The sequence below is a fragment of the Schistocerca serialis genome, chromosome 1 (assembly GCF_023864345.2).
Source record: "Schistocerca serialis cubense isolate TAMUIC-IGC-003099 chromosome 1, iqSchSeri2.2, whole genome shotgun sequence".
Lineage (NCBI taxonomy): Eukaryota > Metazoa > Arthropoda > Insecta > Orthoptera > Acrididae > Schistocerca > Schistocerca serialis.
In genome coordinates this window covers 1143148259-1143292437 of record NC_064638.1, presented here as the reverse complement: position 1 = coordinate 1143292437, position 144179 = coordinate 1143148259, and the positions used below count along the sequence as shown (strand labels likewise).

General features: G+C 42.9%; 1 protein-coding gene and 1 non-coding gene across 2 annotated transcripts; both read left to right on the top strand.

Annotated features, from left to right (window-relative positions):
* The first annotated feature begins 48330 nt into the window (after positions 1 to 48330).
* Positions 48331 to 119650, top strand: LOC126455999 (caspase-1-like). Its single transcript, XM_050091758.1, has 4 exons — positions 48331 to 48541; positions 71755 to 71933; positions 98000 to 98117; positions 119421 to 119650. The coding sequence occupies exons 1-4, from the start codon at positions 48331 to 48333 to the stop codon at positions 119648 to 119650; spliced, it is 738 nt and encodes a 245-aa protein (XP_049947715.1).
* A 7045-nt stretch (positions 119651 to 126695) lies between these two features.
* On the top strand, positions 126696 to 126769 carry Trnat-ugu (transfer RNA threonine (anticodon UGU)). Its single transcript has one exon. It is a non-coding gene; the product is annotated as a tRNA-Thr (tRNA).
* Positions 126770 to 144179: the final 17410 nt, after the last annotated feature.

Genomic DNA, 144179 nt, shown 5'->3' with positions numbered 1-144179 from the left:
GTGGAAGATTACTTAAAATCATTTATTTGTTTGTTATGCCAGTCAAGAGTCAGACTCCAAGCGGTGAGAAAGCAGTCACAGGCGTCGTAGGGTAGTTTTTGTTTTGAATTATTTCCTACTTCATTAAAGGAATAGTTATTACGTTTTGCGTTCCATGCCTTAATAAGTTACCAAGAGACATGAATTATCGTGAAATACATTTAAAAACTACCAAATCACACTGAATCTACCTTATAAGCTACGGCTCATTCATGAACAAATACATTCGAATATGTCTATTTTTGCAGCTTATTGCGCTGAAAGCAAGGTACTATAATCACATTTCATTTATGAGAAGCATATATGTCTGTTGTTACTATCATAGGTAGTTTCCTTGAAACGCAAAAATTCTTAATAGTCAAATGATTCTCTCTTTCTTACACTTCACCCGACGAATATTTTTGTAAACGTAATTACTTTTGATTCAGAAGTGAATGTGTTGAAGATTCTTGCTGTTAGTGGCTCAAACATAGAAATTTATTTGTGGAATTGGTTTCTTCTGTGTTGGGGAACAGTTTTATTGCTTTTGAGAATTTATTTCACGTCTGTGTGGTTTTCCCTTTACTTACAGTCGTGGTGGCTTATACGATACGTTAAATACTGTAAGTATTATATTGCATATAGGTTTCCTACATTCCAGACTCAATGGTTTGGCTGAAAGCGTAACGAACGAAACTCTGCTTTGTTCGATGGATTTACAACGTGTTTCTGCAAGAGGTCAAGGCCTTTGATGTTAATTCGCAGCTTTTTGTTATTAAAGGAAAACGACATTATTCACTAAATGTCAGTACGTTATAAGAGACTCGTAAATAAACAGTCGTGTAACACACCGTTTCGTAACTCCCGCGGTCCTTAAGAAACTAAAGAATGACATGTGGTGACATTTTTAGTTATTGTCGATTTTTATGTCGGTACGTACGCTCCACATGTGGTGAAATTTTTTAGTTACTGTCGATTTTTATGTCGGTATGTACGCTCCATTTTGTAAAAACTGTGTTACTGACCATTATAAACAGTATTCGCACTCAACCGATATCGTATCCAGAAGTGTCGCTTACTGGCCGCTTGGGGCGCTGCTATTGCTGTGCGTAACAAAAGCGAGATGGAGAGTCGCGACAGTTGTGTGAGACTGTGATAACAGTGGCGACAAACCACATCGTTTTCGTTTATCACTGCGACGGCAGCGCGCCAAGCGGCCAGCAACTGACACTTCTGAATACGATATCGAATCAGTGTCAATACTATCGTTTATATTGATTTGTAACATAATTTTTACAATATGGAGCGTAGTAGAGCAATAAAAATTGACAATAACTAAAAAATGACACCACCTTTTTCATTCTTTAGTTTCCTAAGGACTCTGGGATGGAGAAAACGGAAGATAGCAGGACAGTTTGTAACGTACAGATACTTACTGTAGATTACTTTTAAGAACAGAAAATGGCTAGCAAACTGCAGAAGACCTGTCCATTTACAGCACGAAGTTGTATATACACCGAGCTACGCTAAGTTTTATTCGCTTCACTCCCAGTTAAATCGAATACGTAGCAAATAATCCACTACACCTGTAGCTGCAGCAAAAGCGCACACGTCATAATAAAACGTCAACACGCAATAAAACTGTTTCCCAACAGAGAAAAACCAATTCGACAATTGTTGCTACACCAGAATCACAGACAGCAAGGTCCTCCAACATATTCGCTTTTGAAGGAAAAATAATTTCATTTACAAGAATTCTCGTCTATTAGAAAGGCGAGAGAATTGTAAGGATGGACGAATCATTAGCCTCCATATTTAAAAAAAATATGCGTCAAGAAAAGTCGCTAAAGACAGAAATAACTAATATGCGTTTATACTCTGTTGCTGTCATCAGAGTAAACTGCAGTCGTACATATATTACAACTTATTTCTTCATGAACATGTTGTAGCTTAAGTCACTGAATCTGTGAAATTCGGCTGTTTTTACATTTATTTTACGATAATTCATGTTCCTTAGTAACTTATTGACGCACGGTACACAAAAATATAACAATTACGAGGGCTATCCACAAAGTACATTACGTTCTGAATTAAAAATAAATAAAGTATTGGAAAAAATTTTTTATTATACACAGATGAAAGCCACACTTACATGCTACTTTTCTACATAGTTGCCATTCAAATTAAGGCACTTATCGTAGCGATGGACGAGCTTGGAATTTCCTTCGTCGTAAAATTAGGCCGCCTGCGCCTTCAACCACGTGGTTACCTCTTCTCGAAGCTGTGCGTCGTCATCAAAACGCTGCATAGCCAACCACTTCTTCATTGCTGGGAATAAGTGGAAGTCGCTCGGTGCCAGGTCGGGACTGTACGGCGGATGAGGAAACAACTCCCCCTTAAAAGATTCGAGAACTTCACGAGTGGCATTTGCCGTGTGGGCCCGGGCGTTGTCGTGAATCAGCAAGATCTTTGAGCCCAACTTTCCCCTGCGCTTGTTTTGTATTGCTCTTCTGAGGTTGTGCAGAGTTTGGCAATACCTTTGAGAGTTTATTGTAGTGCCTCTTTCGAGGAAATCCACAAAAATCACACCTTTTCTGTCCCAAAAGACAGTCGCCATCACCTTCCTTGCCGACATTGTCTGCATGCATTTCTTGGGTTTTTGGGGGAATTTGTGTGCCCCCACCGCATTGACTGCAATTTTGTCTCGCAGTTCACATGCTTAACCCATGTTTCGTCACCAGTAACGATGCGATCGAGTAATGAGTCGCACAGCTTCAAGAGGAGGTAACCACGTGGTTGAAGGCGCAGGCGGCCGAATTTTACGACGAAGGAATTTCCAAGCTCGTCCATCGCTACGATAAGTGCCTTAATTTAAATGGCAACTATGTAGAAAAGTAGTATATAAGTGTGGCTTTCATCTATATATAATAAAAAAATTTCCAATACTTTATTTATTTTTGATCCCAAAACGTAATGTACTTTGTGGATAGCTCTCGTATATCGTTAATTAAGACGAAAAACAAATGAAACATATCTTTACGACACATTGTCTACTTTCTCACTACTTGAAGCTCTAGTGGTTCAAAATGGTTCAAATGGCTCTGAGCTCTATGCGACTTAACTTCTGAGGTCATCAGTCGCCTAGAACTTACAAGGGAACCTCCCCATCGCACCCCTCTCAGATTTAGTTATAAGTTGGCACAGTGGATAGGCCTTGAAAAACTGAACACAGATCAATTGAGAAAACAGGAAGAAGTTGTGTGGAACTGTGAAAAACCAGCTGTCAAACGGCAACAGCTTTCACACCAGTGACTGTCGTGACTGAAAATACAGCCCCATGTGAAGCAAGGGAGATGATAAAATCAGTATTGAGTGTCGCCATCATTGCTGGCTATAACCGCTGCTACACGCGTCGGCATTGAATCAAAGAGGCTGTGGATGTGTTGTTGAGGGACATGCGTCTATGCTACTTCCCCATATTGCCAAAGATAATCTGGTGTAGCAGCAGCTTGTGTATCCCAGGCCAGTCGTCTTTCGTTCATCGATCAGACGTTTTCGATAGGCAAGAGATCGGGAGACAGGCAGCAATGTATCCGATGGGTGATGAAGAAGTCTGGAACATTGCGTGCCACATGTCGTCGCGCATTACCCTGTAGCAACGTGCCCGTGGGCAAGCTCTGAATGTGTGAGAGAACAACTTTACAAATGTAATGCCGGAATGCGGACTTCAGGGGTACGGGAATGCAATCCAATACAACCTCAAGCCGTAGTACCGGCTGCAGGACCAGTATGGCGATGCATGAGGCAACAGTTCAACAGTTTCTCACCAGGTGTCTCCAGACATGCGACCATCGTGGCAAGCAGAATCGAGAATAAGAGCAAAGTCGTTCCATTCGGTTGTCCATGTCCGTCGTCCATGGTACCATTGTCGGCTCAAACGGCTGTGGCGTTGACTCAATGATAAACGCAGCAATGGACGCATTTCGGACAGTCTACTCTGCTGCAAACTACGTAGAATGATACGCGCGGACACTATTGCGCAACAGACAGAATCTGTTGTCATATGGTTCGTGATGTGAGAGAGCGATTCATCACTGCCATTTGCATCGGTGCAACGAGGTGGGTGCAATCGGCACCGTCGGTCCGTCGTTCTCTTCTGTATCCAGAGATTACAGATCTGCGTCGCAGTTGCTAGTTTCCTTCGACACGGTCACCGACTCATCTTAAGGATATTCCGCAGTCCCTATAGGCAACTATTCTTCCCAGGTGGAACCCCGAAACGTTCTCAAAATACGCTCGCTGTCTTCTACGAGGCATACCGAAGCTGCTTACGCAAAACAACAGCAGGAAAGAACAATTCCAGTACGTCAATACAGCTGTCTGTCTCCCTTTATATAGCACACTGGCTACTGGCGCCTTTGATGTGCGCCTGCATTGAAATGCTAATCATATGCATCTGCAAACGCATGCTGCAATTTTCACTGATTTGGGTGCTTTCTTCAGGGTGTTGCAGTTTGGATGGCCAGCGGAGTAGCAATAAAATAACAGTAATATAATTAAAATAATTGGAACACATGTAGAAACACTGTGAATAAATACACACATCAAAAAAAGTTTGGCATCACCCCGGGTCCCAGAACTTCTGAAGATAGACGTTGAATGTGGATATTGTATCACAGACACAGTACCTTTGGCTGCTCACAGATATCACTAAACCCGCCCAGAGATGTAAACAACCATGCATGAGCAGCGCCTATTACACGCGGGGTCCGACAGCCGATCGGTCCCAGTTATTCCACCAGGAAGGAGGTACACGGGTCGTGTTGTCTGTAGTTCAAGCATGCCTAGACGGTCAATATCGCGGTTCGACAGCGTCCGCAATGTTACTTTGTGCCAGGAAGGGCTCTCAACAAGGGAAGTGTCCAGGCATCTCGGAGTGAACGAAACATGTTCGGACAAGGAGGAGATACAGAGAGACAGAAACTGTCGATGACATGCCTCGTTCAGGCCGCCAAATAGCTACTACTGCAATGGATGACTGCTACCTACGGACGAATCGGAGGAATCCTGACAGCAACGCCCCCATGTTGAATAATGCTTTCGTGCGGCCACAGAACGTCGTGTTACGACTCAAAGTATGTGCAATAGGCTGCATGATGCGCAACTTCACTCCAGACGTCCATGGCGAGGTCCATCTTTACAACCACGACACCATGCAGCGCGGCACAGATGGGCCCAACAACATGCCGAATGGACCGCTCAGGATTGGCATCACGTTACCTTCACCGATGAGTGTCGCATATTCCTTCAACCAGACAATTGTTGGAGACGTGTTTCGAGGCAACCCGGTCAGGCTGAACGCCTTAGATACACTGTCCAGCGAGTGCAGCAACGTGGAGGTTCGCTGCAGTTTTGGGGTGGCATTTGTGGGGCCCGACGTACGGCGCTGATGGTCATGGAAGGCGCCGAACGGCTGCACGATATGTGAATGCCATCCTCCGACCGACAGTGCAACCATATCGACAACATATTGGGCAGGCATTCGTCTTCATGGACGACAATTCGCGCCCACATCGTGCACGTCTTGTGAATGATTTCGTTCAGGATAACGACATCGCTCGATTGGAGTGGCCAGCATGTTCTCCAGACATAAACCCTACAGATCATGCCTGGGAGAGATTGAAATGTGTGCTTTTGATAAGCAATAAAAATGGCGTACATGATGTTTATTTTGATCTCTGTTCCTATTTTCTGCAGAGGTTCCGGAACTCTCGGAACCGAGGTGATGCAAAACTTTTTTGGTGTGTGTAGTATTGACTAAGAACTAATAACGGAAATGCTAAAAGTACTACTGTCACTGCTGCTGCTGGCGCTTGTAACAATAATAATGATAATAGTGACAGTGAGCGATTCAAAAGTGACAATTTCTTATGGAGCGAGTTCTGAACGAGAGAAAAGTGTAGGTAGACTGAGTCAGCTAAGACGATTGGGAAGTGAGGAAGTACTGGTTGGAAAGAAGAATATGATGGGGTAACGAGTGCCTAAAGAGACAAATGAAGACACTATTGTTGCTTCAGTAGATGCATAATTAACTGTCTTTTGAAGCTGGAGATTTTATTCAGTTCTCTAATATAATGAATAAGATCATTCTAGAATCGGGTTCCTGTTACTGAAAAGTGCATGTAAACAGCTGAGTGAGTGGGACACAAACGGTTTTGCTTTGATGGGACCGGTGTTCTCCTGTGTTGCTCAGACAAGAGATAAAGTCCGAGTCGAGATAAGAGGGACTGATCAGCACCTAGATAGGACTGCTGTGCGTAACATGGTGAGATACCATCAATCGTCACAGATGTATAGAACGCAGGAGTTTGTAATCAGTTGCAGGCGTCGTAAGCTTTTCTGATAAAGACCTTGCAGGATAACATCGCTGTGATAGACAATGGGAAGTATAAGCATATGTGAAAGTTCCTTTGCAGATCTAAACGGAAGAGCTTTTTATATTTTTGTAGGGTATGGAGGGATGGTGATGACTCCTTGCACATTGTAGCTATGTGGTTAGCGCACTTTAGCTTTTTATCCGGTATTATTCATAGACTTTTTACTGAGGGCGAGAAGTTGATTATGTGTGTAAATGACTATGTGTGCTGTAATTAGTCTAGTCTCGTTTAAACGTTCTTTATGGGAGAGACAGCTGATGCTCTCCCATGGGTGAAACACATCAGTGGTCATTTGTCCTGCCTGCCCTTCTATGTATATGTCCAGTATGAACTTTTAGTCCAATCTGGTATGGGTCCCACACTCTTGAATAGTATGCTAGTATGAGACGTACGTGTGATATGTAAGCAGTCAGCTTTGTAGACTGGCTGCATTTCCCAAGTATACTGCGAATGAATCGAAGTCCGTCTCCTGCCGTACCTACGGTTGTGCCTATGCCATCATTCCATTCTCTAACGCTGTAACAACCCAATGTTTGTACGAGTCGACTGATTCGAGTAATGACTCAATGATGCTGTAGTCAAGAGATATTACTTTTTGAGCTTTGTAAAGTGCACAGTTTTACATTTACGAACATTCGAAAAGTGATAACAATTTTCGTGCCGCTTTAGAAAGTTATCAAGATTCGAATGAACAGGTGTGCAGCTTTTTCAGAATGTACTTCATTGTAGATGACTGCATCACCCGTGAAACGTGACAGGTTACTATTATGGTCTGCAAAGTCATTAATATACAACATGGGCAACAAGGATACCAACACACATCCCTGGGACACGCATGAAATTACTGCTATAGGTGCCCCTGACTTTCCATCCAAGATGACACGTTGTTTGCACATTGCCAATAAATGCTCAATCCCAAACAAATTTCGCTTGATGGTCCTTATAATTGTATTTTTGTTCATAATCGTTTGGGTGGAACTAGTCAAATGCTTTTCGGAAGTTCAGAAATAACGCATCCACCTAGTTTCTTTGATCCATGGCTTTCTGAACATAATGTGTGAAAGTTGGGTTTCACTTGATCAACGGTTACGGGAAGCACGCTAGCTGTGATGGCGGACGTCATTCTCTTCGAGATACCTCATTATGCTTCAGCTCGTAGAGTGTCCTAGGATTATGCACAGATGGATGTCAGCGACATTGAACGGTAGTTTCGTGGATCACCGTTCTTGTAGAAGCATGTGATTCGAGCTTTCTTCTAAGCACTGGGCACAGATTTTTATTCAAGAGATCTTAGATGTGTTATTATTAAAATGGGATCTAAATCAGTTACATATCCAGAATAGTTTCTGACAGTAATTCCACTGGGCCCTGGAGACTTGTTTACTTTCGGCGATTTCAGCTGTTTTCCATCGGCACCGACGCTAATATTTATATCACTCATCTTTGCAGTGAAAGAGAATTAAACTGTAGAAATACTCCTGAGTTTTCCTTAGAAAAAGCACATTTGAAAATGAAATTCCACGTTTGTGCATTTGCTTCGCTAACCTCGACTATTTCCCGTATTTTCTGCCATGAATATCTAGACAGCATATGTATGGCGTCTATAGAAAAAAGTCTGAACCTCCATTCAACATAGCATGCCACAAATCCAGCTTGTGAATTTCATTAATGTTATGTGATGTATTTGATAGCTGCTAGCTTGTCCCGAAGTTCACTTGTGCTGTCAGGTTGCGTAGCTTTGTGAAATACTATTATTGCAAAGTAAACACATCTTCAAAGTCCATCACTCATTTTTAAACAACTCACACAATTCGCCAATAACTGATATTGGACATCTTAATACAATGTTGCCAACAGGCTTTTGGCTGGTATTCACATAAAGTAACAAGCTTACAGTTCCATGTGGCCTGCCACATTTGGTGGATACACAGCATGTGTCAATTGACATCTCTCTACCCACCATTTCAGAGACAGCATGTCACAAAAGGAAGTATAAAAACGTATATAGTAACAGAGTTGAACTGCTTGAATGCTAGCTCCATTTCTGTTTCTATTAGTACTAATTTTAAAGAGTTTGTCGGTTGCGTATTACATTTGTTTGACTGAATGCTAATGTAGTAGACAACGTACTTAAATCCATTATTACTTCCACACATCTATCTGCCGTTCAAACAAAACAAAATAAGTGAAATATTTATGAAACTTTAAATGACAGAAACATTATGCATATAATGTTTTAAAAGAAAATTGTGCTGATTCCAACACTGCTCTTTTGCGAGTCTCTGATGTTAAAGATTTAATATTCTGATTTATATTTTTATATTATTAATTCATCTAATGTGTTTGGACTGTAGTTGTATCTACAAAACACGATCTTTTTTTCCTCCAGCATTCGCTCAATAAATGTTACTTTTCAAAACAGTCTTTTAGCTGAATTTGAATGCTACGCAGCAGCTTCTTTTGATTATATGTGATACAGTTTTAGAGTTGGGAAAATGAGTAGGTCCTTCAAGAAACATATTATTCTATTACAGCCTTTAACCTCTATGGTGCGTTAGTTCATCCCCACATATTTTGCAATCATGAACTAGGATGGTTTTTAACATTCAAAATACGGATATCTTACATTAATCCTAAAATGGAATTTCAGGAGTGCATGGCATTGACCAAACCAGAAAGTATTTAAATATATTGTTCTGTTGTCATAACTATGTCTTACGTATAAAAAAATGGCATCGACTTTGTTTCGATATTGGTAATTAAATTATATCATAGCTGACAGCTTTTGCATATGATCGGAAACCTGCTGTCAATTTCGGGTTGCAGTTTTCTGTCCTAGTACTATACGATCTCAACTTCTTCTTAGGACTGCTACCAAAACTATGGTATTTTTTTGCGAAATGCTTCGTCAGTTAATCACTAGGATTTCAATCTTTTTATATGAGGGTACCATTTCTTTGTGTATCATCCTAGCACAACGTCCGTAGTAGCCTCTAAGGTTGTGTGTCTCAAAGATATCAATAATTTTGGATAAATGTCATCTAGTCGAGGTGCATTTCCTTCAGTGACCTGTCAGATTCATCTCACAGTATTCTATCTGTGTATTCACTGCACCCCGTAGTGCAGAATGTGTCTCGTAAATCCACTGAATATTGCCTGGTCGCATGTCATCATCATCGATCGATGCCAGAAACTGAAGAACAAATTCAGAACGTTGCTGCGCTCACGTGGTTTCAGTTGCTGCACCATCTGGAACTTGTACGAGTACCAATATAATATCGACCACAAAACTTCCCGGTGTAGATTATTCTCGTGGCACTGCATGAGCTCTAGCACTTCACCAGGCCACGAGTGCACGTTCAGCTACAGCAATCTAGTCAATTGCTTCGAACGAGATAGGACGCCTTCCTTTCCCAGGTGCCACACCAAGCTCACGCGTGTTTACGAATTCATGTCATTATCTTCATACCACGACATCGGGCGTATCCTCAGACATTTCAGTCGGCCATACTCTCTCAGTGCAGCACTATAATTGCTGTCGTTCACATAAAACAGTTTCACTAACAGCACACGGTCTCTCTTCTCGATAGCCGTACTTACACTTTCTGAACAAAAGTATCCGGACACCTGGCTGAAAATGACTTACACGTTCGTGGCGCCCTCCATCAGTAGTGCTGGAATTCAGCACGGTGTCGGCCCATCCTCTTAGCCTTTATGACAGATTCCACTCTCGCAGGCATACGTTCATCAGGTGTTGGAAGCTTTCTTCGGGAATGGCAGCCCATTCTTCACAGAGTGCTGCACGTAGGAGAGGTATCGATGTTGGTCGGTGAGGCCTGGTACGAATACTGCATTCCAAAACATCCCAAAGGTGTTGTACAGGATGCAGATCAGGCCTCTGTGCAGGCCAGTCCATTACAGGGATGTTATTGTCGTGTAGCCACTTCGCCACAAGCCGTACATTATGAACACATGCTGGATCGTGTTGAAAGACGCGATCACCAACCCCGAATTGCTCTTCAACAGTGGGAAGCAAAAAGGTACTTAAAACATCAAAGTAGGCCTGTGCTATGATAGTGTCACGCAAAACAACAAGGCGTGCAAGCCCCTCCACGATACACACGACCACACCATAACACCACCGCCTCCGAATTTTACTGTTGGCACTACACATGCTGGCAGATGACGTTCGCCGGGCATTCACCATACCCACAACCTGCCATCGGATCGCCACATTGTGTACCGTGATTCGTCACTCCACACAACATTTTTCCACTGTTCAATCGTCCAATGTTTACGCTCCTTACCCTAAGCAAGACGTCGTTTGGTATTTACCGACGTGATGTGTGGCTTATGAGCAGCCGCTCGACCATGAAATCCAAGTTTTCTCACCTCCCGCCTAACTGTCATAGCACTTGCAGTGGGTCCTGATGCAGTTTGGAATTCCTGTGTGATGGTCTTGGTAGATGTCTGCCTATTACATATTACGACCCTCTTCAACTGTCGGGGGTCTCTGTCAGTGAACAGTAGTCGGCCTATAGTCTATTGTGCTGTATGTGTCCCTTCACGTTTCCACTTCACTGTCACATGGGAAACAGTGGACCTAGGGATGTTTAGAAGTGTGGAACTCTTGCGTACAGATGTATGACACAAGTGACACCCAATCACCTGACCACGTTCGAAACCGAGCGAGGTGGCGCAGTGGTTAGACACTGGACTCGCATTCAGGAGGACGACGGTTCAATCCCGCGTCCGGCCATCCTGATTTAGGTTTTCCGTGATTTCCCTAAGTCATTCCAGGCAAATGCCGGGATGGTTCCTCTAAAAGGGCACGGCCGACTTCCTTCCCCAAACAACCAAACCAAACCAACCACGTTCGAAGTCCCTGAGTTCTGCTGGGCGCCCCATTCTGCTCTCTCAAGATGTATAATGACTAATGAGGTCGCTGATATGGAGTACCTGGCAGTAGGTGACAGCAAAATGCACCTAATATGAAAAACTTATGTTTTTGAGGGTGTCCGGATACTTCTGATCACATAGTGTATCACTCAAATATTCAAATGTGTGTGAAATCCTATGGGACTCAACTGATAAGGTCATCAGTCCCTACGCTTACACACTATTTAACCTAAATTATCCTAAGGACAAACACACACACCTGAGGGAGCACTCGAAACTCCGCTGGGACCAGCCTCACAGTCCATGACTGCAGCGCCCTGAGACCGCTCGGCTAATCCCGCGCGGCAGTGTATCACTCATTTCATGGCTTGCCAAATGACAGCCGTGGATGTTATCCCGTCATTCAAACGGTGTACTGCGCCAGATTTGCACCTGGTGACCAAAACTGGAACTAATTTTTTTCTAGCGTAAATCGGCTTCGCGTTACCGCATTAGCGTATCCACCAAGTTTCGCTGCCGTACGATAGTTACAGCCCACACTGGACCTCCGTGAGTTGCTGCACTTTAATTATAACCACCCGGTGTATCTCACGTCACATCAATCACTGCGCAAGCAGTGTCTCCTGTTCTACATCTACATCTACATCTACATGATTACTCTGCAATTCACATTTAACTGCTTGGCAGAGGGTTCATCGAACCACAATCATACTATCTCCCTACCATTCCACTCCCGAACAGCGCGCGGGAAAAACGAACACCTAAACCTTTCTGTTCGAGCTCTGATTTCTCTAATTTTATTTTGATAATCATTCCTACCTATGTAGGTTGGGCTCAACAAAATATTTTCGCATTCGGCAGAGAAAGTTGGTGACTGAAATTTCGTAAATAGATCTCGCCGCGACGAAAAACGTCTTTGCTTTAATGGCTTCCATTCCAACTCGCGTATCATATCTGCTACACTCTCTCCCCTATTACGTGATAATACAAAACGAGCTGCCCTTTTTTTGCACCCTTTCGATGTCCTCCGTCAATCCCACCTGGTAAGGATCCCACACCGCGGAGCAATATTCTAACAGAGGACGAACGAGTGTAGTGTAAGCTGTCTCTTTAGTGGACTTGTTGCATCTTCTAAGTGTCCTGCCAATGAAACGCAACCTTTGGCTCACCTTCCCCACAATATTATCTATCTGGTCTTTCCAACTGAAGTTGTTCGTAATTTTAACATCCAGGTACTTAGTTGAATTGACAGACTTGAGAATTTTACTATTTATCGAGTAACCGAATTCCAACGGATTTCTTTTGGAACTCATGTGGATCACCTCACACTTTTCGTTATTTAGCGTCAACTGCCACCTGCCACACCATACAGCAATCTTTTCTAAATCGCTTTGCAACTAACAATGGTCTTCGGATGACCTTACTAGACGGTGAATTACAGCATCATCTGCGAACAACCTAAGAGAACTGCTCAGATTGTCACCCAGGTCATTTATATAGATCAGGAACAGCAGAGGTCCCAGGACGCTTCCCTGGGGAACACCTGATATCACTTCAGTTTTACTCGATGATTTGCCGTCTATTACTACGAACTGCGACCTTCGTGACAGGAAATCACGAATCCAGTCGCACAACTCAGACGATACCCCATAGGCCCGCAGCTTGATTAGAAGTCGCTTGTGAGGAACGGTGTCAAAAGCCTTCCGGAAATCCAGAAACACGGAATCAACCTGAGATCCCCTGTCGATAGCGGCCATTACTTCGTGCGAATAAAGAGCTAGCTGCGTTGCACAAGAACGATGTTTTCTGAAACCATGCTGATTACGTATCAACAGATCCTTCCCTTCGAGGTGATTCATAATGTTTAAATACAGTATATGCTCCAAAACCCTACTGCAAACCGACATCAATGATATAAGTCTGTAGTTCGATGGATTACTCCTACTACCCTTCTTAAACACTGGTGCGACCTGCGCAATTTTCCAATCTGTAGGTACAGATCTATCGGTGAGCGAGCGGTTCTATATGATTGCTAAGTAGAGAGCTATTGTATCAGCATAACCTGAAAGGAATCTAATCGGTATACAATCCTGAAGACTTGCCCGTATCAAACGATTTGAGTTGCTTCGCAACCCCTAAGATTTCTACTTCTAAGACTCTCATGCTAGCTGCTGTTGGTGTTTCAAATTCTGGAATATTCCATTCGTCTTCCCTGGTGAAGGAATTTCGAAAACCTGTGTTCAATAACTCCGCTTTAGCGGCACAGTCGTCGGTAACAGTACCATCGGCACTGCGCAGCGAAGGTATTGACTGCGTCTTGCCGCTTGTGTACTTTACATACGACCAGAATTTCTTCGGATTTTCTACCAAATTTCGAGACAATGTTTCGTTGTGGAACCTATTAAAGGCATCTCGCATTGAAGTCCGTGCCAAATTTCGCGCGCCTGTAAATTTCAGCCAATCCTCGGGATTTCGCGTTCTTCTGAACTTCGCATGCTTTTTCCGTTGCCTGTGCAACAACGTTCGGACCTGTTTTGTGTACCATGGGGGATCAGTTCTATCTCTTACCAATTTATGAGGTATGAATCTCTCAATTGCTGTTCTGTTGTCGAGCTGAGGAATTCCTTCCGGTAGTTTCTCATTCAGGTCTTCATAACTGACAAGTAGAACTCCTGGAAGTTGAATCCCGTCTAGCAGCGAAGTCAGAGCCTAGACCGCTAGTCAGTCTCGACTCATGAGCTCTTCGTCATTTCCTTGCGGAGTCCTTCGTGGATCTGGACCACGTACTTCTACAATCTCAGCACTCTCTCGTCTCTGGTCATCTTGTCCTCCGTAATTTCGTCTCTCAGCTTCCCAGCACGGCGCCACCCATGAAACCACAAAGATTGTTCCAATGCCAGTTGTTCCCATTTCGTCTGGATATATGCCACGCTCGCCAGTTCGCGATAGGTGGTCTATGATCTGCCCCCGGTAGCTGAGTGGTCAGCGCGACAGACTGTCGATCCTAAGGGCCCGGGTTCGATTCCCGGCTGGGTCGGAGGTTTTCTCCGCTCAGGGACTGGGTGTTGTGTTGTCCTAATCATCATCATTTCATCCCCATCGACACGCAAGTCGCCGAAGTGGCGTCAAACCGAAAAACTTGCACCAGGCGAGCGGTCTACCCGACGGGAGGCCCTCGTCACACGCCATTATTATTATTATCTGCCAGCCCCTTATGAGTTTGCACAAAGTTCACTGGTTCTCTAACGTGAGTTTCACGATGATTTCCAAGCTCGTGAAATAACTGTCAAAATGCGCCTACATCATTCACATCATGACCGCCCAATGTAATACGTTTCTGAATCCTGTTAGGTGACTATGTATGGCTGATCTGTATTAGGTCTTTCTGCTGGATCGGTGCATTAAAGAACTAGTTCCTTTGAAATACTAAGATGGATTACGAAATTTCAGTTCTGCACAAGGCTCCATTATGAATATTCTTAGTTTCCCGTGTAAATTCCCTCTAAGTTCTGAACTCAGTCACTCGCATCATTGCGACTGCCTCTTCCTGAAGACGTGCGCGAACGAAATTGGTTTTGTAAACGGCGGACAACGACATCAGAAGTTCGCCCTGGAACTTTTGGATGCCAATTTTTCGATACAATACGTTCGATATGTTTCTGAAAAGCACATATTTCAGTATTGAAACAAAATATTTTCTAACAAAATGTTTCTTAATTTCGCCCTCTTCGACCTCCTGATAATCTATCCCTAACAGTGTGCCCGATATTGCATTCACAGATGGCGGTACAGGATTGCCGAGTACACAGCAGAGTCTGGCTGTTAAACGACATAATTCCTCCTCTTCCTTCCGTCCCTCTTCTTCACTCATCAAGGTTCCTTATTATCCGCGTACTGTTCCCTGAACAACCATGACGTTGTCTCTTCTTAAACAATTCTACCAGCACTTCACGATTGAGAAGATTTATGTCTGCTTGTATTTCCTTAAATTCGAACAACACTTTTATATCTTTCTCATCTTTCACGTTTACAGAGAACGGTCCTACCCGAATACGTAACGACGTCTACTTTGCTTGTTTCCTAATTTGTGTTTTGTCGTCCATCAATTTATCTTTCCACTCCTTGATGACATCAATGTCCTCGTGTAATACACGGGCCCTTCCTTGACTTCCTTAGCTAACGTGCCTAATTTATTATCGCAGGTACTGATTTGTTTGTCTGTGATCTGTTACACCTTGTCTTCGGATTTCTTAATTTCTTTCCCCCATCTTTTTGCCTTCCTCAACTTTTCTTTCGCCACACACTTTCACATGGCCCATTAACTGCTGCTCTAATTTCTTGAAATGCTCACTATGTTCCCTAAAGCGCTCATCTATCTTGCTGAAACTCACATCATTCTTTTCACGTTGATGTTTACTGATTAAGCAAATGCCACAAAATTTTCTTCTGTCTTCTGCTCTTTTCTGGTGCACTGTGGATTGTTTACAACACTATTCCGGAATTCTGCGGAACTCCTCTATCTTCTTGTAACTTTCGTCGTTTTTCTCACATTGACGCCTTTTTTTCATGACATTTCAATTAAGAAGCACTGGAGATTAAAAGGTGTCGATGTCCGAGGAGTAGGAGCACCATTAGCAACACAGTCAGTCACGTTTTCACGTCCAGCGGCCGCAGAGTCCACCGTTGCCCGTGCTTTTGTCAGATTCTCTTCACATAACTGTTCACCTTCGAATTTTTCTCTATTAATCTGTACGTTATTATCAAAGTCGGAAACGTAATGGTACGCATTTCTCCTCCTTACACGAGGCATCACAACGTTTCACCAGGCAACGCCGGTCAACTGCTGTTTGTGTATGAGAAATCCGTTGGAAACTTTCCTCATGTCAGCACGTTGTAGGTGTCTCCACCGGCGCCAACCTTGTGTGAATGCTCTGAAAAGCTAATCATTTGCATATCACAGCATGTTCTTCCTGTTGGGTAAATTTCGCGTCTGTATCACGTCATCATCGTGGCGTAGCAATTTTAATGGCCAGTAGTGTAATAACTAAATTCATCGCCTAGACACGCCACGAAACACAACGCAATCCTACCGAAGACAGAAACACAGTTACATATACCCTCAAAAGTGCAACTCAGAAACTCAGGACAACAGATTCTACTCACCGGCCTTTGCTGTAATAGACGCACAAATTAGCACAACTTATAATCACTTTAAATTCTTGAAGTTCTTTTATTATTGTGATGTTCGTCTATGTTTTTGTGGTTAAAATGCCATCAATAAGCAAATATTTCAAATAGTAAGATTTATTTGTCTGAAAATTTTGACTACGTAAATCAGGTGGTTCCAGGTTGGTTAAGGGCCGACAAATCCTCCTTTGTCAATTGTCGGTTGAGCTGTATACCGCACCACTAAGCTGCATTAAATTCGATCTCTGGTGACTTTACTGAGACCGGGAGTTCCCCATAAAATCACGCAAATTTAAGAAAAACAATGTCGCGCGACAGGTAACATCTTACTGAATGAAAACTACGAGTACTAGGGGCGGCCTAATTAAGAATAAAAGTATGGGTGCCACACCTCACAGCACTAAAGCAAACTAACGGTCTCTATAACAATTTGGTTTAATCTCATAAGACATCAAATAAAATGACTTACTCTCTGAATCAAGAATGCAAATATTTAATAAATGTACAAGAGGTTGTAATCATGAACCATAACCTTGGTAGAAGTTGGTTGATATTTGAAACAAAATGTGAAACTGTATCATGGATAGCCGGCCAGAGTGGCCGAGCGGTCGCTTCGGTCGCAGGTTCGAATCCTGCCTCGGGCATGGATGTGTGTGATGTCCTTAGGTTGGTTAGGTTTAAGTAGTTCTAAGTTCTAGGGGACTGATGACCTCAGAAGTTAAGTCCCATAATGCTCAGAGCCATTTGAATTTTGTGTCTTGGATACGCAAACGACTGCAAAAATGGTTCGTGATTTGAAGAAAGAGCTCCGAAAACGAAATATGAACACCAGTAGATTCACAAAAGTGCATGATGGTTGCAATTATCTGGCTGCAAATCTCGAAACTACGCCTTTAACCCATGATTTTAGTTAAATAGCTTCGTGTCTCCCTCAGGTCAGTAATTGCTTTGCCAACTCATACTTACCACTCTTAGATGGAAGGAGGGTTCAGGATGGCTGCAGTGGCGGCTGGCAGTTCTGAGTTCAACTTGTAATATTTTTGGCTTTGCAGCCATCACGTTCAGGTACAAGAAGCTCTTTTTATAGCAGTTAAGAAGGCTGCAGTGGCAAGATGACGTAATGTGGTGTGAGGCACCGATGACAGATGGTATGTTCGGTACGGATATCGTGAGAAAGACCGCCTAAATTGAGGTTCTTCTCCGCTATTGGCTGCACGTTCGGAAGTTGCAGACCAAATCATCTCTTATTAATATTAATAAATTAAACAGCCTATTCATTTGGATTTCATACTAAAGCACATCTATCATTCCATCATTAATAACCAGCATAATACTAAAAAACTGCTAAACGAAAAGACAGACGAAGCACTTCAGTGATATTTGGATCGCGCCTAGCTTGGATGTCGGGTGAAGTGGTTCGGCTGTGTGATCAGACCTGGGTCGGCAGTGTTGGAGGCGAGACATGTTACCTGCCATGGTAGGCATCAGCTAAGACTCTATTAGCGATGCAAGGGTTGTAAATGTGTTACCCGGTTCGGCAGTCTAAGAGGACACACATGTTGTCTGCCACGGTCGGCTTCAGGTTAAGACTTGATTAGCAATGTTTGGTTATATGGGCATGCAGTTGAGAACAGTGTGATAGCAATTACGGAAATACGCAGTTCATTATTTTATTGAAGAATCGAAATTATTTGCGACTCTAAACTGAACTGTAGTTGTGCAGTTTCTTGTGTTCTGCTAATAAAAAGCGAATGGGATCCCATATAAACAAACCAATAAGAAATTTAATTATTCACATAATATCAATTCCTCGTTTCTTACAGCCTCAAGACAACGGATCACGACCTACAAGCTGTTTTCCGAGCAGGGGACAACAACTACAGAAGACTGCAGGTTGGTGAACATTAATTATAACTCACGCTTTCCACTAAGGGTGGTGGAAGTAAATAGGCACCTCGCATGTACTGCAGTTTTAGTAAAAGTGAGATCAGTGAAACGTTATCTGTGGTAACACAGAGGAGGTATGAAGGAGAGAAATTTTCAAGGGAAGGGTTTTACCACACGCACCTAAGTACAGAGGTAGGGGTGTGAATGTGGAAACCCAGTTTGTTTTTGCTGTATAAAAGAAATGTTTACTTCTCTTTCAGCTTCAAAAATTAGCCACAGCTAATTCATAACGTTTTAGCAATGAATGTAATATTATAAAACACAAAAACTAAATATGTTAAAAATAAAAAAAATAAAAAATTTTCTGCTTGCACAACAACTCTTTAACTTTTCAAGAAGTGCGGGTAATGTGGAAACGCCTTAAAATAGTGTGGAAACTGACTACTTCAAACGAAAACTATTAAAAATGTTAGAAATATTTTATTTTATACTAAATTTGAATTACACAAAAATATTTTAAACGCAACTGTAACAGAAAAATGTTTCATAAGCAAGTTCACTTTCAAAAATCACATATGTAACTATCTCCTTCATTTCCGGCACACAGAGTGACTCCACTCCTCACACACTGCACACTTAATCCACAATTCTCCCCGGACGTCTTTGGAAAATGCGCCTCCACAAAAATACAAATGGCATCTTCAGTAGTTTTTTCTTCCCCAACAGGGAGATCCAAATATGACTCGCTGAAGAGACAGTTGGTGCATTGGGGTCTTCATCTGAACCCTCAGATAACTTAAGCCGTTTTTTGCATGGTTTTCTAGGAGTAGCTTCACGTTTTTTCTTGCTTTTGCCAGGTGCCTTAGGAAGTTTCTGTTTACCCTTCAGTAAGGAGTCTTCAAGGCGTGTTTTATAAGGTGAAGAGATCAAAACAGCTGATGAACCTGGCTTACGACCTCTGTTGGAAGCCGTCCTCTTTAGAGGAGGGACTGGCATGATATCTTGTGGAAACACACACGTGTTTGATGAGGCATTTGACAACGATGTTGACCTTCTGCTTTCTCTTTGGCCATCTTCACTTGGGCTGTCAGTTGTCACAGGTCTGAATGCATTCTGAGTGTCTTCTTGTCTAAGGTCATTACTTCCACCTGGAGATGCTGGATTCCCATAAGTTCCTCTCAGACTTCTGGCCTGATCTAAGGCCGACGTGGCAGCTATAAAGTCGGTTTCTGCAAAAACAGTCCTGTCACATCGGAAAATTACAGTCTCCAAAAATCCTTTTGCAGCAATAGAGCCAGTCTGGCATCTAGGCAGGCTTTCCCAAGCAACTCAGTTATGTCATATGGTCCTAAGGGCGGCTGCTGTGCCGCAACCATTGGCGAACATACTCAGCGTAATAGGTTTTTAGAGTGCCCATAAAGGTCTTATCAAGTAGCTGAGTTTTATGAGAGGAGTGAGGCGGGATGCTCACGATTGTAACGTGGTTCTCCCATGCACGCTCTATAGCTTGAAGGCTTCTGGCATGACTTATGCCCATCAAGAATTAACAACACAGGAGATTCTTTTGAGGGATGTGCCTTAGAAATGAAGTGGTCAAATCACTCGGAGAAGAGCTCAGTTTGAATCCAGCTTGAAGTATGGCATTTACCAGTTGTTCCAGGTGGTGCTCCTTTCAGTAGAGTATCAGTCCAGTTCTTCCCGCGGAAGATCATCATTGGTGGTATGAAAGTATCGCCAACACTCATACAGCATATGAGAGTCACCAGGGATCCTCGCTCTACTAATGTGAGGGCACCTACTTGACGTTTACCTTTCAGTCCAATTCCATGTGGTATTCTGCTCTGGACGACAGAGAGCACAGTCTCGTCCACATTGTACACACGATCAGCACTATAGGAATGTTTACTGTACTCAGCTTCCACAATGTCAAAAACTTGTCTATAGCTTCTTTGTTGAACCCATTTGCTCTCGAGAATGAGGTCTCCATGGGTTTGTGGATTGTGAGTTTATTTCTATGTCGTCTAAGAAAAAGGTCAAACCAAGCTCTACCTGCAGCATTTGGAGTAAAAGGATGATTAATATTTCTTTCCACTAGCTGATATGCCATTCTCTTGACATCTAATCTGGTAAGGCAATAGAAGCGATTATCCATTTCAATGAGATACTGTACCAACTGTTTCTCAATAGCATGAGGTAGAACAGGCTTACGTCCAAGTCTCAAAGAAACACATTCTTCAGGTGACATATCACTATGTACAAACTTTTGAAATGTCGTCTGAGGTACACTGAAAGCTTTTACTGCTCTTCTTAACCCTATCTGCTTTTCCCTTAAGGCTAGTATAGCCTTAATCATGTTTTCAGCATCCCACTTCTTCACAATAGCTCTTGGTTTCCGATCATTTAACTTTCGTGGGATCTAGAAACAGACGCAAAACGTATTAAAAGTAATGTATTTGATATTGGTATTGTGGAAACGTTTCCACTACGCCATGTATGCTTCCACATAACCCACACAGCGGTCATTTTAAATTTCGGTAGATTACATTAAGCAACTATCCACTTAAGGTTGACAAAGTACTGCTAAGACCTTCTATGCACCTCCCTTTATAAGCTATCAGACGTAAAGGAAGACAACTACAAAGTATGTAGATAAATATAATACCACAACTTACCTCGAAAAAGGTTTAGAAAATGCTCGGACGCAAATTGCATCACTTTCAAGGTGTCTGTTGCTTAGCTGACGGCTAACCCTCTACCATGACAAATAGAAACTATTGCAACAATTTCTGGCTGCCCAGCCAGAGTGCAGCACTCTACAGGCCAGATACTAGACGTTTCCACATTACCCACACGCTTCCACATTTACACCCCTACCTCCACTATGTGATCAAAAGTATCCGGACACCCTGCTGAAAATGACTTACAAGTTCGTGGTGCCCTCTATCGGTATTCAATATGGAATTCAATATGGTGTTGGCTCACCCGTAGCCTTGATAACAGCTCTCAAAAAATGGTTCAAATGACTCTGAGCACTATGGGACTTAACATCTATGGTCATCAGTCCCCTAGAACTTAGAACTACTTACACCTAACTAACCTAAGGACATCACACAACACCGAGTCATCACGAGGCAGAGAAAATCCCTGACCCCGCCGGCAATCGAACCCGGGAACCCGGGCGTGGGAAGCGAGAACGCTACCGCACGACCACGATCTGCGGACAACAGCTCTCACTCTCGCAGGCTTACATTCTGTCAGGTGCTGGAAGGGTTCTTAGGGAATGGCAGCCTATTCTTCACGGAGGACAGGTATCGATGTCGGTGGTGAGGCCTGGTATGAAGTCGACGTTCCAAAACATCCCAGAGGCGTTCTACAGGATTCAGGTCTCAGGACTCTGTGCAGGCCAGTCGATTACAGGGATGTTATTGTCGTATAACCACTCCGTCACAGGCCGTACATTATGAACACATGCTCAATTGTGTTGAAAGACGCAATCACCATCCCCGAATTGCTCTTCAACAATGGGAGGCAAGAAGGTGCTTAGTACATCAATGTAGGCCTATGCTGTGATAGTGCCACGCAAACCAAAAAGGGGTGCAAGCCCCCTCCATGAAACACAAGACCACACCATAACACCACCGCCTCCGAATTTTGCTGTTGACGCTACACACGCTGGCAGATGACGTTCATCGGGCATTCGCCATCCCCACACCCTGCCACCGGATCGCCACATTGTGTACCGTGATTCATCACTCCACACAATGTTTTTCCACTGTTCAATCGTCCAATATTTACGCCCCTTACATCAAGCGAGGCGTCGTTTGGCATTTACCGGCGTGATGTGTGGCTTATGAGCAGCCGCTCGACCATGAAATCCAAGTTTTCTCACCTCCTGCTTAACTGTCACAGTACTTGCAGTGGATCCTCATGCAGTTTGGAATTCCTGTGTGATGGTCTGCATAAATGTCTGCCTATTACACATTACGATCCTCTTCAACTGTCGGCAGTCTCTGTCAGTCAACAGACGAGGTCAGCCTGTAAGCTTTTGTGCTGTACGTGTGTCCCTTCTCGTTTACACTTCACTATCACATCGGAAACAGTAGACCAAGGGATGTTTAGGAGTGCGGAAATCTCTCGTACAGACACATGACAGAAGTGACACCCAATCATCCGATCATTTTCGAAGTCCGTGAGTTCTGCGACTCACCCCATTCTATTCTCTCTCACGATGTCTAATGACTGCTGAGGTCACTGATATGGAGTACCTGGCAAGAGGTGGCAGCACAATGCACCTAATATGAAAACCGTGTGTTTCTGGGGGGTGTCCGTATATTTTTGATCACTTAGTCTATCATTCTCTCTCTCCTCCTGCCTCTCTTTTTCAACTTGCCGTAAACTCGACATCTGCACTCTGCTCTAAGTCGTAGACATCTGTCTTTGCAGGCTCCCTAAAGTGAAGTGCATTCTGGATGGCGATCATGAAGCAAGTGTACTCCTTGATCTCTCAGCAGAAAGTGTTTACAGACATCACTCCCCAGCGCATAGCTGGTTCTGCCAGAATACCGTTTTCGCCGACCAATTGCAGCAGACGTTGCGATTTCAGACCAGTAATAATTTTATAAACAAGTTTAAAACATTCCTACTCTCACAGATTCTATCACTGTTAACCAGTACTGGTGTGACACGGAAAGGAAGGCACGAAATTTCTGCCTTTGCAGAACAGGTTTCCAACCCTTACCAAGTGAAAGCCTTGCACGTTGACACAGATGGGAAAATGAATCTACTACTGAAATACACTACTGGCCATTAAAATTGCTACACCAAGAAGAAATGAAGATGATAAACGGGTATTCATTGGACAAACATATTATACTTGAACTGACATGTGATTACATTTTCATGCAATTTGGGTGCATAGATCCTGAGAAATCACTAGTCAGAACAACCAACTCTCGCTGTAATAATGGCCTTGATACGCCTGGGTATTGAGTCAAACGGAGCTTAGATGGCGTGTACAGGTACAGCTGCCCATGCAGCTTCAACACGATACCACAGTTCATCAAGAGTAGTGACTGGCGTATAGTGACGAGCCAGTTGCTCGGCCACCATTGACCAGACGTATTCAATTGGTGAGAGATCTGGAGAATGTGCTGGCCAGGGCAGCAGTCGAACATTTTCTGTATCCAGAAAGGCCCGGAAAGGACCTGCAACATGCGGTTGTGCATTATCCTGCTGAAATGTAGGGTTTCGCAGGGATCGAATGAAGGGTAGAGCCACGGGTAGTAACACATCTGAGATGTAACGTCCACTGTTCAAAGTGCCGTCAATGCGAACAAGAGGTGACCGAGAGTGTAACCAATGGCACCCCATACCATCACGCCGGGTGATACACCAGTACGGCGATAACGAATACACGCTTCCAATGTGCGTTCACCGCGATGTCACCAAACACGGATGCGACCATAATGATGCTGTAAACAGAACATGGATTCATCCGAAAAAATGACGTTTTGCCGCAATCGCGATAGGCTACAATCCGACCTTTATCAATGTCGGAAACGTGATGGTACGCATTTCTCCTCCTTACACGAGGCATCACAACAACGTTTCACCAGGCAACGCCGGTGAACTGCTGTTCGTGTATGAGAAATCGGTTGGAAAATTTCGTCATGTCAGCACGTTGTAGGTGTCGCCACCGGCGCCAACCTTGTGTGAATGTTCTGAAAAGCTAATCATTTGCATATCACAGCATCTTCTTCCTGTCGGTTAAATTTCGCGTCTGTAGCACGTCATCTTTGTGGTGTAGCAATTTTAATGGCCAGTAGTGTAATTATTGTCAGTCAATCACAGTCTCTTTTACTCAGGTTTAAAACAATATTCCTGTATAACGCAGCTGCCGACTATGGCTTGTCCCCCGGTCTGAAAGTATGAGTACTTCAGCTGGCGGTCTCTTTATCTCGGAAAAAAAGGATTCCGTCTAGTATCTGGCAGAAGAATGTTCTAAGGAATGTAGGCAGTCCTCGTACGCCTGATGTGTAGAGATGTAACATTGTGACTTACCTGTTCAGATGCTGTTTTCTGCAATGAACAAGTTTATGATACTCTGGTTTTTCTAATTTATCTTTCCTCTCGCAAGCCAGCTAAAGAAAGCTCCCAATGCTGTAGATAAAAACAGTTGGGGGAACTGTTATTTTTTCATGTAGTATTAAAGAATCGACTAAACTGAGTACTGGGATGTGCACAATAGACTATAAAATAGCTTGAGTGACAGTTTGGGCATAAACTGCCACGTAACACTGACTGCTGCATTAACTACCTCAAACCATATGATGACGGTTCAAGGTAAGGCCAGATTTCAGTTCACTGGGAGGATACTGGGAAAACGCAATCTTTCTACAAAGGAACCTCTTTACAAATCGCTTCTGTCTACAACCTTAGTATTTTGTTTGAATATGAGGCCCACACAGAATAGGGCTTATGGAAGATATTGAAATTAACCAAAGATGAGAGGGATGAGTGGCTACAGATTTATTTGATTCATGAGAGAGAGTCACGAAAATACTGAAGAACCTAAATTGGCAGATGCATAAATAGTCACCAACTAGGGCAGTGGAGTACGTGTGGCGTGCACATAGGGCTTTTTTAGGGTAGAAGATCCCTCCCTTAGGAGTAAACACGATTTGCCTTGTAAATCAGCGACAGGAGCCTGAGAGAATCTTGGTCCTCGCAGATCAGAGATTAGTATGATTTTAGTAAATTGCAGGAGCATCCAAGGAATTAGTATCGCTTATTGAAGGTTATAATGCACAGATAGTATTGGGAACAGAAAGCAGGTTGAAGCCAGACGTCAATGATAACGAAATCCTAAGTTCAGACTGGAATGTTTACCGTAAGGATAGGTTAGTTGCCAATGGTGGCGGCGTGTTTATTGCGAGGTTGTCACGTATTCTGAATGTGAATTCTCCTGGGTGAATCTGAGTATCACAGAACGGTCAAAAATAGTGATTAGATGCTTTTATAGACCACCTGGTTCAGGATCTGTAGTTGTAGAGTGCTTCAGACAGAGCCTGCAGAATATCATTAGTTATTTTCCTGATCATGCCGTTGTAATAGGGGGTGACTTCAACTTGCCAGGTATAGATTGGGAGTGTTATGCCATCAAAACTGGTGCAAGAGACAAGGAATCGTGTGGCACTGTTGTGGATGTCTTTTCCGAAAATTACCTTGAGCAGATAGAGAACCAACTCGTGAAGGTAACGTCTTAGACCTCCTGGTAACAAACAGAGCTGAACTTATCGAATCAGTCAACGCAGTGGAAGGTATCAGTGATCACAAAGCTGTAACAGCATCTATGACGACGAGTTCTAGAGGGAATGTTAAGAAATGTAAAAAGATATATCTGCTCAGCAAGGATGACATGATACAATTTCCAGAACATCTCAACAGTCAGCATCAAATACCCGGTGATGAGGACGAAGATGTGGAGAACAAATGGAAAAAAATTCAAAGGCATCGTTCAATATGCCCTAGACAAGTATGTTCCGAGTAAGGTTTTAAGGGATGGGAAAGATGGCTAAAAATGGTTCAAATGGTTCTGAGCACTATGGGACTTAACATCTATGGTCATCAGTCCCCTAGAACTTAGAACTACTTGAACCTAACTAACCTAAGGACAGCACACAACACCCAGTCATCACGGTGAAAGATCGACCATGATTTAATAACCTTGTTAGAAAAGCGCTACGTAAACAAAGAGCACTTCATCTCAGATTCAAGAGAAGTAAAAACCTAGCTGACAAACAAAAGCTGAACGAAGCGAAAATGAGCGTAAGGAGAGCAATGAGAGAAGCGTTAAATGATTTCGAAAGTAAGACGTTGTCAATCGACCTGAGTAAAACCCTTAGTGATTTTGGTCGTACGTAAAATCAGTAAGTGGGTCAAAATCATTTATTAATTCTCTCAGCGACCACACCGGCACCGATACGGAAGATAACAGAGAGGGCCGAAATACTGAATTCGTTCTTCCGAAGTTGTTTCACCGGGGAAGATCGTAACACTGTCCCTGCTTTCAGTCGTCGTGCCAACGTCGAAATGGCAGGTATTGAGATAACCGATCGCGGAACTGAAAAGCTTAGTAGTGGAAAGGCTTCAGGACCAGATGATATACCTATAAGATTCTATAACGATTATGAGAAAGAACTTGCTCCCCTTCTAGCAGTAATTTATCGTAGATCGCTTGAGCAAAGAAAGGTACCAATCGACTAGATAAAAATCACAGGTCATTCACGTATTTAAGAAAGGCCGTAAGACAGATCCACACAATTGTAGCCCTATATCGTTGACATCAATCTGTTGTAGAATTATGGACCATGTTTTATGCTCAAGAAATATGATGTTTTTGGAAAATGAACAGCTCCTCTATAAAAATCAACATGGTTTCCGCAAACAGAGATCCTGCGAAACTCAGCTCCCTCTGTTCCTCCATGAGATCCACAGCGCAGTGGACAACGGTGCTCAGGTTGATGTCGTGTTCCTTGACTTTAGTAAGGCATTTGACGGAGCAGACCTGCCATTGGATTCAAGACTTTTTTGCAGGTAGAACTGAACTCGTCGCTCTAAACTAAATAGACAGAGGTAAATATCCGGATTACCACAGGGAAGTGTGATAGGACCGTTGCTGTTCACAATATACATAAATGATCTAGTAGAAAGCGTCGGATGCTCTTTAAGGCTATTCGCAGATGATGCAATTGTTTATACCAAAGTAGCAAGGCCAGAAGGTAGTAAGAATTTGCAGAACGACCAGCAGAGAATTGATGATTGAGGCAGACTCTGACAGTTGACCCTGAACGTAAATAAATGTAAGAATTGCGCACATGGGAAAATAAATCCACTACTGTACAGCTACACTATTGATGACAAACAGCTGGAGACAGCGTCTGCCGTAAAATATCCAGCGTAACTATCCAGAGCAACCTTAAGTGGAATGACCATATAAAACAGATAGTGGGAGAAGCAGAAACAAGACTCAGATTCATCGAAGAATGTTAAGGAAATGTAACTCATCCACGAAAGAAGTGGCTTATAAGGCCCTTGTTCGCCCGATTCTTGAGTATTGTCCATCTATCTGGGATCGCTATCGGATAGGACTGATAGAGGAGTTAGAGAAGATCCAACGAAGAGCGGCGCGTTTCGTCACTGGCTCGTTTGGCTGGCGAGAGAGCGTTACGAAGGTGCTAAACAAACTCCACTGGCAGACGTTACAAGAGGGACGTTGTGCATAACCGAGAGATTTACTATTGAAATTTCAGGACAGCACTCTTCAGGAGGAGTCAAACAACTTATTACTTCCCGCGACATACAACTCGCGCAATGACTATGAGGAGAAAATTCGAGAAATTCGAGTCAGTACAGAGGCTTACCGATAGTCATTCTTCCCACGCACTATTCGCGAGTGGAACAGGGTTGAGGGGATCAGATAGTAGTACCGAATGTACCGTCCGCCACACATCATTAGGTGGCTTACGGAGTATGATGTAGATGTAGGTGCCCCACTATAGCCTACTTATTATTACTCAATTCCTCAACAAAAATAAATTTACTAACACTAGCCTAATGTAGGAGCATCTGTCTGCTTAGTCAGTTTCCTCCAATGAATAACAAAACAGCAAGAATACTATATTAGTTGAAGGTTCAAAATTGTTTGATCATAAGTTGCTACGTTTCTATTTTAAATTTATTGATAGTAAGAGAAAATATAAATCTCCAGGAACATGTTTAACTAGTAATTTCTATTATTCTTGAAGTCCTTATTAAAAGAGGTCGCATTTGAAAGAAAAAATATATGTTTTACAATGATCTCTGATGTTTTAAGACCAATTATACACACGGGGACTCGGACGGCAGCCACAGCACACACTTCGACAGCACACGGGACGCTCGTAGCTTCTATTGTCAGCTGCTATGGTGGTGGCAAATACACATTAGCGCGCCGGCTTTAGTTTACAGGGCCCAGTACTTCCCTGAAAAAGGTCTTTAAGGGGCACTTTGTTGGCGACGAGAGCATATTTTAATCGGAAAGTGTACAGTCCGTGACTTAACACAGATATGAATTTCATCATTGACGATGATCTTTCATCAATTGACGATGGGTTTTTTATCAGTTGAGGAGGGCTTAGAACTTTAACTAGCCATTCCAATTGTTACTCTGCGGCATTCTATAACCTATAACACAGCATTTATACACTCATGTTCAGGAAAAAGCAGAACACCTTGAACGACTAGAGACAGGACGTTCATATTCACGGGACATGTACATTAGTATGTTCTGCAGAAATGATCTGAATTTCAGTCACCTCGGTTCATCGTGTGTCCTGTTGCCTCGTAGGCCCAGGGTCCGCCATGAGCTCTGATAACTTGTTCTAGGCGTGATGGTATTGACGAATATAAGACGCGAATGGCGTCCTGTGGTATAGACATCCATGCTGCATTCACTTGGTTCCAGAGTTCTCTGTGGTGACTGGCATTGGGTCATAGTGCTGCACCCGTCGTTTCACCATATCCCACACATTTCCAATGGGCGACAAGTCTGGTGATCTGGCTGGACAGGGCAAGACGCTGACATCCTGTGACAGCAAGAAGGCAGGAACATGTGGTCGTGCATTGTCTTGCTGAAAAATGGCGTCTGGGGCGTTGCGCAGAAGGGGTATGGCTACGGGTCGCAGGATGTCGTTCATTTAGGTCACACTGATCACAGACACGCACCTTCTGTGATTTTTGATTGTACCCAATAACACGCCACGCCGTAAGGCCTTGAGTTGGCGCTGTATGTCTTGCGCGAATGTAGTCACTGTGATGACTCTCCTCCTGCCTGCGGCGAACCAAAATGAGGCCATCAATTTCAAACAGATAAAACCTGAATTCATGCGAAAACACTAGATGATGCCACTCCTGTCTCCAGTGAGGTCGTTCCGTACGCTATTGGCTTCTAGCATGTTTCTGTGCATACGTCAAAGGTAGATGGAAAATTGGACGACGCGAACGTAACCCATGCACTGTAGCGTCAGAGCCGAGGAGGACGCAGGTCCATCCAGCAATGCCATTCTGATGAGGTGTCGGGAAGTGGTCTGGGTGATCCGACCTGACCCAACTCGTCGTGTTCTACGGCCATCCGTGAACCATTCTGCGTACACTCGTTGCACTCCCGAAATGCTTCGTCCCAAACCAGCAGCAATTTGCTGGATGGATGCATGACATTCTTTCATGCCAACAATGCGGCCTCTTCCAAACTCACTGATTAGAAGGTAGGCCGGCCGATGTGGCCGAGCGGTTCTAGGCGCTTCAGTTTGGAACCGCGCGACCGCTACGGTCGCAGGTTCGAATTCTGCCTCGGGCATGGATGTGTGTAATGTCCTTAGGTTAGTTAGGTTTAAGTAGTTCTAAGTTCTAGGGGACTGATGACCTCAGAAGTTAAGTCCCACAGTGCTCAGAGCCATTTGAACCATTTGAATCACGCATACGTCTGCGAAGCATCCTGCACGTTTGCTCAAGTCACACTGATCAGTTACCATCAGTTTATAACGACAACGAGAGCCACAAGCACATTTTAGCGGTAAGTGATGTTGCACCTTATGACGTCCCCTCTCCGCCGCGTGCTGGTGTTGTCGACGCCGTGGAGCTGTTACTGCTACAACTCGGTCGGTGGAGTCGGGACGCGATGCGCGATGATGGATGTCTCCGTCGGTTAACGAGAGACATAATCTGAAAAAGCTCTCAAGAAATCGTTCCTCGCGTAGTTATTCAAGTTTGATTGCGAGTCTGCACAGTTTCCTTATTCATGCGAACTGCGCACTCTGGCTGTCTCTTATGGTTTGAAGCTGAATTATTATGTGCCCGGTTAGTACTTTAGTGCAGTAATTGATGGATCTTCCCTCATGCGCATCGTCCACATCACTAAAGCGAGGAAAAAGTTCAATTGCAGATCGTATTCGTCGTTGTTTGTTCGTTGCTAAGTAAACTTGTTCGCTCTATATGACGCGAGATCCACAGATACTCTTTAACAATGTCTTAATTATCTTGCATCGTAATATTATGTATGTCTAAACCTTCCTTGTCACAACTAACAGTCCACGAATTTACTTCCAAGTTAAATAGTCACTGTTCATTAACTTTTGATGAGCAGTTATTAAATATTCATAGAATGATGGAGGCGACACGTTGAATTTCCACTTTTGATGAACAATTTTATTGTTCCATTTCGCTAAATGCTTTATAAACATCACGCCACACGCACACACGGTTAATTAGCACCGGCAGTTCTGTTAGTTTCAAGTATCGTGACAATTAAGACAGCTTTAACTCTCGGCATAATTGTATCTTCTTCATGTATTCGTGTCAATGCCTCCTACTAGAGACTAAACGATTATTATAGTCTTTTGAAACTTTGTCCATTCCTTTCTATAAGTTCACGTATATGCATGTCGAGTCAAATATTGCCTGCTTCCGTTAATAAAGTCCAACAACTCGGTGTATACAGTCAGCATACTATCTCGGTTCAAGTCTCTAAGTCTGAATATCAGTTCACAAAATCCATGCGTCTACGTTACGAAACAACGACTCTTGAAAGTAAAACAATCTCGTCGCGCTCCGTTCGCTCAACTATGACAAGAGCTGCTCTCGTATAACTTGATAGCACGTTAGCTAGCGAGCGCATTACTTTCTCCGTGAATGAGTATTGTAGACGCATTGAATTTCTTCGTTGCGTTTACAACTCTCTTCCACATGAAAGTTATCTCTGACCGACATTTCTTTGGACTTAACTTTCATGGTATTAATTTGCAATTATTACTTAGATATTTGGCATATAACTAAAGATGACCTTCCTTTCTTCTTCCTTTCTACCAAAACACACTCTGTAATGCTTAATGTTGGTGTTTATCAAGATTTCCTGGTGTTATATCATCGGCAAAGTTATCGTACCAGTCAGGATAACTTTTCCCTACTGGCCGACGGAATCAAATGCTAATTCTTTCTGGAAACGTACTTACGTACATGTAAAGTGAATACGGATGTCCTATCTCTAGTACTTCGAGGTGTTCTGTTTTTCTTTTCTGAACATGAGTGTATATGCATCAGAAGATGCAACTCAAAAGCTGCGAAACCGATTGTGTGGGTATGTAAGCGACCTGTACAAATACAGCAACAGCGCTAGATAGGACATTTCATTCAGTTTCATTTGAATGGTTTTAACACCTGTGTTTTATAAAACAGTTCATTGTATGAAGTGTCAAGCTGTCATGTATATTTTAGCTTTGATTCCACCAGTAATAAAATCATCTGTATTGTAAAGATACACCACTAGCCATTAAAATTGCTACACCACGAAGATGACGTGCTACAGACGCGAATTTTAACCGACAGGAAGAAGATGCTGTGATGTGCAAATCATTAGCTTTTCAGAGCGTTCACACAAGGTTGGCACCCGTGGCGACACCTACAACGTGCTGACACGAGGAAAGTTTCCAACGGGTTTCTCATACACAAACAGCGGTTCACCGGCCTTACCTGGTGAAACGTTGTTGTGATGCCTCGTGTAAGGAGCAGAAATGCTTACCATCACGTTTCTGACTTTGATAAAGGTCGGATTGTAACCTATTGCGATTCCGGTTTATCGTACCGTGACATTGGTGCTCGCGTCGGTCGAGATCCAGTGACTGTTAGCAGAATATGGAATGGGTGGGTTCAGGAGGGTAATACGGAACGCCGTGCAGGATCCCAACGGCCTCGTATCACTAGCAGTTGAGATGACAGGCATCTTATCCGCATGGCTGCAACGGAACGTGCAGCCACGTCTCGATCTCTGAGTGAACAGATGGGGACGTTTGCAAGACAACAACCATCTGCGCGAACAGTTCTTCGACGTTTGCAGCAGCACGGACTATCATCTCGGAGACCATGGCTGCGTTAACCCTTGACGCTGCATCACAGACAGGAGCGCCTGCGATGGTGTACTCGACGACGAACCTGGGTGCACGAATGGCGAAACGTCATTTTTTCGGATGAATCGAGATTCTGTATACAGCATCATGATTGTTGCATCCGTTTTTGGCGGCATCGCGGTGAACGCACATTGGAAGCGTGTATTCGTCACCGCCATAGTGGCGTGTCACCCGGCGTGATGGTATGAGGTGTCATTGGTTACACGTCTCGGTCACGTCTTGTTCGCATTGACGGTACTTTGAGCAGTGGACGTTACATTTCAGATGTGTTACGGCCCGTTGCTCTACCCTTCATTCGATCCCTGTGAAACCCTACATTTCAGGAGGATAATGCACGACCGCATGTTGCCGGTCCTGTACGACCCTTTCTGGATACAGAAAATGTTCGACTGCTGCCCTGGCCAGCACATTCTCCAGATCTCTCACCAATTGAAAACGTCTGGTCAATGGTGGTCGAGCAACTGGCTCGTCACAATACGCCAGTCAGTACTCTTGATGAACTGTGGTATCGTGTTGATGTTGTATGCGCAGCTGTACCTGTACATGCCATCTAAGCTCTGTTTGACTCAATGCCCAGGCGTATCAAGGCCGTTATTACGGGCAGAGCTGGTTGTTCTGGTGCTGATTTCTCAGGATCTATGCGCCCAAATTACGTGAAAATGTAATCACATGTCAGTTCTAGTATAATATATTTGTCCAATGAATACCCATTTATCATCTGCATTTCTTTTTGGTGTAGCAATTTTAATGGCCAGAAGTGTAATAGGACATAAATATTACTTTTCGCAGGCTTCGAAGCAGTCGATTGTGTGAAGCTTTTTCAGAGTTTTCGCCCATATTTTACACCAAAATGCTTTGTTCCCTCAGTTTATTACCCGTGGTTCTTTTAGTGGAAAGGTTTTTACGTATTTCGAGAAAAATTCGATCAGTACTAGAACTTATGTCCCTTCTCTCATAGACCTAAGTAATGACCTTCGTTGAAAAAAAAATACGGCTATTTTTTGTTTCGTGGGTTTTCACAGTGACTGACTTAGTTTTCTCACACATCACATGTTTTCAGTAAGCGTGTAGCCTCCCCCTTCCTAATAGGCCTACTGGATTGTCATATAACTGACCATGTTCGCGTATGCCTAATGAAATTTTGCTGTGAGTAACGCTATCGTTCCCGAAGGAATATAACACCGATTAGTTAGAGGAAAGTGTACAGTAGACCCTTCTGAAGGACGCATCTATTCTAAACCTAATCTAAATGCTGATGATAATTTTGAAACGGGTGGAATATACAGCAATCGCTGAAGTGATATCAGGTGTTCCCCAGGGAAGCGTCCTGGGACCTCTGCTGTTCCTCATCTGTATAAATGTCCAGGGTCACAATCTGAGCAGTTCTCTTAGGTTGTTCGCAGATGATGCTCTAATTTACCGTCTAGTAAGGTCATCCGAAGACCAGGAGCAGTTGCAAAGCGATTTAGAAAAGATTGCTGTATGGTGTGGCAGGTGGCAGTTGACGCTAAATAACGACAAGTGTGAGGTGATCCACATGAGTTCCAAAAGAAATCCGTTGGAATTCGATTACTCGATAAATAGTACAATTCTCAAGGCTGTCAATTCAATTAAGTGCCTGGGTGTTAAAATTACGAACAACTTCAGTTGGAAAGACCACATAGATAATATTGTGGGGAAGGCGAGCCAAAGGTTGCATTTCATTGGCAGGACACTTAGAAGATGCAACAAGTCCACTAAAGAGACAGCTTACACTACACTCGTTCGTCCTCTGTTAGAATATTGCTGCGCGGTGTGGGATCCTTACCAGGTGGGATTGACGGAGGTCATCGAAAGGGTGCAAAAAATGGCAGCTCGTTTTGTATTATCACGTAATAGGGGAGAGAGTGGCAGATATGATACGCGAGTTGGGATGGAAGTCATTAAAGCAAAGACGTTTTTCTTCGCGGCGAGATCTATTTACGAAATTTCAGTCACCAACTTTTTCTTCCGAATGCGAAAATATTTTGTTGAGCCCAACCTACATAGGTAGGAATGATCATCAAAATAAAATTAGAGAAATCAGAGCTCGAACAGAAAGGTTTAGGTGTTCGTTTTTCCCGCGCGCTGTTCGGGAGTGGAATGGTAGAGAGATAGTATGATTGTGGTTCGATGAACCCTCTGCCAAGCACTTAAATGTGAATTGCAGAGTAATCATGTAGATGTAGATGTAGATTCGCAAGGCTAATACAGAACAAATGAAATTGCGCGCTCTTAATTTGTACCTATCGTTATTAGTTTTGGCAGTGAAATTATACGTTAATTGAAGTGAATGAAGTTAATACTCCAAACTGAAAATTAGTTAAGCCTCTCTTATGAAATACAAGAATGAACTGAGGCAGAAAATTTGGACTGAAATACACACAAAACTGGCTGTAAATAATTAATCAATTTTCGTATTCTTACGACACTCGGTGACTGCATGGAAGGGAAAGGGTCCCTGCCTGGCAATAATGTCTGAGGACAATGACAACACAGGTGCCCTACAGGTTTTAACTACTGCAAGTCATTATTCAGGTTAGTCATACTTAGTGAAAGAAGTGCAACTGGGTAAAGCCTCTACATTACTATATCCCTCACTTGACAGTCTTACGATTTTGTAGCTGTGCGGACGACGAACACTGTAGCTGACGACAATGCTGAGCTACCGCTGCTGCTGCTGTTTGACAACCGCGAGTCGTCTCCAGAGCTACGGATAATTATGGAGCAGCCAGTGGTTAGAACTGCAGCTTCCTCCAGTTGTCCACTCCTACTCTCAATACTGCTCTCAATACTCGCGGGTTAACGAATCGGGCGTGTCTACACTGGGGCGAGCGTAGCTGCACGGCGCATGTGCGTGAGCGCTCAACTCACACTTCCGCACTCTTTCATAACCCGAGCTGTTCTGCTTTCTCTCTGCTCGCAACGCGACAGACACTTTCCATGCGCAAAGATAAACAAAGGCACGGCTACAGCCATTTCGTCGTTGCTATCGATACATTTAAATAAAGTTGCCTTGGCTATTACCCAGCAGTTTACAATATGTTCATAATAATTACAATCAATTATACACAGTCAGAAACAAACACACTATTACATCGATTACGTATTAAATATAATTTCTGTAATAAAGCTTACAGATTCAGAATCAGGAGCACAGTACAGGTTATCAATGGATATTAAACGACGAAAATTTTGGATGGTGCAGAAGGTATTTTATCTACATATTCCGTGTTACAAGTGCCACACCCACTCGGCCATGCTGTCAAACGTAAGATATGGTACTCCACTTCAGCTACTCTAACCAATGTGTGTTTGGTTGTACACAATTTTAATCCGTTTTGTGTTTATTAGTTCATCTACAGGGTGTTACAAAAAGTTACGGCCAAACTTTCAGGAAACATTCCTCACACACAAAGAAACAAAATATGTTATGTGGACATGTGTTCGGAAACGCTTACTTTCCATGTTAGAGTTCATTTTATTGCTTCTCTTCAAATCACATTAATCATGGAATGGAAACACACAGCAACAGAACGTACCAGCGTGAATTCAAACACTTTGTTACAGGAAATGTTCAAAATGTCCTCCGTTAGCGAGGATACATGCATCCCCCCTCCGTCGCATGGAATCCCTGATGCGCTGATGCAGCCCTGGAGAATGGCGTATTGTATCACAGCCGTCCACAATACGAGCACGAAGAATCTCTACATTTGGTACCGGGGTTGCGTAGACAAGAGCTTTCAAATGCCCCCATAAATGAAAGTCAAGAGGGTTGAGGTCAGGAGAGCGTGGAGGCCATGGAATTGGTCCGCCTCTACCAATCCATCGGTCACCGAATCTGTTGTTGAGAAGAGTACGAACACTTCGACTGAAATGTGCAGGAGCTCCATCGTGCATGAACCACATGTTGTGTCGTATTTGTAAAGGAACATGTTCTTGCAGCACAGGTAGAGTATCCCGTATGAAATTATGATAACGTGCTCCATTGAGCGTGGGTGGAAGATCATGGGGCCCAATCAAGACATCACCAACAATGCCTGCCCAAACGTTCACAGAAAATCTGTGTTGATGACGTGATTGCACAATTGCGTGCGGATTCTCGTCAGCGCACACATGTTGATTGTGAAAATGTACAATTTGATCACGTTGGAATGAAGCCTCATCCGTAAAGAGGACATTTGCACTGCAATGAGGATTGACACATTGTTGGATGAACCTTTAGCAGAAGTGTACCTGTGGAGGCAAATCAGCTGCTGGTAGTGCCTGCACACGCTGTACATGGTACGGAAGCAACTGGTTCTCCCGTAGCACTCTCCATACAGTGACGTGGTCAACGTTACCTTGTACAGCAGCAACTTCTCTGACGCTGACATTAGGGTTATCGTCAACTGCACGAAGAATTGCCTCGTCCATTGCAAGTGTCCTCGTCGTTCTAGGTCTTCCCCAGTCGCGAGTCATAGGCTAGAATGTTCCGTGCTCCCTAAGATGCCAATCAATTGCTTCGAACGTCTTCCTGTCGGGACACCTTCATTCTGGAAATCTGTCTCGATACAAACGTACCGCGCCACGACTATTGCCCCGTGCTAATTCATACATCAAATGGGCATCTGCCAACTCCGCATTTGTAAACATTGCACTGACTGCAAAATCACATTCGTGATGGACACTAACCTGTTGATGCTACGTACTGATGTGCTTGATGCTAGTACTGTAGAGCAATGAGTCGCATGTCAACACAAGCACCGAAGTCAACATTACCTTCCTTCAATTGGGCCAGCTGGCGGTGGTTCAGATGGTTCAGATGGCTCTGAGCACTATGGGACTTAACAGCTATGGTCATCAGTCCCCTAGAACTTAGAACTACTTAAACCTAACTAACCTAAGGGCAGCACACAACACCCAGCCATCACGAGGCAGACAAAATCCCTGAACCCGCCGGGAATCGAACCCGGGAACCCGGGCGTGGGAAGCGAGAACGCTACCGCACGACCACGAGATGCGTGCAGCCGGCGGTGAATCGAGGAAGTATAGTACATACTGACGAAACTAAAATGAGCTCTAATATGGAAATTAAGCGTTTCCGGACACATGTCCACATAACATCTTTTCTTTATTTGTATGTGAGGATTGTTTTCTGAAAGTTCGGCCGTACCTTTTTGTAAAACCCGGTATACAGTACTCCACTCTGTGGCACGTATAGGTTCTTAATTTCTGCTTTCTGGCACATTCATTCTCCATCTTTACTAATGATGTACACTGGACGACGTTCCTCTGTCACAGCAAGTTTCTTAGTACCTTCTGGTAGCTACCTCCTGTGTTACCCTTTACATTGGACGCATACTGGTTTGTGATACTGGTAGTTGTACCCTCTGTTGTTCAAGTTTCAGTGGTAGGCGAGAGAGCACAACCATGTACTCACTTGGTATGCACTTTGTCTCGAAATGAAACTCTTGCAGTTGGAGTTTTGTGGAGCACTGATGGTGATATAGGGATAGATTTGTAGGAATCATCCTTATGTTTTTCACTTGTTGCAGAGCAAACCATTCAGCAGAGAAGAAACAAAGATGGAATACCGTCATGCCGGACGCAGCGACGTCTGCAAGGAAGCGGACATTACAGCCCCAATGACGAATCCCCAACAGTACAGAAGAGACAACATTAAATATGCGCACTATGGAATACAACTCCAAGCTAGAGGCTTTACGTAAGTATCAAAGCCGTGAAAATCAAATGCATTGCATCAGAAGTTGCGATTCTGGACGGTATGGCGACTTCTCAATCTGTGAACTTCCGAAACTCCAATACTCCTCACACCAGTCGCTAAACATCTTGAAGAATATACAAGTACCAGATTACCGAAGATCAACAGCCGATAAAATTCTTTGTCTGAAATTAAAGGTCGAGCGTATCTATGTCGTGAGAAGAGTAAAGCATTACCGTGGGATTACGCCGATTTGATCAGGTAATTAATCTTTCTTACGAAGAGGCTGGAGCTCGATTGTCTGGTGGCCTTCTGGCATCCTTTGCGTCATAGCGCTTGCTAGTTATTTCCATGTTCCATGAGTCATGAGTCAACTTGTCACTTATTTGTATGAATGGTATATTTTTCTCAGACAGCAAGGGGTTTCACACAAACTGTTAACGATTACTTTGTATTTAAATTTTAGTTATTAATGTTCATTTGTATTTAACCTGATTGTCATCTCTCTCTTGTGCCACCTCTTCATCTCAGAGTAGCACTTGCAACCTGTGTCCTCAATTATTTGCTAGATGTATTCAAATATCTGTCTTCCTCTGCAGTTTTTCCCCTCTACAGCTCCTTCTTGTACCATGGAAGTCATTCCCCCATATCTTAACAGATGTCCTGTTATCCTGTCCCTTCTCCTTGTCGGTGATTTCCACATATTCCTTTCCTCTCCGCTTCTTCGTAAAACCTCCTCAATCCTTACTTTATCAGTCGACTATTTCGTCTATAGCACTCCTTACCTTATCAGTCCACCTAATTTTCAACATTCTTCTGTAGCACCACATCTCAAGTGCTTCGATTCCCTTCTTTTCCGGTTTTCCCGCAGTCAATGTTTCACTACCATGCAATGCTGTACTCCAGACGTACATTCTCAGAAATTTCTTCCTCAAATGAAGACCTATATTTGATACTAGTGAACTTCTGTTGGTCTGGAATGCCCTTTTTGCCGGTGCTAGTCAGATTTTGATGTCCTCCTTGCTCCGCCCGTCATTAGTTGTTTTACTGCCTAGTTTGCAGAATGCCTTAACTTCATCTACTTCCTGACCATCAATCCTGATGTTAAGTCTCTCGCTATTCTCATTTGTGCTACTTCTAATTACTTTTGCCTTTCTTAGATTTACTCTCAATCCATATTCTGTGCACATCAGACTGTACATTCCCTTCAGCAGATCGCATAATTCTTCTTCACTGTCACTCAGGACAGCAATGTCATCAGTGAATCGTATCATTGGTATCCTTTCATCTTAAATTTTAATTCCACTCGTGAACCTTTCTTTTATTCCCATCGCTGCTTCTTCAATGTACAGAGTGAACGGTATTGGCGAAAGATTACATCCCTGTCTTACACCCTTTTCAATCCAAGCACTTCGTTCTTGGTCGTCCACTCTTATTATTTCCTCTTGGCTCTTCCACATATTGTATCTTATCCGTCTCTCTCTATAGCTTACTCCTATTTTTCTCAGAATTTCGGACATCTTGCACCGTTTTACATTGTGGAACGGTTTTTAACTTTGTTAATGATATGATTACTACTGATACATACTGGCAGGTCAAAACCGTGTGCCAGACCGTGGAACTTCGCCTTTCGTGGAAAAGTGCTCTGCCGCCTGAGCTACCTAACCATGTCTCGCGGATCGGCCTCCAGCAGTACCTCATCTCCTACCTTCCAAAATTCAAGAATTCTCCTGCTTCTGCGATTAGCACTCCTGGAGTTAAGGTTAGTGTGGAGATGTGAGATACTGTCAGAATAAAGCCGTGAGGGCAGCGCACGAGTAATGCTTGAAGAGTTCAGTCGGTAGAGCCGTGAAAAGCGAAGGTCTGATGTATGAGTGCCTGTTCAGCACACAGTTTTAATCACCCAGGAATTATCGTATCAGCATAAAATCCTCTGCTGGATGAAAATTAATTCTGGAGGATTAGTCTTGTTGCGTGACTATGTAATATCCTAAGTTTGTCTCCCATTCAAGTTCCAGAATTTGTTCACGTCAATCCAGATTCTTTTTAATATAATGAACCTTGCTTAGTCAAAGACTGGCACTAACAAGACAGACTAGGATATGCTGACTTAAAGGTTATTTATGGCTGCTGTGAAAATATACTTAATTGTAGTTGGTAAAGAGCAGTTAGTAAAGAGCTGATTTGTTTAATATAAACCGTTTAATCATTTTACTACTCACATTTTAAAAAATTCAGATTAGGCATTTGTTTTTGTGAAGAAACTCTTAGAGATTTTGCATAAAAACTGCCTGTTAATTAATAGTGATATTCACATTAACTGTTACAGATCTGAATAACGGAGACATTTTCCTGAACATCGTATGTTAGAGATTTTTTGTTAATGTTGCCTGCACTTAGTCTTTCATATGTTTTCATGTGATGTATATAATTCATGTGCTTGTTAATTTACTATTACGTATTATTTAACTGTTGTTTCTTTCCTGTCTACTATGGTCCTTCTCTGTTGATTAGTTTCACACTTCATTTCACCATAAATTTCCTAGAAAAATTTATTTTTTGAGGTCGGGAATGTGTAAGGATCCTATGTCCTTCCACGTTAATACATTGGTGATTTTTCGTGACATTTATCTTAAGTTAATCGATTAGTTTCACCGCGTAATATGTTACTGCCGTTACCACTGGTTTAGCTGTGTCACATACAAGCAGATAGGTGGGAAAATCGATTTTCAGAGAGAATTGAAGGTGGACTCTGTGAGAACTGAAGGACCTCCCAATCTTTCTCAATTCGTGGGCGATACTAGCGAAGATAATGCTGGCATGCTGCCAGTGAGATGTGCGTAGTGCAATCTGTCGAGCCACAGCACGCCACCTGCACAGTGTAAGATGTCGGTTGTGGTTTGTTGGTGGCGGTGGTTTAAAAATTTGAATCTTTAATTGGAGACCTGTTTATCTGACAAAATTTAACCACTGCCCACCAAAACAGCGAAAAATATTAAACATAGGTCTCACTTCATTAAATTAATTACATAAAATTTCAAAAGCAACTGTTAGACAATCATTGATAATAATAACCTAAAGCCATGGCAAACCTGGACGTGTGCTCTGGGGTGTGAGTCAAATGAATGCATATCTGCATAAAATAAATGTATTCGTGTAAGTAGTACCGTCATTGCCAAAGATTAGTGCACAAGGATAGAAAGAGCAACACATGGGAAAGGGTTGCATCTATAGCTGGAGTTGAAAGCATATTGAACGTCCAACTACAAGCACATCTCCAAAGTGGAGCTTGAAATTGCTGATCATCATTAAAAGTGACTCGACTGCTTCCCACAAGGAAGACTGGGTTCTCTACGTTTTTCAGGCATCTCTTAATTTTGACTGGATGAAAGATAAAGGTTCTGAGTGCTAGATGTCTAAAAAGGCGCTGGTCTCTCTCTCTTACTTTCATTTCACGTGGTTAACCAGTTACGAAAAGTGTTGTATTTAGCACAGAAAAACTACGTTCTACTCTATCCCTCTGTGTGTCTCAGTTTGTCTGCAGCTCGTGGTCTAGCGGCTAGCGTTGCTGCCTCTGGAACACTGGGTCCTGGGTTCGATTCCCGGTCCGGTCGAAAACTTTGTCCGCCCGGGGATAAGGTGTTTGTGTTGTCCTCATCATTTCAGCATCATTAGGGAAAGCGGAAAGACTCGAATGTGAAAAAATTGGGAATTTGTACGGGCGCTGGTAACCACGCAGTTGAGCGCCCCACAAACCAACCATCATCGTCATATGGATATGTGCGTGCTGGTCAGTAAGGTGGACCCCTGTAATCATTGTTGTATCGCGTTAGTCCCGCTATGCTCTTTGGGCACAACCTGGAAATAATCTACTGGCCATTAAAATGGGTACACCATGGAGAAATGCAGATGATAAACGGGTATACATTGGACAAATATACTAGAACTGACATGTGATTACATTTTCACGCAATTTGGGTGCATAGATCCTGAGAAATCAGTACCCATAACAATCACCTGTGACCGTAATAACGGCTTGTTACGCCTGGGCATTGAGTCAAACAGAGCTTAGATAGCGTGTACAGGTACAGCTGCCCATGCAGCTTCAAAACGATACCACAGTTCAACAGTAGTGACTGGCGTATTGCGGCGAGCCAGTTGCTCGGCCACCATTGACCAGACGTTTTCAGTTGGTGAGAGATCTGGAGAATGTGCTGGCCAGGGCAGCAGTAGAACATTTTCTGTATCGAGAAAGGTCCGTGCAGGACCTGCAACATGCGGTCGTGCGTTATCCTGCTGAGATGTGGGGTTCTGCAGGGATCGAACGAAGGGTAGAGCCACGGGTCGTAACACATCTGGAATGTAACGTCCACTGTTCAAAGTGCCGTCAATGTGAACAAGACGTGACCGAGGCGTGTAACCAATGGCAACCCATACCATCACGCCGGGTGACGAATACACGCTTCCAATGTGCGTTCACTGCGATGTCGCCAAACATGGATGCGACCATCATGATGCTGGAAACAGAACCTGGATTCATCCGAAAAAATGACGTTTTGGCATTCGTGCACCCAGGTTCGTCGTTGAGTACACCATCGCAGGCGCTCCTGTCTCTGATGCAGCGTCAAGGGTAACCGCAGCCATGGTTTCCGAGCTGATAGTCCATGCTGCTGCAAGCGTCGTCGAACTGTTGGTGCAGATGGTTGTTGCCTTGCAAATGTCCCCCTCTGTTGACACAGGTATCGAGACGTGGCTGCACGATTCGTTACAACCATGCGGGTAAGATGCCTGTCATCTCGACTGCTAGTGAAACGAAGGCCGTTGGGGATCCAGCACGGCGTTCCGTATTACCCTCCTGAGCCCACCGATTCCATATTCTGCTAACAGTCATTGGATCTCGACCAACGCGAGCAGCAATGTCGCGATACGAAAATCCGCATTCGAGATAGGCTACAATCCGACCTTTATCAAAGTCGGAAACGTGATGGTACGCATTTCTCCTCCTTACACGAGGCATCACAACAACGTTTCACCAGGCAATGCCGGTGAACTGCTGTTCGTGTATGAGAAATCGGTTGGAAACTTTCCTCATGTCAGTACGTTGTAGGTGTCGCCACCGTCGCCAACCTTGTGTGAGTACTCTGAAAAGCAATCATTTGCATATCAAAATATTTTATTCCTGTCGGTTAAATTTCGCATCTGTAGCACGTCATTTTCGTGGTGTAGCAATTTTAACGGCCAGTAGTGTACAATCTATATTGTAACGTTAGAGTGTTAGATGCCCAGGACGTCTTGCCTCAAAGCAGAGCCCATTCCAACAGCCTGTTATTGTCCCTTGCAGGCGTCCAAGCGCTTTCCGGAGGCTTCTTATTTAAATGGAAATGCAGTTCAACATAGGGAATTGTAAACTATGTATTTAAGTACTGGCAATCACTCGTAGTTATTCATACTTCATTTATCAGCAGAGATCAATTTTTCGTGGTTTGATGCGTCATTTTATTTTGAATTTACATAAGTTATTGTTGTTTGTGAGAAACTATCGTGTAACACCGCCAACCACTATTTCCAGTCCTTCTGAAGGGGCATTGCTGACACCTGCACATTTCGCCGGTCATGGCTGTCTACTATATGGATGTCATTGACTGCCTGCACTGCTGTAATTATTATAGAATGAAGGACTTATACAACCAGTATTGTTTCCGTGGAGGATCAGTAATGACTGTACACTCTAACATCTACACTATGGATGTATTCAATTGAGTAGGTTAGAAGCATAACTCACATGCTCCAAAAACATAAATTTTCACAAATGACTAAAAACGTGTTTTACACGCGTCGTGCGCAGTCCCATATATTGACATCAGTATGTGCAAGAACAATGGCTATAAATCATTATGTGTATTTTAGATTATGTTTGCTTATTGAGAAATTACAATAATTTAAGGTTATATTATGGATCATGTGAGTTTTGTTAATGAGCTATGGAACATATAAGTTTTGACAATCCCCATTTTGGATCTTGTGAGTTTTGGTACCGAGCTGTTTGGACGATGTTAGTTTCGCGGGAACTATCGTTTTGCGACTCGATATGCAACACTTTTTCTTCCATGACTTGTGTCTCAAATCAGTTTTATTCCAACCACTATATTGAATTATATTCCCCAAAGTAACTGAACAGAACAGAAAACACACTCCACTGGCATCAATATTTACTACTACACAAGAAAATGGCGCCGAGTGAGCTAATCGCTGATTGGTCAAGATGAGGTACGGGACAAAACTCACAAGATCCCTCGGATAATGAGTCTTTTGAAACTAACCATGAAGTTTAACACCGGTTTTCTCAATGATCTTGTGCCAAATGTGAATAACTGTTTCGTGAATTATGTTCTATGTATAAATCTATATGAGAATATGTCGGCATCTCAATTTTCATTATTTTGGAGCATGTGAGTTATGACTAACCTACACAATTGGATTGAAGTTGTTAGTAGACAGAACTCAGTATGCCGTCCTTGCTGCAGAGACATCACCAAGGGAAAGTATGATCAGGTGTACCTCAAAGCAGAGTGATAGCACCACTGCTGTTCTCGGCATATGTAAATGGGGTGGTGGAAAATATTTGTAGTTGTTTCTCTGTTATTCAGCTTATATTTTATTTAATTGCTGGACCATCGACACCAATGCTGGACCATCGACACCAATAAGTGTTTTGCAGTAACAAACGGCATTCTTAAAGGTACTCTGCTATTGTATTCATCATTTAAAGTCGTTAAAAATAGTATCTGCAGATTTAATTTAATTGAAATCTTTCATATATAAATTTCTATGTTACATTCAAAATTCTCAACTGCCGAGTGATGACCTTCGACCATTCGATTCACGTGTATATTCATATTGTATACTGTAGACTCAGCAGTATTTGGCTTGTAATGCGACAACTACGTATCCCAACCCCTAGACAACGAAACCAGTCAAAACTTTTGATATTTCAACTATGAGTCTGAGGGTATGTAGTTGAGGGTCGCGCCACATTTTTATTTGAAAGCCCGCAATATACAGGGTGATTCAAAAAGAATACCACAACTTTAGGAATTTAAAACTCTGCAACGACAAAAGGCAGAGCTAAGCACTATCTGTCGGCGAATTAAGGGAGCTATAAAGTTTCATTTAGTTGTACATTTGTTCGCCATTTCAGCCAATAAAGTTTTTGGTCCCTTTTTCTTCGAAGGTGCTACTGTAACTGGACTACAGTATCTGGAGATGTTAGAGAACTGGCTGTTCCCTCAGCTCGAACAAGAAGCACAACAATTCATATTTCAGCAGGATGGAGCGCCACCACATTGGCACTTATCTGTCCGTAACTACCTGAACGTCAAACTACCCGAGGCGATGGATCGGCCGCCAGGCAGCCCGTGACAGAGCACTTCATCACTGGCCTCCAAGAAGCCCTGATCTTACCCCCTGCGATTTTTTCTTATGGGGGTATGTTAAGGATATGGTGTTTCGGCCACCTCTCCCAGCCACCATTGATGATTTGAAACGAGAAATAACAGCAGCTATCTAAACTGTTACGCCTGATATGCTACAGAGAGTGTGGAACGAGTTGGAGTATCGGGTTGATATTGCTGGAGTGTCTGGAGGGGGCCATATTGAACATCTCTGAACTTGTTTTCGAGTGAAAAAAAAACCTTTTTAAATACTCTTTGTAATGATGTATAACAGAAGGTTATATTATGTTTCTTTCATTAAATACACATTTTTAAAGTTGTGGTATTCTTTTTGAATCACCCTGTACATTTAGTGTGGTCGATATGCAGCTTTCGGAAATGCGAGCGTGGAGCAAAGGAAATATCTGTTCCAATGCGAGTTTTTTGTTCAACTTCAGTCTCGTTCTGTTGATTGTTTACATCCTGTAAAGCACATTGGAGTTGCAGCTTGTGCCGAATTTTGTGTAGTGCTGTGACGTAACTGGAAAAAATATGTTTTCCAGAGCAATTTGTGCACCAGGATTAATGCAATGAACGCTAATAACTGCGTGCAATGGCTTCAAGTCGATCTTATGATGTAAATAATTCTCGATACCTCTCCACATTCAGGTCTTACTTGTTTCACTCTTTCTGTCTTGCCGCAGCTACGCGACCACGAAAATGTACAATCACTAAAATTGTGTACCACTTAAAGAAGACTCGCTAGGCGGTTCGAAACCGATAATCTTACACTCGTAGTATTCTTCGTCTATAACGGAGAAGAGATGTGCAAAGGTCAATGCTTACAAAACACTCGTGCGACGTATCCTTGAATGTTATTCATATATGTGTGACCAATACCAAAGAGGGCTAATGGGGGATACTGAACAGATAGAAAGACGGGCAGGGCATATGGTTACGAGTTTGATCCATGGGAGACGGTAACGGAAATACTGAAGATCCTGCACAGCAGACTTTAGAAGGTAGACACCAACTATCTTGCAAAAGCCTACCTGAGAAGTTTCAAGAAGTGTTAAGAGAGGAATCTTGTAATACACTACACCCTCCTACGTGTTACATCCGTGGAGAGCACGAAGACAAAAATGGTTCAAATGGCTCTGAGCACTATGGGACTTAACATCTATGGTCATCAGTCCCCTAGAACTTAGAACTAGTTAAACCTAACTAACCTAAGGACATCACACAACACCCAGTCATCACGAGGCAGAGAAAATCCCTGACCCCGCCGGGAATCTAACCCGGGAACCCGGGCGCGGGAAGTGAGAACGCTACCGCACGACCACGAGCTGCGGACAGCACGACGACAAGAGAAGACTAATTTCAGAGCGCACAGGGGCATTTAAGCAATCTTCCCGCGCTCCAGAGGGATATGTAGAGTAGATGTAGCTGTAGAAACTCGTTTATTCTGGTGAACCTGTCCTACCAACCGATCCCTTCTTCTGGTCAAGTTGTGCAACAAACTTCTCTTCTCCCCAATCCTATTCAATACCTCCTCATTAGTTATGTGACCTACCCACCTAATCTTCAACATTCTTCTGTAACACCACATTTCGAAAGCTTCTATTCTCTTCTTGTCCAAACTATTTATTGTCCATGTTTCACTTCCATACATGGCTACACTCCATACAAATACTTTCAGAAACGACTTCCTGACACTTAAATCTATACTCGATGTTAACAAATTTCTCTTCTTCAGAAACGCTTTCCTTGCCATTGCCAGTCTACATTTTATATCCTCTCCACTTCGACCATCATCAGTTATTTTGTTCCCCAAATAGCAAAACTCATTTACTACTTTAAGTGACTCATTTCCTAATCTAATTCCCTCAGCATCACCCGACTTAATTCGACTACATTCCATTATCCTCTTTTTACTTTTGTTGATGTTCATCTTATATCCTCCCTTCAAGACACTGTCCATTCCGCTCAACTGCTCTTCCAAGTCCTTCGGTGTCTCTGACAGAATTGCAATGTCATCGGCAAACCTCAAAGTTTTTATTTCTTCTCTCTGAACTTTAATACCTACTCCAGATTTTTCTTTTGTTTCTTTTACTGCTTGCTCAATATACAGATTGAATAACATCGGGGAGAGGCTACAACCCTGTCTCACTTCCTTCCCAACCACTGCTTCCCTTTCATGCCCCTCGACTCTTATAACTGCCATCTGGTTTCTGTACAAATTGTAAATAGCCTTTCGCTCCCTGTATTTTACCCCTGCCACCTGTAGAATTTGAAAGAGAGTATTCCAGTCAACATTGTCAAAAGGTTTCTCTAAGTCTACAAATGCTAGAAACGTAGGTTTGCCTTTCCTTAATCTTTCTTCTAAGATAAGTCGTAAGGTTAGTATTGCCTCACGTGTTCCAACATTTCTACGGAATCCAAACTGATCTTCCCCGAGGTCGGCTTCTACCAGTTTTTCCATTCGCGTTAGTATTTTGCAGCTGTGGCTTATTAAACTGATAGTTCGGTAATTTTCACATCTGTCAACACCTGCTTTCTTACTACTTATATACCAGAATACAAACTTCCCCTTCTTTTGTAGCTTGTGAATCGAGTTCAAGATTTCTGTATCAATTTGAAAGCCAACTTATATTGAGATATACATCATGTGATACTCGTTTAGTCCCAGCATTAGACCAACCGCTGGTCCGTGTGAGGTGCTGGACGCTGGGGTCAGCAGTGAGGAGTACTTCATGGACCACCAACAGCGTGGTGTAGCACTCATCTTCAGCCACAAGAACTTCGACGTTCGTCAACATCCGGATGGGGATTACCAGCCAACTGCGAGAGAGGGCACAGACGCCGACAGAGACGCACTTCGCCTCACATTTGTAATGCTCGGCTTCGAAGTACTCTGCTTCAACGATAGGAGTCATGAGGAAATAACCAGTGAACTCAGACATGGTAAGTAAAAGTCTCTCTCCCATCACAAAACAAGAAATCTACAGCACTGTCAGCTGCGTGGGGTAGCCGCTTGGTCTGAGGCGTCTTGTCACGGTCCGTGCGGCTCCCCACGTCGGAGGTTCGAGTCCTCCCTCGGGCATTGGTGTGTGTGCGCTGTCCATAGCGTAAGCTAATTTAAGTTAGATTAAGTAGCCTGTAGACTTACGGGCCGATGACCTCAGCAATTTGGTCCCATGAGATCTTACCACAAATTTTTATACAGCACTGTCTGTGCTCAGCAAGCCATCATGTGGTGTAAGGTAGTTCACAGGGTGGACCGTATATGTGGAACCACCTTTCTAAAACAAAAAGAAGTGCATGAACAGAAATTTAAAATCAAGCCCCTAGAGCAGTCGGGTTTTATGCAAGAGGCGAAAAATCTGTGAGGCTGTGTTACCGACATGCTGGCCATCTTGAAAGCCTCGATCTCGGATTACACTCTAAATCAGGGCCGGCCAGAAATTCTGCACACGTGCGGTGCTCCTGCACACGTGCAACTTCCGGGTCAATGCGTGCACGCCGCAGCCGTCAGCGTTCATGTAGTGCATGTTTCTACGCACAGATGTCGCTTTATCCACTTGCTGGGATACTCTCTACCGACGCATTCTAGTACTCTTTCCACAGTTTGCAAGCCAACCATGGGAAGGTGTTTCGCTTATTAAACATTTAAAATACTCTCACAGTCTACTCATTGAGACATCTACTTTTATGTTAACAGTTTAACCCAGTAAGACATGTAATACAGTTAACAACCATGGGTTTTTATTAAGGAAGCTTGACTGACGGCAGGTAAACACGCGTAATGGTTTTGAGCTAGTATTTAAGAAAGAGAGCACTTATCGACTTCCAACGAATCTTATTCATGATTTCAAATAACATTAAACTAGTGCAAGGTTGCCTGTAACTAATTCTCGGTGCCCTCAGTTACACCCACATAATTTCTCTCTCACTGACCTCTAAACAGAATGATAACCGCAGACCTCTCGATGATCACCTGTTATTTCAATACCATTATTGCTATATCTTTCATCAGCTCCGTCTGAAATCTGCATAATAACCGACAGTTGGATGAATGTTATGTTTTATCGACTTCAGCTGAGCGTAGCCCTTCACACATTAAAAAAAAAAACCTAAATGTAAGTATACATTGAAACAATCGGTTTAATGATCAATTTTCCTCTTGCTTGTACCACATAAACAGGGAAGTGGAGCCGCCGCCGTTCATTTAGCACACATGTCTAATAACAGATTCGCTGTCGCTCCCTGTCGCACACGTGCGCACATGTGCAGCACTTCCCCACGTCTGCACACTGTGCAGCGTTTGGCCGGCCCTGCTCTAAATTTTCAATATGAAATGCGGTCATATGAAATATCAAACACACAGAGAATTACAAGTGGCGAAAACAATGCGGTCTTTCGCTTGAGCAAAGCTTTTGTCATTCTCGTCGCATCTGCAAAGAAAAAAAGCAAAGGCTGATACAATACATAGAAGCTACAGGATGTGCTTCACGTTTTGTCCGGCATGCTATAAAGCGTTGGCACTTGCTTCACCCATTCCTCTCAGGTGTTAACCAACTCATGTACTGGAAAGTGAACACAGGCACCAAAAATCTGTACGGAGGTGTACAAGGTTTCTGATTTTTACTGCATACACTTGCCTTCTCATGTACTTACAGACAGAAATCTTATAGACTTAATCCTGGCACATGTGGCTGCAACGGGCCTTTAAAACCTATCCACATCCAGGGAAACTGGATACTCAAGTGCTGGTGTACCGAGAATGAGAAACGGTCCAACAGTATGAGATTGCTACATTCCACTCCAAATCATCACTTTTGATACGCTGTCTTGAGACATGGAGGTGTGCTGTCATGACATTGACATGCGGAAGTTGATAATTAAAGGAATTAAGTAATTAAGCATAATAATCAAGAAAACAATTAGCTGGCATACATGTTAATTGATGCAGTAGTTTATTACACTAAGGATGCTGAAGCAGCTTAGCGATCAGAGAACATTTAGTGGGGGGACTTCGGTTTTAATTCAGAGACCCTGTCACAATCTACTTGGTAGAGGCGGAGTGGACGGAAGTCAGACAGTACGTTCGGTGGTAGGCCACAACTGCCAGCCCCCACTACCTTCCGACAGCATAGCGGGCTAAGCCAGAGAGGTCTGGAAGACGGAGGAGCTGCTGGCGCAGGTATACTAAACAGAAACCGAAGTAAAAGTTAAGATGTGGTTTCCAGGGTCGGACACCCCTTCACTTTAGTTCCTGTGGACGGGTCCATCAATGAACTCAGTCCAAACGGAAAATAGCCCACATTGAACTCTATTGTGGCGGCCGTTAGAGATTTAGCAGTACTTCTTAAAATAGCATTTAGAGTTTTTCCATGTCAGTAAATCGCAGGGAATAATACATGGTGTTACAAAAAGGTACGGCCAAACTTTCAGGAAACATTTCTCACACACAAAGAAAGAAAATATGTTATTGGGACATGTGTCCGGAAACGCTTACTTTCCATGTTAGAGCTCATTTTATTACTTCTCTTCAAATCACATTAATCATGGAATGGAAACACAGCAACAGGACGCACCAGCGTGACTTCAAACACTTTGTTACAGGAAATGTTCAAAATGTCCTCCGTTAGCGAGGATACATGCATCCATCCTCCGTCGCATGGAATCCCTGATGCGCTGATGCAGCCCTGGAGAATGGCGAATTGTATCACAGCCGTCCACAATACGAGCACGAAGAGTCTCTACATTTGGTACCGGGGTTGCGTAGACAAGAACTTTTAAATGCCCCCATAAATGAAAGTCAAGAGGGGTGAGGTTAGGTTAGGTTAGGTTAGGTTAGGAGGAGAGCGTGGAGGCCATGGAATTGCCAATCCATCGGTCACCGAATCTGTTGTTGAGAAGCGTACGAACACTTCGACTGAAATGTGCAGGAGCTCCATCGTGCATGAACCACATGTTATGCCGTACTTGTAAAGGCACATGTTCTAACAGCACAGGTAGAGTATCCCGTATGAAATCATGATAACGTGCTCCATTGAGTATAGCTGGAAGAACATGGGGCCCAATCAAGACATCACCAACAATGCCTGCCCAAACGTTCACAGAAAATCTGTGTTGATGACATGATTGCACAATTGTGTGCGGATTGTCGTCAGCCCACACATGTTGATTGTGAAAATTTACAATTTGATCACATTGGAATGAAGCCCCATCTGTAGAGAGAACATTTGCACTGAAATGAGGATTGACACATTGTTGGATGAATCATTCGCAAAAGTGCACCTGTGGAGGTCAATCAGCTGCTGATAGTGCCTGCACACGCTGTACATGGTACGGAAACAACTGGTTCTCCCGTAGCACTCTCCATACAGTGACGTGGTCAACGTTACCTTGTACAGCAGCAACTTCTCTGACGCTGACATTAGGGTTATCGTCAACTGCACGAAGAATTACCTCGTCCATTGCAGGTGTCCTCGTCGTTCTAGGTCTTCCCCAGTCGCGAGTCATAGGTTGGAATGTTCCGTGCTCCCTAAGACGCCGATCAATTGCTCCGAACGTCTTCCTGTCGGGTCACCTTCGTTCTGGAAATCTGTCTCGATACAAACGTACCGCGCCATGGCTATTGCCCCGTGCTAATCCATACATCAAATGGGCATCTGCAAACTCCGCATTTGTAAACATTGCACTGATTGTAAAACCACGTTCGTGATGAACACTAACCTGTTGATGCTACGTACTGATGTGCTTGATGCCAGTACTGTAGAGCAATGAGTCGAATGTAAACACAAGCACCGAAGTCAATATTACCTTCCTTCAATTGGGCCAACTGGCGATGAATCGAGGAAGTACAGTAGATACTGACGAAACGAAAATGAGCTCTAACATGGAAATTAAGCGTTTCCGGACACATGTCCACATAACATCTTTTCTTTATTTGTGTGTGAGGAATGTTTCGTGAAAGTTTGGCTGTACCTTTTTGTAACACCCTGTATACATTCAAGCACATAATATTTGGGAAACTGTAGAGTCTCACGTTGTCACAACCACCAAAAATCAGGTCTAGTGGGGTGACATCATGTTTTTAGAAGATACATGACGCGGAAATTGAACCGGACAGAAGTGTGCCGAGAGTCACTCTGCCTGTATTGCACAACAAGCTTTGCTAATGCTCATATTGTGTCGGTGAAGTTGTCTCTGTAAAGTCATGCAGGCTGTGAAATTTATGAACGTGTTTGAAGTATATTTGTGCTGATGACAAACTGCTGAGGCTTAGATCCAAGTAGTCTGCAGCTCGTGGTCGTGCGGTAGTGTTCTCGCTTCCCGCGCCTGGGTTCCCGGGTTCGATTCCCGGCGGGGTCATGGATTTTCTCTGCCTCGTGATGACTGGGTGTTGTGTGATGTCCTTAGGTTAGTTAGGTTTCAGTAGTTCTAAGTTCTAGGGGACTGATGACCATAGATGTTAAGTCCCATAGTGCTCAGAGCCATTTGAACCACTTTTTGGTTCCAACTACACTGAAGAACCAAAAGAAACTGGTACACCTGTCTGATGTCGTCTAGTGCCCCCACGAGCACACAGAAGTGCCGCATCCCGACGTGGCATGGAATCGACTAATGTCTGAAGTAGTGCTGGAGGTAAGTGACACCATGAATCCTGCATGGTTGTCCATAAATCCGTAAGAGTACGAGGGAGTGGAGAGCTATTCTTAACAGCACGTTGCAAAGCATCCAACATTCGTATTTAGATTCGTATCTAGACGTATCAGGAGTCTAATATCTCTCCAACTGCACACGCCCCAAACCATTACAGAGCCTCCACCAGCTTGAACAGTCCCCTGATGACATGCAGGGTCCATGGATTCATGACGTTGTCTTCATATCCGTACACGTCCATCCGCTCGATACAATTTCAAACGAGACTCGTCCGGCCAGGCAACATGTTTCCAGTCATCAACAGTCCATTGTGGCTGTTGACAAGACCAGGCGAGGTATAAAGCTTTGTGTCGTGCAGTCATCAAGGGTACACGAGTGGACCTTCGGTTGCGAAAGCCCATACTGATGAAGTTTCGTTGAATGGTTCGAACGCTGATAATTGTTGATGGCCCAGCATTGAAATCTGCAGCAATTTGCAGAAGGGTTGGACTTCTCTGTCACGTTGTACGATTCTCTTCAGTCGTCGTAGGTCCCGTTGTTGCAGGATCAAAACCGGCCCCACTGATGTTGGAGATTTGTTGTTTTATCGGATTCCTGATATTCACGGTACACTCGTGAAATGGTCGTACGGGAAAATCCCACTTCATCGCTTCCTCGGAGATGCTGTGTCCCAGCGCTCGTGCGCCAACTATTACACCACTTTCAAATTCACTTAAATATTGATAACCTGCCAATTGATACCAACTGCGCCAGGCACTTGTTGTCTCATATAGACATTGCCGACCGAAGCCCTATATTCCGTCCGTTTACATGTCTCTGTATTCAAATATGGATGCTTATACCAGTTTCTTTTGCGCTCCAGTATAGTTACTGCGCTAAGAACGAAGGCAGGTTGGCAGTGGCGTGCACTCAAGCTATTAAATACTCAAGTGTTGTGATATTGTCGTCGTTGGCTATCTTTTGGTCGTGACTAGTAATTCAATAGAATTTTGTCAGGTATTCTGGCATGTTATTAATTGTTTCTGGCTTTCCAAACTATTCTAAGAGTTATGGTAACGCCCCATGTGGCAAAGAGCATTAATTGCATCTTCCGAACATAGCTTAACTGTGATGGCGTTCATAAAACATAAATCCTTGGTGAGTAAAGTTTTAGTGTGTGGCTTTTGGGTCAGTTGTAACAGCACACTTGCATTGGACAAGCTTTGTGAATTCTGACCAACGCCTTCTTTTATTTTCTTTTAATTTATTACGAATGTACAACTAATTATTTTTAGGACACTAAGCCACTACAGTACAGATAACTTTTACCAGAATTAACTTCCTTTTGTTTGTAGGTGTATTAAAATTCCTCAGAGGTTGTATTGAAAACTTAACTCGGCAGAGTTCACATGTTGGAGCGCAGTGTACTAGTAACTGCACTGGAAATAAGGTTAGTTGAATTTGAGAACTTGAGGAAGTCCGAATGGCCTTTAAGGACTCAGTACTCGCGGATAGATCAGTATCAGTAGAGTCCATGCATCCCTGTACATTATCGCTCACTGTAACAGTGCGTTATGCTCACCAGTCTGCTATTTATTAGGGTCTGGTATTGTAATTTGGCTCAGAGTCGATTATGTAATTTTGTTGTGTTTGACAGCAGCACAGTTGTTGGATTCAGAGTAGGAATTAACATGATCACTTTATTAGAAATGTCTGAATCTGTCTTCGATGGATCCATTCAGTAAAGATTGACATGTGATCAGTATCTGTGATTCTACTTATTTACCTGTTTGTTTACCTACAAACTAATCATCATAGTCAAACGACGGTTTCTGTCTAGCTTGCATGTCACACTTTCTGCAAGTTGAACAGGACGATCTCTATCGTCCTCAGTGAGAAGTTCTAACATTTGCGTTTGGTGAGGTTGCCATCTACGTTTGATCGAAGTTCCCATTATCGGAGTACAGCTGACGGCAGTTCCCTACGAGAAGGAGCGAGTACTGTGCTCTTGACTCAAGTGGAATGATTTCAGAACAGTGGTTGAGTTTCTTCATTTGTAGGCATTTTAGAAAGCTCAGTTTCCAGTTTGTCTGTGACACAGCCAGCATCATAGAATTTCGCGAGAAGTTTCACCACCGCACTTTGGGTAATGGGATGGTCTGGCTGCGTGGCTTTTGCAAAATCCTCTGGGTAACATGAGTACTCCTTTCTCCTGATATAAGGATGATCTCATTGTGTTTGGCTTTCTCGTTACCTGTAAGGAAGGAACATTAGTTGCACCTCGAGATAAATAAAGCAATGCTTAAATCAAAGACACTATTGTTTTTCTCGCGTAATTCTCCATTTGTTTAATATGTCACGTAACTCCCTTTTCATTTGAGAATGTATATAGGGGTCATGAAAATTGTCACATGGATGAAACTGTCTATAAACACAATAAATGACAAAAAGGAGAAGCACCAAAAGGGGGAAGACGAAACGAAATGAAGATGTGAAGGGGTTGTGATACGCTTGGTGAAAAATACAGCGATCCTCCCTTGTGGTGGTCAGATGTGGTCGACTGCAACCTTGGCGACAAATATTCCTACCCTCAGGTATCCATATATTTCAACATCGCTCACTGCCACATCCAAATGCCCCTCAGATCTGGATGTTGCACGATTGGACCAGCCGGCCAATTGAAGGCCCCACAAGCAGGCACCTTTCAAATGCTGTCAGGTGCTGATAATGCTACCTCATACGACTAAAGTGCGCGTCATTTACAATGGCGGCCGAGTTTAGGTTCGTTCTGCGCATCTGACGTCACAAAAAACACAGTCAGACAATGAACAGAGAACGACATTGCCAGAGCTCGACTACAGTGCAGAGCACAGACGAGTGGCTTCAGTTTTAGAAACGTTCAGTCATAAATAAAGTAATTGAACAAAAGCAATGTCTTGATAGCAGACTTTCTTTTATAGAAAGTTTGGAAAAAGCATTCTTTATATCAATTGCTTCATATTCTATTAATTAATTAAACCAAACAAGTAACAAGCCTCCTAATTCAGGCGATAGCAAGGATAGGTGTTTGTATCATTCTCACGAACCGCTTTTTCGCAATAAAGAACAGCAGTAATTGTTTATTTCCTATTGTACTTCGACGAAACGTGACTAATTCATAGTCATACCAACAGTGTTTGTCGAAATTGTGCGTGATATTTTAGAGTCCTCCCGGAGTTTATTTGAATGACGAGTTGTGTTAGTGTAATGGTTAATGTGTTTGACTCCTAAGCGAAGGGTTATGAGTTCAAACCTTGTTCTGTGCTTACTATTCTGTTTATTTAAAAACAATATCGAAGTGTCTTACTTCATGAATTTTATTCGTTTGAATGCAATTTTTTGAAATTTCTAGTTATTTGTCTCTTCATTATAATCATAATAAGTTTTCGGTTTTTCTAATTTTGTCCTCCAACATTTCTTTTCACAGCAATTAAAAACAATGAAAAGGCACACATACAATATTCATGTTATCTGTTTTGTTTGTATATCTTCTCTTCCGCAGTCGCTGTTTTACTATTCATATTGAAATATATTCTTTGTGACAGTGTTAAAAGTATTGTTTAGAGCCGAATTTCAGCTCATACGTTACCGAGCTACTTGACTGTCTGACGCAATTCTTTGCTTCGCTGCTTTGGCAACATCATCATATTCAATGTTTTCGACAACTGATCTATGTTTTGGCAAGTATTTGCTATCTGTTGTGACAAACACAAATTTTTTGCGCACTGCGCCTCACTGACAATATATTTTACTTTCTATGTTTTATTACAGCCACATTTCAGTTTTGTGTACTTCTCCATTTTTGTTTTAATCAGAACTTTTTAGACAAAAGCGAAATGTCTCTGGTATAAATAAAACTTTTATTACGGTCGCGAAAGACGGAATATTTCTCAGTATTACATACGACACCTATCTGGTACTTAAATGAGATATACAGTAAATTTTATATGAAATTTAGGTATATTGTCCACATTTCATTCTCAACATTGTGGCAACTAAAATCGACCACACGGAAAGTATGCACTATGGACTTTTACCTCTGCAAACTCTTCAAAATTTCGTGCAATGGTTTACTACATTTAATGCTGCACAATAACTGTGTTGAACATCGAAACAAAATTAATTCATTTACGGGGGGAAGGTATTAGTCAAGAAGATGTGTAAAAATAAAATTTTTGGGCCAAATAGTTTTTGTGAAATCGAATGATAAGTGTGTCAAAGCAGTCGGAACACCATGTGTCAGCACAGGCGAGCAGTGCAGTGATGACAAAATCGCGTACAGCGTGGAATGCGGGGAGCACGTCTCTGTAGCAGCGAAAGGCTTAATGCGGCCGTGGTGGCTTTACTTCATAAACTGCGCGCTCCCCCCTAAACGTAAGTTTGCGAGCTACACTATACTATGGCGCTGCTTCTCTTGGCGCGTGCGTCGTGTGCAACTGGCAACGCAGCAATCTCCCGCGTCTGGGCGGGCATGCGCGAGCCGCCAGGATAAAAGAATTCAACTATACATGGCATCTTCATGTGCTTCGCAATGATCTTGCAACTATAGTCTTAACACACATCAAGAAAAAAGCTTTGCATCACCTCGGTTCCGAGAGTTCCAGAACCTGTACAGAAAACTGGAATAGAGATCAATATAAACATCATTTCCGCCCTTTTTATTGCTCATCAAAACATCACATTGCATGTTGTACGACCATACAGCGAGACCTTCAGAGATGGAGGTCCAGATTGCTGTACACACCAGTACCTCTAATACCCAGTAGCACGTCCTCTTGCGCTAATGCATGCCTGTATTCGTCATGGCGTACAAGTTCATTAAGGCACTGTTGGTCCGGATTGTCCCACTTCTCAATGGCGATTCGGCGTAGATCCCTCAGAGCCGTTGGTGGGTCACATCGTCCATAAACACTCCTTTTCAATCCATCCCAGGCATGTTCGATAGGGTTCATGTTTAGAGAACATGCTGGCCACTCTAGTCGAGCGTTATTCCGAAGGAAGTCATTCACAAGATGTGACGATGGGGGGCGCGAATTGTAATCCATGAAGACGAATGCCTCGCCAATATGCTGCCGATATGGTTGCACTATCGGTCGGCGGATGGCATTCACGTATCATACAGCCGGTCCTGCGCCTTCCATGACCACCAGCGGCGTACGTCGGCCCCACGTAATGCCACCCAAAAACAGCAGGGAATTTCCACCTTGCTGCTGGATACTGTGTCTAAGGGGTTCAGCCTGGCTAAGTTGCCTCCAAACACGTCTCCAATGATTGTCTGGTTGAAGGCATATGCGACACTCATCAATGAAGAGAACGTGATGTTAATCCTGAACGGTCCGTTCGGCATGTTGTTGGGCCCATTTGTATCGTGCTGCATGGTGTCGTGGTTGCAAAGATGGACCTCGCCATGGACGTCGGGAGTGAAGTTGCGTATCATGCAGCCTATTGCGCACAGTTTGAGTCGTAACACGACGTCCTGTGGCTGCACGAAAAGCATTATTCAACGCTGTGGCGTTGCTGTCTGGGTTCCTCTTATTCATAATCACGGTCATCCGTTGCAGTAGTAGCCCTTGGGCATGTCATCGACAGTTCCTGTTTCCCTGTATCTCCTCCATGTCTGACCAACATCGCTTTGGTTCGCACCGAGGCGCCTGGACGCTTCCCTTGTTGTAAGAAAGCGGACGTGACCGAACCGCTTATTGACTGCCTAGGCATGGTTGACCTACAGACAACACGAGCCGTGTACCTCCTTCCTGGTGGAATGACTGGAACTGATCGGCTGTCGGACCCCTTCCGTCTAATAGACGCTGCTCATGCATGGTTATTTACATCTTTGGGCGGGTTTAGTGACATCTCTGAACAGTCAAAGGGACTGTGTCTGTGATACAATATCCGTTGTCAGCGTCTATCCTCAGGAGTTCTGGGAACCGGGGTCATGAAAAATTTCTTTGATGTGTGTGCATACCCGTCGATTGTGTGTGCGTGTTAGACTGACATATGTCGATGTCTCCTGAGTGCATCAGTGTTTTTATCAGGCAACCTTAATGCACTTTACACCAGTGTTTGGTGGTTTTGTGATTGCGTGCTTCAAATACATTAAGGTTTTGCAGCATTCTGCGCCGAAAATATATTGAATGTTATGGGTTGAATCGAAGATGGTGGTTTCAAAAGTGGCCGCCAAATGGTGTTGGTAAAGTACCCTCACGAGATTTCCTCCTCTCACTCTCTCATACAAAGTAACTTTAATTTCTATTTATCAATCTGTTTCTATTTTTTTCTATTTCTTAGAAGAGTTATTCTACACGTATGCACCACCCTGTACATTTGTAGCTGCGCTCGGCAAGCCATCACGTGGTGTATGTAGTGAAACAGGATCATTTTTTCTTTTCAGTTTTTCTTCGTTTCTATTTCATTTTTGGATGGCGTGCAAGAGGAACAACTGTTGATATGCCCCCATAAAAGAAGAAAGAAATGTAATTTTTCCGTGATTGTCATTGTGTAAGATGCGTTTGGGCGGAAGTAATATGTCTATTGATTTGTCTTGGAAAATCCGTTCTCTCACTAGAGGTAAACACAAACCATGTGCAAAACTTTTGTCCCTTACACTGTCTCAGAGGAGAATAACGCATCGTAATTTCTCAATATAGGGCTAGTAGTTTTGAGTCGTAGCCTGACTCAAACCTAAGAAAGTCACTGCTGCGAACCAGTGCATGGAAACCAATATGAACCCTAAGTCGATGGCCGAAAACGGAGTAGGGAGTGACGTTGCAACTGAAGTGAAGCGAGCTTATACCAGTAGTGATGGACGTGGTCAGAACAGTCTCCAATAACAACACAGTTCCAAATTAATACACTGGTCTCGAAAGGCGAGGTAACAGTAACTGTATTCGAGAATCAGCGTAAAGTAGGCATCAACAACGTGATGCGAACAGCCAATCCGCCGGACAGGCTCGGTGGTTACTTGATATAGAATATATGGTGAGAAATTACCCTAAAGGCGAAACAATCAGCACTGATCAACGACATGGGGATCCAGAAGGCACTGGAAACCACCGCATTAAGTATACATGTAGAGTATCCACAGGACATGTGTCCTGTAATTGAACATGTGTCATGATGATCTCCCCATTGGTGAATGATTCCGTATCAGTCCCACTTATGGATCCCTAGGAGTGGACTGCCAAGGGGCAGGAAAAGGTATGAAAAACAACAAAAGGATAATATTCTACGAGTCGGACTGTGGAATGTCAGAAGTTTGAACTTCGCAGGGAAGCTAGAAAACCTGAAAACGGAAATCCAAATGCTCAGTCATATAGTGAGGGTCAGTGGAGTGACATGGAAAGGAGATAAGAATTTCTGGTCAGACGAATATAACGTAATATCAACCATCAGCAGGAAAGATATAACGGTGGTTGGAGTAGAGTTCGTTATGAATAGGAGAGATGGGCGGGGGGTGAGTCATTGCTAACAGTAAAGAGATATGGTTGTTCTCATCAAAATCGGTAGCAAACCAACGCCAGTGGTTCAGGTGTATACCCCGACTTCACAAGCAGAAGACGAAATGTTAGTAAAACTATATGACGATACGGAATGGGTAACTTAGTGTGTGGTTCAAATGGCTCTGAGCGCTATGGGACTTAACTTCTGAGCTCATCAGTCACCTAGAACTTAGAACTAATTAAACCTAACTAACCTAAGGACATCACACACAACCATGCCCGAGGCAGGATTCGAACCTGCGACCGTAGCGGTCGCTCGGTTCCAGACTGTAGCGCCTACAACCGCATGGCCACTCCGGCCAGCTAACTTAGTGTGTAAAAGGCGGTAATAAGCTAATAATTATGGGGATTGTAACGCGGTAGTAGTGGAAGGAACAGCAGATTGAATTACGGGAGAATGTGGGTTTGCTAGTAGAAATGATGCAGGGCAAAGACTGAGTTCTGCAGTAAAGCCGGCCGCTGTGGCCGAGTGGTTCTAGGCGCTTCAGTCCGGAACCGCGCTGCTGCTACGGTCGCAGGTTCGAATCCTGCCTCGGGCAGGGATGTGTGTGATGTCCTTAGGTTAGTTAGGTTTAAGTAGTTCTTAGTCTAGGGGACTGATGATCTCAGATATTAAGTCCCATAGTGCTTAGAGCCATTTGACCATTTTTTTCTGCAGTAAATCTCAGTTATAAACAGTAAATAAAAAGTTCAAAAACCAGGAGAGGAGAAGATTTATTTGGAAAAGGCCTGGAAATTCGGGAAATTTCTAGTTGGATTACATCATGGTCAGACAGATTCCGACATCAGATATTTGACTGTAAGGCGGACCCAGAAGCAGAAATCCATTCGGATTACAATTCAGTATTGATGAAGTGTAGGCTGAAGTTCAAAAAAATCAGGAGGAATCACTGTGGAAAGAAGTGGGATACAGAAGTGCTAAGGAATAATGGGATGTGCTTGAAGTCGTCTGAAGAATACTGGAATACTGGAATATTGAACACCTCAGAAGGGAAAAGGCTATCACAGAAGAAAGGAAAACACAGGTACAAGGAAGGTAACTCCGAAGAATCCTTAGGTAACAGAAGTAGTATTTCAGTTAATCGACGAAGAGGGGAGTACAGTTGTGTTCAGGGAAATGCAGGTATAAAGAAATATGTCACTTAGGTATGAATTATTTAGGAAGTGCACGGAATCTAAGGAAAAATGTGAAGAGATCGAAAAGAAATATTCGTCGAAAGGACTGATTCAGCGTACAGAAAAGTCAAAACAGTCCTCAGTGAAATTAAAAACAAGAATGGTAACATGAAGAGTGCAGCCGGAGGAGAGAGGATGGGCGGAAAGAGTACACTGCAGGCCTCTGCGAGGGGAAAGACTTTTTGATGACGTGATTGAGGAAGGAACAGGAGCCGGTATCGAAGACATAGGAGATCCGGTATTAGAATCTGAATGTAATATAGCTTTGGAATATACAGGGTGATTCAAAAAGAATACCACAACTTTAAAAATGTGTATTTAATGAAAGAAACATAATATAACCTTCTGTTATACATCATTACAAAGATTATTTAAAAAGTTTTTTTTTTCACTCAAAAAAAAGTTCAGAGATGTTCAATATGGCCCCCTCCAGACACTCGAGCAATATCAACCCGATACCCCAACTCGTTCCACACTCTCTGTAGCATATCAGGCGTAACAGTTTGGATAGCTGCTGTTATTTATCGTTTCAAGTCATCAATGGTGGCTGGGAGAGGTGGCCAAAATACCATATCCTTAACATACCCCCACAAGAAAAAATCGCAGGGGGTAAGATCAGGACTTCTTGGAGGCCAGTGATGAAGTGCTCTGTCACGGGCTGCCTGGCGGCCGATCCATCGCCTCGGGTAGTTGACGGTCAGGTAGTTACGGACAGATAAGTGCCAATGTGGTGGCGCTCCATCCTGCTGAAATATGAATTCAAAAATGGTTCAAATGGCTCTGAGCACTATGGGACTCAACTGCTGAGGTCATTAGTCCCCTAGAACTTAGAACTAGTTAAACCTAACTAACCTAAGGACATCACAAACATCCATGCCCGAGGCAGGATTCGAACCTGCGACCATAGCGGTCTTGCGGTTCCAGAGAAATATGAATTGTCATGCTTCTTGTTTGAGCTGAGGGAACAACCAATTCTCTAACATCTCCAGATACTGTAGTCCAGTTACAGTAGCACCTTCGAAGAAAAAGGGACCAAAAACTTTATTGGCTGAAATGGCACAGAAAACGTTCACCTTAGGCGAGTCATGTTCATACCGAGTTGTTTCCCGCGGATTCTCAGTGCCCCATATACAGACATTGTGACAGTTGACTTTCCCGTTAGTGTGGAAAGTTGCTTCATCACTAAACACAACCTTTGAAACGAAAGATTCATCTGTTTCCATTTGAGCAAGGATAAAATCACAGAAATCGATTCTTTTAATCTTATTGGCTGCAGACAGTGCTTGAACCAATTTCAGACGATAAGGTTTCATAACTAACCTTTTTCGTAGGACTCTCCATACAGTTGATTGTGGAATTTGCAGCTCTCTGCTAGCTCTGCGAGTCGATTTTCCTGGGCTGCGAACAAATGCTTGCTGGATGCGTGCTACATTTTCATCACTCGTTCTCGGCCGCCCAGAACTTTTCCCTTTGCACAAACACCCATTCTCTGTAAACTGTTTACACCAACGTTTAATACACCACCTATCAGGAGGTTTAACACCATACTTCGTTCGAAATGCACGATGAACAACTGTCGTCGATTCACTTCTGCCGTACTCAATAACACAAAAAGCTTTCTGTTGAGCAGTCGCCATCTTAGCATCAACTGACGCTGACGCCTAGTCAACAGCGCCTCAAGCGAACAAATGTACAACTAAATGAAACTTTATAGCTCCCTTAATTCGCCGACAGATAGTGCTTAGCTCTGCCTTTTGTCGTTGCAGAGTTTTAAATTCCTAAAGTTGTGGTATTCTTTTTGAATCACCCTGTATATGATTAAGTAAGGCAGGTGGGATGGATAACAATTCTTCGGGATTTCCATAGCCATTGGGTGCGGGGGATTGGTAAGCAAGCGACTGTTCAAGTTAGTGCGCAGGACCTATGAGCCTGATGCTTTCAGAAGAAACATCATCCACACAATTCCGAAAACAGCAAGGGCCGTCAAATGCGAGAATTATCGCACAATCGCCTTAACGCCTCATGCATCTAAGCGGCTGACAACAGTAATATACAAAAGACTGGGAAAGAACGCTGAAGATTTGTGAAACGCCGATCAGTTTGGCCTTAGGAAAGGTAAAGGTATCAGAGTGGCAGTTATGACTTGCACCTGATAATGGAAGAAAGACAGAGGAAAAATCAAGACACGTTCATAGGATTTGTCCACCTAGAAAAAGTGTTCCTAAAATGGTTCAAGATGTTGAAAATTATGAGAAAAATAGGAGTAAGCTATAGAGGTAAGGTACTGTTTGTACAAGAACGAAGAGGGAACAGTAAGAATAGAGGACCAAGAAAGATTAAAATGGGCGTGAGTCAGAAATAACCTCTTTCGCCCCTGCTATTCAATCTGCACATAGAAGAAGTAATGACGGATGTAAAAAAAAAAGCTTCAAGAGTCGGATTTAAACTCAAGGTGAAAGAATGTCAGTGATAAAATTCGATGACGACATTGCTGGCCTGTGTGAAACTGGAGCAGAATTACAGAATGTGTTGAGTGGTAAGAAGAGTCTAATGAATACACAATATGGGCTGACAGTAAGTGAAAGAAAGACAAAAGTAATGAGGTGTAACAGAAATGATCTTATTAATAAACGTAACACCAAAAGTGAGATCCACGAGACAGGTGAAGTGAAGGAATGGTGTTACCTTCGAAGCAAATTAACACATCACAGTTCAAGGGAAGTATGATGGTATAAAGCAAAGTCCTTAATCTGAGGAAGAAATTTCTGAGAATTTTCGTTTGGAGCACAGTTTTGTTTGGTAGTGAATTATTGACTGTGGAACATCCAGATAGGAATGAGAATCGAAGCGTTTGAGTTGTAGCGCTATGGAAGATAAAGATAAAATAAGGAATGAAGTGGTTCTCTGCATAATCGGCGAAGAAATGAACAAGTGGTAAACAGTTGAAAGTAGAAGGTATAGGATGGTCAGACATGTGTTAAGATAACACGGAATAACTTCCATGGTTTCAAATGGAGTTTTAGAGGGTAAAAACTGTAGAGGAAGACCGACATTGGAACGAATCCAACAAATAATTGAGGACGTAGGTTGCAAGTGCTACTCTGAGATGAAGAGGCTGGCACATGAGAGGAATTCATGGCGGGCCGCATCAAACCACTCAGAAGACGGAAGGCCCAAGAAAAAGAAAGAAAAAATATTTTGCCTTGCTAGTGGCCATCCACATGTGACGTGTTTATTACGACCCCGGACGTCGCTGTTGCCGAACAAATAATACCATGCCACTCTCTGCAATTGTCTCCATATCGCTGGAGAGGTGGGATATTAGGAGTGGGGTCTTAATGGCGAGAATAGCTGCTAATACAAGCGAAAGATGTCAGGAAGTTGTTGCTGTGATCGTTAGTCCGAAGACTGATTTGATGCAGCTCTCCTTGTTACTCTATGCTATGCAAGCCTCTTCATCTGTAAATAACTACTGCAACCTATATCCTTCTGAATCTTTTTGCTGTATTCATTTCTTGTCTCCGACTTTTGCCCTCCTCGCCCCTCCCCCCCCCCCCCCCCCCCCACACACTCTTCCTTCCAACACGAAACTGAGTCCATCTTTTAGTCAAGTTGCACCATAAAATTCTTGTCTCCCCAGGTCTATTCAGTAACTCCTCATTAGTTATGCGATCTTCCCATCTAATCTTCAGCATTCTTCTGTAGCACCACATTTCGAAGGCTTCTATTCTCTTCTTGTCTAAACCATTTATCGTCCACGTTTCACTTCCGTACATGGCTGCACTCCATACAAATACTTTCAGAAACGACTTCCTGACACTTAAATCAATACTCGATGTTCACAAATTTTCCTTCTTCAGAAAAGCTTTCCTTGCTATTAGATGTCTACGTTTTATATCCTTTCTACTTCTGTCATCATTAATTATTTTGCAGCCCAAGTAAAAACAAGTCAGCTACTACTTTAAATGTCTCATTACACATTCTAATTCCGTCGTCATCACCTGATTTAATTTTACTATATTCCATTACCAAGTTTCCCTTTTGTCGATGTTCATCTAATAGACTCCTTTCAAGACGCTGTGCATGCCGTTCAGCTGCTCTTCCAAGCCTGTTGCTGTCTGTGTTGAATTATAACGTCATCGGCAAACCTCAAAGTTTTTATTTCTTATTCCTAAACTTTAATTCCTACTCCAAATTTTTCTTTGATTTCCTTTGCAGCTTGCTTGATGTACAGATTCTATGACAGTGGGTATAGGTTACAACCCTCTCTCACATCCTTGTCAACTACATGTTTGAAAGAAATGCTTCAAATGGCTCTAAGCACTATGGGACTTAACTTCTGAGGTCATCAGTCCCCTAGACTTAGAACTACGTAAACGTAACTAACCTAAGGACATCACACACATCCATGCCCGAGGCAGGATCGAGCCTGCGACCGTAGCAGCCGTAGCACCGAGAACCGCTCGGCCACAGCGGCCGGCCCATGTTTGAAAGAACAGACACCACATACATGTAATTCATGTGAGGATGACCATTCAATCGCTTCATTGTGGATGTACACCACACTCGAACTCTTCTAGGAATCGGCGAAATGCCGCAAATAATGATGACAATAGGCAAGGCCAACAACATCAGAAATGTGTTGATAAGTCGAGAATTTGGGTCTGACGGGGGGCGCACTAGAGTATTCCAAGCAGTTGCGCTAACTGCTGTTTCTGGATGGCGAAGTGGTCAGCGCGTCTGACTTGTACGCGGGAGACTTGGGTTCGAATCTCACTCTGACACAAATTTTCAACTTTCCCACTAGCACCTAATGTCATTAATGCCTTTGTGTTTTGATTAATAATGGCTGTGGGATCAAAATATGTCTCTTCTTTCAGAAATGTCCGAAAGAACAGACACCACATATACCAAATTCATTCGTGACATGACACCCTGGTTTCGGATCTTGAGTTCACTAGTGGCTTTGTAATCAAGTCTTTGGCTCAGAAATAACTACTTACGAGCCGATCTCAAACCGATTCAAAACACTTCCTTTTTTAAAATTAAATTTCATAATGTTTGTTTTTAGTGCCTTATAACTAGAGCATAAAATGAATTTTATTTGGTGGAGTCAATGTGACTGTTTAAACTAGCTGAACTTTTGCAGCTGACACTGTTGAGAGAGCAACATAAGCTCGTAGCCAATGGACACAATACCTCTCTAAGTTCCGCGAAATGAAGAGTAAAGATTTTTCCCACACCTACTACTCATTTTGTTACGATATCTGACGAAAACAATAGAGTTCACAACATGAAAACATCTAAGCCCCACTGTGATCTCTATCGAAAAATTTTTGAGTCTCAACTAAGCAGCTGTCTACCGTCCAGAACTAAGATGAGCAACTTTCCTGTACTGTGTCTCTACATGAAGCCCTCACTGCAACGTCTCCCAGCAATGGACTGCCTACTCCACTATCTTCCACGACCAAGGCGAAGATGACGTGTAGGAAACTCCTGAGACGTTGCCGCAGAACGACGCCTTGACGCGGCTGATAACCCGAGAAGACGTCATTCCACTCGCACTGTTCGTTCAGGGATCCAGAAAGTAGCGGATGCACTGGTCCAGGTTGATGCCGTGTATTTTTATTTACAAAAGACTGCGTTACAGATCCACACAGTCGCTTAAAAGAACAAAATAAGAGAGCGTGGAATATCAGGCCCGGTTTTTGATGGACTGAAGAGTAGTTATCAAACAGAACACAATATGATGTTCTTAAGAGAGAGATGTCTTAGGCGTAATATTAGCTTTGGGCTTACCAAAAGGGAAAGTTATAGGACCGTTACTCTTCACAATATGCAGGGTGGTCCACTGATCGTGAACGTGCCAAATATCTCACGAAATAAGCGCCAAATGATAAAACTACACAGAACGAAACTTGATTAGCTTGAAGGCGGAAACCAGATGGCGCTATGGTTGGTCCGCTAGATGGCGCTGCCATAGGTCAAACGGATATCAATTGCGTTTTTTAAAATAGGAACCCCCATTTTTTATTACATATTCGCGTAGTACGTAAAGAAATATGGATGTTTTAGTTTGACCACTTTTTTCGCTTTGTGATTGATGGCGCTGTAATAGTCACAAAGGTATGGCTCACAATTTTAGACGAACAGTTGGCAACAGGTAGGTTTTTTACGTAGGTACTTTCGAACATTTTATTTCGGTTGTTCCAATGTGATACGTGTACCTTTGTGAACTTATCGAAGCACCATACCATGGCCCGCACGCTCACCGGATCTGACGTCCCCGGATTCCTTTCTGTGGGAAAAGTTGAAAGGATTTTCAAATAACTTCCGGGAATTCAGCCAGGTAACACTTTCAGCGACCGCCGATATTTCGGCTGGAGAACACCCCGCCATTTTCAAGGCAAACTGCAACGGACAGGCGGAGTACATGCGAATTTAATACCTCGGTTCTCGGACAGAAACAGGAAAGATAACACACACACACACACACACACACACACACACACACACACTGAACACCAGTGTCACCAAAGGTGACCAAAGTCAGAGCTATCGATAGTGAGACTATGAATTCGCAGGTGAGGCAGCATTGACTCTGTTCCTCTGTTTTTTGACAAGGGAGAGAGCCGGATTCCAAACAGAGTTTAAACAGAAACCTCCATCCCTGTTAGCGAGGTTGCTCGCTAATTTAATCTCAACTGCCTCCCTAATGACACTGTCACAATAGCTGGACGTGCATGCCAATATCCCTGTGTTATTATATAACATGGGGTGACCAGTATCCAAGCAATGTTCGGCAATAGCAGATCTATTTGGCTGCTGTAATGATGTGTGCCGTTTATGCTCAGTACATCTGTCCTCCACGGTCCTGATAGTTTGACCAATATATGCCATGCCGCAGCTACAAGGCATACGATATACACCCGCCTTACACAGTCCAAGATCATCCTTAACGGAACTCAAAAGTGCTCTAATTTTAGATGGAGGTCGGAAAACACATTTCTCATCGTATTTCTGTAAAATACGACCGATCTTATTGGACGTGTTTCCTACGTAAGGCAAAAAGGCAGAAGACTTAGGTGTTGACTCAGAATTATCATCAATCACCCGATGTACAGTTGGTCGATAGCGCAACGCACGTTCAATCTGTCTATCACTATAACCATTTTGACGAAATGTAACTTCAAGATGGGACAGCTCAGCTGGCAAAGTCTCAGCGTCAGAAACGACATGTGCCCTGTGTACCAAGGTACGAAGTACCCCTTCACGCTGAGCCGAATGGTGACAACTGTTAGCTTGTAAGTACAAGTCTGTGTGAATACGTTTCCTGTAGACTGCATGTCCCAATGATCCATCATCCTTCCTCCTAACCAACACGTCGAGAAAGGGAAGGCAACCATGCTCCACCTCCATCGTAAAACGAATGTTCGGGTGGATCGAGTTCAGATGTTCTAGAAAGACATTCAAATTCTCCCTACCGTGAGGCCAAACAACGAAGGTATCGTCAACGTATCTAAAGAAACAGGCGAGTTTTAAAGGCGCCGACTCCAATGCACGTTCCTCGAAGTCTTCCATAAATAAATTTGCGATCACAGGAGACAGCGGACTACCCATCGCAACTCCATCTGTCTGCTCGTAATACTGGTCATTAAATAAAAAGTAAGTGGATGTCAACACATGCCTAAAGAGATTAGTTAAATCAGCACCAAACCTGGCTTCCATTAACCGCAACGAATCAGACAGAGGAACACGAGTGAAGAGAGAGACCACATCGAAACTCACTAAAATATCAGAGTCATTCAGCCTCAGTCCCTCCAAACGACGTAAAAAATCTGCTGAGTTCCTGATATGATTTTCACACCGTCCTACTTGTGGACTCAATAGAGAAGCAAGATGCTTGGATACACGATATGTCGGAGCGCCGATTGCATGTACGCCGCCTGTCCGTTGCAGTTTGCCTTGAAAATGGCGGGATGTTCTCCCGCCGAAATATCGGCGGTCGCTGAAAGTGTTACCTGGCTGAATTCCCGGAAGTTATTTGAAAGTTGTATACGCCAGGAGAAACTCAGGTCTCAAGTTGAAAGGATATTTGCTATTGTGAGCCACCGACAACGCCTTACAACATGCGTCAGCGCATTGTCAATGCATGTGCGAACATTACGGAAGGCGAACTACTCGCTGTTGAGAGGAATGTCGTTACACGTATTGCCAAATGCACTGAGGCTGACAGACATCATTTTGAGCATTTATTGCATTAATGTGGTATTTACGGTTAATTACGCTCTAACAGCGTGCGTTCTTAGAAATGATAAGTTCACAAAGGTACATGTATCACATTGGAACAACCGAAATAAAATGTTCAAAAGTACCTACGTTCTGTATTTTAATTTAAAAAAGCTACCTGTTACCAACTGTTCGTCTAAAATTGTGAGCCATATCTTTGTGATTATTACAGCGCCATATATCACAAAGCGAAAAAAGTGGTCCAACTAAAACATTCATAAAACCTCCTGGCACACCAAAACTGTGTGCCCGACCGAGACTCGAACTCGGGACCTTTTCCTTTCGCGGGCAAGTGCTCTACCATCTGAGCTCTCGAAGCACGACTCACGCCCGGTACTTACAGCTTTACTTCTGCCAGTATCTCGTCTCCTACCTTCCAAACTTTGCAGAAGCTCTCCTGCGAACCTTGCAGAACTAGCACTCCTGAAAGAAAGGATACTGCGGAGACATGGCTTAGCCACAGCCTGGGTGATGTTTCCAGAATGAGATTTTCACTCTGCAGCGGAGTGTGTGCTGCTGATATGAAACCTCCTGGCAGACCGAAACTGTGTGCCCGACCGAGACTCGAACTCGGGACCTTTGCCTTTCGTGGGTAAGTGCTCTACCAACTGAGCTACCGAAGCACGACTCACGCCCCGTCCTCACAGCTTCACTTGTGCCAGTAGTTCTGCAAGGTTCGCAGGACAACTTCTGTAAAGTTTGGAAGGTAGGAGGCTAGATACTGGCAGAAGTAAAGCTGTGAGTACCGGGCGTGGTTCGTGCTTCAGTAGCTCAGATGGTAGAGCACTTGCCCGCGAAAGGCAAAGGTTCCGAGTTCGAGTCTCGGTCGGGCACACAGTTCTTTGGTGTGCAGGAGGTTTCGTATTAGCGCACACTCCGCTGCAGAGTGAAAATCTCATTCTGTTCAAAAAAATGGTTCAAATGGCTCTGAGCACTATGGGACTCAACATCTTAGGTCATAAGTCCCCTAGAACTTAGAACTACTTAAACCTAACTAACCTAAGGACATCACACACACCCATGCCCGTGGCAGGATTCGAACCTGCGACCGTAGCAGTCCCGCGGTTCCGGACTGCAGCGCCAGAACCGCTAGACCACCGCGGCCGGCTCTCATTCTGTAAAACATTCATATTTCTTAACGTACTACGTGAATATGTAATAAAAATGGGGGTTCCTATTTTTAAAAAACGCAGTTGATATCCGTTTGACGTATCTAGCGGGCCAACCATTTTTCCCCTGCAAGGTAGACAAATTTCTTTCTTTGTAGTTTTTTCGTTTGATGCTTATTTCGTGAGATGTTTGGCCCGGTTACTATCAATGGACCACCCTGTGTACGAAATGTTCAGAAATTCTTCCGTTTCGTTTGCGAAGTAAATTTAAATTTACTTTTGTCACATGGTTCCTTTTCTTAAATATTTCTGTGTGTTGCAAAATCTCTGAGCCAACCAAAAAGATTAACAAGTAAAGATATACGCACAGTGAGTTGTTGCGAGCAATCCAAGCGAAAATGTTTTGTGGTTGCAGTGGCGGAGCAGGACCACGACAGTCGCGACTGCGTTGCAGTGGCGGTTCTCTCCCACTGCGGGAGGGACGGGCAGCTGAGCGCCAGAGACCGCGAGTACCACGTCAGCGAGCTGTGGCAGCCGTTCGCTCCCAGGCGCTGCCCGAGCCTCGACGGGAAACCCAAGCTCTTCTTCATACAGGTACGTCGCCCGAACAAGTCTAGGGCATTCTGTCTATTTCTGTTCTGGGAGACCTTTTGCTTTAGGACTTTGAAATTACTCAGCCCCATTACAGCCTGTTTCACGCTTTAAGATGTGTTGTGTTTAGTGTCTCACTGGACGGTTGGTTAGCACTGCAGGAGGGAGTACGCGAAAGAACTTGCCCCCCTTCTAACAGCCGTGTACCGCAAGTCTCTAGAGCAACGGAAGGTTCCAAATGATTGGAAAAGAGCGCACGTAGTTCCAGTTTTCAACAAAGGTCGTCGAGCAGATGCGCAAAACTATAGGTCTATATCTCCGACATCGATCTGTTGTAGAATTTTACAACATGTTTTTGCTCGCGTATCATGTCATTTCTGGAAACCCAGAATCTACTCTGTAGGAATCAGCATGGATTCCGGAAACAGCGGTCGTGTGAGACCCAACTCGCTTCATTTGTTCATGAGACCCAGAAAATATTAGATACAGACTCCCAGGTAGATGCTATTTTTCTTGACTTGCGGAAGGCGTTCGATACAGTTCCGCACTGTCGCCTGGTAAAGTAAGAGCCTACGGAATATCATACCAGCTGTGTGCCTGGATTGAAGAGTTTTCTGATAAACAGAACACAGCATGTTGTTCTCAATGGAGAGACGTCTACAGACGTTAAAGTAACCTCTGTCGTGCCACCTCTTCACAATATATATAAATGACCTAGTAGATAGTGTCGAAAGTTCCATGCGGCTTTTCGCGGACGATGCTATAGTATACAGAGAAGTTGCAGCATTAGAAAATTGCAGCGAAATGCAGAAAGATCTGCAGCGGATAGGCATTTGGTGCAGGGAGTGGCAACTGACCCTTAACATAGACAAATGTAATGTATTGCGAATACATTGAAAGAAGGATCCTTTATTGTATGATTATATGATAGCAGAACAAACACTGGTAGCAGTTACTTCTGTAAAATATCTGGGAGTATGCGTATGGAACGATTTGAAGCGGAATGATCATATCAAATTAATTGTTGGTAAGGCGGGTGCTAGGTTGAGATTCATTGGGAGAGTGCTTAGAAAATGTAGTCCATCAACAAAGGAGGTGGCTTACAAAACACTCGTTCGACCTATACTTGAGTATTGCTCATCAGTGTGGGATCCGTACCAGGTCGGGTTGACAGAGGAGATAGAGAAGATCCAAAGAAGAGCGACGTGTTTCGTCACAGGGTAGTTTGGTAAGCGTGATAGCGTTACGGAGGTGTTTAACAAACTCAAGTGACAGACTCTGCAAGAGAGGCGCTCTGCATCGCGGTATAGCTTGCTGTCCAGGTTTCGAGAGGGTGTGTTTCTGGATGAGGCATCGAATATATTGCTTCCACCTACTTATACCTCCCGAGGAGATCACGAATATAAAATTAGAGAGATTCGAACGCGCACGGAGGCTTTCCGGCAGTCGTTGTTCCCGCGTACCATACGCGACTGGAACAGGAAAGGGAGGTAATTACAGTGGCATGTGAAGTGCCCTCCGCCACACACCGTTGGGTGGCTTGCGGAGTATAAATGTAGATGTAGATTCCGACTGATATCCGTAGATATTACTGGTGTAGGTTTTCTTGTTGTACACTGTTGGTCATTAAAAATGGAAAACAATGAAGGCGGCATGTACCAAATGTCAAACCGGCATGAAGGGCACCACACGCCTGAATAGGTTAATAATTAATTTACTACACAGTCGCACAAAGTAGGTACGTATAACGGCGACCACATTTTTTGTATCCAAAGTGATTCAGCTGATATATTCATCTCAAGAGTTTTCCTGGACCGTTTGAGAGATCACAATGCTGCTTCCACCTAAGAAATGTAAAAAAAGTTCTGAGTAAATGACGTACAGTCTCTTTCCATAGCTATATTAATTACAGAGCTATCGCCATCAATTCGCTTTTTCAAATTTTCTGCTAATATTATCGTAGTTATAGAAGTGACGAATTCACCAGCGTTTCATTCTACAAAATGCGATTAGTAGTTTCGAGGATATTACAATATCTAGAAATGTGCTCTCATCAATGAAGTAAGGATCAATCACGTAGACTTAATTAATTCCACACCAAAGTCCAGTGCCTTTGATGTTCAACTTGCCTCACCCAGTGCGTATGTCTAGCAGACCAATAGTGCATATTTGTTACATTCAGCTTTCCATGATTTATAAAGGTAGTTTCAACGGTGAAGAGGATTTAATGAAGAAATAACCTAATGTCCTGATGTGGGGTCAGGACTGAGCAACAGAATTCCACATGTCTTCCGCAATACCGCTGTTTTACCTGTCGGTGAATTTGAAAAACGTCAAGCCATTTCGGCTGGCCACTTTTCATTCGTTTCCATAGTAAATTCCATCCAACGCAATACTTAAGTTAGCCCGTCCGCTTAGCGGTGCGCTCTAACGCACTGCTTTCTGGACGGGAAGGCGTGCCGGTCCCCGGCACGAATCCGCCCAGCGGATTAGTGTCAAGGTCCGGTGTACCGGCCAGTCTGTGGATGGTTTTTAAGGTCGTTTTCCATCTGCTTCGGCGAATGAGGGCTGGTTCCCCTTATTCCGCCTCAGTTACACTATGTCGGCGATTCCTGCGCAAACACTGTCTCCACGTAAGCGTACACCATAATTACTCTACCACGCAAACATTTGGTGTTACATTCGTCTGGTGTGAGAGGTTCCCGGAGGCGTCCACTGGGGGCCGAACCGCACAATAACCCTGTGTTCGGTGTGGGGCGGCGGTGGGGTGAGTGGACTGCTGTAGCCTGTTGTGGGGTTACGTACCACTGAGGGCTACGGCGGGACGAAGCCTCTCCGTCGTTTCTAGGTCCCCAGTTAAACATAATACTCTAAGTCCGGAGTATTTACAAAAGATTCGAGTTTCCTTTTATATATCTTTAATCTTTAATGAAGTCTCTTTGTTATGCCCTATGCCCTGGGAACTTACGGGATGCTTGGATACAACTTGAAGCACTTACTGCTTTTGTTTATCAGTTTTGGTAAATAATTTCTTATACTCCTCAATGAGCTTTACGCATCTGGCTGCCAAGTCATTTACGATTTCATTATTATTCATTATGTGTAGAGCATTGGTGGAACTTCATTTTCATGCCACTGCGAAAGACCTGTCATAAGAAACTCGTCGCTCAAGACGAATCTGGTAACGATTAATCTTGTTTTATAAGAAAAATAATGTTCAAGTCCATAATTAATGATTTCTAGGATTTGGTCGATTCCTACTTGAACCTTTTTAATATTTTCGTCTGATGTTTCCATCTCATGATTCAGTTCATTGACAATTTTTATTTTCTAATCAGGATACAAAATTAGGATCGACAAATGTAAAGACAACAGTTCCAGGAGACTGGTGCCATTCGTGAAAACTACACTCCTGGAAATGGAAAAAAGAACACATTGACACCGGTGTGTCAGACCCACCATACTTGCTCCGGACACTGCGAGAGGGCTGTACAAGCAATGATCACACGCACGGCACAGCGAACACACCAGGAACCGCGGTGTTGGCCGTCGAATGGCGCTAGCTGCGCAGCATTTGTGCACCGCCGCCGTCAGTGTCAGCCAGTTTGCCGTGGCATACGGAGCTCCATCGCAGTCTTTAACACTGGTAGCATGCCGCGACAGCGTGGACGTGAACCGTATGTGCAGTTGACGGACTTTGAGCGAGGGCGTATAGTGGGCATGCGGGAGGCCGGGTGGACGTACCGCCGAATTGCCCAACACGTGGGGCGTGAGGTCTCCACAGTACATCGATGTTGTCGCCAGTGGTCGGCGGAAGGTGCACGTGCCCGTCGACCTGGGACCGGACCGCAGCGACGCACGGATGCACGCCAAGACCGTAGGATCCTACGCAGTGCCGTAGGGGACCGCACCGCCACTTCCCAGCAAATTAGGGACACTGTTGCTCCTGGGGTATCGGCGAGGACCATTCGCAACCGTCTCCATGAAGCTGGGCTACGGTCCCGCACACCGTTAGGCCGTCTTCCGCTCACGCCCCAACATCGTGCAGCCCGCCTCCAGTGGTGTCGCGACAGGCGTGAATGGAGGGACGAATGGAGACGTGTCGTCTTCACCGATGAGAGTCGCTTCTGCCTTGGTGCCAATGATGGTCGTATGCGTGTTTGGCGCCGTGCAGGTGAGCGCCACAATCAGGACTGCATACGACCGAGGCACACAGGGCCAACACCCGGCATCATGGTGTGGGGAGCCATCTCCTACACTGGCCGTACACCACTGGTGATCGTCGAGGGGACACTGAATAGTGCACGGTACATCCAAACCGTCATCGAACCCATCGTTCTACCATTCCTAGACCGGCAAGGGAACTTGCTGTTCCAACAGGACAATGCACGTCCGCATATATCCCGTGCCACCCAACGTGCTCTAGAAGGTGTAAGTCAACTACCCTGGCCAGCAAGATCTCCGGATCTGTCCCCCATTGAGCATGTTTGGGACTGGATGAAGCGTCGTCTCACGCGGTCTGCACGTCCAGCACGAACGCTGGTCCAACTGAGGCGCCAGGTGGAAATGGCATGGCAAGCCGTTCCACAGGACTACATCCAGCATCTCTACGATCGTCTCCATGGGAGAATAGCAGCCTGCATTGCTGCGAAAGGTGGATATACACTGTACTAGTGCCGACATTGTGCATGCTCTGTTGCCTGTGTCTATGTGCCTGTGGTTCTGTCAGTGTGATCATGTGATGTATCTGACCCCAGGAATGTGCCAATAAAGTTTCCCCTTCCTGGGACAATGAATTCACGGTGTTCTTATTTCAATTTCCAGGAGTGTATATACCGTACGCCGCATTAGTGGTGCATCATACAGAGAAATACGTTTCAACATACGCTAACATGGAGAATCCAAATTTCACAAGTTCCATTTTCTACTAGTTGGTGCTAGTTCTAGTTATTTACGATACACAAACCTTTAAACATCACAAATCTCATTCTGTTCTAGTTTGTGTTACGGAACACAAGCGCTTTCAAAAATCACTGTGGAGGACCGAGGTGGGTCGGTAGGGAGAGCGGCATGGCTCGCACTGCCCCTCTCTACGTGTCCTGGGCTTATTGTGCTGTCTCGTTATTCAAACAGTACGATCTGTGACATCAGACGAATTTGATTTAGGAACTTCGAGTCAACGAACTACCTACACTGGGAATTGAATGAATTTGACTTGTAGATGTAATATTTTGCCAAGTTGATGGATTTAATTTTACAGATTAGTGGGTCCTATTATGCCCAAATTTCTCCTAGAGCATTTTGACATGAAATGAACGAAACCAGAGGCGGCGGGGGTGGTAATCTCGGAAATAGTTTTGAAGGTGTTGTAAGTAGGCTGTTTAGGTTTTTATATTGGTAACGCCACGTAGCGCTCTGTATGAAAATCACTGGCTGTGCTGTGTGCAGTCTGTGGCTGGTTTGCATTGTTGCTGGCTATTGTAGTGTTGGGCAGTTGGGTGTTAACAGCGCGTAGCGTTGCGCAGTTGGAGGTGAGCCACCAGCAGTGGTGCATGTGGGGAACTGAGATGGCGGATTTTTGAGAGCGGATGATCTGGACGTGTGTCCATCAGAAACAGTACATTTGTAAGAATGGATGTCATGAACTGCTATATATATTATGATTTTTGAACAGTATTAAGGTAAATACGTTGTTTGTTCTCTATCAAAATCTTTCATTTGCTAAGTATGCCTATCAGTAGTTAGTGCCTTCAGTAGTTAGAATCCTTTATTTAGCTAGCAGTATTGGCGCGTGCTGTATTGCAGTAGTTCGAGTAACGAAGATTTTTGTGAGGTAAGTGATTCACGAAAGGTATAGGTTATAGTTAGTTAGGGCCATTCTCTTGTAGGGATTATTGAAAGTCAGATTGCGTTGCGCTAAAAATATTGTGTGCCAGTTTAAGCACAGTCGTGTACAATTTTTCTAAGGGGACGTTTCATAGTGTCTTTCAGCGTTCATATACTTAATAATTTTTATCTTTATAAGAAGACAGGCTGCTTTGTATTTGTATTTTTAATTTAGCAGACCCGTATGGAGCATATGATCGTCGTCAGACATTCTGTGAAGGTATAATTGAAGTTGAAGGTATAATTTACAACGCAGGTTATAGGTTATACGCTATGGGAAATTGTCTTTTTTTTTTTTTAGTCACCAGTCTTTTGATTCGTTGATGCGTGATGCGGCCCTGCCACGAATTCCTCTCCTGTGCAAACCTCTTAGTCGCGGAGTAGCACTTGCGAACTACGCCCTCAGTTATTTACTGGATATATCCCAATCTCTGTCTTCCTCTACAGTTTTTACCATCTACAGCTCCCTCTAGTACCATGGAAGACACTCCCTCGCGTCTTAACGGATGTCATATCATTCCATCCCTTCTTCTCGTCAATGTCTTACACACATTCCTTTCCTCGCTGGTGCTCTAGAGAACGCACTAATACCTTACCTTGTTAATCAACCTAATTTTCAACATTCTTCGGTAGCACCAAACCCAAATGCTTCGATTCTCTTCTTTTCTCGTTTTTCACTACCATACAATGCTGTGCTTCAGACTACATATTCAGGAATTTCTTTCTCGAAATATGGTCAATATTTGATACTAGCGAACTTCTCTCGGCCAGGAATGCCCTTTTTGCGAGTTACAGTCTGCTTTTTTGCCATCCGTCATGGGTTATTTTGTTGCCTAGGAAGCAGAAATTCTTAACTTCATCTACTTCGTAATCACCAATATGATGTTAAGTTTCTCGCTGTTTTCATTTCTGCTGCTTCTCATTTTCGCCCTTCTTCGATTTACTCTGAATCCACATTCTCTTCTCGTAAGACTGTTCATTCCATTCAAGAGGTCCTGTAATTCTCCTTCACTTTCACTGAGAGCAGCAGTGTCATCCGCAAATATTAACATTTATTCACTTCCACATTGAATTTTAATCCCACCTTTAAACCTTTCGTTTATTTCCGTCATTGCATCTTCGATGTCTAGCTTGAATACTAGGGGCGAATGACTGCATCCCTGTTTCACACTCTAATTAATCTGAACACTTCGTTTTTGGTCATCCACTCTTGTTGTTCTCTCTTGGTTCTTGTACATAATGTATATTACGTGTCTTTCTCTATCGGTTACCCCTATTTTTTTCAGGATATCGAACATCTTGTACCGTGTTACATTCTCGAGCGCTTTCCTCCAGGTCAACAAATCGTACGACGCGTCTTGATTTCTCTTCAGTCTTGTTTACATTATCAACCGCAACGTCAGAACTGCCTCCATGGTGCCTTTATCTTTCCTACAGCCAAAATGATCGTAATCTATCAGATTCTCAATTTTCCGTTCTCATGTATATTTTTCTTGTCAGCACCTTGGATGCATGTGCTGTTAAGCTGATTGTACGATAATTCCTGGGTCTTGCAATCTCGGAATTGTGTGGTGGCGGTTAGTGTTTAACGTCCCGTCGACAGCTAGGTTATTAGAGACGGAGCGCAAGCTCGGGTTAGGGAAGGATTGGGAAGGAAATCGGCCGTGCCCTTTCAAAGGAACCATCCCGGCATTTGCCTGAAACGATTTAGGGAAATCACGGAAAACCTAAATCAGGATGGCCGGAGACTGGATTGAACCGTCGTCCTCCCGAATGCGAGTCCATCGGAATTGTGTGGACGATGTTTTTCCGAAAGGCTGATGGTATATCGTCTCATACATTCTGAACATCAGGATGAATTAATTGCTTTGTTGCCACTTCCCCAATGTTTTAAAAATTCCTATGGAATGTTATCTACCTCTTTTCCCTTTCTATTTAAGGTCTTCCAATGTTCATCTAAGTTCTGATTCTAATACTGGATCCCCTATCTCTTCTCTATCGACTCCTGTTTCATCTTGTATGACGTCATCAGATAAGTCACCCCTCGCCTACAGGCCCTCACTGTACTCTTTTCACCTAATCGCTCTCTGCTCTGCATTGCACTCTTGATGTTACCATCCTTGCTTTTAGTTTCAGCATAGGTTGTTTTGACTTTTCTATATGCTGCATCAGTCTTTCCAACAATCATTTCCTTTTTCGATTTATCACATTTTTCATGCAACCATTTCGACCTAGCTTCCCTGCACTTCCTATTTAATTCATTGCTAAGTTACTTGTATTTCTGTGTTCCTAAATTTCCCTGACCATTTTGTACTTACTTCTTTCGTTGATCAACTGAAGTATTTCTTCTATTACCCATTGTTTCTTCATAATTACCCTCCTCTTAGCTAAGTTTTTCTCTCCACCTTCTGTGATTACCCTTTCTAGAGATGTCCATTCCTCTTCAACTAAACTGCCTACTGAATAATTTCTAATCGCAGTATCCACAGCCTCAAAGAACGTATTGGTTCATTCCATAATACATACATATCCCACTTCTTTGCGCACTGATTGTTCCTGACAAGTCCATTAAATTTCATCCTACTCTTCATCATAACTAATTTGTGATCTGAGTCTGTATCTGCTCCTGGGTAAGCCTTACAATCCAATATCTGATTTCGAAATCTCTGCCTGACCATGACGTATTCTGACTGAAATCTTCCTGTACCTCCCGGTCTTTTCCAAGTATACCTCCTTCTCTTGTGATTTTTGAACAGATTATTCGCCATTAGAATCTAAAATTTATTGCAGAAATAAATTTTTCTTTCTCCTTCTCATTCACACTTCCAGACCGGTATTCTCCCCGGGTGCTCCGTCTCCTACAACCGCATTTCAGTCACCCATAACTATTAGAGTTTCATCTCCCTTTATGTACTGAATTACCCGTTCAGTACGCTCAAAGATTTTTTCCATTCCTTCATCTTCAGTTTGCTACGTCGGCATGCATATCTGACTATCGTTTTCGGTAATGGTTTGCTGTCGATTCGGATAAGAATAATTCTATCATGAACTGTGCACAGTAACTCACTCTCTAACCTACCTTCCTATTCATGACACAATCCTGCCCCCGTTACACAGTATTGATATTGCTGTATACTGATCGGACCAGAAATCCTTGTCTTTTTTACATTTCACTTCACTGACTACCACTATAACTGAAAAAAGCGTTAGCATTTCCCTTTTCAGATATTCTAGCTTCCCTACCACGTTCAAACTTCGGACATTCCACGCGCCGGCTAGTGGAACATTATCCTTTCCTTAATTATTCAGTCTTTTTTTTATGGTCAACTCCCCCTTGGCAGTCCCCTCCTAGAGATCCGAATGTGGGACTAATCCGGAATCTTTTGACAATGGAGAGAACACCATGACACATTTTTTTTTCAGTTACAGGCGACATGTCATGTGGATACACGTTTTGTGTCTTTAACGCAGCTGTTTTCATCGCCTTATGCATCCTCATGCCCTTGATCGTTGCTGATTCTTCCGCCTTTTAGAGGCAGTTTCCCACGCCAAGCAAAGAGAGAGGCCTGCACCTCTATCCGCTCCTCCGCCCTCTGTGACACGGCTGTTGGAAGAAAGAGGGTGACTTCTCATACCAGAAGTCTGTGGCCACCGTTGCTGATGATTGCTGGTATGTGTTCATAATTTCCTGTATTTTGATTTAGACTCATTAATATTTACTTGAAATTTATTTTTAAGCCTATAATACACCACTGGCCATTAAAATTGCTACACCAAGAAGAAATGCAGATGATAAACGGATATTCACTAGACAAATATATCATACTAGAACTGACATGTGATTACATTTTCACGCAATTTGGGTTCGTAGATCCTGAGAAATCAGTATCCAGAACAACCACCTCTGGCTGTAATAACGGCCTTGATACGCCTGGGCATTGAGTCAAACAGGGCTTAGATGGTGTGTACAGGTACAGCTGCCCATGCAGCTTCAACACGATACCACACTTCATCAACAGTAGTGACTGGCGTGTTGTGACGAGCCAGTTGCTCGGTCACCATTGAACAGACGTTTTCAGTTGGTGAGAGATCTGGAGAGTGTGGTGCTCAGGGCAGCAGTCGAACATTTTCTGTAGCCAGAAAGGCCCGTACAGGACCTGCAACATGCGGTCGTACATTATGCTACTGAAATGTAGGGTTTCACAGGGATCGAATAAAGGGTAGAGCCACGGGTCGTAACACATCTGAAATTTAACGTCCACTGTTCAAAGTGCCGTCGATGCGAACAAGAAGTGACGTAGACGTGTAACCAATGGCACCACATACCATCACGCCGGGTGATACGCCAATATGGCGATGACGAATACACGCTTCCAATGTGCGTTCACCGCGATGTCGCCAAACACGGATGCGACCATCATGATGCTGTAAAGATAACCTGGATTCATCAGAAAAAATGACGTTTTGCCATTCGTGTACCCAGGTTCGTCGTTGAGTACACCATCGCACGCTCTCCTGTCCGTGATGCAGCGTCAAGGGTTCAAAATGGCTCTGAGCACTATGGGACTTAACTTCTGAGGTCATCAGTCCCCTAGAACTTAGAACTACTTAAACCTAACCAACCGAAGGACATCACACACATCCATGCCCGAGGCAGGATTCGAACCTGCGACCGTAGCAGTCGCGCGATTCCGGACTGTAGCAGCGTCAAGGGTAACCGCAGCCATGGTCTCCTAGCTGATAGTCCATGTTGCTGCAAACGTCGTCGCACTGTTCGTGCAAATGGTTGTTGTCTTGCAAACGTCCCTATCTATTGACTCAGGGATCGAGACGTGGCTGCGCGATCCGTTACAGCCATGCGGATAAGATGCCTGTCATCTCGACTGCTAGTGATACGAGGCCTTTGGGATCCAGCACGGCGTTCCGTATTTCCCTTCTGAACACACAGATTCCATATTCTGCTAACAGTCGTTGGATCACGACCAACGCGAGCAGCACTGGTGCGATAGGATAAACCGCAATCGCGATAGGCTACAATCCGACCTTTATCGAAGTCGGAAACGTGATGGTACGCATTTCTCCTTCTTACACGAGGCATCACAACAACGTTTCACCAGTCAACGCTGGTTAACTGCTGTTTGTGTATGAGAAATCGGTTGGAAACTTTCCTGATGTCAGCACGTTGTAGGTGTCGTCACCGGCGCCAGCCTTGTGTGAATGCTCTGAAAAGCTAATCATTTGCATATCACAGCATCTTCTTCCTGTCGGTTAAATTTCGCGTATGTAGCACGTCATCATCTTGGTGCAGCAATTTTAATGGCCAGTAGTGTAAGTGTGATTTCTAGCACATTCTTATTTTAGTGTAATTCAAGCTAATCGTGATTCAGAATACTAGTGATACATTTTCTTTGTCAAAGATCTGGAGTTTACAAATTGAAATGTAAAGACATGGCTCGAATAGGGTGAATTCTTAAACCGAAAATCTGAGACTACATGAAAAACAAAAAGTAAACACTTAAGAGAGTAAAATGACGAAAAAATAGCAAATTGTATGTAAATTCTATCCATAACTGATAAATGCAAATATCTCAACACTCTTGGTGAATCATAAGTTCTTAATCACATAAAATATTTGAGTGGTATTCTAATGGAACAACTCGACCTGTTAAAAAAATATTTGGTCAAAACTTTTATGACTATTCTCGTCGAAAGATGAAGCTACTTTTTAAACCAAACATAACGGATTTTGTACTGTTTATACTTTTTACTTTTATATTAACTATATTTTGTTTATTTATTAGCAATAGGAGAAATAAAAAAGGTATCGCACATATTAACTAAACAACAGAAAGCAGTCATCAAAACAATGCACAAGAACCGGAACCTTTCACACCTTTGAAAACCAAATATGTCACTGATTTAACAAAGCACAATTAGCCTCATTTATACTGATTTGAGAATGTGATAAAATCACATAAAATCAACAGAAGGTCTTAACATAACTTCTCCGATGGTCTGAAAATCATATACATCTAAGTAGTAAACACTCTAATAGAAATTCATAAAATTAAACACAAATACTAACTCCTAGAGATTATTGCCTATAACACGTATTACGTATTATATTCTGTGTATCTTCTATAGAGCCACTCATTATGTATGCGTGGTCGATAGAATTTCGATAAATCAAAAATATATAAGAGCTAGTAGCCTTGTCTTCATATGGAAATATACATATCATTTCTTCTCTTAGCGGTTATTTTAGACACGTGCCACCCACATGATAATACCATGGAATGATGTTGGGGCTGAGAAATGGTTATGTAAAATGATATGGATCTACTTGTAGAGACATTTGTAAGAACTACAACTCATGATATGTAAACAGAAGCAGACTGTGATGAGAATGCAAGCCTTATACCACTTGGTCATACACCCAGTTAGCAGAGGGTCGTTCCTCTGCAAGTACATCTGCAGGCAACTGAAATCATTATTTCTTTGATTTAATGAAGTCTTACAGTGTGTGACTGATGAGTATAAATAATTTTTTTAAACTGTAGCAAGATAACTCAAACACTTTCCCGGCTACTTTTAAGTGGTCCGCAGCTATGGTGGTGTAAAAGAAGGTGTGTGTGCAAGTGTGCAAAATGCTTTCTGCATACGATTCTTGGTACCCTGGTGAGCGACACAGCAGACCACTGTTTGTGCTTCCGAGTCTCTATAAAAAAAACTTGGTTGCTGTCGTCTGTTGACATAACACATGTGGCATTTACTTTATGTCACTCATACACAATGGCCTACACTAACGTGAAAATGAATGATAAATATTATACACACACCCCAAAGGGCATGCTGCAGACAGACACTGCTGAATGACGCTGTTGGCTGGTGGACTGCATGGTACACTGCCCCTTATTGGTGTGCCCTGCTTCACTATCCAGTTTCTCACCTGCACATCGTTCTAATTTGCCTAAGCTCTTCAAAATTGGTGGGTCGCAGAGAGTAGCCTTTCCTTGATTGAATAGAGAAAGTAACAAAACGAGCAACAGTACACATTTTTTTCTAATAATTTCCGGGTATGCAGCCGGATCCCGTCGACATTCTGCCACGATATTTCGGCCCACAGACGTCCGGCCATTATCAGATGAGTACACAACTATTAAAGAGCCCAGATGCAGTCGCGGTATTTATGCCGAATCTCACGCATGCGAAATGTACTGGCATCCTAAAGCGCATGCGTCAGGTGTTAACACGCGCGGCATAGCCGAGTTGTACGTGCTGCCCTCGGTGATGAAAGTAAAAGATCATCTAGTCATTGAGTGTCGAATGACGCCGTCGATTCCGCTGTGGTTGTATAATTTTAATAACAGGATTCCAATTTTTATCCAGCTGAAAGCCGTTGTCACGATTTATAGGATTATCGGCAAGACGTATTTCCACTGATTCTTTGATTACAGAATCCCATAATCCGGAAACCGGGGCTAAAAGGTTTGTTCCATTGTATTCCACTGAATGTCCCAAAGAAATACAGTGCTCTGCTACTGCCGATTTTGACGATTGCCGCAGACGGGTGTCTCTTTCATGTTCTGTACATCGTTCATGGACAGTTCTTGTCGTCTGGCCAATATATGCAGAGCCAAATTCACAGAGCCACAACTGCGTTCCTTCCGTACACCGGGAATGTGTCGTCGAAAATAGGCAGATTACTGAAGAAAAATAAAATCAAGGTTATCTTCCGTCTACCCTGGTTGGATCCGTTAAAGACGATTTATAACTGAAGAAAGCAGGCGTCTACAAAATTCCCTGCGATAAATGTGAATAAGCCAGCACACAAACCTTCAGATTAAAGGCAGTTCCCCAAAAAAAAAAAAAATCCTTAGCTCGGTGAGGGGGTGACATGTGATAAACGGGTCCAAATCACAATAGACGGAATAGTTATTGGTGGTCTACAGGGGCCTAGCAGATCAGCCCCAAAACTTCCATTACAAGCCGCCACCTCCCCCGAGTTACTCAAAACCAGAAGATGTAGCAAGGGCGGTGCCTGCACAGACTCCGAACCACAGAGACTCTTGACACCGACCCTAAATCACCCAGTCGAGGTGTGAATGAATACGGCCCGACCAAGAAACAATTACCACCTCCCCGCGGCCAGGCAAACGAAAACTGTGGTGGGACGACCCCAACAAACCACTGGTGAAGAAACTCACACACACACACACACACATACACACACACACACACACACACACACACACATATATATATATATATATATATATATATATATATATATATATATATATATATATATATATATAGATCGTCCATCTTCTTGCGCCACGTCCTAGGACAGGTACTCCCCTTCGTAGAGGTCTTCAGTGTAACCTTTCCACCTATTCGCTGCCTCCTCCGCATTTAACAGCGGAATTGCATTGCACCCTTAATGTCACCGCCCCTGCTTTTAATTGCACCAAAGGTTACTTTCAGTTTTCTGTATCGAGAGCCAGTCCTTCCGACTATGATTCCTTTTTCAGTTTCTTGATGATTTGTATTTCTGTATTCCTGAATTTCCCAGAACATTTTTCTACTTCCTTCTCTTGTCGATCAACTGAACTTTTTCTTCTGTTACTCATGGTTTCTTCGCAGTTACCTTCCTTGTACCTGATTTATGAATATAGACTGAAGCAGCGAGTGAAAAGTTGTACAAGTTTGGGAATCGAACCCAGTGTCCTTCTTACTAGGCAGGTGCGCTAGGCACTAAGCCACCTTGGCACAGCAGTTCATGGATTACACTGGCAAGTCTCCCTCCTCCATCCAAATTTTCACTGCTGCTCCAGTCTACTTTATATTCACCCTTAGACATGAACATAATTGCCGAGACTCTCCATGTTCTGGAATAACACCGCAGCATCGAGGGCAAATGGGCGATCCAGCCTGAAACCCAGGTGCACGTACGTAAACAAATGAAATTACTCAATTTCAGAGACTACACTAGTCTCATACAGATATGATTTTATGTATACAGACTGAAGCGACAAGTGAAGATTTGTACCAAGGTCGGGAATCGAACCCAAGTCTCCTGCTTAGTAGGAAGGTGCGTTGGCCACTAAGCTAACTTAGTGTCCAAGGCACCTGCCTAGCAAGCAGGAGACCCAGGTTCGATTCCCGGCCAAGGTACAAATTTTCACTCGCCACTTCAGTCTATATACATAAAATCATATTTGTATGAGACTGGTAAAGTCTCTTAACTCTTTCATTTTATTCCTTTGTACATACGTTTTTATTTCCAAGTTTTGTGTTTTCTCTTTTTAAAGATCTCCATTCCTCTTCAACTCATCTACTTGAATAGCTAATCATTATCACAATATCAGAATCCTCAAAGAATGCCAAGCGTACCTTTTCATTACTAGTACTTCCGTATCCCACCTTTTCGTGCATTGATACTTTCTGACAAGTCCATTAAACTTCAGCCTACTCTTCGTCATTTCTAAATGGTGATCTCAATCTGTATCTGCTTCTCGGTATCCCTTACAATCCAATATCGGATTTCGGAATCTGTGCCTGACTACGATGTATCTTCCTGTACCTCCTGGCCTTTTCCAAGTATACGCCTTCTTCTTGTCATTATTGAACAGAGTATTCGCTATTACCAGCTGCAATTTATTGCAAAACTCAGTTAGTCTTTCTCCTTATTCACTCCTAGTACAAAGACCATACTCTCCCGTAGCCGTTTCTTCACCTCCTTCACATACAACCGCATTCGAGTCCCTCATGACTATTAGATTTTCATCTCACATTACGTAATAAATTAACCGTTCAGTATCCTCATAGACCTTCTTGTCTCTTCATCTTCAGCTCGCGTCGTCGGTATGTACACCTGAACTATTGTTGACGATGTTGGTTTGCTGTCGATTGTCATGGGAACAACCCTGTCACTGAACTGTTCGCAGTGACTTACTCTGTGCCCTATCTTCCTATTCATAATAAATACAACTCCGGTTGTACTATTTTCTGCTGCTGTAGAAATTCTCATACATTCGTCTGACTTGAGATCCTTGACTTCTTTCTATTTCATTTGACTGAGTCCCTTCCTATCTAGACTAAGCTTCAGCATTTCCCTTTTAAGATTTTCTAACTTCCACAACACGTTCAAATTTCTGATTAATTCGTAGAACGTTACCCTTTCGTTGGTCATTAAATCTTACTCTCATGATTAACTCCCCTTTGGCAGTCTCATCCCAGAGATCCGATTGATGGACTAGTCTGAAATCTTTTGCCAACGGAGAGATCATCATGACACTTTTTCAATTACAAAATCCTATGTTGTGTCTTTTACACGGTCCATGAGTGATGCATAACTTTTCGTAGTCCAACAATAGTTCTTCAATTACCTTCCCATCCTTTGCTTGCTAATATGATACTTTCCCAAACATTGTGCTTTAACTAGCAGCCTGACCCTACGTAGAACGCTTTAAACTATAATTTCTGTCTCATTCATCTTACTTTAATACCATGACACTGGCTATCATTTCATCTTGTATGGCTGTACTTCCATAGGCCAAAAATATGTTGGCGCTAGGTAGGTCCCCTCACTCTCGTGTACATACAACGAATTATGGCGTACAAAGCACTGTGATTCTTCCAGTTCTTCGTTTTCTGACAAAGCGTCAACTACACATAACGTTGTTGTTGTTGTTGTCTTCAGTCCTGAGACTGGTTTGATGCAGCTCTCCATGCTACTCTATCCTGTGCAAGCTTCTTCATCTCCGAGTACTTACTGCAACCTACATCCTTCTGAATCTGCTTAGTGTATTCATGTCTTGGTCTCCCTCTACGATTTTTACCCTCCACGCTGCCCTCCAATGCAAAATTTGTGATCCCTTGATGCCTCAGAACATGTCCTACCAACCGGTCCCTTCTTCTTGTCAAGTTGTGCCACAAACTCCTCTTCTCCCCAATTCTATTCAATACCTCCTCATTAGTTATGTGATCTACCCATCTAATCTTCAGCATTCTTCTGTAGCACCACATTTCGAAAGCTTCTATTCTCTTCTTGTCCAAACTATTTATCGTCCATGTTTCACTTCCATACATGGCTACACTCCATACAAATAATTTCAGAAACGACTTCCTGACACTTAAATCTATACTCGATGTTAACAAATTTCTCTTCTTCAGAAACGCTTTCCTTGCCATTGCCAGTCTACATTTTATATCCTCTCTACTTCGACCATGATCAGTTATTTTGCTCCCCAAACAGCAAAACTCCTTTACTACTTTAAGTGTCTCATTTCCTAATCTAATTCCCTCAGCATCACCCGACTTAATTCCACTACATTCCATTATCCTCGTTTTGCTTTTGTTGATGTTCATCTTGTATCCTCCTTTCAAGACACTGTCCATTCCGTTCAACTGCTCTTCCAAGTCCTTTGCTGTCTCTGACAGAATTACAATGTCATCGGCGAATCTCAACGTTTTTATTTCTTCCCCATGGACTTTAATACCTACTCCGAATTTTTCTTTTGTTTCCTTTACTGCTTGCTCAATATACATATTGAATAACATCGGGGACAGGCTACAACCCTGTCTCACTCCCTTCCCAACCACTGCTTCCCTTTCTTGCCCATCGACTCTTATAACTGCCATCTGGTTTCTGTACAAATTGTAAATAGCCTTTCACTCCCTGTATTTTACCCCTGCCACCTTCAGAATTTGAAAGAGAGTATTCCAGTCAACATTGTCGAAAGCTTTCTCTAAGTCTACACATAACGTATTTACTGTTAAATACGCTCCACATCCACCCACACTAACTTCCGTGTACCTTTCGGTGTTACATACTTCGCGTCGAGTGTACGGGACTTTGCGTCTAGTTAACATGGTTTTTACCAACATTTGGGACATACCAGGTGTTATTACCGTTTTTCTGGCAGTAAAATCTACACAAAATGATTTTCCACCTAGCTATAATGTAAGCTGTTCCAAAACGACTTCGGCATAATGCTTTCCTGTGAAATCCAGTCCAAGTATGCCAATACGAGGAAGTAGTTCCATTCAATCCTGGAAGTCATCCGCGCCGAAGTAAGCTAATGAATATTACCCGCACCTCTTCCACTCAATCCCCAATGAGGCGGATCACGTTTCTCATATTAGGTACACCTTGCCTTGCTATTTGATCCCGTATCCAGTAAAAATTTACGTGGCCTTGTTCCTGCAAACCTGATTAAGAAATAGTCTGCCAGTGATCCAGCACTCAGATACCCTGTATTCCCAATTACTGAGAACACTGCACAGTGGCCGCACCGTTCCCGTTTCAGCTTAATGCGAGGACATGGGCTCTGTCCAGAGACCATCTTCCTTGAGCTTGTGGAAACCTAAGCAAACATTCTCGGTCATGCTGACTGACCGGCTTTCTAACATTTACCGCACTGAGGTTTTCTGCAATTTCGCCAACTGTGAACAACTTCACCACAATGAAAGCAGACCTTTTCCGCTATAAAGACCACGTTCCCTTAGTTTTCCTGGTCACTGTATTAGTCTCCGCTGACACTCTGCAGTTGTTACTCCTTAGTTCAGGATCTGTGGGAACTCCGCTCGTGCCTTATGTGAAATTTCGGCTTACAAATTCCACAAAAAACTGTCTAACCTCCTCTGTTCTGCTTCCTTTTGAATGAACCTGTTGGTGATGTTGCGTGTTGACTTTCAGTTTCCTGACTTGATCGAAAAAAAAAGTCTACAGGTCTACAGACTCTCCGTGTCTCTGCACTGTACCAGTAAAGAGTTCGCTATAAAACTTCTGCACCGTTCCACCAACTGCTCCTAGAAGTTGTATAGCAACTTTTTAGCGGCCCATTACATGCGATCTCGCAACCCCTGACAGCTTTAATCGAGTCATACTTAGCAGCTGTTCTTCATTCCAAACCACCTGCCCCCTATCCCAATTCTTCAGCTGTCGGTAAGTTGTCTATAAAAGTAAAAATATCTTCCTCTGAGCAAAGCGAAAAAGGCGTTCCTTAATAAGCGGCACTGGTCTCCAGAACAGCGCAGGAGGGGGGGGGGGGGGGGGAGGGGAGGGGCACGTCATATGCAGGCTGTTCCCTTCTGTTCTCCTCAAGACTTCCAAGTTCCTTATGTAACTCTTAATTATCAGCTTGCATTTGAGCAACCTGATACAGATCTATATCTACATCTACATGGATACTCTGCAAATCACATTTAAGTGCCTGGCAGAGGCTTCATCGAACCACCTTCACAATTCTCTATTATTCCAATCTCGTATAGCGCGCGGAAAGAACGAACACCTGTATCTTTCCGTAAGAGCTCTGATTTACCTTATTTTGTCGTGGTGATCGATCCGCCCTATGTAGGTCGGTGTCAGCAAAATATTTTCGCATTCTGAGGAGAAATCTGGTGACTGGAATTTCGGGAGAAGGTTTTGTCGCAACGAAAAACGCCTATCTTTTAATGATTTCCAGCCCAAACCCTGTATCATTTCTGTTGTATTGGCAGAAGAGCCAGTGCGTGTTACTAGTGGAGGCCGAAATGCACGCGTTATAGCTCGCGCAGGCTGGGGTGAGGAGGGAAGGACTATACTGACGTGAGGTCTGGAACATGACAAGGAATTAGAATTCAGAAAGTGGACGTAATTAGTTTGACACTTAACTTTAATCCATTAATGATGAACGTCGCTCTTGACGGTACATGATTCACAATATTATCAGTTCAGAATACATTCTTGAAGAATATGGCGCCTTGCTAGGTCGTAGCAAATGACGTAGCTGAAGGCTATGCTAAACTGTCGTCTCTGCAAATGAGAAAGTATATAGACGGTGAACCATCGGTAGAAAAGTCGGCTGTACAACTGGGGCGAGTGCTAGTGAGTCTCTCTAGACCTGCCGTGTGGCGGCGCTCGGTCTGCAATCACTGACAGTGGCGACTCGCGGGTCCGACGTATACTAACGGACCGCGGCCGACTTAAAGGCTACAACCTAGCAAGTGTGGTGTCTGGCGGTGACACCACATTTTCTGTGACACTCTCTCTCATATTTCGTGATAATACAAAACGTGCTGCCATTTTTTGAACTTTTACGATGTACTCCGTCACTCCTACCTGGTAAGGATCCCACACCGCGCAGCAGCATTCTAAAAGAGGACGGACAAGCGTAGTGTAGGCAGTCTCCTTAGTAGGTCTCTTACATTTTCTAAGTGTCCTGCCAACAAAACGCAGCCTTTGGTTAAATGGTTCAAATGGCTCTGAGCACTATGGGACTTAACTTCTGAGGTCATCAGTCCCCTAGAACTTAGAACTACTTAAACCTAACTAACCTAATGACATCACACACACCCATGCACGAGGCAGGATTCGAACCTGCGACCGTAACGGTCGCGCGGTTCCAGACTGTAGCCCCTAGAACCGCTCGACCATCCGGGCCGGCGCAGTCTTTGGTTAGCCGTCCCCACAACATTTTCTATGTGTTCCTTCCAGTTTAAGTTGTTCGTAATTGTAATATCTAGGTATTTAGTTGAATTTACGGCTTTTAGATTAGACTGATTTATCGTGTAACCGAAGTTTAACGAGTTCCTTTTAGTACTCCTGTGGGTGACCTCATAGTTTTCGTTATTTAGGGTCAACTGCCACTTTTCGCAGCATTCATATATTTTTTCTAACTCGTTTTGCAGTTTGTTTTGATCTTCTGATGACTTTATTAGTCGATAAACGACGGCGTCATCTGCAAACAACCGGATACTGCTGCTCAGATTGTCTCCCAAATCGTTTATATATATAAGGAACAGGAAAGGGCCTACAACGCTACCTTGGGGAACGCCAGAAATCACTTCTGTTTTACTCGATGACTTTTCGTCAATTACTACGAACTGTGACCTCTCTGACAGGAAATCGCAAATCCAGTCACATAACTGAGACGATATTCCATAAGCACGTTTACTACGATCCGCTTGTGTGGTACAGTGTCAAAACCCTTCCCGTAATCCAGGAATACGGAATCGATCTGAAATCCATTGTCAATAGCACTCAGCACTTCATGAGAATAAAGAGCTAGTTGTGTTTCACAAGAACGATGTTTTCTAAACCAATGTTGACTGTGTGTCAATAGACCGTTTCCTTCGAGGTAATTCATAATGTTCGAACACAATATATGTTCTAAAATCCTGCTGCATATCGACGTTAACGATACGGGCCTGTAATTTAGTGGATTACTCCTACTACCTTCCTTGAATATTGGTGTGACCTGTGCAGATTTCCAGTCTTTGAGTACGGATCTTGATCGCTGAAACCTTTTACTCTGGCGCCATTTTGATTACTGTCTGTTACTACCAAAAGCACAAATGAACAATACCCAAAGGAGGGGAAGGGTAATCACCATGCAAGCACAAACAGAAAACTAGAATTAGTAACTTACTTGTTACCTTCCATTGCTCTTGCCATCGTTGCTCCTCGATGCTGCAAATGTCGAATCACTATTGCCGTCTCCATCAATATTTCTGACATCACTGAGGGTGCAGAGTGGCGGATCAGAATGAGTGAGAAGCTGCTCATATGTATTCATTGGACAAATATATTGTACTAGAAATGACATGTGATTACATCTTCACGCAATTTGGGTGCATAGATCCTGAGAAATCAGTACCCAGAACAACCACCACTGGCCGCAATAACGGCCTTGATACGCCTGGGCATTGAGTCAAACAGAGCTTGGATGGTGTGTACAGGCACAGCTGACCATGCAGCTTCAATACGATACCACAGTTCATCAAGAGTAGTGACTGGCGTATTGTGACGAGCCAGTTGCTCGGCCACCCCTGACCAGACGTTTTCAATTGGTGTGAGATCTGGAGAATGTGCTAGCCAGGACAGCAGTCGATCATTTTCTGTATCCAGAAAGGCCCGTACAGGACCTGCAACATGCGATCGTGCATTATCATGCTGAAATGTACAGTTTCACAGGGATCGAATGAAAGGTAGAGCCACGGGTCGTAACACATCTGAAATTTAACGTCCACTGTTCAAAGTACCGTCAATGCGAACAACAGGTGACCGAGACGTGTGACCAATGGCACCCCATACCATCACATCGGGTAATATGCCAGTACGGCCATGACGAATACACGCTTCCAATGTGCGTTCACCGCGATGTCGCCAAACACGGATGCGACCATCATGAGCTGTAAACAGAAGCTGGATTCATCCAAAAAAATGACGTTTTTCCATTCGTGCAGCCAGGTTCGTCGTTGAGTACACCACCACAGACGCTCCTGTCTGTGATGCAGCGTGAAGGGTAACCGCAGCCATGGTCTCCGAGCTGATAGTCCATGCTGCTGCAAACGTCGTCGAACTGTTCGTGTAGATAGTTGTTGTCTTGCAAACGTCCCCATGTGTTGACTCAAGGATCGAGACGTGGCTGCACGATCAGTTACAGCAATGAGGATAAGATGCCTGTCATCTCGACTGCTAGCGATACGAGGCCGTTGGGATCAGCACGGCATTCCGTATTACCCTCATGAACCCACCGGTTCCATATTCTGCTAACAGTCATTGGATCTCGACCAACGCGAGCAGCAATGTCGCGATACGATAAACCGCAATCGCCATAGGCTACAATCTGACCTTTATTAAAGTCGGAAACGTGATGGTACGCATTTCTCCTCCTTACACGAGGCATCACAACAACGTTTCACCAGGCAACGCCGGTCAAGTGCTGTTTGTGTATGAGAAATCGGTTGGAAACTTTCCTCATGTCAGCACGTTGTAGGTGTCGCCACCGGCGCCAACCTTGTGTGAATGCTCCGAAAAGCTAATCATAAACAAATCCCAGCATTCTCTTCCTGTCGGTCAAATTTCGCGTCTCTAGTACGCCATCTTCGTGGTGTAGCAATTTTAATGGCTAGTAGTGTATTACAAGCCCAAGCTCTCACGTGACGGTGCTTAGAAGGTGGACATTACTTAAAGATCGGCAGCGTGAAGCATTGTCGTATGATGCTATCTACTGTTAGGCTCAGTGTGACTAAGTTCTGAGACGACCTTGTGTAGTCAGTGGTCCCAGTTGTGGGTGAGCAACTTCAGAGCTGATGCAGCCGCCCGCACAGCCGTGGCAACTGACGAGTGCAGACATCCAGGGAACAAACCCCAGACCGGCAGCTGGCAGACCGTGGCTGGCAGTCGCCCATTGGTTAGGTGGCTGGGTGGTCCTCATTCCGGTTGTTCCATCAGGCTGCGGTTGCACCCCTAGCAGGTGTTCAAGTCAGGATGACGCCCTGGCGGCAGTGACCGATGACGAACCTTCCCTAATGACCAATATTTATGCTCGGCATAGTGGACTTTTTGTTGTGCCTGCATGTTGAAATGCTCTTGGTTATGGTAAGCATCAGGAGAAAGTAGTGGCAGGTGGACGGCCAGGCGCAACACTGGGCTAGGGGCTCGCTTCACGGCAGACAGCCCATCCACCTAGGCTTCTGTCTTTACATAGGGTGCAAATGGTTCAAATGGCTCTGAGCACTGTGGGACTTAACATCTATGGTCATCAGTTCCCTAGAACTTAGAGTTACTTAAAACTAACTAACCTAAGGACATCACACAACACCGAGTCACCACGAGGCAGAGAACTTTACGTAGGGAATGTCAGCACTAGCCCTTATTTAAATCAAGAATAAAGATTCGAGAAAACTTATTAGCCTTTGATCATACGAAATAATAAATGAAGGTCGACTTGGTATTGGCGCATGCATCTGTAACGACAGATTTCTCGCAGTGAGATGTTGGAAAAAATTAATTTTTCTGTGTTACTGGTGTTGTTGTTGTGATCTTGATGCAGCTGTCACGCTAGTCCGTCCTGAGAAAATCGCTTCAACTCTGTACTGTTACTGCAATCTACAGCCGGCCGGTGTGGCCGTGCGGTTCTAGGCGCTTCAGTCTGGAACCGTGTGACCGCTGCGGTCACGGCTTCGAATCCTGCCTTGGGCATGGATGTGTGTGATGTCCTTAGGTTAGTTAGGTTTAAGTAGTTCTAAGATCTAGGGGACTGGTGACCACAGATGTTAAGTCCCATAGTGGTAAGAGCCATTTATTTGAATCATTTTGTAATCTACATCCATTTCAAAGTGTTTCCTGTAGTCAAACAACGGTTTCTCTGTAACAGTTTTTCCCCACAGAGTTCCCTCCATTACCAAATTAACTACTCCTTGATACCAAAGAAAGTGTTCTGTCGAATTAATCCTTGCTTTAGACCAGTTATGTCATACATCTATTTTTCCCCTATGTAATTCATTAGTTATTCGATCTACTCACAGAGCCTTCAGCATGTAATTCTCTCATCATCACCTCATTTAATTCAACAACATTCCATTACCGACTGTAACGCTGGAAATACATATCCTCCTATTTCCATCTGTTGTACTATAAATTTTTTTCCTTGTTTTGTTACCTGAAGATATGACATTACTGTGTCTTTATGTATTGTAATTGTATATATATATATATATATATATATATATGCATTTATGTCGATGTATGATTGGTTTGTTTTGTAAATATTATTTATTTTTACGCTGGGTCTGGCCTAGGGAAAACTATGCTATCGAACGATTACATCGATAGGTCATGTGGAGAACCAAAGTGTTTAGGATCTTTGGTAGTGTTAACTCTGCCACATGGAGCGCGGGCAGAGAGAGTCTGGCTGGAGTAGGGCGGTGGAGCAGGTGTGTTGTGTGACGCTCCGCCACACACCGTCAGGTGGCTTGCGGAGTATGGATGTAGATGTAGATTTGCCGCGCTCTCGGGGTTTGGCAGCATGTAATTGTGCTCGACTGGCAATGATAGTTTCCGACACGGTGTCGCGGACGGGAAGCATTAGCTGGCGCACATCAAGAGCCCGTTTCGCCCGGTGACCGTGTCGAGAAGGAGGCGCGCCAGCATCCAGCTTCTGCAGCAGCGGCGGCCGACAGTGAGTGACTGTCGTCACCTCTTCGATCGACTACTTCAAACCTTCAATCAACCAACAAGCAAGACTAAAAGCACGTCAAGTTTTAGAACTGTATGGCAGACATCAGCTTTTCAAACGGTTGCATAATTTCAAAGTTCAGTTTATGTATTCATAGCTGGCTACAATATTTATATTACACAAGTAGAAATTAAGAGTGCGAGTTTTGTTACCATATTTTAGCTTACCTGTGACTGCAGCTCAGCTTGGTACGTACTAAATTTTACTATTGTTAATTGTTCAGAATCATTTAATTCAAATTCAAAGTTAAATCTCTTATTTCTAAATAACGTAGATTCAAGTAGCTTTTGAAATGATTGTTGAGGTAGCGCAAGACTAACCATATTTTACTGAATTTCGTAGTGCTTCAGAAACAAAGTTCACTATTAATTTCAGTCACTAAATTAACTTCTAATTTTCTGGTTTTATTAGTTCTTTTGCTAAATTAAGTCAGAGTGTAGCGAAATTTATTACTTCTGACAAACATTCAGTTTTCACACAACATGTGTCAACCTTCAGTTACCACGCTTTTAGTGCTAATTATATGTGCATTAATCTTTCATTTTCAGTTATTATAGTAGTTGTCCATAGGACTGGCGACCGTAATTTTCCCCAAATGTCAAATATCTAATTAACGCCAGTTAATCGTTAACGTAACGACCGCACATTTACTTACTTTATTAACTTTACCCCTTCTCAAAATTAATTTCCAGCAATTTCATTTGAATTTGTCCTTTCATTTAGATGTAACCCTTTCCTCCCTCTTTACCGACAGGTTAACTTCGGTGACGATTGCTTTTCCCAAATTTCCATTAGGTACACGGGGTTTAATTTTTACTGTCATTAAGGTCGATAAGTGAGGGGGAGGTTACACTACGATTTGCTTTTGTTGATGTTCTTCTTATAACTTCTTTTTCAAGACACTATCCATTCCATTCAAATGATTTTGCTACGCCTCTGCCATCTCTAAAAGAACTGCAGTACCATCGGCCAACCTTAAATTTTTTGTTTCTTCTCTCTATACTCTAATTCATTTCCCGAATTTCTGGTTTCCTATATTGCTTGTTCAATGTAAAGACTGAATAACATGTTGTAAAAACGACTGAGCGTCAATATCCTCTCTGTTACATTCTGCAGAATCATCAGATCACCTGCTTACGCTACAAATTTTGGCTGAGCTGTTTTTGGTTGCAGGCAAGTAGAGGACGGGGCCTTGATCTCGGCGTGAACATAAGCAACATCATTACCGACGCCCCGGACGCGGGCCATGGTCCTTACGCCGACATACTAGTCTCGTACTCTGCATTTGAAGGTATGTCACGAACTGGACCATTTTCGTTTGAAACAATGGAAGATCTATATTTATAAATCGCTGTCTCGGAACCCGATACTAGGCGCAGGCTGTCTATTCAGTCGTTCCCAGGAGCAACAGAGTTTAGATTTTTAATATTTCGAGCAATTTTTGCGTGAATTTAAAAATTTAAAATACTGTCATAATCCATTCGCTAAAAGGTATAATGTTACACTACTGGCCATTAAAATTGCTACACCAAGACGATATGCAGATGATAAACGGATATTCATTGGCCGAATATATTATACTAGAACTGACATGTGATTACATTTTCACGCAATTTGGGTGCATAGAATCTGAGAGATCAGTACCCAGAACCACCACCTCTGGCCGTAATAACGGCATTGATACGTCTGGGCGTTGAGTAAAGCAGAGCTTGGATGGCGTGTACAGGTACAGCTGCCCACGCAGCTTCAACACGATACCACGTAGTGACTGGTGTATTGTGACGAGCCAGTTGCTCGGCCACCATTGACCAGACATTTTCAAATGGTATGAGATCTGGAGAATGTGCTGACCAGGGCAGCAGTCTAACAGTTTCTTTGTCCAGAAAGGCCCGTACAGTACCTGGAACAAGCGGTCGTGCATTATCGTGCTGAAGTGTGGGGTTTCGCAGGGATCGAATGAAGGGTAGAGCCACGGGTCGTAACATATCTGAAATGGAACGTCCACTGTTCGAAGTGCCGTCAATGCGACCAACAGGTGACCGAGACTTGTAAACCCATGGCATCCCATACCATCACGCCGGGTGATACGCCAGTACGACGATGAGGAATACACGCTTCCAATGCGTGTTCACCGCGATGTCGCCTAACACGGATGCGACCATCATGATGTAGGAAACAGAACCTGGATTTATCTGAAAAAATGACGTTTTGTCATTCGTGCACCCAGGTTCGTCGTTGAGTACACCATCGCAGGCGCTCCTATCTGTGATGCAGCGTCAAGGTAATCGCAACCTTGGTCTCCGAGCTGATAGTCGATGTTGCTGCAAACGTCGTCGAACTGTTCGTGCAGATGGTTGTTGTCTTGCAAACGTCCTCAGGGATCGATATGTGGCTGCACAATCCGTTACAGCCATGCGGATAAGATGCCTGTCATCTCGACTGCTAGTGATACGAGGTCGTTCGGATCCAGCACGGCGTTCCGTATTACCCCCCCCCCCCCCCCCCCCCCCCTGAACCCACCGATTCCATATTCTGCTAACAGTCTTGGATCTCGACCGACGCGAGCGGCAATGTCGCGATACGATAAACCGCAATCGCGATAGGCTACAATCCCACCCCATCAACGTCGTAAACGTGACGATACGCATTTCTCCTCCTTACACGAGGCATTGCAACAAAGTTTCACCAGATAACGCCGGTCAAGTGCTGTTTGTGTATGAGAAATGTGTTGAAAATTTCCTCATGTCAGCCGGCGCCAACCTTGTGTGAATGCTCTGAAAAGCTAATCATTTGCATATCACAGCATCTTCTTCCTGTCAGTTAAATTTCGCGTCTGTAGCACGTCATTCTCGTGGTGTAGCAATTTTAATGGCCAGTAGTGTATGTTAAAAATTTAACGCAATAAGACAAGTATTACGATTATAAACCGTGTGTTTGTCTTGCGGGAGCCTAATTGCCGCTGCGCAAATAACACGATTACATCTTGAGTTATTTGAGAATGAGACGCTACGGTCGCAGGTTCGAACCTGTCTCGGGCATGGATGTGTGTGATGTCCTTAGGTTAGTTAGGTTTAAGTAGTTCTAAGCTCTATGGGTCTGATGATCTCAGAAGTTAAGTCCCATAGTGCTCAAAGCCATTTGAACCATTTAAGAATGAGAGCTCATCGCGACTTCCAACAAATTTTACACATAATTTCAAACATTTACGAAACATTTTCCCTCTGACATTCCCTCCCCCCTCTCGCCCTCCCCCCACCCACGCACAAAAAGATGGAAGGGAAAAAGTTTATCACTTACTATGTTTTCGCTGTTTGTGCAGTCAGACTTGAGCATCAGCCATGACATTTTAAATTGCTAATTCTTTACCACCCACTGTATCTGCAACACAGTTTGCAGCGTACCTGCAAAATTATATTGTTCTGTGACTCTTAGTTCAGAAGATACCACGTCAGAAACTTTTAAATGCTTGAAAAACTAACTTTTCCATAAAACGGCACGCAGTAAAATTTCAGTCTCAGGCATAACGTTTTCATTTATTACTTCTTTGCTACTAATTCTATTCGCAACATATTTTGCAGGCAATATCCATATTTATATAGTTGAATGTACCTGCAAAATTATACCTTTCTACGCCACATTGAAACGGACGAAAATCTAGGTTTTGCTTAAAAAGGAGCGCAAACTATCCACACTGTATTCATCCAATGTCTCATAATGAGAGAACCTATCGACTTCCAACAAACGTCACACATAATTTCAAGCCTTTCCTAAGTTTTTCTCGCTTACATGATTGAAGTCAAATATTTAACACGCTGAATGATTTGTAAAGCAATCAGACGTTTGAAGCTATTTTATACATTGGAGTTCGATTTTTTAAAGAATTGGGAGTTTACCGGTTCTTCACTAACACAGCATACACTGTTTCTTAGCCATATGACAGATTAAATTTGTGTACCTCACTGGGAATGAAACACACACAGATCAAATTGGCTCAAATGGCTCTGAGCACTATGCGACTTAACTTCTGAGGTCATCAGTCGCCTAGACATCACACACATCCATGCCCGAGGCAGGATTCGAACCTGCGATCGTAGCGGTCGCTCGGTTCCGGACTGTAGCGCCTAGAACCGCACGGCCAGTCCGGCTGGCACACACACATCGATTGTAATGTTCTCTGATACTTTGGAAGTGACTTTAATTGGAAAATATCTGTGAAATCATTACAAAAACTAAGGTAAATGCACTGAAATACCCTTTATACAGCGCATATTAGATTCATGACAATATTCAAGTGACGGTAATTACGGAATTGTGCATTATGCTTTAAATAACTGAGTATAATAAAAACAATCCCTAAAATTTAATAGTTCAGTTATTACGAGTTTCGGAGGCTTTGCTATATTACCTGGTGGTAGTTTTTGTGTTTAGCTCAGCAGCATTGCTCTTAAGAAATCAATGGTACACACTACATATGACTACGAGCATTCACTATCGAGTGAAGGCGTCAGGTGACTCTGAACGTCGTGACACTAAATTAAAGATGATACGGATTTGTCCCTGGATTTTTTCCCGGCATGCGGTTTTATTAGAGCCCATGAAACTTAAATGGTGATTGCTGAAATATCGTGACAAACGAGTTGTAGAACAATCATATCGCAAACCTGTTTTCTGACTGCCATTATAAGCCAATATGAAGCTCAGGGAGCTAGTGGTACCCATCTTTCTTCATAGGAATGTTGCATATTCCTTGCCAAATGTGACTGAGTATTGCCGTTCTAAAGTACAACAAGTGGAATAGATAGGAAGCTCAGTACCACTGGCTCTGAAACACCTCATAAAAGTGGTTGCTGTCTGTACTGCCGTTAATCTGTGTGAGTCAACATCATAAACACATCAAAAAAAGTTTTGCATCACCTCAGCTCCAAGAGTTTCGAAACCTGTGCAAAAAATTGGCATAGAGATCAATATAAACATCATTTCCGCCCTTTTTATTGCTCACCAAAACCACACACTGCATGCTGTACCACCATACAGCGACACCTTCAGAGGTGGTGGTCCAGATTTCTGTACACACCAGTACCACTAATACCCAGTAGCACGTTCTCTTGCATTGATGAGTGCGTGTATTCGTCGTGGCATACTATCCAAAAGTTCATCAAGGCACTGTTGGTTCAGATTGTCCCACTCGTCAACGGCGATTCGGCGTAGATCCCTCAGTGGTTGGTGGGTCACGTCGTCCATTAACAGCCCCGTTTCAATCTATCCCAGGCATCAATCTATCCCAGGCATTTTCGATAGGGTTCATGTCTGGAGAACATGCTGGCCATTCTAGTCGAGCGATGTCGTTATCCTGAAGGAAGTCATCTACAAGATGTGCACAATGGGGGCGCAAATCGTCGTCCGTGAAGACGAATGTCTCGTCAATATGCTGCCTATATGCTTGCACTGACGGTCGGAGGATGGCATTCACGTATCGTACAGCCGTTACGGCGCCTTCCATGACCACCAGCGGCGTACGTCAGCCTCACATAATGGCACCTCAAAACAGCAGAGAACCTCCACCTCGCTGCACTAGCTGGACAGTGCGTCTACCGCATTCAGCCTGACCGGGTTGCCTCCAGACACGTTTCCAACGATTGTCTGGTTGACGGCATAAGCGGCACTCATCGGTGAAGCGAACGTGATGCCAATCCTGAGCGGTCCTTTCGGCATGTTTTTGGGCCCATCCCTACCGTGCTGCATGGGGTCGTGGTTGCAAAGATGGACTTCGCCATGGACGTCGGGAGTGAAGTTGCGCATCATGCAGCCTAATGCGCACAGTTTGAGTCGTAAGGCGACATACTGAGGATGCACGAAAAGCATTATTCAACATGGTGGCGTTGCTGTCTGGGTTCCTTCGAGCCATAATCCGTAGGTAGCGGTCATCCACTGCAGTAGTGGCCCTTGGGCGGCCTGAGCGACGCGTGTCATCGACTGTTCCTGTCTCTCTGTATTTCCTCCATGTCCGAACAACATCACTTTGTTTCACTCCGAGACGCCTGGACACTTCCCTTGTTGAGAGCCCTTCATGGCACCAAGTAACAACGTGGACGCGATCGATCCGCGCTATTGACCGTCTAGGCATGGTTGAACTACAGACAACACGAGCCTTATACCTCCATCCTGGTGGAATGACTGGAACTGATCGGCTGTCGGACCCCCTCCGTCTAATAAGTGTTGCTCATGCATGGTTGTTTACATCTTTGGGTGGGCTTAGTGACGTCTCTGAACAGTCAAAGGGACTGTTTCTGTGGTAAAATATCCACAGTCAACCGGGGTGATGCAAAACTTTTTTTGATGTGTGTATTTTGTATGCTATGTGACTCTCCAAATAATCACACATCTGGTGTCTAATTACGTCCCTCAGCACTGCATATGGCCAAAGTCCATCAACATGGTAGCTGCCAGCTATCACCGTAAAACAGGTTCTAACGTGTCTTATCGCTGTATCTTGCCACTCAGTATATCAACAGTGGTGTTCACGGGGTTCGATATCCAGCGGGGTCAGGGATTTTCACCTGCCTCGAGATGACTGGGTGTTTGTGTTGTCTTCATCATTTCATCATCATTCATGAAAGTGGCGAGATTGAGCTGAGCAAAGGTTGGGAATTTGTATGGGCGCCGGCCGAAGTGGCCGTGCGGTTAAAGGCGCTGCAGTCTGGAACCGCGAGACCGCTACAGTCGCAGGTTCGAATCCTGCCTCGGGCATGGATGTTTGTGATGTCCTTAGGTTAGTTAGGTTTAACTAGTTCTAAGTTCTAGGGGACTAATGACCTCAGCAGTTGAGTCCCATAGTGCTCAGAGCCATTTGAACCATTTTTTTTTGTATGGGCGCTGATAACCGCGCAGTTCAGCGCCCCACAAAACCAAACATCATCATCAGTGGTGTTCACATGCCATTTGCAGTGAGAAACATTTTTGGCTTCGAGAACGCTTATAACCAACCCAGTCGCAGTTGATGGCATCTAACCATCCATGCAGGATGGTCGACGTTCGCTTTACTGCTCTGGAGTTTGGTCAATACTGCGAACAAATATGTGCGGCTAGTAAACTTTATATAGGTTTAGGTAAACCTGTACTTGGTCACACCGAATGGTCCAGTATCAAGTCAGTGCATATAAAGCTACTGATTTCACACATGCTTCGCTACCGGTAAGACTTACCCGGTACACCTGAAATGTCACAGGATGACGAATTGATTTCTCACAGATTGTTCATTATGCTCCTTTTTGGCCCACTGATACTGCCATTGTCACTCTTGACATCGATCAGGCGTGTTTTTAGAGTTTTCACTTGGTTTGAAAGTTCTTCCTTTTATGAAGTAGGCAACACTGGCCGCTATGGTCAAACAAGACGGGTACTACTGGGCCTGTGAATATTCGCGGGTATTTGCAATAATTACTTTACGGATTAAAGTCTGCGCTGATACGCACGCATATTTACGAATATGCCTAATAATAATTACTTTACAGTTAAAGTTAAGCAACTAAGATAAGATGTCGTGTGACTAGGGCCTCCCGTCGGGTAGACCGTTCGCCGGATGCAAGTCTTTCGATTTGACTCCACTTCGGCGACATGCGCGTCGGTAGGGATGAAATGATGATGATTAGGACAACACAACACCCAGTCCCTGGGCGGAGAAAATCTCCGACCCAGCCGGGAATCGAACCCGGACCCTTAGGACTGACATTATGTCGCGCTGAAAACTCAGCTACCGGGGGCGGACAGTTAAGCAACTGGGTCGGTATTACGATTCTCGTCTGTTTCCTTTGCTTTTCATCGACAGTAAGTTTAAAATATAGTTTTAAGTCACTATTATTACCCATTCGGGACAGATTACCACTAAATTGGTTTCGATTCACATTGCCCTGTAAAGGTAAGATGTGTCGTTGACATTTACAAGAGCTAAAGGTGGTGACATGCCTTCCTTCCTCGTATTTACACGTGAATCTTGTTGCGTATCAATAGCTGCATTATGTCAGGTACATTCCTGTTTCGTTAGCAGTAACATATGATTCTCATGGAACAACCGAAAGAAGCCACAAAAGAGCATGAAAGCTGTTCCACGAATTTACATCCATTGGAATCTTTGTTTCATGGTATGATCGCTGTTCCTGTATCTCATATGACATAATCTTTGGTGATAAATCATCGAATCTGTCAATGTTCCATTAAAATGTATTTGTGCAGTGGTCGTCACACTGAGAAATGTAGCACGTCGACATTATTTAACACTGTGTTGAAATTACGTATACTTCATAAATGAAGTCTACAGGTAGCTTTTAATATAGGGAAACTACACTGCTCGAAAGAATTGGGGGAACATGACTTTGGGTGTCTGCCACACTCTAGTGAACAGTAATTGAGGACTGGGTATGTTACCAAGTTATATCTTTATTCTTCGGAAATTAAATACATAGCGAAACATCATTATATCCTCTCTCATTTACATAATAAGAACTGAAATGTCTGAAAGATGTCGAAAACTGATTTTCATTGGACAGTGGGAATCTTAATGACTCGTATGCCCTGCGTGAGCGGTTTATCACCGACTATAACTTACATTGTATGCCCCAAATGCCCATATAAAGCTACGGAGGTTGCTCTGTAGTACACGTTCCCGTTCTTCAATCAGAGCCTTTGAGAGTTCTTGGAGAGTCTTTGGTGGAACAGTACGATCACGACTGTCCAGCATGTCCCACACATGCTGAATGGGGTTTAGGTTGGGACTCCCCGCAGGCCATGGCATGACTTAAATGTCTAGTCTCTGCAGGAAATCCCAGGTGACGACCGCCACCCGGACGCTTGCATTATCATGCATGAGAAAGAGTTTAAGAGCACTAAGGTATGTAGCAGCCACCAGTGGTCCAAAAGGTTCTTTCCGATGTACTGCCTGGCGGTAAGGCGATCATGGACAACGATAAGATCCATGCGTCTGTTGTCTCATCACATGATTACAGAGCCTTGATCGAATCTGTCGATGTCCTGGGCAGCACTGGGCAGGTAACTCTCACTGTGGCTTCTCCACACATGAAAACGGCCTCTACCTTGCGTCAGAGGAAATCTGAACTTGTCTGTGAACAACACGTTTCAAAAATGGTTCAAATGGCTCTGAGCACTATGGGACTCAACATCTTAGGTCATAGGTCCCCTAGAACTTAGAACTACTTACACCTAACTAACCTAAGGACATCACACACACCCATGCCCGAGGCAGGATTCGAACCTGCGACCGTAGCAGTCCCGCGGTTCCGGACTGCAGCGCCAGAACCGCACGGCCACCGCGGCCGGCCAACAGGTTTCGCCAGTGACAAAGTAGCCAGTCGACATGAGAACGACATGACTGAAGCCGTGCTGTGAGATGGTGTCGTGCCAAGCTGGGTACTCGAAAGGACGTCTGAATCGTAGGATCTTGTAACCTGCTCCTTACAGACTGTCAAACAAACGGGTTGGGGTTCACGAGTACCATGGAATGAGGGTGTCCAAAGATTTAGAGCAGAAGTCAGAAGGGCAAGAAGATTCTAGGAGAAGGGCCGTACTGCGGAAGAAATAACTCAGAGACTGGGGAGATACAGAGACATTAAGCAACTATTTAAAGACTGTCTTTGGCAGGCATGAAATGTGAGCTGGAACCGATTCATGGCAGTGAACTTAGGTTTGATCCATGGGGTAATCCGTATAAAATTTGCTGCCAAAAGACAAAATCTCGAGCAATGTTATCAGTTCTCAAACTAGCAGACAGCAGCATGATGGAAAACTGGCGGCAATCCGCTCAATTACTGATGGACACAGTTACACACGATACTGCAGAGAACGAATCTGATGTACACAGAGAACCGCGGAACAGAAGGAGGGAAGCACACTGTGGAGACTGGACAGTTTGAGCATTTTCGAAAGAGAAGGTGAGGAAAGAAATACTGAAACCGAAAAGAAATAAATCACCTGGCCCTGACCGCATCCTGTTGAAGTTCTACAAGCCCTTCATTTGCAAATTACTTTATATTTATGCCCACTATACAACGTTTGTTTACTGAATGGAGGAATATAAATAGATGGAAGAAAGTAAAAGTGATATCGTCGAAAATGGGTGGAGTCAAGGATCTCCGAAGTCTACAGATCAAGTTGCTTTCTCGATAGCTTAGGGAAAGTTCTGAAGATGCTGCAACAATATCATTTCAGAAGCGGAAAGTCAACAGAAGACGCTGTAAATGAGGCGATAAGACTTGTCAGAAACGCTCCACATAAAAATGTCGTAGCCATAACGGTGAAGATCTCCTGGGCGTTCGATCACTTTTTCACCGTTTGAGAATCTTGGACAGCCAACGATCGCTATACGTCTGCTTTAAGAACTACTGTGGAAACAAAGAACCAGCACCGTCGTCCCCAGAAGAAACTTTAACAAAGGAAATTTCAAAAGACTGTCCACAGGGATCCACAAGCGGTCCTGTTTCCTAGGATTTAGCAGTCGACCTGGTGTTGGGAAAGCTACAGGATAATGAAGAGGTCGTAGGAGTAGCGGCATACGCCGACGGCCTGATGATCCCTATGAAGGGAAGCTACGGAAGCAACCTGGAAGTTGAATGTAACAGAGTTGTTCAGTAATAACATCAGTGCCAAGGAGCCAAACTGTCTGTAGCGCCTGGAAAGACCAAATACCTGCTGTTAGGAGGAAATCTTCAAAGAGAACCGGTCATGAAATGAAGCGACAGGTCTATAAAGAGAAAGTCCGTGACCAGATAATAAGGCGTCTTCTTGGACGAACGACAAAATTGTGATGCCACACATTATAGAAATGAGCAAGGGAACCACGAACAGGATCTCTCTCTCTCTCTCTCTCTCTCTCTCTCTCTCTCTCTCTCTCTCTTTCTCTCTCTCCCTCTCCACCCAAACAGGCTTTGGAAGGCCCAACGGTGCCGATCGGCCGCTATGGAGTGGCATGTTGTCAGCACACCGCTCTCCCGGCCGTATGTCAGTTTACGTTACCGGAGCCGCTACTTCTCAGTCAAGTAGCTCCTCAGTTTGCCTCACAAGGGCTGAGTGCAGCCCGCTTGCCAACAGCGCTCGGCAAACCGTATGGTCACCCATCCAAGTGCTAGCCAAGCCCGAGAGCGCTTGACTTCGGTGATCTGAGGGGAACTGGTGTTACCACTGCGGCAAGGCCTATGGCACGAACAGGATAAATCAAAGTATTAGGCGTGCCAGTTACGATTATAAGCTGTCTTAAATGAAATCGTGGGATACTGTCCGGTGATTGTGCCCACGAACTTGTGCTCGTAACACCAGCACGGACAGTTTTCAGGGTGCAATGTAAAATATTTCTTCGGCTGACAGCAGCTTTTGGTACTGTGTCAATTGTGGCGTTGCAAGTAATACTTGGAGTCTGTCCACTCGATCTCCAGACACGAAAAAAAAGCGCGATTTATTGATTGAAGAAGGAAGAATATCACGAAGAGCTGAATTTAATAGAGATACGGGCCACAGGCTAGGAGAAAATTCAAAATCCGATCTTCCACCTATGGCAGAAACGGTGGGATGATGCCCAAAGAGCGAGGAACATCTATAGTTTTTTACCAACTATAAAACAGAGACTGAGAGTATGTTGTTGTTATTGTTGTTTTCAGTCCTGAGACTGGTTTGTTGCAGCTCTCCATGCTACTCTATCCTGTGCAAGCTTCTTCATCTCCCAGTACTTACTGCAACCTACATCCTTCTGAATCTGCTTAGTGTATTCATCACTTGGTCTCCCTCTACGATTTTCACCCTCCACGCTGCCTTCCAATGCTAAATTTGTGATCCCTTGATGCCTCAGAACATGTACTCCCAACCGGTCCCTTCTTCTTGTCAAGTTGTGCCATAAACTCCTCTTCTCCCCAATTCTATTCAATACCTCCTCATTAGTATTGTGATCTACCCATCTGATCTTCAGCATTCTTTTGTAGCACCACATTTCGAAAACTTCTATTCTCTTCTTGTCCAAACTATTTATCGTCCATGTTTCACTTCCATACATGGTTACACTCCATTCAAATACTTTCAGAAACGACTTCCTGACACTTCAATCTGTACTCGATGTTAACAAATATTTCTTCTTCAGAAACGCTTTCCTTGCCATTGCCAGTCTACATTTTATATCCTCTCTACTTCGACCATCATTTTGCTCCCCAAATAGTAAAACTCCTTTACTACTTTAAGTGTCTCATTTCCTAATCTAATTCCCTCAGCATCACCCTTACTGAGAGTAAAGCACCTGAATCTCTCAAGGGGCCTTACGCACTTCTACTGTTCATGGGCCCTTTGCTGTCTACTGGCATCGAATTAGTACAAGAAAAACATCGGAATGTGCCTGTGGTGAAGAATATTCACCAAAATGAACTGTCTGGGGATGTCCGCTGTATACCGATGTAGCTGATATTGATCGGCGGCAACAATCCCAACGGGAGAAACCGGAACAGAAGACTCGATGTCAAGGAGGTACTGTGTTGCGAAGCAGAATGGTATATATTGGCCAACATCCCTGACGCTATTGCAAGAAAGGCTTGGGTAGCGCGTTACCTCATCAACCAGCCCCCGTCTAGTGCACCACGAGAGGTTGCAACTGAAGTTCGAGAAGCAACGCAGCGAAGGCATTGGGGTCAACAGCTGCGTCAGCAGGACTGCTAACGTCGTATGCGACACCATCGTAACAACACCAGAGAGAAACACATCCGTGGGCCGTATCTCGTCACCTAAGAAACCAGAACTGGGGTGACGTTGGCCGGTGTGCTTCTGCGCTCGTCACCGGCAATAACGAAATAGCGATGCCCTCTTGGACCAGGGGAATCATTCTCTGCAACCAGGGAGTAAAGAAATGACGCAGAGGCAGATACGACCGGAACTCCCTCCAAGCACCAAGGAAGTGGTTGGGCATGCCTATGGACTGGGGAGCAATGGAATTCTTTGTGGAATGTGACAGACAAAAACTGGAGTTAACGTACAGTAGTAGACATAGATTTGGTAGTACGTATAGTTTTCGTTCATAGTTAAAATAGGTCTTGTTAAATTACTTTATTATTATTTCCATAGTAGAAATAATTGTGGTGATGGGAGGTAGTATTATACAGGGTAAGTATTAATGTACGCTGCATAACTTCTGTAAGAATCAATATAGCCTGTGTTTTAATTAAAGGTGATTGTTGTTGTCTTCAGTCCAGAGACTGGTTTGATGCAGCTCTCCATGCTACTCTATCCTGTGCAAGCTTCTTCATCTCCCAGTAGCAACTGCAACCTACATCCTTCCGTATTTGTTTAGTGTATTCATCTCTTGGTCTCCCTCTACGATTTTTACCCTCCACGCTGCCCTCCAGTACTAAATTGGTGATCCCTTGATGCCTCAGAACATGTCCTACCAACCGATCCCTTCTTCTAGTCAAGTTGAGACACAAAACTTCTCTTCTCCCCAATCCTATTCAATACCTTCTCATTAGTTACATGATCTACCCATCTAATCGTCAGCATTCTTCTGTAGCACCACATTTCGAAAACTTCTATTCACTTCTTGTCCAAACTATTTATCGTCCATGTTTCACTTCCATACATGGCTACACTCCATACAAATACTTTCAGAAACGACTTCCTGACACTTAAATCTGTACTCGATGTTAACAGATTTCTCTTCTTCAGAAACGCTTTCCTTGCCATTGCCAGTCTACTTTCATATCCTCTCTACTTCGACCATCATCAGTTATTTTGCTCTGCAAATAGCAAAACTACTTTACTACTTTAAGTGTCTCATTTCCTAATCTAATTCCCTCAGCATCACCCGACTTAATTCGACTACATTCCATTATCCTCGTTTTGCTTATGTTGATGTTCATCTTATATCCTCGTTTCAAGACAGTGTCCATTCCGTTCAACTGCTCTTTCAAGTCCTTTGCTGTCTCTGACAGAATTACAATGTCATCGGCAACCTCAAAGTTTTTATTTCTTCTCCATGGATTTTAATACCTACTCCGAATTTTTCTTTTGTTTCCATTACTGCGTGCTCAATATACAGATTGAATAACTTCGGGGAGAGGCTACAACCCTGTCTTACTCCCTTCCCAACCACTGCTTCCCTTTCATACCCCTCGACTCTTATAACTGCCATCTGGTTTCTGTACAAATTGTAAATAGCCTTTCGCTCCCTGTATTTTACCCCTGCCATCTTCAGAATTTGAAAGAGAGTATTCCAGTCAACATTTTCAAAAGCTTTCTCTAAGTCTACAAATGCTAGAAACGTAGGTTTGCCTTTCCTTAATCTTTATTCTAAGATAAGTCGTAAGGTCAGTATTGCCTCACGTGTTCCAGTATTTCTACGAAATCCAAACTGATCTTCCCCGAGGTCGGCTTCTACTAGTTTTTCCATTCGTCTGTAAAGAATTCGTGTTAGCATTTTGCGGCTGTGGCTTATTAAACTGATAGTTCGGTAATTTTCACGTCTGTCAACACCTTCTTTCTTTGGGATTGGAATTATTATATTCTTCTTGAAGTCTGAGGGTATTTCGCCTGTTTCATACATCTTGCTCACCAGATGGTAGAGTTTTGTCAGGACTGGCTCTCCCAAGGCCGTCAGTAGTTCCAATGGAAGGTTGTCTACTCCCGGGGACTTGTTTCGAGTCAGGTCTTTCAGTGCTCTGTCAAACTCTTCACGCAGTATCGTATCTCCCATTTCATCTTCATCTACATCCTCTTCCATTTCCATAATATTGTCCTCAAGTACATCGCCCTTGTACAGATCCTCTATATTCTCCTTCCACCTTTCTGCTTTCCCTTTTTTGCTTAGAACTGGGTTTCCATCTGATCTTTTGATATTCATACAAGTGGTTCTCTTTTCTCCAAAGGTGTTTTTAATTTTCCTTACCCCTAGTGAGATAAGCCTCTACATCCTTTCATTTGCCCTCTAGCCATCCCTGCTTAGCCATTTTACGGTAACAGGCAAAAGTGGAATGGAATAATTAAGTAAAGGTGTCGGACACAGCGGCTCCAGTGACCCTTCTGAGCTCGTACTGCAGTGCTCTTGGGGTTACCGTATAACGCCGCAACGTACAGATGGCCAAATGTTGATCCTAAAGTGGGACAGTAATGCATCGGCGACCTTGTCCAACTAACCTTGTTTACTGAGCTGTCTACCTTTAGCGTGTCCACAACCCATGGAGAACAGATTGCGAGACATTGGCATGTGCGGCAACACGACGGAAAGTCCATCTTTCTTGGATTAAATAAATTGCCCTTGTAACTTGTACTGCATTAAGATGTTGCTTTGCATGTGCCTGGTTGAATACAATGACCGCAAATGACAACTGTTATTTGTGTATCGCACTACAGAACAATGCGACACAGTCACTCACTTTCTTCTGAGGAGTCACCTGATATTGTAATGCATAAAACAACCGATAGATAGCGAATGACTTTAGTTGTCGCATACATTGAGAGCCAAGGTTTTCAGCTATGCAATAAGCCCGGGCGTTGATACACGTGTTACCCTAATTCTCATGAGCGGTCCATAAAAGAGTCATTAATTTTTCTATATTTTCCAAAGCATTATATGTACAGCATGACTGATCCATGAACAGAACTTAAATTCACTGGGTTTGTATTATGGTGCCCACTCTAGCATCTTGACAAAATAGCTACGAAGGAAAACCAAAACTGTAGTTTGTTGGAATATGCGAGATGTTTATCTGCTACAAAAGTGAATCGTACATTCAGGAGGAATTGTGGGAAAGAACCACCATGTAAACAGAGAATTGTGTCTTGGTATTGACAATTTAGGGGCACAGGTTCTTTCTGTAAACAGAAAAGTAGCGGTCTACCAAGTGTGCTAGATGGAACTGTGAAGTAGGCGAGGGAAAGTACTGTACGCAGTCAAAAAAAAAAAAAAAAAAAAAAAAAAAAAAAAATCAACGTCCCGCGCAAGTCACCAAATTGGAAGCCAACAGCACACTGTGTGAAAGAGTTTGAGACAGTGGTTCTTTTGCAACAGTTAAAACGGGCCGACAATTGCCGGTGCCTTCAATTTTGCAGCACTGTGCAACACTCCGTTTAGGATGAACATTTTGCTTCCGAGCTGACATTCAGTGACGAAGCAACCTTCCATTTATCTGGAAGTTTAATCGCCACAATGTGGGAATATGGGGCACTGAAAATCAGCATGACATTGTGGCCCATGAGAGAGATTCGCCGAATATCAATGTTTTCTGTGAAACGACGCAGACGAACCTGTATGGGCTATTTTTCTTCTGTGAAAAGATTGTGATGCGTATCCCTTATAACACCCCGCTGCTTCCCGCGATTTGCGCAAATACAAGTTGACAATGACCATGAATTATGAATTTTGACCCGCGTCGGGGTAAGGCATCCGAATCCGAAGTAAATAATGATTATTCCGGGGGAAACAGGAGACGTTATAACTTGATCGTTATTGAATGAGTAATTTCATTCAATAACGATCGGTATCAGATAGATTATATAATGGTAAGACAGAGATTTAGGAACCAGGTTTTAAATTGTAAGACATTTCCAGGGGCAGATGTGGACTCTGACCACAATCTATTGGTTATGACATGTAGATTAAAACTAAAGAAACTGCAAAAAGGTGGGAATTTAAGGAGATGGGACCTGGATAAACTGAAAGAACCAGAGGTTGTACAGAGTTTCAGGGAGAGCATAAGGGAACAATTGATAGGAATGGGGGAAAGAAATACAGTAGAAGAAGAATGGGTAGCTTTGAGGGATGAAGTAGTGAAGGCAGCAGAGGATCAAGTAGGTAAAAAGACGAGGGCTAGTAGAAATCCTTGGATAACACAAGAAATATTGAATTTAATTGATGAAAGGGGAAAATATAAAAATGCAATAAATGAAGAAGGCAAAGAGGAATACAAACGTCTCAAAAATGAGATCGACAGGAAGTGCAAAATGGCTAAGCAGGGATGGCTAGAGGACAAATGTAAGGATGTAGAGGCTTATCTCACTAGGGGTCAGATAGATACTGCCTACAGGAAAATTAAAGAGACCTTTGGAGACAAGAGAACCACTTGTATGAACATCAAGAGCTCAGATGGAAACCCAGTTCTAAGCAAAAAAGGGAAAGCAGAAAGGTGGAAGGAGAATATAGAGGATCTGTACAAGGGCGATGTACTTGAGGACAATATTATGGAAATGGAAGAGGATGTAGATGAAGATGAAATGGGAGATACGATACTGCGTGAAGAGTTTGACAGAGCACTGAAAGACCTGACTCGAAACAAGTCCCCGGGAGTAGACAACCTTCCATTGGAACTACTGACGGCCGTGGGAGAGCCAGTCCTGACAAAACTCTACCATCTGGTGAGCAAGATGTATGAAACAGGCGAAATACCCTCAGACTTCAAGAAGAATATAATAATTCCAATCCCAAAGAAAGAAGGTGTTGACAGATGTGAAAATTACCGAACTATCAGTTTAATAAGCCACAGCCGCAAAATACTAACACGAATTCTTTACAGACGAATGGAAAAACTAGTAGAAGCCGACCTCGGGGAAGATCAGTTTGGATTTCGTAGAAATACTGGAACACGTGAGGCAATACTGACCTTACGACTTATCTTAGAATAAAGATTAAGGAAAGGCAAACCTACGTTTCTAGCATTTGTAGACTTAGAGAAAGCTTTTGAAAATGTTGACTGGAATACTCTCTTTCAAATTCTGAAGATGGCAGGGGTAAAATACAGGGAGCGAAAGGCTATTTACAATTTGTACAGAAACCAGATGGCAGTTATAAGAGTCGAGGGGTATGAAAGGGAAGCAGTGGTTGGGAAGGGAGTAAGACAGGGTTGTAGCCTCTCCCCGAAGTTATTCAATCTGTATATTGAGCACGCAGTAATGGAAACAAAAGAAAAATTCGGAGTAGGTATTAAAATCCATGGAGAAGAAATAAAAACTTTGAGGTTGCCGATGACATTGTAATTCTGTCAGAGACAGCAAAGGACTTGAAAGAGCAGTTGAACGGAATGGACACTGTCTTGAAACGAGGATATAAGATGAACATCAACATAAGCAAAACGAGGATAATGGAATGTAGTGGAATTAAGTCGGGTGATGCTGAGGGAATTAGATTAGGAAATGAGACACTTAAAGTAGTAAAGTAGTTTTGCTATTTGGGGAGCAAAATAACTGATGATGGTCGAAGTAGAGAGGATATAAAATGTAGACTGGCAATGGCAAGGAAAGCGTTTCTGAAGAAGAGAAATTTGTTAACATCGAGTATAGATCTAAGTGTCAGGAAGTCTTTTCTGAAAGTATTTGTATGGAGTGTAGCCATGTGTGGAAGTGAAACATGGACGATAAATATATTGGAAAAGAAGAGAATAGAAGCTTTGGAAATGTGGTGTTACAGAAGAATGCTGACGATTAGATGGGTAGATCAGATAACTAATGAGGAAGTATTGAATAGGATTGGGGAGAAGAGAAGTTTGCGGCACAACTTGACCAAAAGAAGGGATCGGTTGGTAGGACATGTTCTGAGGCATCAAGGGATCACCAATTTAGTATTGGAGGGCAGCGTGGAGGGTAAAAATCGTAGAGGGAGACCAAGAGATGAATACACTAAGCAGATTCAGAAGGGTGTAGGTTGCAGTAAGTACTGGGAGATGAAGAACCTTGCACAGGATAGAGTAGCATGGAGAGCTGCATCAAACCAGTCTCAGGACTGAAGACCACAACAACAACAACGATCGGTAAATGAAATAATGGAAATAATTTGGAAATAAATTTTTGCCAGTGGAAATTTTGCCGAAAGAAGTGATTAAGTTGTAAAAGTAATTAAGAAATCGTTAGCCAGCTCAACTGATGAGCGACAGTACTGTTAAGTACGTGAATAATTGTATCAAAAATAAAGTTTACCTGTTTGTAGTGCAGCAGGTGGAACGGGAACTTTTACGGAAGTGCTGTGTCAGGCTCAGCAGTCATAAAACAATGTCATAACAATCTAACTACACTTGTTTTGTTCATAATTTGTCAGCTAAGTGCAATGCTGACAACACAGATAATTATTCATCGAGATTTTGAATAATGGACTGTCATTCTGTCTTTAAAATTAGGTACTTTGCTCAGTTTAATCTACTGATAATGAAATATATTGCCAATAATTAACTATGTTTTGACTGATAGTAATTCATTAATTGGGGGATTGTCATGTGGAATAAGCTTTATAGTTTCATGAAATATCCTTGAATTAACTTCAGATGAATATGCATTGAAATAAATCTTAATAATCAAATTTATTACTTCAGTCTATTATTATGTTACTACGGTTGGCGTAAGCTTATTAAGTGCAACAATTAACTACGATAACCAGTCTGGAATTTACTCTTCACCGTCTATGCAAATAATTTGATAATTAACATATTTTCTCTTGATAATGACGTGACACATTCGGTTCAATAAGGTAAGGATTGGAAGGAACCTACTTGGTGTTATTGTCGGGTGGAATGTAACTGCAACACTTCGATTATAAAGTGCTTGTTATTAACTGTTCAACTTCAGAGAAAAGCAGTCACTGGCAAGCCTTCTACAATTTTATCCTACGAAAATTACGTAGATCTTACTTCCCTCGTTGTCGGTGGATCGACGGAAGTCCATGGCAGCGACACAATGCGGCATCGGGCTTTTACTGTTACGGCTTGGGCCCACAGTGCGCTTCACATTGAAGTCCTCGTTTCTTCAGCACTATGTCCGTTAATCCATAATAATTGGCCCGGCCATGCTTCCAGATATGCCGACCTTTACTTTCCCGTCGTACTTGGATCCACACACTAGCCGTTAGATGTAACACAGCTAGGACTAGCAGCACTCGACTGTACGCCTTACTCCGAGCACGGCGTCACTGCTACTACTGCCCGCTGGCGCGCTCCCGCGCCAAGCGGCGCGACAAAACAATCTGACTTCAACGTTAACTAAATATGCCCTGACTTGCCACTGTTAAATATTACATAAGTTAAACATAGTATTTACAATACATATTTACACTAGACAATACATCGTATACAAACAGTTTCATGTGTTAAGTAAACGAAAAAATTCATAGCAAGGACTGCGTTGTAGCGTCACACCGTTACCTCGATATGATGCGACTGTTGTTGTTTCCACAACTAACTGCTGATTCCGAGAATTTCTTCTTCCAACAAGGTGGGTCACCTCATTCGAGTACCCATGTACGTCACTACACAAACAACGAACTTCCGCATGACTGCATTGGGCGTAATGGTGAAGATGATGGGTCTCCATTCCCTTGGCCCCCTTGGTCTTCTGACCTAATGCCTTGTGACTTTTTATTTTGGGGTTCCATTAAGGACCGTGTTTACTTATTCCCACTGCCAAGAACGCTGAAGCATCTCAGAGAAAGCACCAGTACTGTTGCGTTGACCATTGACAGGCTGTTCCTACACAAGGTATGCAATGAACTTGATATTGCTTGGATGACGTCTCGTGTGACCAGAGGGCCACTCATAGAATATTAATGGATTTAAAACTGCAAACTTGGCGAGTTTGCGGTTGCATGAATGCATCCGTCATATTTGTACACGTAATATTTCGGGAAAAGAGCTTTGAAAACGAATGGGTCATTTATAGTAGCACTGTAGAATACGAAGTGTCAAAACTTGCAACACCACTTCTTTTGATTCTCCAATGATTTGGAAATTTTTCGTAGGAAATTTCAGTAGTTTCAGTAATTACGACGACAGTTTGTAACTTGCGAAGTGTGTCAAGTACATGATACGCTACTTTGTGTTGAAATGTGATCACGATCGGTCACTACATGATTGGTCTACGAAATGCAAACTGCGCACTACATCTCCAGGAGAAAAAAATTCAGGCGAGGGGCAGTCATAGCGCCAGAGTTCCAGACTTCAGAATGGGTTAAAGTGGCCTGAAAACTTCTGATTACCCCAGACGTGGATGTGGGTAAAGTGTCTTACGGATGCTGGCCTGAGGAATCGGACCTCGTTTCTCTTATCCATGCCGACCCCTATGTCTACACCATCATCATCATCATCATCATCATCATCATCATCATTTAAGACTGATTATGCCTTTCAGCGTTTAGTCTGGAGTCCCCCTTATAAAATTCCTCCATGATCCCCTATTCAGTGCTAACATTGGTGCCTCTTCTGATGTTAAGCCTATTACTTCAAAATCATTCTTAACCGAATCCAGGTATCTTCTCCTTGGTCTACCCCGACTCCTCCTACCCTCTACTGCTGAACCCATGAGTCTCTTGGGTAACCTTGCTTCTCCCATGCGTGTAACATGACCCCACCATCTAAGCCTGTTCGCCCTGACTGCTACATCTATAGAGTTCTTCCCAGTTTTTCTTTGATTTCCTCATTGTGGACACCCTACTGCCATTGTTCCCATCTACTAGTACCTGCAATCATCCTAGCTACTTTCATATCCGTAACCTCAACCTTGTTGATAAAGTAACCTGAATCCACCCAGCTTTCGCTCCCATACAACAAAGTTGGTCGAAAGATTGAACGGTGCACAGATAACTTGGTCTTGGTACTGACTTCCTTCTTGCAGAAGAGAGTAGATGGTAGCTGAGCGCTCACTGCATTAGCTTTGCTACATCTCGCTTCCAGTTCTTTCACTATGTTGCCATCCTGTGAGAATATGCATCCTAAGTACTTGAAGCTGTCCACTTGTTCTAACTTTGTTCCTCCTATTTGGCACACAATTCGTTTATATCTCTTTCCCACTGACATTACTTTCGTTTTGGAGATGCTAATCTTCATACCATAGTCCTTACATTTCTGATCTAGCTCTGAAATATTACTTTGCAAACTTTGAATCGAATCTGCCATCACAACTAAGTCATCTGCATATGCGAGACTGCTTATTTTGTGTTCTCATATCTTAATCTCACCCAGCCAGTCTATTGTTTTGAGCATATTATCCATAAATAATATGAACAACAGTGGAGACAGGTTGCAGCCTTGTCTTACCCCTGAAACTACTGTGAACCATGAACTCAATTTACCATCAACTCTAACTGCTGCCTGACTATCTATGTAAAGACCTTTAACTGCTTGCAAAAGTTTGCCTCCTATTCCGTAATCTCGTAGAACAGACAATAACTTCCTCCTAGGAACCCAGTCATATGCCTTTTCTAGATCTATAAAGCATAGATACAATTCCCTGTTCCACTCATAACACTTCTCCATTATTTGCCGTAAGCTAAAGATCTGGTCCTGAAAGCCTCTAAGAGGCCTAAACCCACACTGATTTTCATCCAATTTGTCCTCAACTAATACTCGCACTTTCCTTTCAACAATATCTGAGAAGATTTTACCCACAACGCTGATTAAAGAGATACCTCTGTAGTTGTCGACACCATCTTAATATATTATACATACCTAAATTCACTTGGACCAGATGGTATTATGACTCATCTCAAGACTTTCGTTCATGGAAATTTAATAGTAATTATTTCCACAATGCACAACGTCTTATTGTAGCATCAGAGCACAGAAATTTTGTGATTCTTTTAATTATGTTTCAGGTGTCACAGCCGCCGGTGAAGCACAAAATGCCTCGCGGTTTGTGCAGACTCTGCACGACGAACTGGTAGCCCATAGGAGAGGCAAAGACCTGGTGTCGTTGCTCACAGACGTGAACCGCACCGTGGCTCAGCAAGTACGCTTACGCACCGACAGGGAGCATCTGTTGCATGGCAGGCTGCTTCAGCCCTGCTTCACCTCAACCTTGACGCGCCGTGTCTACTTCCGCTAGATGAATCCACTGCACTCACGAGGCCACCGGCAGTGACGCTTTCCTTGTCACTGCCGCGCGCCGGCAACAACGCATCCACTGCAGCCCCGGAAGCTTTGACTGCCTAGTCTTGTCCAACGGTTGCAGTCTTCCTCTACTCAATGTTCCTGCAGTGGAACAGATTGCCCCGTTGCTCATCACAGTTTAATTAACGTACCTTGAATCATTTAGAAGACATAATAATGTACCATTAACTTGCCTGTAGTTACAATTTAAAAACGGTTGCATTCCCACTTTATACAAATACATACACTGAAATATTAAAGGTAAACATTACCAGGGGCGTTCAGTAAGTAATGCTAAACTTTTTTCTCTGAAAGCAGGTTGGTTTCGTTCATGATTCAGGTACACCATATTATTCCCCACTCTTTTGGCTGCAAAACTTACTTTTCAATATAATCGCAGTTCAATGTGACGACTTTACGTGACCCTACTTGGAGGGCTTGCATGCCCACATGGTACTACTCAACTGGACGTCAGAACCAGCATCAACAACCTCCCCATCGCCTAAGTACTGCCTCCCATGGAGTGAATCCTCCACTGGGCCACATAGATGGAATTTGGAAGGTGAGGGTCCACGCTGTAACTGAGTAGTCCAACTGGTAGGCGAGTGTGTCAGCACCACCAAAAAGAGACGTCCAGTTAAGCAGCATTTTCGATTGTAATCTGTCGAACACCTCGAATGAGAGTGTCCACACGTTCCAACATTGCAGTAGCCACAGCTGTGTATGGTAGGCCAGCACGTGTGACATCGGACATGTTTTTGTGACCATGTTGCGGTGACGCAGACGCCTAGCTCAACGAATCAGGTGCTTTTGTTCACTGCTGGGTCTCCATAGACATTCTGCAGGCGCCTATGAATATCTGCGATGCTCTAGTTTCCCGCCAACAGAAACACAACGACAGCTTTCTGCCTTGGAATGGACCTCCGATACTGACGCCATTTTGAAGGCTACATATAGCGCTACCATCTATCAGAACTTCATGAAGTTATATAGAGGCTGAAGCGGTATTGTTCCACGATGTTCCGCAAGAAATTCCACATTTTTCACCCGAAATTGGGCGAGCCAAAGATATTTTCGATTGCTTGCTGAGCGCCCATAATATTAATAATAAAATGGAACATTAGGAGACCATCAGATTCCTCATGGATAGTGCTCTTATTACAGAAATAAGAAATCACCAAACTGTCGTGAATTGAAGGCTGGGGAAGACCACCACTTTATTATGGGATTTGGTTATACAGTCTAGGTATCTTGGTTTTGTTTGAAACATATTTTTCCTTTCTCAAGTCTTCATGGATAATAATATGCACAATATTTGTTTCATTTAACAAATGTAGCATGGATCTACTGTATGTAATAAAATATTTGCTGATATTCTTGGCTTATTATATACTCTTACTGGGAAATGTGCTAGAATTAGTATGAGAGAATATGTCAGTTAACAACACCTACATTTATTTCAGAGCAGTATTCTGATATTCTGTGAATGTCCAGCAAAAACAGACTAACAAATCTCTACACGCTTAATGTAAGTTATAACATAGATATTATCATGTCTCTTTATCTCTTGGTGGTGTTTCATGTATGAAAATCAGTACATCATTCTTTGATTTGATGTTTCCCACTGGTAATCCCCCCCACTACCTGTAACATGATTTTGTTACTATCTGGAATACACCAAATCTTGGCTTGTCAGCAGTGAAGGGATTATGTTTTAGTCTTTAATTTTACAATATTTTAGAGCATTAGCAATCAAGTCAGTAAACTTTAAATTGAAATATCTTCTGATTAGATATGAAACTTTGAAAAGCAGATTCTTTAAATGACAGGGACACCAGTAGAAGGTAACTGTGAGTTTCATACTTAAATCATATCTTTCTCATATTAATTACAAATATGTCATTTGTTGTAATAAAACAAAATAATGCAGAGGTTATGGCATTAGATTAACATTCGAAAGGCACAGGGTTCAGCGCCCTACACAGAATTAAGTTTTCTGAGAGGTCTCTAAGCAGCTTAAGTGAAATTCTAGAAACTTCTTTTGAGTGTCACTGCTATTTTTTTCTCGTCTTTGTCCAGCTTAACCTTGTTCTCCATAAAGAATCACAGTTTTATACAGTTATTCTAATATAAAAATCTTCCTGTTTTATTGACAGACAGCTGAATCACTGTAAAAATTATTTCCTTATTGTTAAACAGAAATGTAATGTTATAACCTTATATATTTTAAATATTTGTTTATATTTTATTAAGAGTATCTTTAATGGTGACGAGTATATATTTTCATTGTATTTCTTAAAGCTTTGTCTTTCAATTTGTTATCAGTACATCTATTGCTATAACAATTTACCATCACGTTCAGGGGATTTCTGGTATTCTGTGAAATGTAAATTAGTCTTACATTTATGTGTAGATAGTATTATTACTATTTTCACTTTTAAAAATTGGAAACAAAGCATGTGTAATCTTATATCCCCATAATTATAGGTAACATCTTTTTAACAAAAATTATTAATCTTTCTATTCGTTAATATATTATTTTTCATTCAATTTCTATTGAAGGACAATTTATTTTCCTAATAAACATCACAGTACAACTAATATTTGAAATTTTTTGCGAAACATCTCAAATTTTTATAATCTTATATCTTCACAAAGAATTTTGGCTCAGACTTCTTTTATTACATATGTATGGAAATATTATGAATGTGTTTTTTCCATGAAACTATATGTCATCATTCATATAAAAGCACTTTTTGTCCATTATCCTAAATTTTTTGTTTAGAATATCCACCACTGAATCAACTTATTTATACTCAACTTACTGGTAGTATTGAAATAATTTCTATTCTCTTTTTATTACTACTGCACATATTAAGGGAACTAACGTTGCTCGAAATAATTCACACGCGTATTTTCTGTCTTCAAAAAGAATTTAAAGCAAAACAAATACTAATAAACAGAAATAATGAGTGGGGTTTTGCAATGTACTTAAAAGTATCAATTCATGAAGCATAGATAATAAGTGGCTTACTCTTTATAGACAGAATCATTGTCCTGAGAACAAAGTATGTGATAATGATGTTGGCAGAATCACTTCCTCTGAAATAATTTAGAGAAATAGTGGAAATCCACAATCAACATAAGGACATACCATTATCAATCATCTTGAATGTTCTTATTTTTTTTTTCATATCAAGTTATCATACAACATACTGGTAATGTACAACTTCATGCAGCAATGTAACCATTCGTTTTGTGACTGTAAGAATGAAAGTTCAAAACGCACATGACTTTGCTTAACAAACCTAAAGTAACAATTTAAACATCTGTTTTTAAATAAAAAAGATTAAATTCCAATTGCTGCACTGTATGGGCATTATTTTGGTATGTAATGCAGATTTAGGTGTATTGCATCTTTCAATGCATCATCATGGATGAATGTGTGTAGATGATTAAAGTTTTTCTGATAAATTATGTATATGTCATTGAATCTAATGTTTCCTGCTCATTGAGACAGGCTATATTTACAGTAGAGCTGTTATTATTGTTATCAGATCAAGGAAATTGTCATTATATTTTCTACTACTACTAGTACTATGACTACTGCTACTACTACTAATAATAATAATAACAGTAAAACCAATGTATCAGTTTTTGTAATTAAGACAGGCCAAGAAAATGGCTGAATGGGCACCAAGAAAGAATAAAAAAGATAGGAGAAATGTCAAGCTTTAAAATAAAGCTTCCATTCTATGTGTATTATCACAATTTCATGAGAGAAGAAACTATTTAAAGAATTTATTTCTATTAAACTTAAAAGAGCTTGTTACATTCAGAGAACATCACAGTTCTCAGTCTTGAATAAGCCAGTCCTCTGCTCTCTGGTCTACTTTCTTTACAGTAAATATTTTCTGTCATAGGCAAAAAGAATATATTTCATTTCACAAGTTGCATTTGAGGTTGAAATGATATGAGTATCCTCTTACTTTCTCACTTCTGTTCTCATTCATGACCTTTCTCTTCCTCAGTTTCTAGATTTTGTGTGATGATTTCTTCTCTTTCAGATCAAAACAGCACTTGGTAGTAACTACAAATGAATGTCGGAAATGCAATCAGTTAGCACTCGCTTGTAGATGTATGAAATGCAGTCACAGGGACCCAATGTATCCAATGTATACATCAAAGAAAACATTATTTTGAGGAACTTGTGTTAACTTTTCTTTCAATTTGTTTGGTAGAACTGTGAACAAAAAATTGTTAACAACATTTTTGCGCTGCTTTAGAAGATACATTTAAATCAATAATTTTAACACTTACCACGCTAGGCTGCTCAAATACAGTTTGTTTCTAATTGATGCTGATAGCTCTTAGTGATGTGTACTTTCTTTGGGGCGTATGAAATAAGATACATACGATATTCAAACCATATACAGGGTACTTTTCAGGTCAACGTAATGTGAACTGATTTATTAAAATGTAATAAAAGAGATCGCTGGAGGCAGAGTATTTAGCTGTCAATTTGTCTTAAATTGAATTTGTACTGTGGGAACCGAATCGCATATATTATTTATCTGGCACATAGTGGAACACTTGCTATTGTGGTCATATGTGAAACAATGGCACTAATGAAAAATCAAAAAATAGGTGAGTGCAATGTCTCGTGCATAAGGTAGAATATATTAATAGAGAAATATTACTAAATTCAGTTTGTCAATCGAGTCAACAACATTAGAGGTCACTGTCAGGAAGTCCATTACATTGCCTGAATATGATGTTAAATTACACACCTGCACGATATGTTGGGGAGTCTGGGATGTCTCGCTGCAGCTACAAGATGGTTTGGGAATTTTTTTCTGTTTAAAGAGAAAGATGTCACACAGCACATGGTTAGTGCAGATCATATTAGCTGTCTTCCATGTATGTAGGATGCACAGACAAGTAGATATCTTCGTTATAAGTATACATAGCAAATAAGGTCGTATGCAACTAGGCATACTTCTTAAATACTGGGACAACTTCGCTGTCTGTACATTTGGTCCCACAAATGCCAGATCAAATAGGAAAACGGGAGATTGTGACGCCTTTTACCCAACGAATGTATATATGTGTAGCGTTTGAAAAGTCCGTGCAAAATTAAAAATAAAGCATTTTTTATTATTCGACATAGTCTCCTTTTAGGCATATACACTTCGTCCAACGCTGTTCTGATTTGTTGACCCCGTCCGAATAACAGGAATTGCCCAAGTCTGCAAAATAGCTATTAGTTGCAGCAGCCACCTCCTTGTTTGAACAAAATCTTTGTCCCACCAGCTATTTCTTCAAATTGGGAAACAAATAGTAGTCCGAGGGAGCCAAGTTTGGAGAATAGGAGGGATGTGAAACGAGTTAGAATCCTATTTCCATTAATTTTGCGACCAGAACTGCTGTGGTGTGTGTTGGTACATTATCGTGATGGAAAAGGATTACTTTGCGTTTTTCTTGCAGCTCGGTTTGCAAACGATCCAAGTGAACGACGAATAATATTCACCTGTAATAGTTTTACCCTCTTCCAGATAGTGGATGAGGATTATCCCTTGCGAATCCTAAAAGACAGTCGCCATAACCTCTCCGGCCGAAGGAATGGTCTTCGCCGTTTTTGGTGCAGATTCTCCCGTGGTAACCCATTGTTTAGATTGTTGTTTGGTCTCAGGAGAATAGTAATGTATCCATGTTTCATGCACAGTGACGAAACGACGCATTAAGTCCTGCGGATTCTTTCTGAACAGCTGCAAACCACCCTTGCAACACTTCGCACGATTCCGTTTTTGGTAAAGCATGAGCAATCGCGGAACGCAGACTGCGGATAGCTTTCTCATGTCCAAATGTCTATGCAAAATATTATTTACCCGTTCATTCGTGATGCCCACAGCACTAGCAATCTCACACACGTTAATTCTTCTGTCATCCATCACCATATCATGGATTTTATCAATGATTTCTGGAGTCGTAACCTCCACAGGGCGTCCAGAACGCTCAGCATCACTTTTGCCCAAATGGCCACTCCGAAAATTTGAAACTACCTATAAAGTGTTCTAATCGAAGATGCAGAGTCACCATAATGTTTATCAAGCTTCTCTTGAGTTTCCTGAGGTGTTTTTCTTTCATATAGTAATCTTTAATTACCACACGAAATTCTTTTTCGTTAATTTTTTGACAATCACTCGACTTCCTTGATTCACGCGAATACCAAACACACAGAAATAGACCAATATGGCTGATATATGAAGATGGTACCTGTTCTTTCGGATATGTCCAAAAGAACAGATACCATCGGTGGCCGTGCAGCTTGTTAGAATGAAATTACAATTAAATCAATACTATGAAATGAATACCCTTAGCTGCATACAGGCATTGATATACGTCAACGGGGACAGTTGAAAATATGTGACCTGACTGGGCCTCGAACCTGTGACCTCCTGCTTACATGGTAGACGCTCTCTCCATCTGAGCCACCGAGAACACAGAGGATAGTGCGACTGCGGGGACTTATCTCTGGCACGCCCCCTTTGAGACCCCCATTCCCAACTTATTGTCCCACACTATATTTGTAGTGTCCTGCCCATTACACTCATTACTCGCGGCTTTACCGATTCCCGTATGAGTTTGGGCAATGTGTGTGCATCCGCACAGAAGATGGTCAAATGGCCAGTGAGCCTTAACTATATCTATATGAAGATGATATCTGTTCTTTGGACATATATATATATATATATATATATATATATATATATATATATACACTTTCTTTATATATATATTTAAGGCTCACTGGTCATTAGACCGTCTTGTGTGCCGATGCACACACATTGCTCGAACTCATATAGGAATTGGTAAAGCCGCGAGTAATGAGTGTAATGGGCAGGGGTACTACGAATATAGTGCGGGACAATAAGTTGGAGATGTGGGGCTCAATAGGGGCGTGCCAGAGATAAGTCGCTGCAGTCGCACTATCCTCTGTGGCCTCGGTGGCTCAGATGGATAGAGCGTCTGCCATGTAAGCAGGAGATTCCTGGTTCGAGTCCTGGTTGGGGCACACATTTTCAACTATCCCCGTTGACTTGTATCAACGCCTGCATGCAACTAAGGGTATTCATTTCATAGTATTGATTTAATTGTAATTTCAGTAAGGCTGAACGTTGGTGTGCGTTCTTTCCAAAGATGCTACTAACTAAACATGACCTCGATACGCGCCGGTGGTGCCATCTGTCGGACTTTGAACGGACTTCTCAAACGCCCCTCGTGTATCAGTTTGAAAATTTCTCAGTTAACTTTCAAAAAATGAAGTAGTGTGAAGTCTATGAGTCGCTAAAATGATAAGAATTTCTACAAAATCACAAGATTCTTTTCAGTTACTCACTTGAATAAGGCCCCTACCTCCTTCAAGTAGCACCAGCCATGTAGATTGTTCGTTCGTTATATAATGACCTTCTAAGTAGAAATGAGGCACTTATTTGCTCTGCGTGCTTTCGAAGTTTATTTTTTAATACATTGTGTGTGTGTAGTATGGATTTACACCGCCTTTAGAATGCTTATGCTTCGATGCAAGCTAAGTCCGAGTGTCTTCACTCTCCGCTGCAGGTGGTGCTGGCTTGGGCACACAGCTTGAGGCTGTTTCGAATGGGTACCGATGTGGGTTGTCAGATGTAGGGGATCCAAGGAATGTCCAGCACATCGCAAGTGTCCCCCATTCACTCCAGTGCTGTAGTCTGTCCAGTTACTCCTCACTTGACGTTGACACGTCAGATGAAGCCGTTTGCACTGTTCAAAAAGAGGTGTCTCAGCTCGCATGGTACAGAAATTGACAGAGGTTTTTCATTGTTGGTAGCTCTAGTGTTCAGTGCACTGCTGTGGCCAGACATCAGCAACAAAGATGGCCGTGATGTCTGTGTGCAGGAATGCTGCTACCCACTAACCCGCTCAGTGGCGCGAGCACCAGTTACATACGGTGTGACTGCTTGCGAAAGTTTCCAGCAGCACAGGAGTCTTCTGGGATTCTGGCAGTCGATGGCAGCCTCTGGGAGTGGAACTGGCTCCTGCAAGCCAAGGAACAGGGTGCCAGGAAACCCACACCAATGTAGTAGCTGCCAGACTGAGATTCATTGGAAGAATCCTAAGCAAATGCAGTCCGAAAACAAAGAAAGTAGGTTACAGTACACCTGTTCGCCCGCTGCTTGAATACTGCTCACCGGTGTGGGATCCGCACCAGATAGGGTTGATACAAGAGATAGAGAAGATACAACGGAGAGCAGCGTGCTTCGTTACAGGATCATTTGGTAATCGCGAAAGCGTTACGGAGGTGATAGATAAACTCCAGTGGAAGACTCTGCAGGAGAGACGCTTAGTAGCTCGGTACGGGCTTTTGTTGAAGTTTCGAGAACATACCTTCACCGAGGAGTCAAGCAGTATACAGGGTGTTACTAAAAGGTACGGCCAAACTTTCAGGAAACATTCCTCACACACAAATAAAGAAAAGATGGTATGTGGACATGTGTTCGAAAACGCTTAATTTCCATGTTAGAGCTCATTTTAGTTTCGTCAGTATGTACTGCACTTCCTCGATTCACCTCCAGTTGGCCCAATTGAAGGAAGGTAATGTTGACTTCAGTGCTTGTGTTGACATGCGACTCATTGCTCTACAGTACTATCATCAAGCACATCAATACGTAGCATCAACAGGTTAGTGTTCATCACGAAAGTGGTTTTGCAGTCAGTGCAATGTTTACAAATGCGGAGTTGGCAGATGCCCATTTGATGTATGGATTAGCACGGGGCAATAGCCGTGCCGCGGTACGTTTGTGTCGAGACAGATTTCCATAACGAAGGTGTCCCGACAGGAAGACGTTCGAAGCAATTGATCGGCGTCTTAGGGAGCACGGAAAATTCCAGCCTATGACACGCGACTGGGGAAGACCTAGAACGACGAGGACACCTGCAATGGACGAGCCAATTCTTCGTGCAGTTGACGATAACCCTAATGTCAGCGTCAGAGAAGTTGCTGCTGTACAAGGTAACGCTGACCACGTCACTGTACGGAGAGTGATACAGGAGAACCAGTTGTTTCCGTACCATGTATAGCGTGTGCAGGCACTATCAGCAGCTGATTGGCCTCCACGGGTACACTTCTGCGAATGGTTCATCCAAGAATGTGTCAATCCTCATTTCAGTGCAAATGTTCTCTTTACGGATGAGGCTTCATTCCAACGTGATCAAATTGTAAATTTTCACAATCGACATGTGTGGGCTGACGTGAAGCCGCACGCAATTGTGCAATCACGTCTTCAACACAGATTTTTCCTGTGAACGTTTGGGCAGGCATTGTTGATGATGTCTTGACTGGGCCCCATGTTCTTCCACCTACGCTCAATGGAGCACGTTATCATGATTTCATACGGGATACTGTACCTGTGCTGCTAGAACATGTGCCTTTACAAGTACGACACAACATGTGGTTCATGCACGATGGAGCTCCTGCACATTTCAGTCGAAGTGTTCGTACGCTTGTCAACAACAGATTCGGTGACGATGGATTGGTAGAGGCGGACCAATTCCATGGCCTCCACGCTCTCCTGACCTCAACCCTCTTGACTTTCATTTGTGGGGGCATTTGAAAGCTCTTGTCTACGCAACCTCGGTACCAAATGTAGAGACTCTTCGTGCTCATATTGTGGACGGCTGTGATACAATACGCCATTCTCCTGGGCTGCATCAGCGCATCAGGGATTCCATGCGACGGAGGGTGGAGGACATTTTGAACATTTTCTGTAACAAAGTGTTTGAAGTCACGCTGGTACGTTCTGTTGCTGTGTGTTTCCATTCCATGATTAATGTGATTGGAAGATAAGTAATAAAATGAGCTCTAACATGGAAAGTAAGCGTTTCCGGGCACATGTCCACATAACATTTTCTTTCTTTGTGTGTGAGGAATGTTTCCTGAAAGTTTGGCCGTACCTTTTTGTTCAAATGGTTCAAATGGCTCTGAGCACTATGCGACTTAACTTCTGAGGTCATCAGTCGCCTAGAACTTAGAACTAATTAAACCTAACTAACCTAAGGACATCACACACATCCATGCCCGAGGCAGGTTTCGAACCTGCGATCGTAGCGTTCGCTCGGTTCCAGACTGTAGCGCCTAGAACCGCACGGCCACTGCGGCCGGCGTACCATTTTGTAACACCCTGTATTGCTCCCTCCTACGTATATCTCGCGAAGAGACCATGAGGATGAAATCAGAGAGATTAGAGCCCACACAGGTGCATAGCGACGATCTTCCTTTCCACCAACAATACGAGACTGGAATAGAATGTAGAACCGATAGAGGTACTGAAAGTGCACTCCGCCACTCACCGTCAGGTGGCTCGCAGAGTATGGGTGTATATATAGACATAGATGTAGATTAATTTTATCTGCTCATTCCATTTTAAATCACTCCTAATACCTACTCCCATATAATTTATGGAATTAACTGCTTCCAACTGCTGACCTGCTATATTGCAGCTAAATGATAAAGGATCTTTCTTTCTGTTGTGGATTGGCAAGAGAGCCAACCCACTATGAGAGGAAGCGGAAAGGCACGCGTTTTAGCTCACGCAGGCTGGCGTGAGGTCTGGAACAGGTCAAGGAAATGAGACTAGCAAAAAAAGGATGTAGCTGTGGAATACTTAACTTTAATCCATAAATGGTGAACATCGCTCTTGACAGTACATGTTTTACAGCATCAATAGTAACTGGTAATGGCGCCTTGCTAGGTCGTAGCAAATGACGTATCTGAAGGCTATGCTAACTATCGTCTCGGCAAATGAGAGCGTAATTTGTCAGTGAACCATCGCTAGCAAAGTCGGCTGTACAACTGGGGCGAGTGCTAGGACGTCTCTCTAGACCTGCCGTGTGGCGGCGCTCGGTCTGCAATCACTGATAGTGGCGACACGCGGGTCCGACGTATAGTAACGGACCGCGGCCGATTTAAAGGCTACCACCTAGCAAGTGTGGTGTCTGGCGGTGACACCACACTTTCTATGTATTCGCAGCTCATTACACTTGTCTACATTGAGATTTAGTTGCCATTCCCTGCACCACGCGTCAGTTCGTTGCAGGTAAGTGGGGTAACAGCGACAGTGCACCTGCTGTCCTACGCAATCGCACCACAGACCGTAACTCCAGGTATAGGTCCAGCGTGTCAGACACGTTGACTGCGGGCCCTCAACTGGTCTCCTAACCAACAACCGGCGGTCACTGACATCAGAAAACACAACAGACCTCCATCTTGCTCCCAAATGAGCTCCCACTTGTCATACAATGAAGGCTTTCACGACCGGATGGTACTGCTGTTGATAATTCTTCCGGTTTATATGGCCGTGGTCCATGAAATTCTTCTATTCCTAACGTTTCGTCCAATACTACGTTGGACATCTTCAGAGGTGTGGCTGGTCCTGCTGAGTCCTGCCGACTCAGTCGGCAGGACTCAGCAGGACCAACCATACATTTGAAGATGTCCAACGTAGTATTGGACGAAACGTTAGGAATAGAAGAATTCAATGGACCATGGCCATATAACACGGAAGAATTATCAACAACAGCTCCCACTTGGCACTACTGAAGTTGCAAATGGCGATTGTTTGATATCAGTAGAATGCATGCTACAGGGTGTCTGGCTCGGAGGTGTCTATGAAGTAACCGATTTGTAACAGTTCGTTGTGCCACTGTGATACCAACAGCTGTCAAATTGCTGCTGCAGATGCAGTACAATACACCAGAGCCATACTCCAAACATTGTGGTGGTTCCTCTCGTCAGTGCTACGTGGCTGTCCACCGCACTTCCTTATGGCCACCGCTGCCACTAGTCATGTACAGTGGCCAAATTCCAGCCAAGTCTTTCTGCGGTATTGAATAATGATCATCCAGCATCTCATAGCCCTGTTACACGACCTCGTTCAAACTCAGCGAGGTGCTGATAATGGCGTCTTTGTCCCTTTAAAGGCATTGTTGAGTAACACCAATTCACCATATCCTGTCTCAAATGTAACTAACGCTGATAACCGTTACAGCCTACATCTAAAGTAGACTTGATGTGCTTCCACACAGTGGCGCTAACAGTTCCACTCTGATGCGACTGGCGCGAAATTTGAATAGACATCTTTCAGATGTAGAAACACGCCTACGAGCTTCTACATCTACATCTACATCTACATCCATACTCCGCAAGCCACCTGACGGTGTGTGGCGGAGGGTACCTTGAGCCTTGATTACCTCTATCGGTTCTCCCTTCTATTCCAGTCTCGTATTGTTCGTGGAAAGAAGGATTGTCGGTATGCCTCTGTGTGGGTTGTAATCTCTCTGATTGTATCCTCATGGTCTCTTCGCGAGATATACGTAGGAGGGAGCAATATACTGCTTGACTCCTCGGTGAAGGTATGTTCTCGAAACTTCAACAAAAGCCCGTACCGGGCTACTGAGCGTCTCTCCTGCAGAGTCTTCCACTGAAGTTTATCTATCATCTCCGTAACGCTTTCGCGATTACTAAATGATCCTGTAACGAAGCGCGCTGCTCTCCGTTGGATGTTCTCTATCTCTTCTGTCAACCCTATCTCGTACGGATCCCACACTGCTGAGCAGTATTCAAGCATTGGGCGAACAAGCGTACTGTAACCTACTTCCTTTGTTTTCGGATTGCATTTCCTTCGGATTCTTCCAATGAATCTCAGTCTGGCATCTGCTTTACCGACGATTAACTTTATATGATCATTCCATTTTAAATCACTCCTAATGCGTACTCCCAGATAATTTATGGAATTAACTGCTTCCAGTTGCTGACGTGCTATGTTGTAGCTAAATGATAAGGGATCTTTCTTTCTATGTATTCGCAGCACATTACACTTGTCTACATTGAGATTCAATTGCCATTCCCTGCACCAGGCCTAATCCTTCCGTTTAGGTCGTGCAACTCTTGATATCTTTGCCACTTCGTGAGAAAGAGGTCTTCAGAGTCGGACAGAGAGACAGACGGAATAGAAAGTGATCCTTTAAGAGTGACGTTTTTACCAACTGAGGTACAGAACCATAAAAAAACCACGATCCAAGTACGGAAACCTTAAAAAATAAGATTCTGAACACTCTGTCTCTCTCTGTTTCTCTCTCTCTCTCTCTCTCAATTCACACACTGGTGCACCATCTTGAAAATTCCTGACCTGTTCAGAATGATTGTCGAGTCCAAAAAAATTATCGCTTGCCGTAGAAACTTTCACGCTTCTCCCTGACTTCTTGTCGTTATACAGGTTGTACTACGTGTCTAGACAACCCCAAATAATTTTTTGTCGAGAAAGAAAATAAAAAATATATCAAGCACATGTTATTTAGCTACTAGAGTGACATTAACCAGCACGATCATCTTTGTTGTGACTTCGTTGGTCACTCCTTTCATCATGACCTGTTCAAAAAAGTATGACTGTGTGAAATCCACGCAACTATGGTATTACTAAAGACGTTAAAAGACACTGACTTTGAATCTCCTATGCTACGCATACGCAGCACAGGTAGCCGAAGTCGACTTGCTGGAACCGACAGCAAACAAATAGAAACACAAGAAGATATTACTGCGATTCCTGTCCTTCTAAGTCGCTCTCTCCACAGGTCAGCAGCATGTCTACCTTCTTTTCGTTAGTGTTCATCTTACTCAGTGAAACCCTCAGCTGAAGACAGATGAATACAAGACCGATCTACGTTTCAAAGTTGACGTAAATGGTGCACTGGGATGCGTTTTTGGATAGCCTTGAGGAGAGGAAGTGGATTACCGAATTAAAAAATTCAGAGTACTATTTAAAAATGACGTACTGCTGTCCATATCTTAAGTTACAAGAAAGGCATTCTCTTCGTTAATGTCTCCCCGCTAACTAAACAACATTTTATTCATATATTTTGTATGTTACTTATGCAAAAAGAGTTACTTGGGTAATCAAGATAAATGTCACACGCAGTGTAGCTGAAGCTCCGCAGTGGTACATTTCCGACCAAAGGTTATCTGGAAAATCTCGCTCGGTTCGACCTTTCATACCCTACTCTGACATTATCGGGTTGTTTTTCTCCAACTGGCATATTCCTGTGTAACTCAACTGTTCATTATATTAAAATGTTCCATGCAATATCTGATCAAAAATATCCGGACACCTGTTAATGGACCATAATATGAGGTGTGTTCACCCTTCACCTTTATAACGTTGTAAGAGGTGCGATCAGATGTAATTTCGATGTATTGCTCATGCGCTGCCTGCGATATGCAAGGTATAAGAGAATCTCTGACCAGAGAGCAGTGTTGACTGCAGTAGGAACTGTGTAGCTGTAGCAGTAAGTTGTTGCTAGTCAGAGGTCTGCTCTGGTCTGGTCTGGTGTATCGTGTTGGCTGGGCCGGTCGCGGTGCAGCGATGCCGGAGCCTGAGCATTATTGTATAAGGTAAAAAGCAGCCTCCCACATATGTAGTAATGTTATCTCAAGTCACATGTAAATGTTTTAAATATGTCCTAATAATAATCTTTCTCATATAAAGTAATTTTCAGCAACCATTCATTTCAATTAAAGAATTTACTAATTTCTCAAATCCATGATCATCCCGATTGTTGCAAAAGAAAAATCAGTTGTTTCCCTTTCATAAATGACAAATCTATCGGCCAGCATTGCACAGGGCTGTGCCAGAAAAATTTAGTGTTAGAGCAGATATATATGCGTTATCCGGCGACTTCATTGAGGTAAGAATTTTTCTCCTTTTTATTCAGAATGATCTTTCAGGGCCATGACGCAGCACTGCTGACGTCCAAAATTTACCAGGTTAAATTCACAGTCAACTATTGAAAAATTATAAGTGAGCGACAATTTAATTGAGAGGTTAGTTACAATGTATTATTACCAGGTTACTGAATTTATTTTTTGTTGGGACGTTACACTGAATGTGAACGACATAATTATAATTTTTACTGTTGAGAAGTTTAGGAATTTCTGTTTTGAGGTTACACTAAATTAGAATCATATTCATACTATTTATTTAATGTTGTGGGGAGGTTACACTTGGCGACAACCGGCCAGGATCGTATTTTCTTTGTGAATTTCTGAGAAGTAGTCATATATCTGCTCTTATTTACTTAAATGTAGTTTGCATCTGGCGCAACGCGTTTACTAATTTGTCACTCTTTCTTTCACAGATCATCGGCAATTTATTGCTCTTTGTTGTAATTGTGTTTGTTCCATTTCACTTCGTCTTTGTTTCATTTTGTGCTTAATTTTGGTTTGTGAGAAAATGCCGCAAAAAACTGCTAACAGTACATCGCGATGTGCAATGAGTGAAAAAGCTGACTCGAATAATTTGACCGATAATACTTGCGACACTCAGTGTAATAGTGATAATCCCCTAATTACAGATAATCAGTGTGTGCCGATCACTAGTAATGATATTGATTTTAATGATGAGCAAACAAATTCAATTATGTCCACAGTAAATTTAACAATTGATGACGCAGCACGTTCCGATACAATGAACGCTGCCCAGTTTGACACACCTGGTTTGCAAAATTTGAATTGTGAACAGATAAATTTTTTTCACGAAGATGAACAATCTAGTCAGAATACGTCAGATTTATTTGATTCCGATGTAGCGACCAACAGTGCACGTCTGATTGGCAAACCTTTTCAAGAATCAGAGAATGACCAAATGCTTACACAAAACGTGACAAATGCAGATACACCATCACACAGACAGTGAACAGAGTCGCTAATTTTGGCTGGGATCAAGTTATGGCAGTATTGCTACAACTTAATGAAAAAATAGACAACACTTTCAAACAGTAGAAGAAAGAGCAAGACGACAATTACAAACGACTCAATGAATCGAACATACAACTTAATGAAAATCTCAAACAACAAATTAATGAAAAACTCAAACAGAGGAATGAAATACTCGACAACCATTTCAAACAACTTACTGAATCGTGCAAACAACTTAATGAAAGTTTCAAACAGTCGAATGAAAAACACGACAACCTTAACGAACAGAACAAACAACTTAGTGAACAGATTACAGCCGTTGCCGTGCAATGTCATGATAGTAAAGAACAATTACATGAGGATACTAAGACTTGTGCTAGGAACAGTAGTGAAGAAATTAGATCTGTTGCACAAGAATTAAGTAGTACACGTGTAGCCACAACGAAATTACTTAGAGATGAAATTAGTGCAGTCACTGAACAATGTTCAGAAAACGCAACACAGATACGCGACGAGTTTAAATTAATGTCAGCAGAAGTTTCACGCACTCTGGATACGGAAGTCGATAAGAAATTTGAACAACAGATCAGCCAAATTGACAGAAATGAAAAATGTTTCAGTCACTAACACGTCATAGCATACGCCACGTTCCGAACATTTGTCACACGCACACAGCCAGTATAACTTAAGTAATTTAAAGAGACCACTACACTTAGAACCCGAAGAGACACAGACAAACAGATTCTCATGCAATCCTGAACCTGCTAAGACATACAGAGACGATAATTTGTATTACAAACACTTTCTACCCGTGAGAAAATTTAAGGTATTTAAAAATGACAGAGCACAGGTACACGCTTTGGACTGGATACGACAACTTGCTTTTGTATTTTTATCAGCTTGGCCTGTAATGCAGAAACTAAAATTGGATTGGATACAACAACTTGCTTTTGAATTTTCACTGGCATTGCCTGTAACACAGAAACCTAAATTTATTTGCAGTGCGTAATAGACCTCAGGGGATTCATTACACTTCGATGAATATGTGCCATAGCCTGCACAGGGCCCGGAGCCGTAGTAGTGCTAATTCAGTTTTAGTTTTCTGCACTGCTGCCTTCTCTTTTACTATCCTTTATATCTATCAAAACAGCTCTTCAACTATCGATCTATCTAGGGTTAGGAATGAGTAAAGAAAACCTGATATGACAAGTTTAACCTGAAAGCGACAGTTTTCATTAGACACTCCCGAACTAACAGCGTAATTTCAATAAGGGACAAAATTTTTAATCATCAGTATCATCATAATTATCAGCAACAGCAAACATATTTTGGCAACAATAGAGGGTTTCCCCACAACAGCAACAAAAACCAGTCGGTTAGCATACCTAACCAACAATGTAGTCTGCAAGGTCAACCAAGCTTTAATGTTTCGCCGCCTACACGTATAGCGTCGGCTGCGCCAAATAGTAACGCACAGCAACAAGGAAATCACTTCGTACAGAAAACACATCATTTCAACTCATATCGCAATGCGCCGTATAGCAACGATTATTATGACAGACGTAAAAGTTATGAGCACAATTTTCAGCGTAACAGTCGGTCTTACCAGCAGCATAATCAACCACAACAACAGATTATCATGAATGAACCAGACAGTAGGTATCATCCCGAACCTAATACGTCAGGACGAAGTAACAGAACAGTACAAATAGTTGAAATGCCACAGCATCCTCCCGAAAATAACAGCACGTCAGAAAGAATTTGACTAGATACAGTGCAGAATGAATCTTCCAGCAACGCAAGCACTACTTTTGACACAGAGAATCTTATTCACGAAAATGTTATTACTTTTGACGACATCCGAAACACTCTTTTGCAGGAAAAACCAGTTATTCAAAAAACCATTTCCCACCCTGTCATTGAAGTAAAGATTGGATCATCCAAATTTTCAGCAGTAATCGATTATGGATCACCTATGTCAGTTATAAATGAGGAAACTTTCAACGAATGGAACAAAGAGAATACCTATCCTACGTTACCATTAGGCAAAACTAAAGTAAAAGGAGCTGTATCTGGTAAAGGAGTAGATGTAAAGTTACAGACACATCATTTTGTATTGCAGGTCATACGTTTCTCTCAAATTTTTGGATTGTTCCCTTATTGACAACAGACGTTATTTTAGGTACGAGTTTTTTTGGTACAACACGACGCAGTTATTGACTTTCAATAATCCCTATTTAATGTTAAAGAATGAAAATGTACAACTGGCATTAGAATTTCAGCACTCGTTATCTGTAGAAGAACAAACAATTAATCGTACAGAGGTCATTTCTGCATCACGTAACATATACTGTCATTCCACATTGTTCACAGATACGTATGTTCACAAATATAATACTCCAGACGAAGCCGACTATGACGTTATGCATATGATTTCTGATAAAGTTAAACAGAACAGTGCAAATACAGACGACGAACGTACTCAACTACGCAAAATTCTTTTACAGCAAGCTCCAGTTTTTGACAACGTCCCTGGTACTATGTCCGGTTTTATGTATGAATTTCAAGTTAAACAGCACGACACGTCTAAAGCCAAACATTATCCCATTCCGTATATTCACAGAGAACAAGTTAAGAAAGAATTGCAAGCTATGCTTGACCAAGGAATTATTGAACCGGCAGTTAGTCCGTACGTAAACCCGCTCCGTATTGTTAAGAAAAAGGATGGTTCACTTCGCCTCGTACTTGATTCGCGTCACATCAATGACATTATTATTAATGAAACAGATCGTCCTCAAACACTAGAAGAACTTCTACAGAAATTTCATGGTACTGCTATTTATTCTACGTTAGATTTGAAATCGGGATTTTGGCAAATTCAGTTCCATCCGAACTGCAGAAAGTACACAGCTTTTCTCTATTTTGGTGACTTATCAATTTTGTAAATTACCGTTCGGTTTAATTATTTCTTCAGCAGCATTTATTCGCGGTTTGAATACTATACTTCCGACAGAACTAAAAGATAGAATCACAACGTATGTAGGCGACATTCTTATTGCAGAAGCTAACTGGTCTGAACACAATCTGATTCTTGAACAACTGTTGCAAACTTTTCGAGCACGAGGACTCATAGTTAATCTTAGCAAATCACACTTTGGCAAAACTTCTATAAAATTTCTTGGACATGTAATTTCAGCAGAGGGCACTACGCCTGGCCCGGAAAAACTTCAAGCTTTACGTGACATTACTGTACCTACGACGAAGAAACAATTACGCAGCTTTCTGGGATTAATTAACTTTTTTCGTAAATTTATTCATTACTCTGCTTTAGACACCCCTAGATTATGTCAATTGACAGGTAAAAACACTATTTGGTCGTGGGATAGCCACGCGCAGTCTGAATTTGTCAATCTGAAACAAGCTTTGTTGAATGCACCACTTTTATCACATCCAGATCTTACTAGAAATTTTTCCATTGCCACCGACAGTTCTAACACCGCTTTAGGCGTACACATTTTTCAGGAAATTGAAGCAGATAGTTCTACAGTAATTAAAAACATCGCCTTTGCGAGTCGCATTCTGTCACCTGCTGAGCGAAATTGTTCTGTTACAGAACTTGAAACATTATGTGTTGTATGGGCATTTACGAGGTTTCGGCATTTTCTTTGTGGAAGACATACGACCGTTTACACAGATCATAGAGCTATACAGTTTTTACTTTCAGCAAAATTTACACACGACAGGTTAAGCAGATGGAAACTTTATTTACAGGAATTTAAGTTTTACAATTGTTCACATTCCTGGTAGACAAAATATTGTAGCAGATGCACTATCCTGTTCTCTCAGAAACAATCAGAAAGACATCGCAACCAGCTTCTGCCAAGCAAATCCTAGCGTCACGTATATTCAACAAGTTTCATTCGAAAATTTTATTTCGGCATCATTACGAGACATAGCACAAGAGCAGAGCAAAGACAACGTGTAGAAAGAAATTAAACACCTTTGGCAAGATAGGAATAATGTTACCATCAGAAACCATTACACTGTACGCAATAACATTCTGTTTCGCCGCTCTCACCCTGACAGCAACAACTGGTTGCTATGGATTCCTGACAAACTTGTTAACAAATTAATTTGGTATACTCATTTAAGTTACGCACATTATGGAGCCAGGAAAAGTTTTCTTATACTGAGACAGAACTGTTATTTTGCCAACATGGAGAAACGTATTCGACGAGTTTTAGCGTCATGTAAAATCTTCCAGAAAGCTAAGTCAGACACGACTTCACATATTCCTCCGTTACATCCCATTGTACCTGTTAAATTGAGACACATGGCTGCTGTAGACATTTTTGATCCGATTCCCAGAACTAATAGAGGTTTTAGCTACATCTTTGTCGCTGTTGAACTCACTTCGAAATTTGTTACCTTCACTCCGCTACGCAAAGCTACTGCTAAATCTGTTTCGAAAGCATTTGTAAAACATTTTCTATTTCATGTAGGGCATGTATTGAAAGTAATTTCCGACAATGGACCACAATTTCGATCTGCTATATGGACACGTATGTTACCAGCAAGAAACATTTCTCCGATCTATATATCCAGGTATCACGCTTCTTCGAACCCTTCTGAATGACTGATGAAAGAAATTGGTAAATCATGTACAATATACTGCCATTAAAAACATATTGATTGGGATACATACATACTCTCATTCCAGGATGTAATTAACTCCATACCAAATGAATCTACTATGCTATCTCTGACTGTTGTATTGAAAAATGTTGAACCACCTAACAAAATTAAGGAATTAGTATCCTTTCCTACATCTCGTCGACTACGCCACCATGAAATAATTGACATTGCGCTGAACAACATCAAACTTGAAAACTGTCTATGTTTTTGACATAATACGTTTTCTGTCATGCTATGCTGTATGCTTAATTATATCACTAGAAACAAATTTTTATTTAATGAGTATATGATTTAAATGCAAGATGTTAATCCCTATTCATCATTTTCAGAAAGCAATAACGTGTAAAAGAAATAACTGAAACAAACCACAGTGGATTACTATGAAATGGGAATTTCACCTTCGGAATGAACGAAATAAAATGCAATACCTTGTCGTGAAGAGTAAATGGATCAGAATTAACAAGCATTAACAAGAATATACTATACACATCGTATGATAGCAGTCTTAACTAATTATTTTTCTTTCAGAATACGAGGCGACTGATGCAAGCTGTCAGATAGAACTACACATCTTAGTTTTAGTGATGAAATATGATAGAAATAAGAAACTCTATACTATGAATAGTAGTATGAAGTAAATGGTAATATGAATAATTTCTCAAATCCATGATCATCCCGATTGTTGAAAAAGAAAAATCAGTTGTTTCCCTTTCATAAATGACAAATCTATCGGCCAGCATTGCACAGGGCTGTGCCAGAAAAATTTAGTGTTAGAGCAGATATATATGCGTTATCCGGCGACTTCATTGAGGTAAGAATTTTTCTCCTTTTTATTCAGAATGATCTTTCAGGGCCATGACGCAGCACTGCTGACGTCCAAAATTTACCAGGTTAAATTCACAGCCAATTATTGAAAAGTTATAAGTGAGCGACAATTTAATTGAGAGGTTAGTTACATTGTATTATTACCAGGTTACTGAATTTATTTTTTGTTGGGACGTTACACTGAATGTGAACGACATAATTATAATTTTTACTGTTGAGAAATTTAGGAATTTTTCTGTTTTGAGGTTACACTAAATTAGAATCATATTCATATTATTTATTTTATTTTGTGGGGAGGTTACAACGTCTTTAACTCTGTGGGGGTACTTTCAATAAGGTGTCTGATCTCTGTAGAGGAATGACAGCAAATTATTCTTCGAGAGCCGAAACTAAAGAGGGTTGAGATATTTTTATTTATTTTTGATTTTTTTTTTTACCTTGTATTTGCTGCCGTTTGCAAGAACCTGCCAGCTGGCGACTAAGACAGGTCATATTTTCACAATATTAAATTATAAATTATTAAAGTATAAAAAGGGATATATACAGGGTGGTCCATTGATAGTGACCGGGTCAAATATCTCACGAAATAAGTATCAAACGAAAAAACTACAAAGAACGAAACTCGTCTAGCTTGAAGGGGGAAACCAGATGGCGCTATGGTTGGTCTGCTAGATGGCGCTGCCATAGGTCAAACGGATACCAACTTAGTTTTTTTTTTAATGGGAACCCACATTTTTTATTACACATTCGTGTGATACGTAAAGAAATATGAATGTTTTAGTTGGACCACTTTTTTCGCTTTGTCACAGATGGCGCTGTAATAGCCACAAACGGATAAGTACGTGGTATCACGTAACATTCCGCCATTGCGGACGGTATTTGCTTTGTGATACATTACCCGTGTTAAATTGGACCGTTTACCAATTGCGGAAAAGGTCGATATCGTGTTGATGAATGGCTATTGTGATCAAAATGCACAACGGGCGTGTGCTATGTATGCTGCTCGGTATCCTGGACAACATAATCCAAGTGTCCGGACCGTTCGCCGGGTAGTTACGTTATTTAAGGAAACAGGAAGTGTTCAGCCACATGTGAAATGTCAATCACGACCTGCAACAAATGATGATGCCCAAGTAGGTGTTTTAGCTGCTGTCGCGACTAATCCGCAACATCAGTAGCAGACAAATTGCGCGAGAATCGGGAATCTCAAATACGTCGGTGTTGAGAATGCTACATCAACATCGATTGCACCCGTACCATATCTCTATGCACCAGGAATTGCATGGCGACTACTTTGAACGTCGTGTACAGTTCTGCCATTGGGCACAAGAGAAATTACGGGACGATGACAGATTTTTTGCACGCGCTCTATTTAGCGACGAAGCGTCATTCACCAACAGCGGTAACGTAACTGGCATAATATGCACCATTGGGCAACGGAAAATCAACGATGGCTGCGACAAGTGGGACATCAGCGACCTTGGCGGGTTAATGTATGGTGCGGCATTATGGGAGGAAGGATAATTGGCCCCCATTTTATCGATGGCAGTCTAAATGGTATAATGTATGCTGATTTCCTACGTAATGTTCTACCGATGTTACTATAAGATGTTTCACTGCATGACAGAATGGCGATGTATTTCCAACATGATGGATGTCCGGCATATAGCTCGCGTGCGGTTGAAGCGGTATTGAATAGAATATTTCATGACAGGTGGATTGGTCGTCGAAGCACCATACCATGGCCCGGATTTCTTTCTGTGGGGAAAGTCGAAGGATATTTGCCATCGTGATCCACAGACAACGCCTGACAACATGCGTCAGTGCACTGTCAATGCATGCGCGAACATTACGGAAGGCGAACTACTCGCTGTTGAGAGGAATGCCGTTACACGTATTGCCAAATGCATTGAGGTTGAAGGACTTCATTTTGAGAATTTAATGCATTAATGTTGTATTTACAGGTAATCACGTTGTAACATCATGCTTTTTCAGAAATGATAAGTTCACAAAGGTACATGTATCACATTGGAACAACCGAAATAAAATGTTCCAACGTACCTACGTTTGGTATTTCAATTTAAAAAAACCTACCTGTTATCAATTGTTCGACTAAAATTTTGAGCCATATGTTTGTGACTATTACAACGCCATCTATCACAAAGCGAAAAAAGTGGTCCAACTAAAACATTGATATTTCTTGACGTACTACACGAATATGTAATAAAAATTGGGGGTTGCTATTTTAAAAAACGCAGTTGATATCCGTTTGACCTATGGCAGCGCCATCTAGCGGGCCAACCATAGTGCCATCTGGTTTCTCCATTCAACCTAGACAAGTTTCGTCCTGTGTAGTTTTATCGTTTGATGCTTATTTCGTGAGATATTTCGCCGGGTCACGATCAATGGACCACCATGTATATGTTGTTGTGGTGGTCTTCAGTCCAGAGACTGGGTTGATGCAGCTCTCCACGCTACTCCATCCTGTGCAAACTTCATCTGCTAATAACGACTGCAACATGCATCCTTCTGAATCTGCTTAGTGTATTCATCTCTTGGTCCCCCTCTAAGATTTTTACCCTCCGGCCTTCCCTCCAGTGCTAATCGGTGATCCCTTGATGCCTCAGAACTTGTCCTACGAACCGATCCCTTCTTCTAGTCAAGTTGTGCCACCAATTACCGTCCTCCGCAATTCCATTCAGTACCTCCTCACTAATCAAGTGATTAACCCATCTAATCTTCAGCATTCTTCTGTAGCACCACATTTCGAAAGCTTCTATTCTCTTCTCGTCTAAGCTATTTTTCGTTCTTCTTTCACTTCCATACATAGCTACACTCCATACAAATACTTTCAGAAACGACTTCCTGACACTTAAACGTATACTCGATGTGAACTATTTTCTCTTCTTCAGGAACTCTTTCCTTCCCATAGCCAGTCTACATTTTATATCCCATATATCACTGTGGGGGTAAGAACCAACCTCCTATCAAAGGGGTGGGGGTGAGAAAGCAGTGTACTCCAAGACGCGAGACAACAGAGACTGGAGTCATCCAGTATTTGAAAATGAGAGCACTTAAAGACTTGCAAAGAACTTTACACATAATTTTAAACTTTTATGAAACTTTTTCTCGCAGACGACCCCCACAAACCTATGAATGGAAAACAGTTCATCGCTTACTA

Coding starts and splice junctions, on each gene's coding strand:
- LOC126455999 (XM_050091758.1), top strand. CDS start 48,331: ATGGACCACCAACAGCGTGGTGTAGCACTCATCTTCAGCCACAAGAAC. Junction 48,542..71,754: donor AACCAGTGAACTCAGACATG/GTAAGTAAAAGT, acceptor TTGTGGTTGCAG/TGGCGGAGCAGGACCACGAC. Junction 98,118..119,420: donor CTCGTACTCTGCATTTGAAG/GTATGTCACGAA, acceptor ATTATGTTTCAG/GTGTCACAGCCGCCGGTGAA.